General features: G+C 40.5%; 1 protein-coding gene, 1 long non-coding RNA gene and 2 pseudogenes across 4 annotated transcripts; 3 read left to right on the forward strand and 1 right to left on the reverse strand.

Annotated features, from left to right (window-relative positions):
- The first annotated feature begins 9,064 nt into the window (after positions 1-9,064).
- On the forward strand, positions 9,065-10,541 carry LOC129015229 (nicotinamide phosphoribosyltransferase-like; annotated as a pseudogene).
- Positions 10,542-11,917: 1,376 nt separating this feature from the next.
- On the forward strand, positions 11,918-110,712 carry LOC129015131 (vacuolar protein sorting-associated protein 35-like; annotated as a pseudogene).
- LOC129015230 (cyclin-Y-like protein 1B) lies at positions 52,473-85,610 on the forward strand. 3 transcript variants are annotated; one of them, XM_054452850.1, is made up of 10 exons: positions 52,489-53,187; positions 54,498-54,557; positions 60,401-60,435; positions 65,752-65,852; positions 68,843-68,878; positions 70,954-71,005; positions 71,596-71,715; positions 75,804-75,970; positions 79,591-79,753; positions 81,943-85,610. In XM_054452850.1, the coding sequence occupies exons 1-10, from the start codon at positions 52,929-52,931 to the stop codon at positions 81,979-81,981; spliced, it is 1,032 nt and encodes a 343-aa protein (XP_054308825.1). In that variant the 5' UTR covers positions 52,489-52,928; the 3' UTR covers positions 81,982-85,610. The 3 variants fall into 3 exon arrangements, with proteins under 3 accessions (XP_054308826.1, XP_054308825.1, XP_054308827.1); XM_054452851.2 differs by lacking the exon at positions 68,843-68,878 and having other exon boundaries at positions 52,473-53,187; positions 81,943-85,604; XM_054452852.2 differs by lacking the exon at positions 79,591-79,753 and having other exon boundaries at positions 52,549-53,187; positions 81,943-85,604.
- Positions 85,240-89,105, reverse strand: LOC129015231 (uncharacterized). Its single transcript, XR_008494516.1, has 2 exons — positions 88,803-89,105; positions 85,240-85,604 (listed from the first exon to the last, which is right to left on the reverse strand). It is a non-coding gene; the product is annotated as an uncharacterized LOC129015231 (long non-coding RNA).
- Positions 110,713-144,179: the final 33,467 nt, after the last annotated feature.

The raw sequence follows: 144,179 nt of genomic DNA on the forward strand, positions 1-144,179 counted from the left end.
GTAGTCCCTTTTCCATCCACATGGTTCACAGATGACATATCTCCACATTCAGCCCTGCAAAACAGCGCGAGCCAGACAGTTTCATCCACACAGGAATCACACTCAGGCCAACTGAAGCATGATTTTGGATTCCACGTTCCTTTGCCCTCTGCAAGGGTGCCTGCTGTTGACGTCTCTCTGGCCCCTGAAAGCACGATCATGTTGACTGTTTGTTTCCCGAGCTCTGTGTGGACAAAGAAACTTCCAGGGAAGTGCGAAAAACCAGCATCATGTCGGTGCTCTCCTTTCCAGTTTCCAAACCGGCCATATTAAAGACTCCCCATGTTGCAGGAAACAGGAATCCATCCTCAGGCCCTCGTGAACGGGATGTTTCTTTTCTCTGTGGTTTTGCCAAGAGAGAGAATTCCAGTTTCCATAGAATTCCTGGAGAACCCCAGAGAGCCAGCCCTGAGGCCCCCCTTCCGCGGCTTCTCTGGCCTCACCCCAACCCACCCCACAAGGCCCTGGTCCCTGTGGTTTTCAGCTTCATAGGGCGGGCTACAATGGCCCCTTGGGCCCCGAAGCTCATGCATATTCACAAAAAGGTGGAGCCTGCAGGGGTTTACAAGAGCCTCTGGCAAGGCTGGCCTCCTGGCTGGATGTGTGTGCAGTGCAGAGGCCTACTGAGGCATAGGGGAGCCCACTGGCCTTACTCTGCCCGTGTCTGTCTGTGAAATTCCGGCCAGGTCTCCAGCCATGGCTCTTCCCACACGTTCCAACAGCCCTCTAGCGCAGGAAGCCCGAGGATGAGGACGACAAAGGAGGCTCCTTTGGACCCCGCGCAATACTGATTCCTTGCGAGCATACTTTGAACGAACCTGTACCCCGGCATGCCACCAGAGTACAGCTGGTCCACGCGATCGGCATTCAGGAGCCCAGGGTCCAGATTTGGTTTCAGAATGAGAGATCGCACCAACTGAGGCAGCACTGGAGGGAACCTCGGCTCTGGCCCGGGAAACGCAGTCCACAAGAAGGCAGGCGAAAGCTACGACCATCAACTGATCCCAGACCACCGTGTTACTCCTAGTCTTTGAGTAACATCGCTCTCCAGGCATTGCCACCAGGGAGGACCTGGCCAGAGAGACGGGCCTCCCAGAGTCCAGGATTCAGATTTGGTTTCAGAATCAAAGGGCCAAGCATCCAGGCCAGGGTGGGGTGCAACACAGGTGGCTGGTGCAACGCGCCCCTGGGCAGATGCCACTCTCCCCACACCAGGGCGTGGGAAAGGTCGCTTCCCGCACCCCACATGCACAGCCCGCCTTGGGTTCTCCCACAGAGAGCTTTCGTGAGCCAGGCAGCAAGGGCCTTCACTCTGCTCCAACCCAGCCAGGCTGCGCAGGCATAAGGAGTCTCCCACCCGCCTTGACACTCAGGGTTTTGGGGTTCGATGTCCTGGCCCCTACGGAAGTGACTGTCTCCCACTGTCAGACTCCTCGGTGGCCTCCGCACCTGAACAGATGCCAGGAGGACCAGGACGCACAGCACGGCGGCCTGCTGGGGGCATGCTCAGTGGGACATCTTGGGCCTGGTCAAGCTGAGTCACAGAGGCAAGGAGTACTTGCGCCCCACCCGTCCCACCTGAGTCCACGGTGGGACTGCGGCCAGGGGCCCCAGGTCACCAAGGCGGCATGGGAACCCGAAGCCAAGGTGCCTCCACCTCCACAGCTCGCGCCCGCGTAGGCCTCCGCGTGGCAGGGGCAGATGCAAACCATCCAGGCACCCTCCCAACTGCTCCAACAGCCGGAGAGTTCATCTGCACTCACCACCTGTTAGATGAGCTCCTGTCGACCCCAGAGTTTCAGCAAAAGGCAGAATTTCTTCTAGATCCAGAGCCACTGGGGAAACTAAAAGATGTGGAAAAGCCCACTCCGCTGGAACCACTTCTAAGCGAGGAAGAATACTGGGTCCTGCCCCAGGAGCTTTAGGACGCGCGATTGGGGCAGGGTGAGGGCAGGGTGGTGGACTCTTTTTGGCGGTGAACATTAGGCTCGGTATGGAGAGGCATCTCTTCTCTTTCACCTGACCTGTGTAGAATCTTTGAGTTCCAGGTCCTGTGAGTGACTACACATAGAGGAGAGTTGTCATCCTTTCCTGAGCATCCCGGGGATCCCAGAGCCCTCCCAAATACACGAAGGTGGGCCGTCTACTGCGCATGCACAGGACCGCAGGCAGCTGGCTAGTCTTTGGGATCATCCCAGGCAGAGGTCTCATCTCTTTTTCGTCCCGCGTTCTTCAGTGGGGTGGGGGGAGAACTCGGTCCTGCGAAACACTGGGGCCGGGCAGCAGACAGGTCTGCTCTCTTTTCCTCCGCTCGCCTCCGCTGCCTCCCCGCTCCAACGTCACTCACCCACCCCTGCCCCGCCAGCCTCCTCGCTATCACTCATGAGCGCCTGGTAGCTCAATGTAGAGCCAAAACCCCGCGCAAAGGAGGAAGGCAAAGGAGACTCATTTGGACCCCGACCCAAAGGGATGACCTGCGAGCGTGCTGTGAGCGGAACTTGTACCCTGGCATCACCACCAGAGAACAGTTGGCCCAAGCGATCGGCATTCAGGAGCCCAGTGTCCAGATTTGGTTTCAGAATGAGAAATCACGCCAGCTGAGGCAGCACCGGCGGGAACCTCGGCCCTGGCCTGGAAAATGCAGCCCTCAAGAAGGCAGGAGAAAGCAAACCGCTGTCACCTGATCCCAGACCACCTTGCTCCTCTGAGCATTTGAGAAAGATCACTTTCCAGGTATCAGCAACAGGGAGGAACCGGCTGGGTTCCCTTGAAAAGGCAACTCTCTGCATGGTCTCTGACTTTTGGAGGAAAGACAAATGCTTTTGAGTATATTTTCCTCTTTTATTTTTTTGAGGCCGGTTGGTGGGTGGGGTAAGGCCAAGACTGGAGTTGAATTTTGAAGGTTCAGCGCTGGTGTCCATATGTCCCACTGGGTGAGCTAACCTGTGGCCTCACACAGTGATCCTGGGCCTTTTATGCCTGCTGTCCTTCAGAACTGTTTTTATTATTTAATGGAATGATGTGTGTGCTTCAGCTTGTTTAGCAAAACCACTCTCAAATCAGTTAACTTTTGAGATTAAAAAACACAAAACCATAGCACAGCTGTCTTTATTTATTTATTTATTTTTTATTTATTTATTTTTTTTTGACAGAGTCTCACTCTGTCACCCAGGCTAGAGTGCAATGGCAAGGTCTCAGCTCACTGCGACCTCCGCCTCCTGGGTTCAAATGATTCTCCTGCCACGGCCTCCTGAGTAACTGGGACTACAGGTGCATGCCACCACACCTAGCTATAATTTTTGTATTTTTAGTATAGACAGGGTTTCACTATGTTGGCCAGGCAGGTCTCGAACTCCTGACCTCATGATTCACCCACCTCGGCCTCCCAAAGTGCTGGAATTACAGGTATGAGCCACTGCGCTCAACCCGCACAGCTGTCTTTAGGCAAGCAAGATCACGTCTACTCCAGCGCAATCTGTCATCTGAAGACTTGAAAACAAAAACAAAGTTTTTATAGTCACTGGGTAAGCAGAGTCTGAATGCAAACTAATTAACACAAACCTTTGAAAGGTTACACTCAGTACAGAACTTTTAAACCTTGCTTTGTATGAAATGTACTTTTTGAACATAAGCTGCACTTTATTTTCTAATCCGAAGGATGAATAAGTTAAATACATGCTTTGAGGATGCTAGTAGTTGCGAGTGACATCTGATTGTGATTTTGCTTTGCAATTTCCTAATGAATAACATATTGAGCATCTTTTCATGAGCTCATTGGCCACTCGGATCATTTAGTCCTATACTGACTTGTTGTCATCACTAATCATCAAAATGTCATCTGATAGAATATGTTTTCTAAGTTAATTTACTTTTGAGAAATTTACAAGGGTATAAAATAATGTGCTCAGTGAATGTAGTCATCTCATTTAATCTTCGATGTTTTAGATGACAATATTTTTTGAATTTTTGAGACAGAGTCTCATTCTATCGCCCAGGCTGGAGTGCAGGAGGGAGAACACAGCTCACTGCAGCCTCGACTTCCCAGGCTCAAGGGGTCCTCCAACCTCAGTTTCTGGAGTAGCTGTGGCTACATGAATGCACCACCATATCCAGCTTTTTGTAAATTTTGTAGAGATGGGGTTTTGCTATCTTGCCCAGGCTGGTCTCAAACTCCTGAGCTCCAAAAATCTGCCCAACTCAGCCTCCCAAAGTGCTGAGATTACAGGCATCAGCCATCAAACCTGGCTAAGACGGCTTGGTTTTCTTATTGGCATATTCTATATTCACCAAATGAAGTATCTACAGTCTCAGTCCTGGTAGGGTAAGCAAAAATAAATAATCTACAGTAATTTTGCATGCTTACATACAAATTTTATATCCAAATCCATAACTTATATTGGCCTAATTTTAAAGTTTTTTAAACTATATATAATGGCCATCTAAATCTTTCATGGCCTTTTAAAATTAAAAGAGATTTGAAAGAATATCTAAATCTGAAAAATGTTTAAAGAGACATTTAAAACAATGAGAAATTTTGGTTATGTTTCAAAAAAATTTTAAATGTGTTCCTTTTTTTTAGTTCCTAAATATTCTTATCTTAGTGTTTGTAGCCTGTGTATTTTAAAAATTACTTATTCCTCTTAGTTTTTTAACTTATTACCAACACGTTTTTATATTAATCTCCATAGTTGCAAAACTCTATCAATAGTTTTAATACTGCTTATTCTTAATAATATTTACATGTGTCTTTCACATTTTTTGTATCCTTTTCGTTTTATTAATGAATCAGAACATAGGCAATAAAAATTCAAAGCCAATGTCTCTTCTTCCGTTTGTCAAACCAACAATCTGTGAACACGGGATTACAATAAAAGAGAAAATGACTGTCTTGAACGTCAGCGGATTCTCTTCCCTGTTCTCATTCATGCTGGCAGACTCCAGCTTGTGAGGAAGCGAGCCCAGCTGGGACCAACAGGCAGAAGATGCTGCACACACGTCCAGCTTAGGAGCAAAATGCAGCTCCTAACATTTCAAGCCATCTTGAAGAGGTTCTGAGGAAAGCCTCTGCACTGGGCGAAGGCTGTGGAGACTAGAACTCTGTGGCTCCTCTAAGGACAAACTGCGAGGCAGCCTCTGCCCCCACCTTTTTCTTTAGACTAAGGAGTGGTGATTGCCATAAAAGAATACCAGAAACGCAGAAATCCAAGCTCTGCTGCTCTGGCTCCCGATATTGACAGTGGCTGCTGCCATCACGCCGGCTGCAGCAGGGAGGCGCGGCGGGGGCTGCACACTCCATGGAGCCCTGGGAGCCCCGGGAGCCCCATCCCTTCTGAGTTGGAGCCTGAACTCCCCGGTGCGCGGCAGCCGCCCAAACCGCAGCTGCAGACCCAGGCCTCCTGCTCTACCGAGCAGCCAGGAGCCCCGCCCTCCCGAACTGCGGCTGTAGGTCCGAGCTTCCCTGTGCTCTTGGGTGCGGGCCGGGAACAGGCAATATCTGCCCTCCCGGGTGCAGCTGCAGCGACTGACCTCGGTTGCAGACCTGAGCCTCCTGTTTCACAGAGCAGGCAGGAGCCAGGCACAAGCGGGAGCCCTGCCCCTTCGGAGTTGGCGGGGCGGGATCTCCCCTGTGCAGCTGCCTCCGCTCGTCAGCTCAGGTGCAGGACCCGGGCGTCTCTGCAGCCTGCAGCCTCGGGGACACCAGGAAGGATCTCTGTCCCTGCAGGCTCAGGGGTATCAGCTACTGCTGCCTGGCCTCCCTCTGCTCCTGTCGCCTGCTCAGATGGCAGAGCAGGGGTTGGGGCCGAGCCTTAGGGACCATGAATGGCAGCGGGAGGCAGATTGATTACTGGGCAGAAAGGGGAGGGTCCTCAGTAAGGACCCACCTGCAGGCCTGGGAGGGCCTGAAGGCTAGAGGCTGGGCTGCCAGTCCCGTGGACCGGAGTCTGATTGTGTTCTGGAGACAGAAGTTTATTGCAAAGAAGAATAGACAAATTAAAAAATATGAAAAGTCTATGGAGAAAAATAGAGCAAGTTCTCATATATGTTTTAAGAACTTGGAAAGTAAAATTTTTCTGTAATTGACTCATGAATAGTCTGAGATCAATGGAATACAAACTTTGCAAATAGAATAAAACATATGAAAATGTACCGTACAATAAAAGCCGTGGTGTAAGAGGAATGCAAGCTTGGTGTGCCTCACTGGAGACTGATGCACACAAACATGTAGCAAAGACCTTGTCTCTCAACATGTTTGCCTCTTACAGATCTGGCATTTCCAGATGTACATACAGGAAGGTCATTTAATACTCCAGCGAGACTATCTTTGGCTATGGTCTGATGGACCAGCTCTTTCCTGACTCAAAATACATTGTAACCTCTTCTCACGGTTCACAGTGTGTTGTTCCCTGTTGATTTGAGATGTTACTGCTGACAGCAAAAGTTTGCAACCTGTTACGGATCCCCTTGCTGGGTTAGAAAACCTTGAAGACAGTGCCACATAGTTTCATTAATGTTTTCTATTGGTGGCTTTCCTGGTTAAGATGTAGTTGAGGGACTCCTTCTTGCCCTAGGTACAGAGCTGGTAAGAGTTTGGAAACACTCCAGGGAGGGACCAACACTGTAGGGACTTTGGGATGAGCTATCGCAAAGTGGGATACTCTTACCCTATACCCCATTGTGGCCCAGCGAGAGAATTCAGCACACTGATTTAAAATGTCAACATACATAAAAAGTTTATACCCCCTTTACATTTATCTAATTTATCTATATAAACAATGTACCAGGATTACTCACAAGAACTGGGATATTAGAAAAAGCTAGTTGCCGTTTCAACTTATTTCTGTTAATTATTCTTTTACCATTTTATTATCTGGTGTTCACCAATGTAAGAAACTTAAGTACATGAGTATTTTGACAATAACTCAGAAGATACACCTGTTTTTACTAAACAAACTATTAAATAAGCCTTAATTATTTAGAAAGTATATAAACAAAAATTATTCTGTTTCATACTGGGCTGATATTTGTACATAATCCTTCTTGTCAAACACTAGCACCTTAAAACCCTTGTCAGGCACAAATATTAAACTGTTTTACCAGTAAACCCAGACAAAAAGTATGGTGACAATTTAAAAACATGTTCATTTTTATTTACTAATAATTTGTAAAGCAACTCATTTTTTAAAGATTTGCTCAAGTCATTTGACTAAACAGCATCCAGCTTAAATACTATATATTTTCTATGAGGGCTCATTTATCCTTAAGGAATTTCTGGCCAACGACACCAGATTTTTCCGTGTAGACACAATATAAAACATAATCTAGACACATATATATATAAACAAATCTACACACATACATAAACAAACCTACACACATATAAACAGAGACCTTAAAGTTTTAATTTTAGGATTTTAGTCATAAAATAGTAATACAAACTCACCAGTTAGACAATTGAATCAAAATTCTGTGCTTTATGACACATGAGATTTGTACATATTGATGGAGGTATGTATGATATTTTGTTACGTGGATAGAATGGGCAGTGAGCAAGTCAGGGCATTTAGGATATTCATCACCATGAGCATTTCCTATTTCTATGTGTTGAGATCGTTTCAAGTCCTTATGTCTTGCTGTTTTGAAATGTACAATATATCGTTGAAAACAATAGTCACCCTCCTCTACTATCAAACATTAGAATTTATTACTTCTATTTGACTGTGTTTGTACCCATTCTCCAACCTCTCTTCTCCCCCACACACAACCACATCTTTCCCAGCCCCTGGTAAATATTATTGTACTCTAATTGAGACCTGTTCACCTGGCTAAACTGTATTTGCCCCAGTAGGTAATCCACTGAAGGCTATCGACCAAAATTTTGAGTAAAGCAATACATGTGGCAGTTTGGTTTTTCAAAAACCACTTTTACCTTTTCTTACTCTCCCTTTTTTTAAGTTTTAAATGAGTTTAGCATTAAATTTCCAATGCTTATATTTTAACGATGACTGACTGAACTGTATTTTTTTAAAAAACCAAAATCTCCATGTAGCCTAGAATTAGTAACACATATTTTTTTTTGATGCTCTGATTTGCTTGATTAGCAAATGTAGCTTATATTCCTTGCCGTTTTCCTTTTGGCCTCTATGTGACAGAAAAAGCAAAAATTTTATGCTGGACAGAATTACCTTATACTACTGCTCTGAGCTCAGGATTTTGACCTGTTTGATCTTCCAATCTAACCCTTTTTTTTTTTTTCTTTTGAGACGAAGTTTCCCTCTTGTTGCCCAGGCTAGAGTGCAATGGCATGATCTCAGCTCACCACAACCTCCGCCTCCCGGGTTCAAGCGGTTCTCCTGCCTCAGCCTCCCGAGTAGCTGGGATTACAGGCATGTGCCACGACGACTGGCTAATTTTGTATTTTTAGTAGAGATGGGGGTTTCTCCATGTTGGTCAGGCTGGTCTCGAACTCCGACCTCAGGCGATCCGCCTGGCTCGGCCTCCCAAAGTGCTGGGATTACAGGCGTAAGCCACCGCGCCCAGCCCTGCCAGTTTAACTTTTTGAAATATTTCTCTAGTTCTTTTTTGTTTAGGTTATTAATTGTCCAATTAAGTTTTCTATCTTTGTACAAAATTGTTAGGCAAACCTAAATTTATATTTATAAAAGGTGTCTAGGTTTTTGGTTACCATGGAGCTGTTGCAACTTATAAAGCCATTAGTTTGAAAGCATTTTAGGTCTTCTTTTTTACAAATCTTTGGCTGGGCGAGGTGGGGAGGCCGCCAGAGCTCCCAGACTGCCAGCCCCCCAGCCGCCTCGGCCACCGCAGTCACCCACGCAGCGTCACGGCTTCTGGGCCCGCCCTCCCCTGACCCCGCCCCTCTCTCCGTTTCCCCCTCCTCTCCCCTTCTTCCTCCTCCGACCCAGCAGTGACTTAATCAACCAACAGAGCGCGGTGAAGCCCATTTTTCTCCTTCCTCGCAGCCAAGCCGGGCAGCTCGCGGCACGCGGCTTCTGCCTTCCGGCCGGAGATGAATGCTGGGGCAGAAGCCGAGTTCAACATCCTCCTGGCTACCGACTCCTACAAGGTTACTCTCTATAAACAATATCCACCCAACACAAGCAAAGTTTATTCCTACTTTGAATGCTGTGAAAAGAAGACAGAAAATTCCAAAATTAAGGAAGGCGAAATACAAGGAAACAGTACTTTATGGGTTGCCGTACATTCTTAATAAGTACTTAAAAGGTAAAGTAGTAGCCAAAGAGAAAATCCAGGGAGCCAAAGAGGTCTACAAAGAACATTTCCAAGATGATATCTTTAATGAAAAGGGATGGGACTACATTCCTAAGAAATATGATGGGCATCTTCCAATAGAAGTAAAAGCTGTTCCCGAGGGCTCTGTCACTCCCAGAGGAAATGTTCTCTTCACGGTGGAAAACGTAGATCCAAAGTGTTACTGGCTTACAAATTGGATTGAGACTATCCTTGTTCAGTCCTGGTATCTAACCACAGTGGCCACAAATTCTAGAGAGCAGAAGAAAATATTGGCCAAATGTTTGTTAGAAACTTCTGGTAACTTAGATGGTCTGGAATACAAGTTACATGATTTTGGCTACAGAGGAGCCTCTTCCCAAGAGACTGCTGGCATAGGAGCATCTGCTCATTTGGTTAACTTCAAAGGAACAGATACAGTAGCAGGAATTGCTCTAATTAAAAAAATATTATGGAACAAAAGATCCTGTTCCAGACTATTCTGTTCCAGCAGCAGAACACAGTACCATAACAGCTTGGGGGAAAGACCATGAAAAAGATGCTTTTGAACATATAGTAACACAGTTTTCATCAGTGCCTGTATCTGTGGTCAGCGATAGCTATGACATCTATAATAAGTGTGAGAAAATATGGGGTGAAGATCTAAGACATTTAATAGTATCGAGAAGTACAGAGGCACCACTAATAATCAGACCTGATTCTGGAAACCCTCTTGACACTGTGTTAAAGGTTTTGGAGATTTTAGTAAGAAGTTTCCTGTTACTGAGAACTCAAAGGGCTACAAGTTGCTGCCACCTTATCTTAGAGTAATTCAAGGGGATGGAGTAGTTATTAATACCTTACAAGAGATTGTAGAAGGCATGAAACAAAAAAAGGTGGAGTATTGAAAATGTTTCCTTCGGTTCTGGTGGAGCTTTGCTACAGAAGTTAACAAGAGATCTCTTGAATTGTTCCTTCAAGTGTGGTTATGTTGTAACCAATGGCCTTGGGATTAACGTCTTCAAGGACCCAGTTGCTGATCCCAACAAAAGTTCCAGAAGGGCCGATTATCTTTACATAGAATGCCAGCAGGGAATTTTGTTACACTGGAGGAAGGAATAGGAGACCTTGAGGAATATGGTCATGATCTTCTCCATACTGTCTTCAAGAATGGCAATGTGACAAAAAGCTGTTCATTTGATGAGGTAAGAAAAAATGCACAGGTGAATATTGAACTGGAAGTAGCACCTCATTAGGCTTTATGACTGGGTGCGTGTTGCGTGTGTGTGTGTGTGTATGTAATACATGTTTATTGTTACAGATGTCTCGGGTTTCTTTGTGTTTTATGATACTTTACAGCCAAATTATTTGTTGGTTTATGGACATACTGGCCTTTCATTTTTTTTTTCCAGTGTTTAGGTGATCTCAAACTAGGAAATGCCCTTAACCATGTAAAAGATTAGTGCTAAAGTAAGCTTTTTAGGGCCCTTTGCCAATAGATAATCATTCAATCTGGTATTGCTCTTTTCCCAAATAACAGAACTGAGAAACTTTTTATATATAACTGATGATCACATAAAACAGATTTGCATAAAATTTTCATGATTGCTTTATGTTTGTATTTAACTTGTATTTTTGTACAAACAAGATTGTGTAAGATATATTTAAAGTTTCAGTGATTTGTCTTTCCAACTTTTCATGATTTTTATGAGCACAGACTTTCAAGAAAATACTTGAAAATAAATTACATTGCCTTTTGCCCATTAATCAGCAAATAAAAGATGGCCTCAACAAAGTCATTTATGTTATTCTACAATTTGAAAATTATGTCAGAACATACCCTATAGAATTACTAACCTCAGTGCCCCTTGTAGAATGTATATTAATCATTCAACATTAAAGAAAATAGTGGTTCTTAATGGAATGTCTAGGCACTTTACAGTTATTATATATCTTGGTCGTTATGCCAGTGAAATGCCAAATTTGAAAGGCCTGTACTGCAATTGTATATGTCAGAGATTGCCTGTGGCTCTAATATGCACCTCAAGATTTTAAGGAGATAGTGTTTCTAGAGAGAATTTCTGCTTCCACTATAGAATATTTACATAAATGTAAAATACTGACAAAAGTGGAAGTAGTGTATTTTAAAGTAATTACACTTCTGAATTTATTTTTCATATTCTATAGTTGGTATGACTTAAATGAATTAGTGGAGTGGGTAGTGTGTGTACTTCTTTTAAATATTTTGATTCTATTATATTTTTTATTGTTTTTAAAAATTAAATCAGATATTAAATTGTATGGACATCATTTATTAATTTTAAACTGAATCCCCTCAATAAATAATACTGAAGCACATTCTTAAATGAAGATAAATTATCTCCAATGAAAAGCATGAGGTGTTTCAATAGAAGAATCTTAACTAAAAGCAGAAAGTTAGCTAACTTCAAAGTGCTTGACATCAAAATGTTCTAGAGTGATTAGCTACTAGATTCTGAATCAGACATCACATCTGACTAGAGACCAGTTTCTTTCGAATGATTCTTTTATATACGCAGATCTGTTCTTCTGAGGCAGTGGTTGGCCAACCATGGCCCGAAGGCCAAATTTGTTTTGTTTTTTCTTTTTATGAATGCAGATTGTCTATGGCTGCTTTCCCACTACACCAGCCAAAGGTAAACAGCTGCAATAGAAGCCAAATGAGATTCACAAAGCCCAGAATGTTTGTTATCTGGCCCTTTACACAAAATCACACAAAAAGTTACCTGATCTCTGTTGTAAGAAAAGGAGTGTGCCTTTCATTTAAAGGGAAATGTTGGTTTCTAGGGAAGAGAAGAGGCTAAATAATTGATAATGGAATTTTCCTCTTTTGTCCTTTTTTTTCTCATTTAAGAATCTGATACTGGAAGACTGATTTAGAAAAGTTTTAACATGACATTAAATGTGAAATTTTAAAAATTGGAAAGCCATAAATCATCTGTTTCAAATAGCTACATGAGAAAATGTTTTATCACTAGAATCATGTAATTAGAAGTGAGTTACCTTCATTAAATGTTTTTTGTAAGTGGTATTAGAAAGAATATGTTTTTCAGATGATTCTCTAAACACTTAGTGAGAACAATAAGAACTATTCACTTTTAGTAATAGTCTTCTGTAATCCATGGTAGAAAATAATTTTAAAATGATTTTTTAATGCATTTGAGTAAAGATGAGCAGTATTTTAAAAAACACACATTTCTTCACAAAATGTGCTAAGGGGTGTGTAAAGAATCAAAAGAAACTATTACCAATAATAGTTTTGATAATCACCCATAATTTTGTATTTAAACCGTTTAAACATTGAAATTACACTATAGACAGTATTCTCTGTGTTCTGCGAAGTTCAGCAGCTTCGGAATAGAGTTTAATTTTGAAACTTGCAGTGAAAAAGGCTATCCATTTGTTCGCAACCATAAATCAGGAGATTGAGATTAATTCTATTGGCTCTTAGTCACTTGGAACTGATTAATTCTGACTTTCTGTCCCTAAGCACTTGGTATTTGGCCATCTCCATTCTGAGCACCAAACGGTTAACATGAATGTCAAATAGAACTCTGCTGTGTGTCACCCTTAAATCAGCCTAACTCTTCCAGACAAAAGCAAATGGCATTTATGAATTTAAGTCATTAGATTTTCAATTGAAATTAATTAATCCCCCTTGATTCATTATATCATCAAGTATTTACATTTTAAATAGGAGGTAGGATTTCTGTGTTAAGACTCTTATTTGTACTCTATAATTAAAGTACAATGGTCTTTATGAGTATTCCTTATTTTCCCTTCTTAAATTGTTATCAAACAATTTTTATAATGAAATCAATCTTGGAAAATTAGAAAGAAAAATGACAAGGTATTTATGTTCTGTTTGCCATAATTTGGAACTCACACTTAAGTAGTTTGTAGTTTTACATTCCTTTTTCACCCATTCAGTGGAGGAGGTCAGCTTTTCTCCCAAGTTGTATTTTAAGTCTATTCTAATATGTGCTCAATATCAAGTTACAAACATGTAATAAACATGGAAATAAAGTTTAAAAAAAATCTTGGCTGGATTACCATATGCAGTGAGTTTTATCTCCACACCAGTAGAAAAGTAAGCAGATACAAAGTAGGCAGGAAAAAAACAGAGAGACAGAGAACCTAGAGGACTCCATATTTTAACTCTAAAGTTGTGAGTTTTTAAAATAACGACCATTTGAAACCTACATTTTTCTGATGTAATTTTGCCTATTAATTTTAAAATGTGCCAAAGAATGCAACATAATGTGTAATCATCAGGAGTTCAGGAAAACCTAGCATGCCTTAATGATTGAGAATCACATTCTGTTTCTTATTAATAGCTAGAGAGCAAGGAAAATTCTATAAATCTTGAAAGAAAATGCCAGTTTAGACTAGTGTTTTCGATAATGGCAACTACTTTACTAGTGCCACTTTTTTGAAACAAGCAAGGGGAAAAATTCAAACCAATTCAAAGGAAACCAGGATTAAAATGTTCACAAATATATGTAAATCAAACAAAATATTAAACTAGGTATGCAAACCAGAAAATAAATGCTTCACAGACAGAAGGTAAGTTCGGTACAAAACAAGAGTGCTCAATCCAGAAAGATATTTGTCTTTATAGCAGAAAGGACTTACCAGAATAGACAAAAGGCCTTTTATTATGCTAGGAGGGATAGATGGTCTTTTATTAAAGTAGGCTTATTCAAACCAGATCCCAACAATGTCAAAAATCCTGTATCAAAGTAACAGATTCTTAACCTGAGGGAAGACTCACCAGGGCAGAAAAAGTGATTTATACAAGCAGAGCACTCAGTGGTATAAAGTGAGGACTGCATACGTGTTCCGAGAATCACTAATTCCTTCCCATAGCAAACTTTTCAGGTCCCATTTGCGGCACCATATGTGTAAACCTAAACAACAAACACACAAAGACTCTCTAAAGTGAAAGACATTTACTTGGGAATAAATTATAGTAATGAGGATGTAAATGTAACAGTGCACATTAATGCTCAGTGATCTCATAAACTAGTTCCTTAGTCTGTCTAAGAATAGACTGAAATGCAGATGATAAGTAGTCTAGAGGAAAAGAGAGGCTTTATAGATTGATTTTGGCTATACCTATCACAAGATTTAGATTGGTCAGATGGCTATGTCTGGGTTGGATTCAGAGTGTGTTAGCAAAATGCAGTCATGACCTACCACTGCAAGTTTCTTTGATGCCAGCCTACTACAAGAATGTTGAGTCAGTTTCTGAGAGGGAGGCAATTCTTTGTACACATACTGTTCTCCTTTGTCAGTCTTATTCTGTTAACTTCAGTGATGGGGCATGGCTCTGTGTGCAGCAGCTATTAATAATTGGTAAATGGGTTTGAGGTTTAGAGCTGGAATGATCCTTTTGTGACAGTCTTGGAGAAGGACTATGGCTAGAACTATAGAAATAACATATTTGCTAGAAGAATGTGCTTGAGACATCAGTGGAATTTTTTATTTTTCAGCCTACAATACAGATGAGCAGGAAAAGCTCTTGGATGAAGCCATACAGGCTGTGAAGGTCCAGTCATTCCAAATGAAGGGATGCCTGGTAAGAATGGAAATGTGGGAGGCACAGTTGCAGTTCGTGTGTTCCTAAGGAAGCATGTGCAGTGTTTTCTAGATTTAGGTGGCACCACTGTTTCTGGTAAATCTAATCTTCACTGTCTAACAGCATGTATCTTCAGTCTCATCTCCCTCAAGCACTGTGTGGAGCAATTTCAACAAAGAGCCCTGTTTACTCACGTGTATATTTATGGTTTGGGATTGTCTGTCTTCCCTACTAGAATACAAGCTCGTAAGAACAAGAGACCCTTCCTTTTATTTACGCATTACTGTATTATTACCACAGCAGTGTCTGACCAGAATTACTAGCTTCCTTGGTTCTATAGCTCAGACCTGAGAATCACTTAACATATAATAGGTACTCAGTAAATATTTGTTGAATGAGTGGATTTAAATGCTTTGCATTTGAATTATTCAGCTTTTATTCTAAATATCTTGAAACCTTTAATTTCTTTCCTGAATAGATACATTTATTGTAGAAGCTAACTTAAAAATTGTACTTAACACTTACTTATATATTTTCATATTTTAAAAGATAAAGTAAGAGATAATCTGTGTAGACACAGTGGATTCTCTGGATTAAAATGTAAGGAATTGAGCCAAATTGATTGGTATTTTAAGCTATAAATTGCTGTGATGAAGACAATGCTATATTACCTTTGTAAAATGTCTTACTATGCTTCCTAAAGCATAGTAATATGCTCTTGTATCTTTTATTGGTTTCATTCCCAATTCAGAAATGAAAAATAAATGTCTTGGAGTGGAGAAGATGGGTTCGCTGTTGCTTGCTCCTTTCTCTTCCTGTGTATGGATAGTGTTTCCTCTATCTCAAGGAATTGCTTGCATTTCTGAGTTAAGTAGAACATATGGGCATTGCCAGGGTTTGAAGAATGCAAGAGGAAAGCAAACTTACATGGATAGTCACTTTAGACAGCTCTGAAGAGTCTTTAACCCATGACAAAGCCACGTCAGGATAGTATCTTGCTTCACCTGAATCAGTGTGCCAGTTCTCTTGATTGCAGGTAAAATGCAATGAATGGAGCTAGTTTCTTAGTCTCTACAGATTGAAAAGATTAGCATTCTATCAAGAAGCTTGCAGTCCTAGCTAAGCAAGTCTTACTAAGAGTCATACATCCTTTTCTTTTTAGTAGAGATGGCAAGCTGAAATGATCTAAAGTTGATTTTTTTTATGTGGTTAAAATAATTTAAGTGCTGTATACTTTTAAAACTATGTAACAAGTCCTTGATGTAAAGAGTTTGTACAACCAAGATAAATGTTTATTTAAATTAAGCATTCTCATCTATTCTCTTGGTATTTCTGTAGGACAAAAACAAGCTTATGGATGCTCTAAAACATGCTTCTAATATGCTGGGTGAACTCTGGACTTCTATGTTATCACCAAAGAGCTACTATGAACTTTGTATCTTTTGAATGTTGAAGACCAAACATTTGGACCATACCTTTTTCTTGATAGGACAATTTTTGATGAAGTTTTTCTGGAGTTATCTTATTCTTTGTTATCTGAATCACATGGCACTGCTTCTCCATGCAAATGTGCTAAGTGAGAAAAACACTTTGAGAGTACTCCTTTCCTATGTTTAAACATCTTTAAGTGTGTTGTCGTTGGTGCATCTCAATTTTCAGACCCCTCATGTGGCTATTCAGGCTATGACGCAGTTGGTTCTTTAATGCTTAGATTTTGTTATGCAGCAGTCTCAAATGGACAGGAATTTAATCATTTGCCATTTCAAAACCCATTAGCAGTCTGACAGGTAACCATTGTATTTATTGCTATGCTTCACCACACATGCTTTAAAACCCTTGTTTTAAAGTAAGAAAAGCCCAGCTAAAATTCTTTCTTCACTTGAGCACTCTCTTAAAGGACTAAAACTTAAGATATCTGCCCGGTAGTTAATAATGACTCCAACAAGTTTCAAAGTTTTGCTTAGGTTGGCTTATCTTTATTTTTAGTCCTTAATCATAATGAAAAGATATGGCCATTTCTGATGAACTGCACTACTTGGAGGTCTACCTGACAGATGAGTTTGCTAAAGGAAGGAAAGTGGCAGATCTCTATGAACTTGTACAGTATGCTGGAAGCATTATCCCAAGGCTGTAAGTAATTACAAATCGGAGGATTTTTGTGTCTGTATTTCCCAATTTATGTTATGTCCTTTATGATTATCAGGTTAAAAAAAAGTTTTAAGGGTAATTTCTTAACAAATTGAGATTAACATTTTGGTAGATACTCTCTTATTTGTTTTAGAGTAACTAGATTTATGTTTTATGTAGATATTTGAGGAATTTTGGAAAGAGAAAAAATGTACATGCTATTTTGTTTAATGTCTTGACTGTTAGAAAAATTAATATGACTATTATTCTCTTCCTAATATGTTTAAAGGTAATATCTATCTTGTATATATACAGTATATGTCTGTGTGTGTGTGTGTGTATATGTGCATATATATCTATAGTTTTTTTAGAGGTCAGTCAGCAGTTATATTTTAAATCAGACATTTTCCTCGTCATGCAGGAGAAAACAACATGGTTCCTGTCTTGTTTATTTAATGTTTTGTTCAATGTGTTTGGAAATAATCAAATTCTTGATTTGAATATTTTATTTCTAATCAGCATTTCTTCATAATTCTCCTAGTTACCTTTTGATCACAGTTGGAGTTGTATATGTGGAGTCATTTCCTCAGTTCAGGAAGGACATTTTGAAAGATTTGGTAGAAGTGTGCCGTGGTGTGCAGCATCCCTTGAGGGGTCTGTTTCTTTGAAATTACCTTCTTCAGTGTACCAGAAATATCTTACCTGATGAAAGAGAGCCAACAGAGTAAGTGATTGTCTTTCTTGATTTTGTTGCAATATTTCTTTCATTGTAGAATGTATAAAAGTGTGGAAACATTGACAGAAATACAATAAGTATGAATAACTCTTCCACCCAGTCAGCCATTTAGTTAGCATTTGTATATAGATTTCCTTTGTCATATAGAACTCCTCAGTATATGCAGTATGATCTAAAATGTAGTCTTGTGCAAATTTTATCTTTGGATTATTAAGACCTGCTTTTTAAATTTAATGTAATTGAGCATTTTCCCACTACACTAAATATTCTTTGAAAATGCCCAAGGTAATTTATAGATTCAATGCCATCCCCATCAAGCTACCAATGACTTTCTTCACAGAATTGGAAAAAACTACTTTAAAGTTCATGTGGAACCAAAAAAGAGCCCTCATCGCCAAGTCAATCCTAAGCCAAAAGAACAAAGCTGGAGGCATCATGCTACCTGACTTCAAACTATACTACAAGGCTACAGTAACCAAAACAGCATGGTACTGGTACCAAAATAGAGATATAGATCCATGGAACAGAACAGAGCCCTCAGAAATAACACCACATGTCTGCAACTATCTGATCTTTGACAAACCTGAGAAAAACAAGCAATGGGGAAAGGATTCCCTATTTAATAAATGGTGCTGGGAAAACTGGCTAGCCATATGTAGAAAGCTGAAACTGGATCCCTTCCTTACACCTTATACAAAAATCAATTCAAGATGGATTAAAGACTTAAACGTTAGACCTAAAACCATAAAAACCCTAGAAGAAAACCTAGGGATTACCATTCAGAACATAGGCATGGGCAAGGACTTCATGTCTAAAACACCAAAAGCAATGGCGACAAAAGCCAAAATTGACAAATGAGATCTAATTAAACTAAAGAGCTTCTGCACAGCAAAAGAAACTACCATCAGAGTGAACAGGCAACCTGCAAAATGGGAGAAAATTTTTGCAACCTACTCATCTGACAAAGGGCTAATATCCAGAATCTACAATGAACTCCAACAAATTTACAAGAAAAAAACAAACAACCCCATCAAAAAGTGGGCAAAGGATATGAACAGACACTTCTCAAAAGAAGACATTTATACAGCCAAAAGACACATGAAAAAATGCTCATCATCACTGGCCATGAGAGAAATGCAAATCAAAACCACAATGAGATACCATCTCACACCAGTTAGAATGGCAATCATTAAAAAGTCAGGAAGCAACAGGTGCTGGAGAGGATGTGGAGAAATAGGAAAACTTTTACACTGTTGGTGGGACTGTAAACTAGTTCAACCATTGTGGAGGTCAGTGTGGGGATTCCTCAGGGATCTAGAACTAGAAATACCATTTGACCCACCCATCCCATTACTGGGTATATACCCAAAGGACTATAAATCATGCTGCTATAAAGACACATGCACACGTATGTTTATTGTGGCACTATTCACAATAGCAAAGACTTGGAACCAACCCAAATGTCCAACAATGATAGACTGGATTAAGAAAATGTGGCCCATATACACCATGGAATACTATGCAGCCATAAAAAAGGATGAGTTCATGTCCTTTGTAGGGACATGGATGAAATTGGAAATCATCATTCTCAGTAAACTATCGCAAGGACAAAAAACCAAACACCGCATGTTCTCACTCATAGGTGGGAACTGAACAATGAGAACACATGGACACAGGAAAGGGAACATCACACTCTGTGGACTGTTGTGGGGTGGGGGGAGGGGGGAGGGATAGCATTAGGAGATATACCTAATGCTAAATGACGAGTTAATGGGTGCAGCACACCAGCATGGCACATGTATATGTATGTAACTAACCTGCACATTGTGCACATGTACCCTAAAACTTAAAGTATAATAACAAAAAAAAAAGAAAAGAAAATACAACTTTTAAAGGGGGTTATATTTGGAAATTGAATTTCTAATGAAATAATAAAGTGTGAGCCAGCTGGATTTCATAATTGTTCCTTCAATGTCTATCAGTTTTTATAATTTATAGACTGCTAGTTACCTTGGAATATAAGTGATTTGAATGATCTGTTACAAGTTAGCTACTAACTCCAGAAAAGAAAAAATAAAAGCCATTCAGAGACACTCCTGTCTCTAGTGTAATCAGCATTCTGGCATCAAAGTCTACTGTAATTTTATCTCACAGCAGGGGCAGGTGGTCAGCCAACTTGGTCTTCAGGGGGGTGAGCTGTTCACATGACAGGTCCCCAGATTAAAGAACTTCATTCCTTTTTTAAAAAGTTTATGCATTTATTTTCTTTCTTTAATTTTTAATCTTTTTTCAGTCTGCCCCAACAGATTTTGGTTTTTTCTTTTTAATAGTTTCATTTAGTTCTGAGGTGTACGATTCAATGGTTTTTAATATATCTGCATCAATTTCTTTTAAAACAGTACAGAAAAGATAAAAAAATTCAACAATGTAGAGAAATTGATGAAGTTATTTGCTTTATTACATTTTGACTGTCCATTTTGAGCATTTAATTAGGCAATCAATAAAAATTTTTGAAAGCTACTGAGGTCTCCATCCCAGGAGATCTAGAAAAATAAAGCAGGAAATCCATGGTCTCTTCCCTCACAAAGCTTGCATTCCAATTAAAAACAAAATATTCAACAGTAAAATGATGTACTTAGCAGTACACCCTAAGTGTTAATTTTTTTAGCCTTTTGTTTTTGTTTTTGGTTTGTAGGGATGGGGTCTCATTATGTTGCCCAGGCCGGTTTTAAGCTCCTGTCCTAAAGCAATCTTCCTGCCTTGGCCTCCCAAAGCATTGGGATTACCGACATGAGCCACCATGCCCACCCTTCTAGCCTTTTTGAATTAAGGAAGTTGCCATAAGAGCAAGTCCAGTTGGCCCAGGATAGGGAGTTGGGGAAAGTAATTTGCCCTTTAAATTTATACTGTCCTCTCCAGGTACTTTTTTCCCTAGATTGTGTTCCCTTTGAAATTTAACACTAAGCCAAAGAAATTGAAAGTGGTTTTTTATAAAGCATTGGTGTACTACAGAGATAAGTAGGAAATGCACAAAGGAGAGGGATAGTAGTAAGTTGGTCCTGTGAATACTGTGTAAAGACTTTTCTGTTTCTTTGCAGCGAAGAAACAACTGGCGATATCAGTGATTCCGTGGATTTTGTACTGCTCAACTTTGCAGAAATGAACAAGCTCTGGGTGTGAATGCAGCATCAGGGACATAGCCGAGATAGAGAAAAAAGAGAACGAGAAGGATAAGAACTGAGAATTTTAGTGGGAACAAATTTGGTGCACCTTAGTCAGTTGGAAGGTGTAAATGTGGAACGTTACAAACAGGTTTATATCTTTTTGTTACCTCTTCTTATGTTCTGAGATAAACTGAAATCTGATTTTTAAAATCAGAATATTTTTGTATATAATATTACATTGAAAAAATCTTAAAATGGCTTTTACCGAAGAAGACTTAAATAAACAGAAAGATATATATGCAATGTTTGTGGATTGCAAGATTTAATGTTGTCAAGAGAGCATTTTTTTTAAAAATTCATCATAGATCCAATGTAATCTCAGTCAAAATCCCAGCAGAATTTTGTAGAAATTAAGAAGTTGATTCTAAAATTTATGTGAAGAAACAAAGAACCTAGAACAGCTACAACAAATTTGAAAAGGAAGAACAAAGTTGAGACCCAAACAACCCAAATTCATGATTTACCCTAAAGCTACAGTGAAAGCCTGTGTGGTATTGGTGAAAAGGACAGACATACAAATCAATGGAGGGGAATAAAACAGGGAATGGCAAACTTTACCTGTGAGGGACCAGATAATAAATGGTTTTTGACTTTGCAAGACATATGCTGTACAACAAGCTTGTCCAACGTGCGGCCCAGGACAGCTTTAAATGTGGCCCAACATAAGTTTGTAAACTTTAAAACATGAGATTTTTTGCTTTTTTTTTTAAAGCTCAGCAGCTATTATTAGTGTATTTTACATGTGGCCCAAGATAATTCTTCTAATTCTTCTTCAAGCCAAGAGATTGGACACTCCTGGTCTACAACTACTAACACTGCAGATACGGTGCAAAAGCAGCCGCAGACAATACGGAAGTGAATGGGCATGGCTGTGTTCCAGTAAAACTTTATTTGTAAAAACAAGCATCAGCTCAGTTTACTGATCTCTGACTACACTATCAATAATAGACCCAGATATTTATGATCAGTTATTTTTGATAAAATTACAAAGGCAACCTTTTCAGCAAGTGATTCTGGAACAATTGGATGTTTATATGCAAACAAACAGAAAACCCTGAACCTTGACCCATCCTTCATACCACACAGAAAAACCCAGAAATCGATCAGAGACCTAAATATAGAACCTAAAACTGTTAGAAGAAAACACAGAGGAAATCTTTATGACCTAGGATTAGACAAAGATTTCTGAGGATACACATAAAAGCACAAGCCATGGAGAAAAAAGCTCACTTTTGAGAGACCAAGGCAGATGGATCACTTGAGTCTAGGAGTTTGAGACAAGCCTGGGCACCATAGGGAGACCCCATCTCTACAAAAATTACCAAAATTAGCTGGGCATGGTGGAATATACCTATAGTCCCAGCTACTTAGGAGGCTTGAGTTGGGAGGATGGCTTGAGCCCAGGAGGCGCACGTTGCCTTGAGTGGAGAGTGAGCCACTGCACTCCAGCCTGGGCAACAGAACAAGACCTTGTCTCAAAAAGAAAATAGCTTTTAAAGTTTAGAAGTGAAGTCTTGGTGAGAAAAATCTCAAATACAGTGTTCAAGTTAGTAGTTCAAATATGTTACCAGGGGAATAGCTTAAGATTTTGAAAACAGATTTTTTTTCACCCTTACGTGTGTGTTTTGTTCTCTTTTAGATTGTTTTGACTGGCATATTGGAGCAAGCTGTAAACTGTAGGGATGCTTTGGCTCAAGAATATCTCATGGAGTGTGTTATTCTGGTAGGTTGGAATACTTATTTCATTTTTTTAAAGGACCTATTTTATCTTTCATTAAATTTAATTGTTTTGAAAAAATTTTGATGGAGTAGGAAACAAGCTTTCCTGGATAAAGAATTTTCCTTGCTGGGTGTGGTGACTCACACCTGTAATCCCAGCACTTTGGGAGTTCAAGGTGGGAGGATCTCTTGAGGCCAGGAGTTCAAAACCAGCCTGGGCAACATAGCAAGATGCCATTTCTATAAAAAATTAAAATCATTTTTCAATGCTTCTTTTTTTCATGTAATCTTGCTTCTTTTAAAAATAATTTAAAAACAGCAATTTTGTTTCTAACTTATAACTTGGTCTTTGTATCAATGTGGTTTGTTTTCCTCCAAAATGTAGGAATGAGTAATCTGAGTTTTCTAGGTCTCCATAGCTTTAGTTTAATTGTAGGTGCACTTTGTATATTGGAATATTTCTGTCTGAGCTTATATTTAGTAGAGAGGTTCAGAAGTAATGTGTTTGAATTTAGTGTGTTTGAATTTAGTTGTATAAGATTACAGTTTTTTTTTTTTTCCCACGAATGTGACCTTTACCATATATGAGTTCAGAATATTATGGGAAATACTTTTACTTGTATTGATCATTTGATTTTCAGGTTTTCCCTGATGAATTTCACCTCCAGACTTTGAATCCTTTTCTTCGAGCCTGTGCTAAGTTACACCAGAATGTAAACGTGAAAAACATAATCATTGCTTTAATTGATAGGGAAGACCTTCCAACACTGGAGGATAGATGCTCTGACTTGGGAATAATGAATTTTAAACATTTTTTTTTTGAATTCTTTGTTTCTGTTACATCTTTATCATACCAATGATCTTAATTTAATTATACTATAAATAATTTAGCTTTGTGAGTATGAGTACTAGGTACTTGCCTAGGTTAGACATCAAAGAGGCTTAACTTAAATGTGCAGGAGACATGAAGATAATGAATATCTTCATTCTGTGTGTTTGATTGACATTTAAAGACGTTGTACAGACTTATTTTTAAAATTGTACAAATCCAAAGATCGTATTGAAGAACAAAATTTGTTTTTTACCATGATGTAAGTATCTTGCAGTGGGAACTCATTTGATTTAGAGTAGCCATAAGATACAGATGATTGAAAATGTTCAAGTAATCACTCTATCATCACATTTTCTTAAAGAAAAAATTTTAAGTGTCACATATGTTTAGTACATCCACTTTAAGTTTTATTTTCTTAGATTTTTTTTTTTTTTCACACAGAGTCTCACCCCATCACCCAAGCTAGAGTGCAGTGGCGCTATCTCGGCTCACTGCAACCTCCGACTCCTGGGTTCAAGTGATTCTAGTGTCTCAGCCTCCAGAGTAGCTGGGATTACAGACATGCACCACCATGCCTGGCTAATTTTTTTATTTTTAGTAGAGACGGGATTTTGCCAGGTTGGCCAGGCTGGTCTCAAACTCCTGAGCTCAGATGATCCGCCTGCCTCAGCTTCCCAAAGTGCTGGGATTACAGATGTGAGCCACTGCGCTTGGCCAATGGGTGACTTTTTTGCAGCCATGTTGTGTAGTAGTATATAATGTCCGTCCTACTACTTGTAAGCATTGTCATGAAACCAGAATCCTAAGTGAAGATTTATTTCTACAGATACATCTTGTATATTTTTTAAAAAACTAAGTTATTAGTTTTAAAGTCTGAGAATTTAGATAACAAAGTTTTCCAAATTACCAGCTCAATCCTGGACAGCAGGAATTCCATACTTATTGGGCTTACTCTTAAAGGAAGCTGGTAACTGGATTTTCCTGTGTTGCCTGTAATGTCACTTCCCCATCTCTGTCAGTAATGATGCTTCTGGGCATAACGAAATGTGGATGTAGTTGTGACTCTGACAAACAGATAATGATAATGAAACAGACATTATTTTGAGTAAGTTAAGATGTGGGAAATAGAAGTTAATTTTGTGAATTTTAGACTTAGTTGTATTTCAAACTTTAAGTAGTAAAAATACAGTATCTTAAAATGGTCTATATACTTTTATTTTTTAAAGATTATTTATTTAAATCATGGTTGTTGAATACATTTGTCCCTTTAATGCATTTCTGTCCATATCTACTTAATTGTGCTTCAAAGAGTTTGAGAGAATTATCTTGTTGAAAATCTACTTAGTATGGTCTGAAATAAGAATGCTGATGAAAAAAGGTTTCATTGGCAAAACTGTTTAGTTAAAAATGAATTGAGGAGGCTGGGTGCAGCCTCACATCTGTAATTCCAGCACTTTGGGAGGCCAACGAAGGAGGCTTGCTTGAGTCCAGGTCAATACCACCCTGGGCAACATGACAACACCCCATCACTACAGAAAACACAAAAATTAGCTGGGCGTGGTGGCACATGCTGTTAGCCCCAGCTACTCAGGAGGCTGAGGATAGCTTGAGCCCAGCAGGTGGAGGTTTCATTGAGCGGAGAGTATGTGACTGCACTCCAGCCTGGGCAGGAGACGGAGACCCTGTCTCAAAACATGAGGGAATGATTGACTTAAAAAACTTTTGGGCTCATACAAAATATAGAAAAGCAATAAAGAATAAGACGTCATGCAAGATCTCACTACCCAAACCCTATATCTTTTAAAATAAAGGGTTTTTGGGGTTTTTTAGATTAGCTTTATTTGCTCACTGTGAAGATGGACCTGGAATCCCAGTGGATATTATACTTTTTGATATATTTTCACAGCAGGTGGCTACAGTGATACAGGTTTGTGTAGTTTTTCTCCTAAGTTATCAAAACTTTGAAACTTCTCTGCCTTCCTTTTACAATTGTTTAAAATAAATTGTATGGTTTTCTAAACATTCCAGTCTAGACAAGACATGCCTTCAGAGGATGTTGTATCTTTACAAGTCCTTCTCATTAATCTTGCCATGAAATGTTACCCTGATCGTGTGGACTATGTTGATAAAGTTCTAGAAACAACAGCAGAGATATTCAATAAGCTCAACCTTGAACAGTAAGTTACATCTTTGTAAAAATCCTCATAAAGACATTTTTGTCCTAGATTTGCTTTTCTTTCTCAATTGTTTTTTGAACTGCTGGCATTTGTCTTGTTTTAATCATGCATTAGGATTGTCATGTTTAGCACTACTAGGGGCAGAAAGTGGTGACCAATTATTTGGTTGTGTATATTAATGAAATTGTGGTACCTAAGGACCATAGGCAGTCTTCAGGGACCAGTCTCTCCAATTTGGATCCCTTTCTGTGTATCAGGGGCATCCAATCTTTTGGCTTCCCTGGGCCACATTGGAAGAAGCATTTTCTTGGGCCACACATAAAATACACTAACACTAACAATAGCTGATGAGCTTTAAAAAGTTGCAAAAAACTCATAATGTTTTAAGAGAGTTTACAGATTTGTGTTGGGCCACATTCAAAGCCATCCTGGGCTGCATGCAGCCTGTGGGCTGTGGGTTGGACAAGCTTGCTGTATTGAGTATGAAATGAGTTTGTGTGAATGAGTTTGTTCTTAAACTGGTAAGGAAACTTTGTCAGGCAGTATTTATTTCCATAAGAGGTGTTTTCCTACGAATGAGTACATGGTGACAAATGAGAGGCATATGTATATTTAAGGTGCAGAATTAAGTTGGTTTAAATATCATTTCTATTTTGAGCTTTGATTTTGATACTTCAAAGAACTATCAACAGTACTGTTTCCAACTTGAAGCCACCTCAGCTGTTCTGTCCTAGACTTATGGCGTCCTCTAGTGGCCCCTGTGGGCAGCTCTGATCCTGTTACCCTCCCCGGCAGTTCCCTTCCTGCCCCATTCCCCATTGCTCCGGATTTGGGTTAAGCCAGGCCCGCCTCCCCCGCCCATATTCTTCAGAATTTTACCTTATGTAATCTTCCTCCTTTCCATCTCCCTTCCAGTGGTTTACGTGCATCAAGAAAATTTCTTCTTTTTTCCCCCGCTTTGTATTATCCTTTTTCTTTTGGTCATTTTTAGGTTTGTGTGTGTGTGAACTGAAAACAAGTCCAGATATGGAATGCTAAGTGTGAGAGAAAATTAAATGATGTGCCAGGTGTGGTGGCTTGCCCCTGTAATCCCAGCTATTCAGGAGACTGAGTTGGGAGAATCATTTGAGCCCAGGAGTTTGAGAACAGCCTGGGCAACATAGCGAGACCCCATCTCTAATAAAAAATAAAATTAAAAATTAAAAAATTTTAAATCAAAAAAATTAAATGATGTATCTATGTCTTTCCCCCAAGTGAATTTTTAAAGTAAAAGTAGACAAAATAATTAGAAATAACAAACTCTAAAGGGGTTGTAATAAATGTCCCAATATGCCTCAATATCTACAGAATGCTTTTACTAACCACTACCTAAAAGTCAGTCAGCCTGCTTTTCCTTAATCACCGACATCTGATGCAGAGGAAATAGTTTATGTATTTTTCTATTGTGTCGAATTGCTGGTTTTGCATGGATTTTTTTCCTACTTGTTTTCATCGTGAATATACAATACTTGTTGGCTGCCCCCTGGGAACCAAACTACCACTTAAAATACTTCCCTTAGAAATGTCATGGAATCCTAGGCAGTCATCTTAACTCCAGCTATACCATCTGTTCATGAGTTGGAAACTGTATCTAGTTTTGTAGCAACAGAAAAATAATAGATGAATATATGTTTGTGTTTAGATAAGCATTTTTATCCTCTTGAAATGAGGTTGTTATAGTCTTCTGGTGGTATCAGTCACTTTACCCATTTCCTTTAATGTGTAATGAAAAATTTCAAATTCTTATGGAACAAGTTCTATTTGTGTATATAGAAAGTTAATTTTATTCATTAAGACTTCTGTTTTTCTTTTTGTAGTATTGCTACCAGTAGTGCAGTTTCAAAGGAACTCACCAGACTTTTGAAAATACCAGTTGACACTTACAAAAATATTTTAATAGTCTTGAAATTGAAACATTTTCACCTACTTTTTGAGTACGTTGACTATGAGTCCAGAAAGAGCATGAGCTGTTTCTGGACTTTGTCTCTCAAGACCGGGTAAGAGAATATCTACGTGCTATTTTAGGGAAACAGTGTTACAATTTTAGACTTTGGACCTAGATACCTGAGATGGGAGGGGAGGGTAATTCAATACTAAAGAAAATGTACAAGTAACTTATTCATTATATAAATTAGAAAATTGGAGATGTATAAAGAATTATAAAACATTTATAATTCCACCAAATAGAGAATAACCACTGTTAGTTAACATTTTGTGCATATCTTTCCAGACCTTTTTCTGTATATGTGTGGATGACATACATGGGTATTGACTTTCTAACCAAAAAAAGGAATATCTTGTTGATACTGTATTGTAATTTTATAACTGGAAACACTTTTGACAGTGGCTTTATATGCCAATGGTTTCACCTCAGTGGGTTTCTTGTGCCTCGCATGTTACAGGTGGATTACATAATGAATTTGGTATCCACATTGATTCAAGATCAGCCAGATCAACCTGTAGAAGACCCTGATCCAGAAGACTTTGCTGATGAGCAGAGCCTTGTGGGCCCTTCATTCATCTGCTGCGCTCTGAGGACCCTGACCAGCAGTACTTGGTATGAGTTTACTCTTACTATAACCCTGTATCAGCTCCTAGTGAAATCACATGTTGAAGTGCTTAAAATGGTTTAATTCACCTTCTGGCCTTAGACGGTTTTGAAGGAATTGCAACTGAATTAAAGATTCACTTGAACCTGGGAGGCAGATGTTGCAGTGAGCTGAGATTATGCCACTGCACTCCAGCCTGGGCAACAGAGCGAGACTCCGTCTCAAAAAAAAAAAAAAAGATTCATGGCATCCATGGGCTTTTACTTTATATATAAACACATAATTGTTTGTCAACTTCTGAAGCATGTAACAATTCAGTTGCTCTAATTTCTTCTGAAGACTATCTGAGAATTACAAAAAAGTCTGTCTTCTTTTACTTGAGTGCCCATAATTATTCCATGTTCATTTTTTTCTGAACTGTTTATTGCTTATAATAAACTTTATAAGAAATACAATTCTTATATTTAATTTTACTTTTCCAAATTTGCAAGTATAAGTTATATTTGTCACATTGAAAATGTGAGTTTTTGTTTTTTGATGAAAGATTTAAAAATTCATTTTGCCTTTTTCTTAACTTTTTTTTCTGATAAAGAATAGTCACGAGTTTCTCTCTTTATTATTAGTCCACAGGGAATCTTTGTGAAATGGATAAAACATGTTGCCTGAGTAGGGGTATCAGTGACCGATACTAGATAATTTATTTTAGTGAAGGGTTAGCACAGTTGGCTGCTTAATTATTGTTTGGGTAAAGTAGTTTAACCATCCTTGGATGCATAAGGCTGTTAGGCTGCTATGAGGAAAAAGACATTTGCTTGAGGATGTCCTGTCTCATCTCCTTCTGTTGACTTTCTTCATTGTAGTTGACACTCCTGTACTTCTTCGTAATCAGTGTGAAATAAGAGGCTGACTGCTGTTGTTAGTGTGATGGTCTTTGTCTTGGCTTAGTGACAAACATTCCAGGACTGTGGTATCATGCTCTGTGAGCTATGTGATCTGTACAGAGTGACAGTCTGAGTATTTTAACTGATTCCCTTATGTTTCTGTGTGAGATTGTGTGTGTCTGTGTGTTTTCATTTTCTATTGCGTACCAAATGTAGTAGTTAGAAGGTATGCCTTTTGGCTGGGCATAGTGGCTCACGGCTATAATCCCAGCACTTTGGGAGGCCAAGGTGAGTGGATCACCTGAAGTCAGGAGTTTGAGACTAGCGTGGCCAACGTGATGAAACCCAATCTCTACTGAAAATGCAAAAAGTTAGCCGGGCATGGTGGTGGGCGCCTGTAATCCCAGCTGCTCGGGAGACTGAGGCAGGAGAATCACTTGAACCTGGGAGGTGGAGGTTGCAGTGATTGGATATCACACCATTGCACTCCAGCCTGGGCAACAAGAGTGAAACTCTGTCTCAAAAACAAAACAAAAACAACAACAACAACAACAACAACAACAACAAAAAGAAAGTATGCCTTCTGCATGTGGCTGATTGGTTATTCCCATGTACAGAGATCTTTACTGATAGGGTCATTAGCTCTGACTGCCCCTAGGGGAAATGCATTCTCTTATTCATCTACCATATCAGAGAATTTCACAAAACCTGGATGTCATTGTGTCACACATATTAAAAATATTTTATGAATTCTGTGTACTTTTCATAGCTAGAGAGAAGTCAGTGCTAGGCTTCACAGCTTCAAAGGACAGGCTGACTCTCTCATTTGGAGCGAATGTAACTGGTGACTTTAAGTTGAAGCCAGTGCTCATTTACTATTCTGAAAATCCTAGAGCCCTTAAGAATTATGGCAGATCTGCTCTGCCTGTGCCCTAGAAATGGAACAACAAAGCCTGAATGGTAGCACATCTGTTTATAACGTGGTTTACTGAATATTTTAGGCCCATTATTGAGATTTACTGCTGAAAAAAAAGATTCCTTTAAAAATATGATTGCTTGTTGACAATGTACCTGGTCATCTGAGAGCTATGATGGAGGTGTGTCGGGAGATTAATGTTGTTTTCATGCCTGCTAATAACATTCATTCTGCAGCCCACGGATGAAGAAGTAATTTCAACTTTCAAGTCTTACTGTTTAAGAAATACACTTCATAAGGCTATACGAGCTATTGATAGTGATGGGTCTCGGCAAAGTCAATTGAAGACTTTCTGGGAAGGAGTCATCATTCTAGATGTCACTAAGAACATTTATGATTCATGGGAGGAGGTTAAAATCTCAACATTAACAGGGGTTCTGGAGAAGTTGGTTCCAGCCCTCATGGATGATTGAGGGGTTCAAGACTCAAATGGAGGAAGTACTGCAGATGTGGTGGAAATAGCAAGAGAACTAGAGCCTGATGATAGCAAGTAGAACCTCAAGATGTGACTGAATTGCTACAATCTTATAACAAAACTGGAACAGATTAGGAGTTGCTTCTTATGGATGAGCGAAGAAGGTGGTTTCTTGAGATGGAATCTCCTGGGGAGGATGCTGTGAACATGGTTGGATGACAACAAATGATTTAGAATATTATGTAAACTTGGTAAAGCAGAGGCACATTTTGATGGGATCGACTCCAATTTTGAAAAACCTTCTACTGTGGGTAAAGTGCTATCAAACAAGATCACATGCTACAGAGAAATCCTTTCATGAAAGGAAGAGTCAATGAATGTGGCAAACTTCATTGTTGTCTTATTTTTTAAAATTGCCACAGCCACCTTAACCTTCAGCAAGCACCATTCTGATCAGTAAGCAGCCATCAACATTGAGGTGACCTTCCACCAGCAAAAAAAAAATTGTCTTGCTGAAGGCTCAGAGGATTGTTAGCATGTTTTAGCAAAATATTTTAAATTAAGATGTATACATTGTTAAAAAACATAATGCTTTTGTACACTTAATAGATGCATTATAAACATAGTACTCATTAGTATAAACTCATATGCTCATTAGTATAAACATAAATTTTACTTTTTTTTTGTTTTTAGAGAGTCTCACTGTCATCTAGGCTAGAGTGCAATAGCATGATCATAGCTCACTGTAGCCTCAAACTCCTGGGCTCAAGCAATTCTGCCTCAGCCCCCACCAAGTAGCTGGGACTACAGGCGTGTGCCACCACATCTCGCTAATTTTTATTATTTTTTAGAGATGAGATCTTGCCATGTTGCCCAGGCTGGTCTCAGACTCCTGGCCTCAAGCCATCCACTCTCCTCAGACTCCCATAAACATAACTTTTGTATGCACTGGGAAACCAAAAAAATTGTGTGACTCACTTTAATTGTGATATTTCCTTTATTGTGGTGGTTTGGAACTCAACCTGCAATATCTCTGGGATATGCGTGTGTATGGAAGGCTGATTATTTATTTATGAGGCTGGGTGTGGTGGCTCATGCCTGCAATCCCAGCACTTTGAGAGGCCGAGGAGGGTGGATCGCCTGAGGTCAGGAGTTTGAGACCAGCCTGGTGTACATGGTGGAACCCTGTCTCTACTAAAAATACAAAAATTAGCCAAGTGTAGTGGTACATGCCTGTGATCCCATCTACTCAGGAGGCTGAGGCAGGAGAATCCCCTTGAACCCAGGAAGCAGAGGTTGCAGTGAGCTGAGATCGCACCACTGCATTCCAGCCCAGGCAACAGAGGGAGGCTGTGTCTCAAAAAAAAAAAAAAATTTATTCATTTAGGCTGGGCGCAGTGGCTTACGCTTGTAATCCCAGCACTTTGAGAAGCCTAGGCATGTAGATCACCTGAGGTCAGGAGTTCAAGACCAGCCTGGCCAACATGATGAAACCCCGTCTCTACTAAAAAATACAAAAAGTAGCTGGGCATGATGGCAGGTGCCTATAATCCCAGCTACTCAGGAGGCTGAGGCAGGAGAATCACTTGAACCCAGGAGGCAGAGGTCTCGCTCTGTTGCCCAGGCTGGAGTACAGTGGAGTGATCTCGGCTCACTGCAAGTTCTGCCTTTCAGGTTCAAGTGATTCCCCTGCCTCAGCCTCCTGAGTAGCTGGGATTACAGGTGCCCGCCATCACGCCCGGCTAATTTTTTGTATTTTTTAGTAGAGACGGGGTGTCACCATGTTGGCCAGGTTGGTCTTGAACTCCTGACCTTGAGTGATCCACCCCCCTTGGCCTCTCAAAGTGCTAGGATTACAGGTGTGAGCCACTGCATATGGCCTAAAAAATTATTTTTTTATGTACATAGTGTGACGACTTAGCAATCTTAACCCTGAAGTGAAAAATAGCCTATTCATGATAACTTGTTTAATATTAGTTTCTTTTCTGTGTAGTGATTTTTTTCTTTGAAAACTTTCCAGTGTTGTGGTCTGTGTTCTGTGTATTCAAGGTAGCACTAGACTGAAGTTATCTTCATGTGGGATTTGTTTCCTGGAATCTTTGTATCCCCTTTCTTGAATCAAGGTCTTTTTCTTCCCAGATACTCAGCAAAATTGCTCTCTGATACTTTTTTTGTTTTCTGGTAATGGAAAGTGCTTTTGTATCTGAGGTCAAGTCATTCTTTTTAAAGAATGTTGCTTTTAGATTGTAGAAAATAACTCAAAATAGTCATTGTTTTATATTTTATGAATTTGTAATTTAGGTAAGAAAATTTAAATGGTAGCCGTTGAGAAATATTTAGACCATAGCTAATGTCAGCGCCAGGCTATCTCTAACACTGGAAAAGGCACATTACTTCTTAAAACAGTCAGCGTGTATTTTCATCCCAGTTGTTCACCGTGGTAAGACTACGCTGGAAAACTGTGTGCTGCAGTGTGAGATGACCGGAGTAACAGCGCGGACATCAGCGGAGTTTCTAATGAAGAACTCGGATTTATATGGTGCCAAGGTAGAAGCTCTTGTCCTCTTGGGGAAGTTGTAAATGAATATATGAAATATGGGACCAAGATGTATGTGCATAGTCCCACTCTCTTCAGACAGTCATCCCTACCAAGTCAGTCAAACTCAACTGTGCAAGGGTCTTCTCATGTAGCATTTTCAAATGATAGAAGAAATGTAATAAATCTCACAATTACTTTATGTAGCTTTGAGAGAGGTTTAGGTCCTTAAAATTATAACTTTGGAATTGTAGATTCACACAGTGTTGTAAGAAATAACAGGGAGAGATCCTGCATTATGCCCTTCACCAGTGTCCCCTGATGGTAACATCTTGTGAAACTGTCATGCAACATCACAACCAGAATACTGACATCGATCCAGTCAAGTGGAAGAATATTCCCATCACCACAGGGACCCCTCATGCTGCCCTCCTAGAGCCAAACTCACCTGCCTCTCCCACCAACCTCTTCCTTAACTGCAGGCACACCTTAAGCTGTTTTTCATTTCTACTTATTTCATCATTTCAAAAATGTAGAAATGGAATCACACAGTATGTGGCTCTTTGGGATTGGCTTTTCTCTTAGTGCGGTTCTGTGGAGCTTCACCTAGGTCGTTGTATGTACCAACAGCTTGCTCCTTTTTACTGTGGAGGAATAGTCCAATGTGTGGTTGTTCCACAGTTTGTTTAGTCACTTGTGCAAGGATGTCTAGATTGTCTCCAGTTTTTGCCTATTGTCAGTAAAGCTGCTGTAAACATTCGGGTACAGGTTTTTGTGTGAACACATTTTTCATTTTTTAAGGAGTAAATGCCCACGGATGCAAATGTAGGTCATATAGTAGTTGCATGTTTAATTTTTTTTTTTTAAGAAACTGCTAAAATGTTTTTCAGAGTAGTTGTACTATTTTACATTCCCACTAGCAATGTTTGAGTGGTCCAGTTTCTCCATGTCCTCGAGAGCATTTGGTGTTTTGACTATTTTTTGTTTTAGCCATTCTGATTAAGTGTGTAGTGATATCTCATTGTGGTTTTAATTGTCATTTCTCTAGTTGTTAATGATGTCAAGCATTTTCTCATATGCTTATTTGCCACCCTTATATCCTCTTTAGTGAAATATCTGTGACTTTTGCGCCATTTTCTAATTGGATTGTTTGTTCTTCTTTACTGTAGAGGTTTGAGAGTTCTCTGTATATTCTAGATACTAGTCCATTGTCAGGTATGTGGTTTGGAGACATTTTTTGCCACTCTGTAGCTTGTCTTTTCACCTTCTTCATATGGGTTTTTATGGAGCAAAGTATTTACTTTTGATGAAGTCCAGTGTATCAGTTTTTCCTTTTATGAGTTGAGGTTTTGGTGATAAGAACTCTTTGCCTAGCCATAGATCCTGATTTTCTCCTATTTTTTAAAAATTTTTATAGCTTTATATTTTACATAAGGTTGTGATCCATTTTCTAGTTAATTTTGGTATGAGGTGTGAGGTTTAGGTCACGGTTCATTTCTTTTCCTATTCTGTTTCACTAATCTGTGTAGCCATCCCTCCACCAATACCTGTAGCTATACATTAAGTCTTAAAATCAGGTAGAGTGATTTCTCCTACTTTTCTTTTTTTTCAAAATTGTTTCAGCGACTCTAGTTCCTTTGCTTTTCAATACAAATGTTAAAATAATTTTGTCTAAATGGGATCTAATTAAACTAAAGAGCTTCTGCACAGCAAAGGAAACTACCATCAGAGTGAACAGGCAGCCTACAAAATGGGAGAAAATTTTCGCAACCTACTCATCTGACAAAGGGCTAATATCCAGAATCTACAATGAACTCCAACAAATTTACAAGAAAAAAACAAACAACCCCATCAAAAAGTGGGCGAAGGACATGAACAGACACTTCTCAAAAGAAGACATTTATGCAGCCAAAAAACACATGAAAAAATGCTCACCATCACTGGCCATCAGAGAAATGCAAATCAAAACCACAATGAGATACCATCTCACACCAGTTAGAATGGCAATCATTAAAAAGTCAGGAAACAACAGGTGCTGGAGAGGATGTGGAGGAATAGGAACACTTTTACACTCTTGGTGGGACTGTAAACTAGTTCAACCCTTGTGGAAGTCAGTGTGGCGATTCCTCAGGGATCTAGAACTAGAAATTCCATTTGACCCAGCCATCCCATTACTGGGTATATACCCAAAGGACTATAAATCATGCTGCTATAAAGACACATGCACACGTATGTTTATTGCGGCATTATTCACAATAGCAAAGACTTGGAACCAACCCAAATGTCCAACAATGATAGACTGGATTAAGAAAATGTGGCACATATACACCGTGGAATACTATGCAGCCATAAAAAAGGATGAGTTCATGTCCTTTGTAGGGACATGGATGAAATTGGAAATCATCATTCTCAGTAAACTATCACAAGAACAAAAAACCAAACACCGCATATTCTCACTCATAGGTGGGAATTGAACAATGAGAACACATGGACACAGGAAGGGGAACATCACACTTCGGGGACTGTTGTGGGGTGGGGGGAGGGGGGAGGGATAGCATTGGGAGATATACATAATGCTAGATGACGAGTTGGTGGGTGCAGCGCACCAGCATGGCACATGTATACATATGTAACTTACCTGCACGTTGCGCACATGTACCATAGAGCCTAAAGTATAATAATAATAATAATAATAATAATAATAACAATAAAAGAAAAAAAAATCGAAAGGGAGCAATAAAAAGATCTTTATTCACAGATAAAAAAAAAAATAATAATAATAATAATTTTGTCTATATCCACAAAAGATCATGCTGAGATTTTGATAAGAACTTTAATAAACTCGTATGTCAATTTGGGAAGGATTAACACCTTCCAATCTTTGAACACAATGTATTTCTCCATTTATTTAAAATCTCTGATTTCTTTTTTTTTTTTTTTTTTTTTTGAGATAGGGTCTTGTTCTGTCACCCAGGCTGGAGTGCAGTGGCATGAACATGGCTCATGGCATAGCTTCAGTCTCCTGGGCTCAAGCCATCTTCCCACCTCTGCCTCTCAAGTAGCTGGGACCACAGGTGCATGCCACTACACCGAGCTAATATTTTTTACTTTATTTTTTGTAGAGATGGGGTCTTGCCATGTTGCCCAGGCTGTTCAACTCCTAGGCTCAAGCAGTCCTCCTGCTTCAGTCTCCCGAAGTGATGGGATTATAAGCATGAGCCACCACACCCAGCCAAATCTTTGTTTTCTTTCATCAACATCATGTACTCTTCAGCATACAAATGTTCTATGTGTTTTGTTAGATTTGTACCTAATTATTTCACTTTTTTGAGTGATTGTGATATTTTTCATTTCAATGTCCATATGTTCATTGCTAGTATATAGAAATATACTCTATTTTTATATGTTTATCCTATATCCTATGACTTTGTTAAACCGTACTTATAGGAATGTTTTTGTAGATTCCTTGGGATTTTCTATATAGAGAGTATTGTTATCTGCAAATAAGGGCAGGTTCTCTTTTTTCTTTTCTAATCTTTATGCTTTTTTTCCCCCTTGCCTTATTGCACTGGCTAGAATTTCCAGCACTATGAATGCAGACATCCTTACCTTGGTTTTGATATTAGGGAGAATATATTTAGTATTCCATCAAAAAGAATAAGGTTGACCAGGTTTTTAGATATTCTTTGTCAAGGTGATGAATTTCTGCTCTATTCCTTTTTCTTTTTTTTTTTTTTTGGAGAATTTTTATCATAAGTGGATGTTGACTACTTTTTTTCTGAGTTCCTTTCTCAAGAATAGGCTGACTTTTAATGTTTTTTTCTGGATAGATTGATATGATCACATGATTTTTCTTATTGGAAAACAGAAAATGGTGGGTTACGTTGGTTGATTTTCAAATTTTGAGCCAGCCTTGCCTCTGTGGCATAAACCCCACTTGGTCATGGTATATAATTATTTTTATATGTTGCTGAATTATATTTGCTAATCTTTTTTAGGAAATTTTGCATCTATATTCATGAATATTGGACTCTAGTTTTGGTTTTCTGTACCACTGTCTTTGTCTGGTTTTAGCGATAATAATAGCTTCATAAAATGAATACTGAAGTGTTCTCTTCTATTTTGTAGATGAGATTGTGTAGAATTGCTGTTCATTCTTTAGATGTTTGATGGATTTCTCCAATGCAATCATCTAGGCCTGGAGGTTTCTCTTTTGGAATTTTTAAATTATGAATTCAATTTCATTAATAGTTAAAAGGGTATTCAAATGACCTATTTCATATTGAGTATATTTTGGTAGTTTGTGCTTTTTGTGGTATTGGACTACTACTTCTAACTTGTCAGATTTATATTTATAGAATTGTTTGTAGTATTTTCTTATTCTTCTGATATCTTCAGGGTGTATAGAAAAGATCCCTGTTTCATACTTGATATGGGTAGTTGTGTCTTCTCTTTTTTAAGAACCAATTATTTGTTTCGTTGTTCTGTGGTTTTTTTTCTTTTTGATAATTGTTTTGTTTTCAATTTCATTTATTTTATTTCTTTTTTTAAATTTAATTTTAATTTTTATGTTTTTATGTTCTTTTTATGATTTCATCCCTTCTGCTTCTTTTTGGTTTATTTTACTTGCTTTGGGTTTTCCACCTGAGAGATTAGATTATTGATTTGAGACTTTTTCTCTTTTCTAATGTAAGCATTTAATGCCAGAAACTTGTCTCTCAGCATTGCTCTAGCTGTTTTGTAAATTTTGATATTTTTTATTTTTATGCTTTGATTCATGCAGAATTTAGAAGTGTGTTGTTTAGTTTCTAAATATTTGGAGTTTTACAATTATCTTTCTGTTGTTGATTTCCAGTCTCATTCCATTGTGGTCAAAAAACACGCTATATGATTTTAATTATTTTAAATGTCTAGAGGTTTCTTTTATGGCTCAAGATATGGTCTATCTTGATACATATTCTGTGATCAAATGAAAAGAAAGTGAGTCATTCTCACATTCTGTCTGCTGTCATTGCGTGGTATATTCTGTACAATGTCAACTAGATCAAATTGGTTGGTGGTGTTGAGTTCTTTTGTATTCTTTCTGATTTTTTTCTTCTGTCAATTGTTGAGAGAGAGGTGTTGAAATCTCTAATTATAACTGAATTTGTTTGTTTGCCTTTTCAGTACTATTAGCTTTTGCTTCACATATTTTGCAGTTCTATTATTTGGTATATGCTCATTCAGGATTGCTATGTCTTTTTGGTGAGTCAGCATGTTTATGATCACTTTATGTCTGTCTCTGGTAGTTTTTTTTGCTCCAAAGTCTACTTTATCTGATATTAATATAGCCACACCTGCTTTCCTTTGATTATTGTTTGCATGATATGCCTTTTTCTATTAATTTCAACTTGCCTATATTCTGTTTGAACTGAGTTGTAGACAGCATATAGTTGAGTCATGTTTTAAATGCAATTTGGCAATCTTTGTCTTTTAATTGTATTTAGATCACTCACATTTAATTATTGATGTTAAGTCTTTTATGTTTTCTGTTTGTTCTGCTTTTCATTTCTTGATTTGCTTTTTTTCTGCCATCCTATGGATACCCAAACATTTTTCAGAATTTCATTTGTTTTTGAGAATATCTCTCTGTATAGCTTTTTTAGAGGTTGCTGTAAGTTATATGTTATATGTGCGTAACATCACAGTTTACTGGTGTCACCAGTTCAAGTAAAGTGTAGAAACCTTGCCTCCCTTTATTATTCTTTACCATCTCCTTTTTATAAATTGTCTCAAACTTTTCCTTTACATACATACATCTAGAACCATATTAGACAATTTTATGATTTTTGATTCAAATGTCAAACATAATTTAGAACACTCAAGAGAAGGAAAGCTTATTGTATTTACCTATATCTTTGTTTAATGTGTTTTTTTTTCTTTCTGATGTTCCAAGATCGTCTCTTTTATCATTTCTTTTTTGTTTAGATAACTTCCTTTAGTCATTCTATGAAGATAGGTCTGCTGGTGACAAATTTTCTTATTTTCCCTTCTTCTTAGAATATCTTGATTTCCTCTTCATTCCTGAAGAATATTTTCACTGGTTGACAATTTTTTTCTTTTAGCCCTTGAACAATACTGTGTCTCTTTCATCTGGCATCCATGGTTTCTGATGCTGTCAATCACATTTTCTCTCCTATAGGTAAGGCATAAAATGTTCACTGATGCTTTCAAATTTTTGTTTTTAGCTACGCTAGTTTAATTATGAAGTATTCTGGCATGGATTTCCTTGAATTTATCCTGTTTGGGGTCTGCTCAGCTTCTTGAACCTTGTTATCCAAATCCTGCCAAATTTGCGAGCTTTTAGTCATTATTTCTTTAGGTATGTTTTTAGCCTCACTCTCTTTCTCTTCTCTTTCCAGGACTCTGATGACATGAATATTGGATCTTTTATTATATTCCAGCAGACCTTTGGAGCTCTGTTTACTTTTCTTTTTCAGTATGTTTTCTCTGCTATTGGGTAAATTTTATTGTTCTATCTTCCAGTTCACTGATTCTTTCCTCTGTTGTTTTCATTCTGCTGTTGAGCACATCCACTGAGTTTCTATTTTAGTTATTGTATTTTTCAGTTCTAAAATTTCCATTGGGTTCTTTATATCATCTACTTCTTTGCTGAGACTTTCATTTTTCATTGGTTTTATGTGCATTCATAATTCCTTATTGAAGCATTTTTATCATGGCTGCTTTAAAATCACTAGCAGTTAATTCTATCATCTCTGACATCTTGGTTTTGGCATCTGTTGATTGTCTTATTCATTTTGACATTTTCCTGATTCTTGGTATGACAAGGGATTTTCAAATGAAAGTTGGATATTTTTGTATTATGTTGTGAGAATCTGGATCTTCTGTTTTAACTTGGCTTCTCTGATACTACTACAAGAAGGGACAGGGTTGGGGGTAGATGGGCATCGTCTTGTTACTGGTGGAGGTAGAAGTCATGGTTCCCCCTTGGTCTCCATTAATACCAAAGTTGGGTGGAGGAGCTCCTCATTACTGCTATGTAGGGGTGGGAGGTGTAGCTTCCTACATGGTGTCCACTGGCACTGTGATATATGGCAGTGGTCTTGTTACCACTGGGCAATGGTGAAAGTCTGGAATCTCCAGTAGGCCTGCTCTGACACGGCCCCAGTAGGGAGAGAGTGGTTGTCTGGGCACTGCCAGGTTGGGATACAAGTCCAGGATCCTCATGTAGTTTTCACTGACACTGCAGAGAAGGCCTTGTAACTGTGGTTGGTGGGGATGAAAGTCCTGGCTCCTTGCTTGATCTTCTCTGGTACTGCCCCAGTCAAGGTGTGGTACCTGGTTACATCCTTGAGGGAGTGAAAGTTTAGGTTTTTCTCTTGACCTTTGCTGGCATGGGTGAGATTTGGGCTGCTGTTTTATTCTGTGGTATTTACCTGGAATAGAGCTATCATTATCTAAAAGTTTTCTGTCTTTCTAAGTTGCTTAGTCCTTTCATTAGAGCAGCTTTTTTTGGGTGTATGTCTGTTGGTGTACTGGATTGCTGGCTTCTTCAGCTCCAAGTCTAGGGATTATGAAGCAAAAAGAAGAAAGGAACTTAACCACTGTGTTGGTGTTGTTTCTTGGGTCCTGAGGTCCCTAGCTGGTCTGCCTTCTTCTCTCCACTTTTCAGTCTTATGCTTGTTTTATATATAATGCCCACAGTTTTTGGTCATACCTAGCAGGAGGAATAGGGACATCTACTCCATTATCCCAGAAGTGGCAGGCTCCTCAGTTACTTTTTAATTGACAAATTATCTGTATATTTTCATAACATATTTTGAATATGACTTTCATTTGCTACATGACTGCTGGTTTTAATTGTTCTCCTTTACAAATTTTATGTGATTCTTGATAGTTTGATATTTAATTTTTACTATCTTGCTGTAGATATTTTTAATGTAATCACCCCTAAACCTTTTTTTGCACATAACCCCAAACTGACAATCTCTTAGAAGAAGGCCCAATTAGCACATTTTTAAAATCCTCTCTACAGAGAGTTAGATTGGTGTATACATAGGGTTCAGGCATATGTACAGGGTTAAGTAATCATAAATGTTTTCTCATAGAATACTAGCGCTACTAGAAAATTAACTGAACATACATGCAGTAGATGTGTCATCAATGGTTATAGCAGCTCTTCTTCATCGATGCTGTTGTGTACTAAATTATTCCCAAATGGTTGCTGAAATAACTATAGAGGTTTGGGTGAATTATTTTTGTTTTCCAGAGTGCCTTGCATAGCATTAGGAAAGAAATTCTTATTACTCTTATGTTTTTTGGTGCCGTGAGGTGTGAGAGAATAGTGTCATGTTTGATCCTTCTGGTTACTCTGTTTCAATGACATTTGTACTGGCTGCTAACGTTAACGTGTGTGGCAGGGAAAGCCATTGTTTAACTCATACAAATGATTTTTAGGTTGGGTGGGGTATTTTAAAACTGGCACGTTTTGGAAAATGTGGGGTCTTCTTTCTATCCTCAAATTACAGTATTTTACTAAATTCAAATACTTTTCTCCAACTAATTGAGTATCTGAGAGAATGGTCATTTTGAATAAGTGCATCTTTTGACAAAATTGTTAAATGACCTTTTTTTGGCAGAATCAGAAAACATTTATCTAGAATGAAAAAGAGTAGAACAAGAATTAACTGCTGGCACGTAGGCAAGTATGTGTGTGTGTGTGGTTTTGAAAGTGATAAATTGTCAACAACTTGCTAGAAATGGAACAAATGGAAATGATTAAAAATGGCTGATAAAACTTATCTGTAAAATACTTTATCTTTGTGCTGTACATTTGTACTGTGTTAAAGGCTAAGAAGTAATTATAATAAACTCTTATAGTCTTGCCTTTTAAAAACTGATTGTCATTTTCTCAAACTGTGACTCACAGGGTGCTGGTATAGAAATCTACCCTGGGAGTCAGTGCACGCTGAGTGACAATGGGATCCACCACTGCAAAGAAGGGATCTTCATTAAGGTGAGCATTGGCCAAAACACCCACTTTTCAATGGATAGAATGGCTTCGCCTACAAATTATGCTTCATTAAATTGTTGGGTTCTATTTTCTGGTTTTGAAAAGCATAAACAGTATACACATTTCGATAATATCAGTAGTCAGTGATTGGAATCTCTTGTGATAATGCTTTGTTACCTATAGATCTGCAGAAATGACAGAGGAAATCTGTGTCACTAAGGGCTCAGACTGTGCTACAACATAGAACTAAGCATAGCTTTTCCCCTTTATTTTTAGAATAGCGTGAATAAAGAAGATTTTTAAAGCAGGAAATGTTGAATATGACAGTTCCTAAAACATTTGTTTTCATTGTCACAGGACTTCTTAGATGAACATTGTGACATTCCCAAGATATCCATGGTGAATAATATAATACATAATAATGAAGGTTATGGTGCTGTCTTGGTGAAACCTACAGTCTTCTCTGACCTGCAAGAAAATGCTAAAGATGGAACTGAAAGTATGTTATATTTAGTAATTTTTAATATAAAAACCAGACATAATTTATTTCTGCATTAAATGCTGATTAAGGATCTGAGTCTTCCTCTCTTCCTTCAAAAAGGTTGTTGGGATATGCATGGGCATGGAGAGAGAGAAGGTTGATAAAGCCATAACATTATAGAATGTGAAAGGAACTTTCAAGGTCAACTAGTTCAAATGTCATTCAAAGTCTTGATGTTGTGGTTTCTGCACAGTTCCCTTCTTATCATACTTAGCTTTCAATGAGGGTGGATGTGTGATATCAACAGGGGCTGTGTGACAGCAATGGTGGGTGTGTGATGCTATGGTGGGTGTGTGACAGCAACAGTGGGTACGTGACAGCAAAGGTGGCACCTCCTGGCATTTATCAAGGCTGGAGGCAGTGACATGAATGTGCCAGGTTGAAGGCTGTATTTCCTGGAGGGGATAGTGGAGTTTATCTCTGTTTTTACTGGTAGAAGTAAATGCATTCCTGTCACCTGCCTTTCTTGGCAGCAAAGGGGAGCTAACTCAGTGGAAATTTGTGAACTTCAAGCTATGATGTAGATCACTATTAAGTCTCGTCATAGAGAAGGATTAAGCATTGATGTAGGTGAGGAAAGTTTAAAGCAGTTTATTTATTTCATCAGCTTTTTCAGGTTGAAAGAGGAGTTAAAGGGTAGTCCTTGTCATTATTCAGGATCCACTCCAGTTACATCTCTGCAAGTTCTTTATTTCTTCACAAGTCTCACAAAAGTGAAATCAAGGTGTCAGCTGGGCAGGACTCATCTGAAAGCTCTGGCAGCAGAATCTGCCTCCAAATGCATTCATGTCATTCACTGGCAGAATTCATTCCTTTAGCTCATGGGTCTGAAGTCTCCATTTTCTTGCTGGCTGCTGGCTGTTTACTGGGGCTGGCACTCAGCTCCTAGAGGCTGCTCTTAGGTTCTTGCCTCATGGCATCCCTATCTCAGCAACAGAGAACATCCCTCAAGGAAAATCTTTCATGCCCTGAATTTCTCTGACTTCCTGTTTTGCAACCAGCTGGAGATAAATGATTAGCAATCTTAATTACATTGTAAAATTACAATGCAAAATTCTTCTGCCATTTAATAGCCATGAAAGTAATACCAGGGGGTGGGGATCATGGGGCCTATCTAGAATTAGCTGCTAGATTGGGACTTCATTTAGAAAAGTGGCACTATCTTATCAGTCTGTGCATCCTACCTCCTAACACAGTGCTTAGCAGATAGTAACTATCCAGGAAATGTCTGTTAAGTAAAAGTAATTCTGGGATGAAAAGGGTAAAAGAAGAGTTCAAAATTGGTGATCCTGAATGAGGGTCAGGGAACCTTGGCATAGAAAGCAAGGCAGCTGCTCATTGAGAATCTTATGGCAAACAATTTGTAAAATCCAGTTAGAGGACAGCAGAAATCGTTTGCCAAAAAAAACTTGAAAACTCTAACAGACTGTGTAGAAAGATATGTTTTAGTTGGGTTAGCTTGTATATTTAACTTTGTTATTATTTGTTTGTTTCTCCAGAAAATAAAGCACTTAAAATTCAGACAGGTGGAGAGCCAGATGTGGCTGAAAGAGTGGATCTAGAAGAGCTGATTCAGTGTGCAACTGGTAAAATGGAGCTTTATGTAAGAACTGACCCTTCTGAGCAAGTCGAGGGAAAATTGTAAATGAACTAATTGCTGCCTCCACACAAAAAGGCCAGATGAAGAAGAAAAGGTTGAGTGAACTGGGGTCACGCAAGCTGATGACAACTTAATGTCACAGGAGATGTTTGTTGGGATTGTGGGGAACCAGTTCAAGTGGAGTGGGAAAGATAGTTTTGGCACATTTCTTTTCTGACCACAGGGATGTAAGTAGATAGCAAAATACTGGATTTTGCACATGCTGCCATAAGAATCACTGTTGCCATTGTAGTTTGCTGTAATATCTGTATTTTATATTTGATTATTTGGGCTTGAGTGAAAGGTAGATTTATTTCCATTTGCAGATGTTGCACGTAAAACACTCCCCTTTATAAGAAAGATCATAAACACATATAAAATAGAAAATATTTGGAGATTGCTTATCTGAAAGTCTTGCTTTCTTATACACATGGTTCTCTCATATTAAGCCTGGTAGTAACTTTTTAGTGTAATTACCTTTAGCACTTCAAAGACGAGGAAGAAAGGAAGGGAATGCAAGACTAGTGCATAAAAATGCAGTAGGTGTCATATGTATAGCGTTCTTCTTAGAGTTGCCTTTTCATCCCAATTACAGTGAGTCTGATTTCCATGCTGTATTTGCATAATACTTGTCTTAAAATAAAAGCTTTTATGATTGGGAATGTATCTGCCTAATCAGACGTATTATTGAGACTGTCAATGGGATGCATTTTTTTGTTGAGCTATGCAGTCATCAAAACAGCGATAGACAGCACAGGAGGTTTGAAGCAGAAATGAAATGTGTTATTCAGAGCCAATGTTGTACATAGAGTATTTTCACTATTGCTGAATGTGAATGATTAAAAACAAGGTGTTTTTCAGGCCAAGCAGTGGCTCACACTTGTAATCGCAGCACTTTGGGATGCTGAGGCAGGAGGATCACTTGAGCCCAGGAGTTTGAGACTAGCTTGGGCAACATAGTGAGACCCTGTCTCTACTACAAATAAATTAAAAAAAAAAAAAATAGCTGGGTGTGGTGGTGCATGCATGTAGTTCCAGCTACTCAGGAGGCTGAGGCTGGAGGATCCTTGAGCCCAGGAGATTGAGGCTGCAGTGAGGTGTGATTGCACCACCACATTCCAGCCTGGGCGACAGAGCGAGACCCTGTCTCAAAAGAAAGTATTTTTCTCTTACCGTTACAGTATTCTGATTATAATACTGACACAGTCAAAATGATTAACTGTACAACCTGTATCTGCTGTGTGTTCTTGGTATCATATTGTAAAACACAGCTTTTAAAAATATTCGTATTTTAAAAACTGTGTGTGACATTAATATGCCTAATTATTAAGATTATAGTGATGAAATAACAAAATTGAATCCTGTTATATCTTTTGAAACCCACGATGGGCCATAGTGTCGGTGTCGCATATGTGATCCATTGAAGAACACATGGTATTTTGGTATCTGTTTTTATGCTTTAGAAAGAGTACTACATTTTTTCCCATGAAGTGTGGTTATATTTGTTTCTTAAATTTGAGTGAAAAATAATTCTTATTTTTTGGATGCTACTAAATGTAGGATTTGTGTTAAATTTATCATTTGATCATTGAATGGTATTTTTACTTTTTAAAAACCCTATCGCAAAGAGGTTTAAAAAGTAATGTTCATTTCTGCATCAGTTTCAGCCAAATGTTGATATTAAAACCTTCTATTCTTTTTTAAAATTTTTGCCTCTAGATGGGATGCCTTAAGATAAATACCACTTATTCAACTTAAAAAAACTTTTTTTTTTTTGAGATGGAGTCTTGCTCTGTCACCCAGGCTGGAGTGCAGTAGTGCTATCTCAGCTCACTGCAACCTCCGCCTCCTGAGTTCAAGCAATTTTCCTGCCTCAGCCTCCTGAGTAGCTGGGATTACAGGTTCATTCCACCATGCTCAGCTAATTATTTTTGTATTTATTTTAATTTTATTTTATTTTAGTTTGTTTTTGAGATGGAACTTTGCTTTGTCACCCAGGCTGGAGTGCAGTGGCATGATCTCGGCTCATTGCAACCTGAGTCTCCTGGGTTCAAGTGATTCCATGCCTCAGCCTCCCAAGTAGCTGGGATTACAGGCGCCTGCCACCATGCCTGGCTAATTTTTGTATTTTTAGTAGAGACGGGGTTTCACCATGTTGGCCAGGTTGGTCTCAGACTCCTGACCTCAAGTGATCCACCCACCTCGGCCTCCCAAAGTGCTGGGATTACAGGCGTGTTACCGACCTCAAGTGGGTCCACCCACCTCAGCCTCCCAAATCACATTGGTTTTTCAATTGAATTTCTACTTTATCTTGGTTTAGGTTTTGTAGATAAGTTAGTAACATTAATACCTTCCTTGCTCCTTTTTATAACATAGAGTTTTTCAGATTTCATTTCTATTTTAGTTTAAATCTAAGCTTATATTAATTTTTACTCACATAATTCGTTATAATGAGTAGGCCTACTTTGTTCTTATTTAAGTTATATGCAGTACATTTTGCCTCAATTATGGAGAGTTAAACATCTCCAGTGGTATAGCATAGGGAATTTAGGGAGTGCCCTGGAGGGGTATGGATTTGATATTTGAGATTAAAACACTGATGTGGAAAAAGGAGAGACTTCTGTGTTGACTAATTGTGTGTCCTGTCCTTATGGTCCACACTTACTGTGACCTTGAATTTACGGCAGGTAGCAAAATTCTATACCTTGATCTGAGTATTTTATTTCAGCTTCTTTAGATGTATTTCTCTTCCTCAGTTTCTTGTTGTATTATTGCACCATAGATACTAACATGAATATATTTTTAAAAACTGCCCAGAGATCATTTGATCTCAAGTGTGTATACTTCACTTTTGTGGAGTTATAGAAGGATGGTGAAATAACCATTTTCTGGATTTTGCTTTTCAGAGGGAGATTGAAGAAAGTTCAATAAAACACTGATGAGCTCATAAGAACCGTGTCATTCATGTTTCTTTGTAATTCAGTTTGCTGTTTTTACTCTTATTCCTTTCTGGGAAGTACATTCCACAGGCTTCTATGGAAATTAAGTTGAAATAAATTTTGATAATTGGGCTTTGATGCAAAATTTATGCATAGCATTTAATTTTATAACATTTTGTTTTATTCTGTGATTAAATATATATGTGTGTGTTTTAAAGTCTTATATGTGTTGAAGTGAACATTCTCCTCTTTTTCCTCACTATTTAATAGAAAAATATACATTTTTTTAAAAACAACAAAACAGGCATAATGTAACAACACTCTGAAAATTGCTGTTGCTATTTTCCCTTAATACATTGCAGAAAAATATATCTGTACATACAAATCCACCTTATTCTTTTGATAGTTGTGTTACAGTCCATTGCCAGAATTCCTTCAGTTATAAGTGATAGAAACTCAACTGAGAAAGGCTGTATGAGAGTTGGTTCCTGGAACTAAACATCTAAGGATAAGAGCTTGATTATATTTCTTACTTTTATAAGGTTTCTTGACAGTATGAGTTCTCTTTTCTTTCTTTTCTTTTCTTTTTTTCTTTTTTCTTTTTTTTCTGAGATGGAGTCTCGCTCTGTTACCCAGGCTGGAATGCAATGGCGTGATCTTGGCTCACTGCAACTGCCGCCTCCCAGTTTCAAGCAATTCTCCTGCCTCAGCTTCCTGAGTAGCTGGGACTACAGGTGCATGCTACCATGCCCGGCTAATTCTTGTATTTTTTTAGTAGAGACAGGCTTTTGCCATGTTGGCCAGGCTGCTCTCAAACTCCTAACCTTAGATGATCCACTCACCTTGGCCTCCCAAAGTCCTGGGATTACAGGTGTGAGTCACCACACCCCACCAGTATGAGTTCTTCCGTGTAGTTAAAGGGAACAAGTAAGAGTGAATACTTTACCACATTTCTTACACACATAGGGTGTTTAGCCAGTGTGAATACTTTAATGTCTTCTAAGAGAACATGGAAAAACAAATCTTTCCTATATTCCTACATTCATAGAGTTTCTCTCCAGTATGAGTTGTTTCATGGTTATGCAGGTGACTGGAATGAGTGAAGCCCTTACCACATTTCTTATATTTGTATGGCTTCACACCAGTATGAATTCTTTTATGGTAATGGAGGGAGCTGAAGTATCTGAAGGTTTTATCTCATTAATTACATTCATAGAGTTTCTCCCTAGTATGAGTTTATTATGATTATGAAGGTGTCTGGAATGAGCAAAGCCTTAACACATTCCTTATATTGATAGGGTTTTGCTATAGTTCACAGTTATAAAGGGAACTGAAATATCTGAAAGCTTTACCATATTTCTTACATTTATAGAATTTTTCTCCAATGTGAATCTTTTCATGTATTTTAAGAGACAAAGGAAAAATGGATCTTTTCCTACATTCCCTATATTCACAGTCTTTTGCTACTGTGAATTCTTTCACGTATTTGACAGGACCTGGAAAAACTGAAGACTTTCCACATTGATTTCATGTATAGGGTTTCTCTTCAGTGTGAGTTCTTTCACGGATTTGCAATGAATTGGGAAAATCAAAGGCTTTCCCACATACTGTACATTTATAATATCAACTTCCAGTGTGTGTTACCATGTGTCCTTGGACACTGGTGAGAAATGAAGGCTTTTCCACATTGTTTACATGTATATGTCTTCTCTCTGCATTCGTCACACTCTGATTTTTGTCCAGAATTAGGTATGATATGCCTCCAAAGGGAAGAATGGCAGGTGAAGGTGTTTCTACACACACTACTTTTGCATGGCTTTGAGGCAGGAAATTAAAAAGAAGAAAATAAAATAAGAAAATAAAAAGAAAAAGAAAAGAAGAAAGAAAAATAAAAGAGAAATATAAAAATAAAAAGAGAAATAAAAAGAGAAAAACAAGCTTGAAAAAAAAAACAAGCTTCTGTATTAGGTTGACTCATCCTAAAAGCAGTAACAGGCAAACTCCAGACCCAGGCAAAGTCTCAATAACATTATCTAAGAAGCCAGGGCTCCAAGAAATGTGCTCTGGAGAGTCTCCCAGCACTCCCTCAATATAAGGAGAAGAAAAACAAATTGTTTTTATTTTCCTTTCCCCTATAGTATGAGAAAATTTATGAGTTTATAGATTCCTGTTTTCTGTAACTACTAACTCCAAGTATTCTGTTTTTCATCTAAGCAGCACAGTGAAGGTCATAAGAAATGCCTGAGCAGGCCTGGATTGCTGCCATCTAGGCACTATAGCGAAGGTTATAAGATAAGCTCGTGCAAGGGACTTGAGCAAACCTAGATAACAGCCATCTAGGCCGCATAGCAAGAGTCACATGTAATTCTGAGTTATGAACCTGTCACAGCTTGATTAACTGCCTTTGTTCTGCTTCTGTACACTCGCTTTTGCTCCACTACACTTCACACCACTGTAAGCTTGCTTCAAACTAGCCAACCCCCTTTTAGAAGTGTGTATAAAATTCAAGTCCTGTCTTTGTTCTAGGCCCAATCCCTTGATATTAATCCCCTAGGTCTGAGTGCACTCAATAAAATCCTCCTATTTTACCTATTGATCTCTCCAATCTCCTGATTCTCACAACAGCTTTACTCCAGTAGGAATTTTCTTGTTCAGATTAAGATTTGGAATCTGGCTGAACATTTCTCCATGCTGACTACCTTCTTTACTTTCATACAGTCTTGCTACCATATGACTTCTTTGATTTCTCCAAGAATTTTTGCACTGATCCTTAGTGGTCTGGTTTTCTCATTTGTTTCCTATAGAAGCTATGTTTCTAAAAGTTTCCCACATCACATTCCCTATAGAGACCCTTTTGGGAAGGATCCAGCAAAGCCCACCCCTCCAGGGTGAAGTTACAGCCACATCCTCAAAGGCCACTAGTCAATTTCCCAGCTTCTGCAGTATCTGAATGGTCTCCCAACAGATCTCCTAGTACCTACAGGTTGCAGGATGATGGAAACCCCAGAGGAGCCTCTGGGAGTCTTTTGGAACAGAGGAGACCAATAAGTGAATAGGGGCCTAATCTGCTTTCTATCTGTATGGATTTGCCTTTTCTTGATATAGCATAAAAATGGAATTATGCAATATGTACCCCTCTGCGCCTGGCTTCTTTCAGTTAGCATAATATATTGGAGGTTCTTCCAAGTTGTAGCAATCTACATTGATTCCATAGCCAGGCATGAGTACTTTCTTTTTATGGCCTAGTACTATTCCACTTATGTACATACAACAATTTATTTATTCCTCTATTTATCCATTGATAGATATTTGGGTTGTTCCCATCTTTTTGCTGTTATGGAAAATGCTGCTTTAGGGAGTATAATTTTAAAGTTTTCTGCCTTTCCAACTGACAAAGATTAAAAATATTTACATTTTAAATTGCTTTGAATGTTATAAGATTTATTATTTGTACCAGTCACCAGTAAATATGTTCATGGATACTCAGATTCCAGTAGGAATTTTCTTGTTCAGATTAAGATTTGGAATCTGGCTGAACAAGATTGTGGACAAGAGCAGCCATTTTGATGATGGCCATCAACCAGTGAATCTAAATATGTGCTGGGAACTTTTTGTCTGATCCTGTGTTAAGTGCTGTAGATGGTAGGACTTCCAAAATAAGCATAAAGAAGAGTTGTTTATTACTTTACCCCACCCATTGCCCCAGCTCCAGAACCATTTATTCTGCAGAATTGCATGGGGTACAAGAAATATGAGTTTCTTTTTAAGCTATTTTTTATGAACCTCTTGATTTCTAAACATCTTTTATGAGGCAAATGATCCTTTAATGCATTATCACAGTGGCTGAAATCCCACAAAATTTCTTAGCTTCAAATTTGCTAGCCTGCTCCAGAACCATTTATTCTCCAGAATTACATGGGGTACAAGAAATCTGAGTTTGACTTGTTTTTAAGCTATTGATTATGAACCTCTTGATTTTAAACATATCCTATGAGGCAAATGATCCTCTCATGCATTATCACAGTGGTTGCAATCCCACAAAATTTCTTAGCCTCAAATTTGCTAGACAGAATAGCCTTTAGCCATTATCACATTTGCAGATTTCTGGGCAGCCATATTTCCAATGTTTACTTTCCATGCGTTAACGGAAGTTGTAAGCTGCTTCTTAAAAATTTATTTTAGGCTGGCTGTGGTGGCTCCTGCCTGTAATCCCAGCACTTTGGGAGGCTGAGGTGGGAAGATCGCTTGGGGCTAGGAGTTTGAGACCAGCTAGAGCAACATAGCAAGACCGCATCTCTAAAAAATTTTAGAAATTAGGAAGGCAGGGTGGCACACATCTGTGGTTCCAGCTACTCAGAAGGTAGAAGTAGGAAGATTGCTTGAACCCAGGAGTTAAAGGCTGCAGTGAACTATGATTGCACCACTGTACTCCAGCCCAGGTGACAAAGTGAGGCCCTGTCTCTTAAAAAAAAAATCGCAGGCTGGGCATGGTGGCTCACGCCTGTAATCCCAGCACTTTGGGAGGCTGAGGCAGGAGAATCACTTGAATCCAGGAGGTGGAGGTTATGGTGAGCTGAGATTGTGCTATTGCACTCCACCCTGGGAAACAAGAGTGACACTCCATCTAAAAAAAAAAATAAAAGCAATTAGGATCACATTTAAAATCTTATTATGTGGTGGTTTTCTTTCCTCTCCTCTCCTCCTTTCCCTCCCCTCTCTTCTCTTCTTTTCTATTCTTTTTTTTTGAGACATAGTCTTGCTCTGTCACCCAGGCTGGAGTGCAGTGGAGCAATCTCGGCTCACTGCAACCTCCGCATTCCGGGTTCAGGTGATTCTCCTGCCTCAGATCCTGAGTAGCTGGAACTACATGTGCATGCTACCACACCCAGCTATTTTTTTTTTCGTATTTTTAGTTGGGACGGGGTTTCACCACGTTAGCCAGGATGGTCTCAATCTCCTGACCTCGTGACCCCCTGCCTCGGCCTCCCAAAGTGTTAGGATTACAGATGTGAACCACCGCGCCTGGCCTGGTTTTCTTTTACATAAGCCTCTTCCTTTGTTGAAACCATAAGATCTTCCTCACAGTGGAGAATTCCGAAAGCTCCCAGCAGCCAGCAATGAATGAAAGGTGGAGGCAGGGCTGTCAGCAGGGCGGGGCCTAGTGAGCCACGTGCCTAGGCTCCCACATCACAATGGAGGGAGGGGCGTGTGGAAGGGACTCTGGGCCTGATTGGTTCCTGAGAACCAGGAGGGAGCTCTGGCGGTTGGCAGGGCAACCTCCTTCAGTTGGTGGGAAGCAGTGGAAGGAGGAGGAGCTCCCTCTGTGCTGTCTTCCTCGCAATTACAGCTTGTTGCATCTAGACCCATTCTAAATAAACCAAGCAGGTTCCCAAGGGACCCATGCAGACAAGTCAGCTCAGGGGAGGCGTCTGAGGTGAGGTGCAGGCTGCTAGTGGGGTGCAGCCCCATTGCCAGGGCTGCCCCTGCCAGCGTACCTTTGCTGGGAAGAGGTGGAAGTGCTGAGCTCTGCAGACTTGGAAGCAAGGGAAGGCCCAAGCTGCTGGAGAGAAGCCGAGCTACCCCATGGGGAACACGCTGAGCTGTTGCTTGTGCACCAACGCCAGCCCCAAGCGGGGCCAGCGCAGGAGGTCTGGAGAGCTGTCCTGCAGCGCTGACATCTATGAGGCAGCGTCAAGCAAAGGTGCAGGCCAAGGCAGAGAAGAGCGGAGCCGCCAGATGGAACATGCTGCTCCCTAATGCCAGCCCCAAGCAAAGACAGCGCAGGGTGCGGTGGGCAGAACCGCCTTGCAGCTGCAACATCACGGAGGCGGAGGTGGCAGTAGCGCCACACCCCACTGCTGTAGAGCCTGCTCCGTCGGATTTTGGAGCCCAAAAGGGCCATGACCTGCAGCATATCAGCGACCAGGGGATGCCCAAAGGTAAGGAGGCGGCTGATACTGTGCCCTCAGGCACGCCTCTGGCCGTCACTGACCCAAGGTCCCCGCTAGAGGCATCCACAGCCTTGGGCTCCTCCCTGCTGCCCCCAGCCCAGGGACCGGACCAGGCAGGAGGACTGGCCTTGCTTCGTGCCTGCCCACCCTCCCCCCGACCCCCAATTCTTTTTCCTTGCAGCATCTGGAGGTTTCTCTCCTCCTCCCTACCCCAGTGCTCAGTTCTGGCCCCTTTCTCATCTCCAGAGGCTGGCCAAAAACTAAGTTTTCAAAATAGAAAATGTACACTACAGATTTCATTCCTATAGAGGAAGTGTCTCACAGCTCTTCTGTTTAAACTTTGGTTGGCCTCTTAATTTATTTAAACGTTAGAATAATTAAGCTTCATGATGAATGTGCCTTTGTAACTGGAAAGTACTGTACTCTTGGAATATTCAAAAATTGTGAAAGAATGAACAAAGATAGTATGTGAATGAGTTGTACCTTTATACATAAAGCATGCAAGTACTTGTGAAAGTTTTTCCTTGTTTGGTGGTGTAAGGTAAGGCTCTGAGTGGTTTTACACACTAGGTAGTAGATGGGTAGTGTTGGATGAGAGCCCAAAATAGACTCTTTATATCATTCCTTAGGATTTATAACACATTTTCATGTATGTCTTATATATCACCTTGTCTCTACAAAAAAAAAAAATGTTTAAAGCTTAGCCAGCTATGGTGGCTTGCACCTATATTCTCAGCTGCAAGAGGATCACTTGAGCCCAGGAGTTTGAGGCTTCAGTGAGCTGTGCTGGCTCCATGGCACCATTGCACCACTCCAGCTCGGACAACAGAGTGAGACCTTGTCTCTTTACAAAATTGTTTTTTGCCTAAAACAGCTCTTTGTTTTTATATATTTGATATATGGAGCCGGTGTCTGACACTAATTGACCACAGCATCACTTGCTGCTGCAGACTTTCCCTGAAATGAGCTGCTAATAGCAGCATAGAGGAGGGTGGGTATATTTGATAAGTAGAAGGAGGAAGGCATGTGTATGATTCATCTACAAGTTGCATCAGTTTAGGTGCAAATTTTAAAAAGAAGTCCCAGAAACAGCCTGGTTTTATTCCACATACGTGGAGAACTTCTGTGATTTTTGCATTCTCCAGTAGAATTGGGACATTGTGGCCTTTATTTTCTTTACATTTATTGCTAAAAACTTTTCTCGACTGTTAAAAGTGATTAAAATGGATGTGTAGCTTTAAAAAGAATCTTTTCTACTCACCTAAACTATTACATTTTTCCTTCTTCTTCCTCTGCAGATTTTGCTTCTCACCATCCAAGGGAAAGCACACTCTTCCTGAGAAAATATCAAATGAGTGGTAAGACAATATTGTTTCTTCCTCCAAGCAAAAAACTACAAACTTTCTGTTTTGTGTATTACAGAACATATTTAGAGGAACTCAGATCTTAGTTAAAAATTTTTCAACTTTTCATATATTTACTTGTCTTATTTTAATGTGTGACATAATTTCCTTTAGTTGTCACTGTTCATGGAAACATGCAGACTTTGTGTTTACACAATTGGTGACATTTTTATCAATGCAATTAATTGGCCACATGATTTAAAGTAGTAGTCATGGATTTATGCCTTTTTCTTCATACATCTTTGCCATTTTTCGCTTGCTCCAAAGAGTACATTTTAATGATGAGTGATAAGATTTAGGCTTCAGCTTAGATTTCACTTGAACAAATCAAAAGAATCCATTGTTCTAGATTGGATCTGTGATTTTGGCCTCCTTTTTACACAGTGCTCTAACCACATGAGCCTGTCACATCCATGTTCATGCTACTCAGAACTTATTCATTCGAATGTAATGGAAATGTAAACATGGTCTGTGCTGTTTTCCAGGTTAGCCTTAGTGTGTGAAACTAGTGTAAAGTTTCCACATCCTGCTTGTTTTAGGATGAGAATTAGAACTGTAGGAGTTTTCTGTACTCCTGCTTGTTTTTTGTAACATTCTGCTAAATCTTACTTTATTTTCAAAAAAAGCCATACACCATGTTTTTCAGTTATTTTCACCAGCAAGAATACAAGAAGTGGGGGTTCTATAATAACATCTGAAGTAATGCAGCACAATAAAAAATGGGTTTCTCCCCTGCGTTTTCCTAGTTTGTGTGGACTTTCCCTGTCTTGAGCTGGTAACTTCTGGTTAGGATTGTTGTATTTCTCAGTTTCTTCCAGAGCCATGGGCTTCTCACACACAGAGTGCATGGAAGTAGAAGAAAACCTACCCCATGCCCGTGTCTCTTCAGCAGTGAGAAATGTGTGTCAGTGAGACCAGTTCAACTTCAAAGGAGGAGGCATTGTGGAGAACAAAGTGTGGCCCAAGTCCCCTTGTAGCTTTTATTCTTTGGACCTGTATTAGAACAAAATGATTTTGTGTGCTGAGGATACCATGTTCAATTAGGTTGGACACTCATTTTAACATTTGAGTTCAAGAGAGGCTACTTTTCAGTTGTGTAAAGACCCATTAATTTTTTTGGTAACATATTAGTAGATGACCGATAAGTCATTTGGGATGCTTGCAGGGATTCTAGTGCATCTGGAGATTGGCTCCTGGCCAGAAACTGGTTCTTAGAGCTGTCAGCTATTAGATCCTGGTAATGAAAGTAAGCTATGTGTAAATGTAGAATCAGCAAACACTACTGCCTAGGGGTTCAGACATACAATAGGTAAATTTTTTATTAGCTAACTTTCTCATCTGTCCTATATTTTGGCATTTCTATGAAGGAATATCTGAGACTGGATAATTTATAAAGAAAAGAGGCTTTATTGACTCACAGTTCTACAGCCTGTACAGGAAGTGTGGTGCTGCATCTGCTTCTGGCAAGGGCCTCAAGAACCTAATAATCATGGTGGAAGGTGAAGGCATCTCTCACATGGTGAGAGAAGGAGCAAGAGAGAGTGAGAGGTGCCGCCTGCTTTTAAACAAGCAGATCATGCCAGGTGCAGTGGCTCATGTCTGTAACTCCAGCACTTTAGGAGGCTGAGGCAGGCAGATCACTTGAGGCCAGAGTCTGAGACCAGCTTTGGCCAACATAGTGAGACCCTGTCTCTACAAAAAATTTAAAAATTAGCCAGGTGTGGTGGTGCGTGCTTGCAGCCGCAGCTACTCCGCAGGCTTAGGTGGGAGGATCACTTGAGCCTAGGAGGTTAAGGTTGCAGTGAACCATAATCACAGCACTGTACTCCAGCCTGGGCATCAGAGTGAGACCCCATCTCAGAACAACAACAACAACAATAACAAAAAGCTAAGAAGATTATGCTTGAACTCAGAGCAGGAACTCACTCATCACCAAGGGGATGGTGCTAAGCCATTCATGAGGGATCTGCCCCTGTGATCCAAACACTTCCCCACCTCCAACACTGGGCACTGCATTTCAGCATGAGATTTTCAGGGCATACACTTGCCTAATTTGTTTCGCCTTTCCTTGTGTACATGGGGATTCTTTCATTTTTGTGTAATAAAATATCTGTTAGGTCAAAAAGTAAAACTATGTCCTGAATGGTATTGCCTAGGTTTTCTTCTAGGATTTTTATGGTTTTAGGTCTAACATTTAAGTCTTTAATCCATCTTGAATTGATTTTTGTATAAGGTGTAAGGAAGGGATCCAGTTTCAGCTTTCTACATATGGCTAGCCAGTTTTCCCAGCACCATTTATTAAATAGGGAATCCTTTCCCCATTTCTTGTTTTTTTCAGGTTTGTCAAAGATCAGATAGTTGTAGATATGTGGCATTATTTCTGACGGCTCTGTTCTGTTCCATTGATCTATATCTCTGTTTTGGTACCAGTACCATGCTGTTTTGGTTACTGTAGCCTTGTGGTATAGTTTGAAGTCAGGTAGCGTGATGCCTCCAGCTTTGTTCTTTTGGCTTAGGATTGACTTGGCAATGCTGGCTCTTTTTTGGTTCCATATGAACCTTAAAGTAGTTTTTTCCAATTCTGTGAAGAAAGTCATTGGTAACTTGATGGGGATGGCATTGAATCTGTAAATTACCTTGGGAAGGATGGCCATTTTCATGATATTGATTCTTCCTACCCATGAGCATGGAATGTTCTTCCATTTGTTTGTATCCTCTTTTATTTCCTTGAGCAGTGGTTTGTAGTTCTCCTTGAAGAGGTCCTTCACATCCCTTGTAAGTTGGATTCCTAGGTATTTTATTCTTTTTGAAGCAATTGTGAATGGGAGTTCACTCATGATTTGGCTCTCTGTTTGTTTGTTATTGATGTATAAGAATGCTTGTGATTTTTGTACATTGATTTTGTATCCTGAGACTTTGCTGAAGTTGCTTATCAGCTTAAGGAGATTTTGGGCTGAGACAATGGGGTTTTCTAGATATACTATCATGTCATCTGCAAACAGGGACAATCTGACTTCCTCTTTTCCTAATTGAATACCCTTGATTTCCTTCTCTTGCCTAATTGCCCTGGCCAGAACTTCCAACACTATGTTGAATAGAAGTGGTGAGAGAGGGCATCCCTGTCTTGTGCCAGTTTTCAAAGGGAATGCTTCCAGTTTTTGCCCATTCGGTATGATATTGGCTGTGGGTTTGTCATAAATAGCTCTTATTATTTTGAGATACGACCCATCAATACCTAATTTATTGAGAGTTTTTAGCATGAAGGGTTGTTGAATTTTGTCAAAGGCCTTTTCTGCATCTATTGAGATAATCATGTGGTTTTTGACTTTGGTTCTGTTTATATGCTGGATTACATTTATTGATTTGCGTATATTGAACCAGCCTTGCATCCCAGGGATGAAGCCAACTTGATCATGGTGGATAAGCTTTTTGATGTACTGCTGGATTCTGTTTGCCAGTATTTTATTGAGGATTTTTGCATCAATGTTCATCAAGGATATTGGTCTAAAATTCTCTTTTTTGGTTGTGTCTCTGCCAGGCTTTGGTATCAGGATGATGCTGGCCTCATAAAATGAGTTAGGGAGGATTCCCTCTTTTTCTATTGATTGGAATAGTTTCAGAAGGAATGGTACCAGCTCCTCCTTGTACCTCTGGTAGAATTCGGCTGTGAACCCATCTGGTCCTGGACTTTTTTTGGTTGGAAAGCTATTGATTATTGCCACAATTTCAGCTCCTGTTATTGGTCTATTCAGAGATTCAACTTCTTCCTGGTTTAGTCCTGGGAGGGTGTATGTGTTGAGGAATTTATCGTTTTCTTCTAGATTTTCTAGTTTATTTGCGTAGAGGTGTTTGTAATATTCTCTGATGGTAGTTTGTATTTCTGTGGGATCGGTGGTGATATCCCCTTTATCATTTTTTATTGCATCTATTTGATTCTTCTCTCTTTTTTTCTTTATTAATCTTGCTAGCGGTCTATCAATTTTGTTGATCCTTTCAAAAAACCAGCTCCTGGATTCATTTATTTTTTGAAGGGTTTTTTGTGTCTCTATTTCCTTCAGTTCTGCTCTGATTTTAGTTATTTCTTGCCTTCTGCTAGCTTTTGAATGTGTTTGCTCTTGCTTTTCTAGTTCTTTTAATTGTGATGTTAGGCTGTCAATTTTGGATCTTTCCTGCTTTCTCTTGTGGGCATTTAGTGCTATAAATTTCCCTCTACACACTGCTTTGAATGCATCCCAGAGATTCTGGTATGTTGTGTCTTGGTTCTCGTTGGTTTCAAAGAACATCTTTATTTTTGCCTTCGTTTCGTTATGTACCCAGTAGTCATTCAGGAGCAGGTTGTTCAGTTTCCATGTAGTTGAGCGGTTTTGAGTGAGATTCTTAATCCTGAGTTCTAGCTTGATTGCACTGTGATCTGAGAGATAGTTTGTTATAATTTCTGTTCTTTTACATTTATTGAGGAGAGCTTTACTTCCAAGTATATGGTCAGTTTTGGAATAGGTGCAAGGACTTCATGTCTAAAACACCAAAAGCAATGGCCACAAAAGCCAAAATTGACAAATGGGATCTAATTAAACTAAAGAGCTTCTGCACAGCAAAGGAAACTACCATCAGAGTGAACAGGCAACCTACAAAATGGGAGAAAATTTTCGCAACCTACTCATCTGACAAAGGGCTAATATCCAGAATCTACAATGAACTCCAACAAATTTACAAGAAAAAAACAAACAACCCCATTAAAAAGTGGGCGAAGGACATGAACAGACACTTCTCAAAAGAAGACATTTATGCAGCCAAAAAACACATGAAAAAATGCTCACCGTCACTGGCCATCAGAGAAATGCAAATCAAAACCACAATGAGATACCATCTCACACCAGTTAGAATGGCAATCATTAAAAAGTCAGGAAACAACAGGTGCTGGAGAGGATGTGGAGAAATAGGAACACTTTTACACTCTTGGTGGGACTGTAAACTAGTTCAACCCTTGTGGGAAGTCAGTGTAGCGATTCCTCAGGGATCTAGAACTAGAAATTCCATTTGACCCAGCCATCCCATTACTGGGTATATACCCAAAGGACTATAAATCATGCTGCTATAAAGACACATGCACACGTATGTGTATTGCGGCATTATTCACAATAGCAAAGACTTGGAACCAACCCAAATGTCCAACAATGATAGACTGGATTAAGAAAATGTGGCACATATACACCATGGAATACTATGCAGCCATAAAAAATGATGAGTTCACGTCCTTTGTAGGGACATGGATGAAATTGGAAATCATCATTCTCAGTAAACTATCGCAAGAACAAAAAAGCAAACACCGCATATTCTCACTCATAGGTGGGAATTGAACAATGAGAACACATGGACACAGGAAGGGGAACATCACACTTCGGGGACTGTTGTGGGGTGGGGGGCGGGGGAAGGGATAGCATTGGGAGATATACCTAATGCTAGATGACGAGTTGGTGGGTGCAGCGCACCAGCATGGCACATGTATACATATGTAACTTACCTGCACGTTGCGCACATGTACCATAGAGCCTAAAGTATAATAATAATAATAATAATAAAAAGAAAAAAATATGATTATAAAAAAAGTAAAACTATATTTTTAGATTTTACTTTACGAGATTCATCATGCCAGATTATTTAAATTATAAATTCTGTTGGTAAGAATTTTTAAAAATGGAATTTTATCTCATTTTATATAGTGATAATCAGATGATCAGCAACTATTTTTATTCTATGGTATTTATACCAGAATTGATTAGTTATTTTTTCATTCTTAGTGCAAGGAAAGAGGAGGAGCTCTCACCTATATTATGTAAGTAAGCATTTGAAAAGTTAAGAAATTAATTGTTTGAATTAAAAATCTGTCATGATTCTTTAAATATTTAACAGGGAGCCAGTGCTGTTAGCATGATCCTTTTTTGATGGAATTTCTAAATCTCTTCTATTTTCCTAAGTATCAGATTTATGCAGGAAAGTCTTTAGCTTACTGTGCCCATTTTTAAGGGTGTCTGAAATTTAAGTTACACAATTTGGTTGTGATATAAATATCTGCCTTAAATATTTAATCTTTTGTATTCAAATAAAATTAAAAATAGTTAAGTCCACTTTCTTCAACACTTTCTGCTGACTTCCTGTCATAGCAGGTGAAAGCGTAGCTTCCTCACTCCACTGTGACCTTATTTCTCTCTCTGTTTCTTCCACCTGTAACACATTTTTAATTAAATCACTCATTGATGTTTACATGATTATGGGTAAGCACATATTATTCACTGCTGAGTCATATAGTGTTCTGACTGTGCCTCCTTGTACATCCTTCATTTTTTCTCTTAAGTATTTCTGAAATCTGAACGCTTCTGTACTTCTCCCAGATAACCCCGCTTTTCCTAGCCCATGATAGCTCATAAAGCCAAATGCGACCATTACCCCCCAGCTGGCCTCTTTGCTTTCATATCCTTCATTATTTTGTGTATGGAATTAATTTTCTGACTATGTTCCTTTGCCTCTTTTTTGACAGCTATTCTTCCCCAAGTGTTGTAACATTTGTCACATGCCTATCAAAAATAATGTTTGATCTACTAAAACATATGTTGCATGTTTTTTCTTGGAGCAACTTTCCTTGGCCTTTGGTTATCCTCCTCCAGGATAGACTATGTTTCCCTCGGCTGTCCTGGGCCTGTTTGCCTGGGAGCCCTCTCTGAACTCTTCTGCGCCCACTCATGTTGGATCAGTGAGTCCTAGACTGTGCATTGCCCTCTGCCTTGTGTTACTCCCCAGTGGTGCTGGAGCGGTTTCTGAGGAAAGGCTCATGGACACACATGTATAGAGATCTAGCCTCTCTCAAAACCCCTCCTTTGTTATAGAGTATAAAATTCTAGAGTGAAAACTAAATTTCATGGCTCTGAAGACATTTCTCTATTGTGTTTTCATTATACTGTTCTTGAAACTATTGCCTTTGTGTGATGCATCACATGTAACCAATTTTTACATTTCTTGAGCTTTTTAGGATCTTCTCTATTCCTGGGATTCTGAAATTGTACAATACAGCTTTGTGGGGACCTTTTATTTTATTGCGGCCATTAAGCCTGCAGACTATCTCTTTTAGAGAATTTTCTTATTTTCTCTGTTTTATTATTATTATTTTAGTATCCTTATGATTCATATGTTGGGCATCTTAGACCAGTATTTCTGCATTGATCTTTAATTTCTTCCCCTCCTATTTTCCAGTTTGTCTTTGTTCTGCTTCTTAGAGATTCTTTAACTTTCTGTGCTAACCCTTCTATTGAATTTTTTTTATCTCCTTAAGGGTATTTTAAGATTTTTTTTAAAAAAGTTTTGCTCCAGAATTTTTACTGGTCCCAAGACTTCCTTTTTCCTGTTGTTTTGATCTCTCATTGAAGGCTTCTCTCAGATGGGTGGTGGTCTTAGGCTTTTTCTATTTGGAAGCAGGACCTTTGTTCACTAAGGGGTCTCATTGTGGGGATTTGGAGGTCAAGCCAGCTTTTCTTTTGGGGGACATCAGTGTATTATATGAGAGTATGAGGGTATTTTCTTTACAGTGGTTCAGTTTTCTTCCGAGAAGGGTCTCCTAATTTTCTGCCTGGGCAGTGCAAGCATGGCTGCTGGCTTTCTAGAAGCAGGGTTGAGAAGGAAGGTGGAGTTTCCATTTGTGTGTGCAATTTAATCCCATTTCCTAGGTTTCAGCCCTAGTAGCTCTGAGCCCAGAAACCCTCAGGTATAATATATCCAGAGAATGTGCATACAGATTCCTTATAAGATGGGAGGGGAGGTGGACTTGGGGCTCTAAGCACAGCTTTACAGTTGACCTTGCTGGCTTCTGTTGTATGTTTCACCCTACCTTCCCAGGTACCATGTGCTTCTGATTTCAGAGCCTGGATTGGGTTCTTCAAAACAAACAAGATTGCTTGTTTCTGTTCCAGTCACTCCCTGTCAGCACCAAAGCTGTGCTTCCATGTCAGTTGCCACTCCTCTATCTGCTTTTCACCTTGCAGCATTGACTCAGAATCATGTGCCATCAATCCTGTCTCCTGGTCCTGTGTATAATGTTTATTTTATGACTAATGCTAATGAGATTTCAGAAGGAAGAGAAAATAAATTTCTGGTCAATCCATCATATTTAATCCAAATTTAGAACCCTTATGTAAGTGTAAATCTAAGTTTAAATTCAACATAATTATCATATTAATTCAGACAATTTCTATTTATACCTCCAATAAGCATATTACACTTTTCCACTCAGGCCTTGTGTAAGAATTCTATTCAAACTCCATACATGCCATGTGGTCCCATTGCTGTGCAACATAGATGGAGCTGTTTTTGTTAGTGCACAAAGTGTTAGAAATTTTTAAGTTAGCTAAAAGTCATTATTTTAAAAATATCTAAAACATGTCTTGTAAAAAAAACGGGGAGAAAAACGTGGTCTTGAGAGTTCAGCATGGTAGCTCACACCTGTATCCCAGCACTTTGAGAGGCTGAGGCATGCAGATCACTTGAGGCCAGGAGTTCGAGACCAGCCTGGCCAAAATTAGCCCAGCATGGTGGCACTCGCTTGTATTTCCAGCTACACAGGAGGCCAAGGCAGGAGAATTGGTTGAACTTGGGAGGCGGAGGTTGCAGTGAGCTGAGTCAGGCCACTGCACTCCAGGGTGGGAAACAGAGAAAGACTTCCAAAAAAAAAAAACAAAAAAAAACCACAAACCGATATGTGTTCCTTATATGAAATTTTAAATAGAACAAAATGGGGACAGATATCACCTAAAGCTGTACCAACTAGTCTATGTTTTGGTGCATTTTTTTCTGTTCTTTTTATTCTCATATATGGATTTTTCCTCAGAAACAACTTTTGTTATGGCGTAGTATTATGCTATATTACCCCTAATAGTAGTGACCTTAAGGGATACCTTCTTTGACTTTGAATGAAAGTATCTCAATGAGTCCATTTTCATTTTTCATGCTATATTTGTTTTTTGAGGCAATAATAGTATGTACATTGACACACATACACTGTTAATGTAAAATATATACATTAATAGAATAGCTTAAGAGACATAAGAGTTTAGCTAGAGTTAAAACATTTCTACCTTGAAGGAGAATTTGGTCCTTCAAATAGTAATATTGTTCAAAAACATCTGGGATTTTTGTTAAGTAGTAAGTGAATTCATAGTAAAAATCATCTGAAACAAGCAAAATGGTGTTAGACTGTATGGATATTTCTGATTATTGGCTACAGGCAATTTTTAAATACTGTGTACTTTTATAAACAACCACTAGATCTTCTCCCTACCCTGTCTTTCATGTACTTGTGGGAGACCCTGATGGAAGAGTGTGATAACATGATGTAGACAAGCATATCCCAATAGAAGGAAGGAAGGCTCATCTGAGTTATTTTTTTAAAGCTACAATAATTGGTATTTTGTGGTTTTAAATAATGCTATTGATCTCTTCAACTATTTGATGACTAGGATTTGGTTACTGCCATTATTTTTAAGAAAGAGCATTTTTTTTTTCTTTTTAGACAGAGTCTTGCTCTGTCACGCAGGCTGGAATGCAGTGTCATGAGCTCAGCTCACTGCAACCTCCGCCTCCCGGGTTCTAGCAATTCTCTGCCTCAGCCTCCTGAGTAGCTGGGATTACAGGCATGCCTGCCACCACACACGGCTAATTTTTGTATTTTTAGTAGAGACGGGGTTTCACCATCTTGGCCAGGCTGGTCTTGAACTCCGGACCTCATGATCCACCCACCTCAGCCTCCCAAAGTGCTGGGATTACAGGAGTGAGCCACCGCGCCCGGCCAGGAAATGCATTTTCTTAACATAAATGAGGCAGTTTCCATAGTGGCTATTGCACTCTTGACAAGTGAACAGATACTTTTAAAGTGTTTTAGAGATAGTTTATTTTCTAGAGGGCTCAAAAGGTTCACTGTCACCTCTCTGATAGCACTGCAGATAAATTTTCACCGATTTGTAACTGTAGGAAGATTTACCTTCCAAATTGTAACTGATTTAAATAACTTGTCAAGCATTTATTGAACTCCTGAATTTCTCCCACATTCTGTGCTCAGCAGCTGCGGTTAGGAGAGGAAGGGCCCTCCCTCCCCTGGAGAGGCTTACTTTCTCACCAGGGGGATCCTCTGCAGGCAATTGCTATCATGTAACACGCAGTGAATTAGACTGACGAGTACACAAAACCGGAAGTGTTTTGTGATGTGGCTGCTGGCAGAGGGATCCCAGAAGGCAGAGGAGGTGAAGCTTGCTGGGACAAGGGGGAAAGAAATAGGTATTCCGGGCAGAGAGCAGCATGAATGAGGCAGGACAGTGCCATGATGTGTGTCAAATAACTTACAGAATAAAATCAATCAACTTTTGAAATGAATGTAAAGTATTCTCGGAAGTTCTCATTTGAGTCATGTAATAGCAGTCTTACGTAAACATGAAGTGAAAGTTAAATTCCCGTAGTTGTTTTCATCATCTGATTTCTAGATGTGAGAGAGTCTTAAAGCAGTACTTTCTCTATCTTCCCCCAAGGAAATAGGCCCAGAGAGACCTATAGCCCCTCACTTGTTTGGTCACTGAGCAGCGCTGGCACACAGGGTCTCTGACTCTAAAACGCTGGTTCCATCACACTGTCTCTTGAATGAGTACACTTAGGATTAGTAACTTAGTGAATGTAGTATGAGGTCTTTATTTACTGCAATAAAAATGGTCTTGTGCCAATATTATTTAATGTATGACATTTTGTTGTAGTTAATGAATAACAGAAATAGAAAATCTCAGCTGCCTTTTACTGCATAATAAAAAAACACGAAATGTTATTTTAAACTTTTCCCATTATTTATAAAGGGAGTTCATAATAGAGGCTTGCCAGGTTTGATGATTGGTATCATAGCAAGGGCGGCATTTTATAACCCATTCCTCAAACATCATCTGCGGAAGTTAAGCACCTCCAATGAGTTTCCCATAGAGCTGCTCACGGTACCACACTCAGGCAGGTCATGGGGCGTAAGAAATACCTTAATGCTTTATTGTTTGACATTTTGACTAAGGAAAAAAGCCCACACTTTTGTAGGTTCAGCCTGCTGTAAACATTTTTCTCTATCTTCCTTCTCCTTCAGATACCTCCATGGCATCTTGACAGAAAATACTCCTCATGTTCCACCATATTGCTAGGTAACAGCACAGTCAGCCAGCCTGATCTTAGACACACACTAGAAAGGTGAGTACAACGAGGCTGCCAAGGGCCGAGTAACAGACCCCCCTATGCTAAAAGCATCACGGCCATCCTCTGTCATTTCAGCCATTTGGTTGCCCTTTACAGCAAGCAGTTTAAGAAATTGATGTCAATGATATATGGATGTCTGGGACCTAAATGTGAATTTTCTGTTTCTCTTTTAACCTTCAATGCTGTGTGGTAGAAGGAAAAGCCAGATAGCAAATAAGCAATCCCAGAAAAAGCATAGCTATTTATTCGATGCATTCATGTTATGAGAGTGTTGAACCTAATGGGAAGGAGAAGCGCCTTTTATTGGATGTTTCTGGGAAAAATTATTAGTTCTTTATGGGCTACAGGGCTAAGACGATGGGTACTACTTTGGAAACTACTCTTGGAAGAAGGAACGGCTTGTCCTCCAGTGGTACCATAGTGTATCTGCATTTACATTTTCCCATCATGCGTGAGCACTTCATAGGCTACAATCAGACATGCCTTTTCAAAACACCCTTGAACGATGGGTTCAAGTTTATTTAAAAAGTCACAACAAAGCCCAGTTCCATTGGAGGTGTCCAGGGAATATTATTAACATCTCCTTAGATTATGAGTGTTGATTTTTGGGAAAACAGTTTGAGAACTACTGTCTTAGCCTGTTAATGTCCTTATCCCTAACTTAACTTTCCAGTCTATAAACATGACTAGCTTACAAGCTTAATTTTGTTTCTAATGTACTAGCTTTTTAAGCTAATTTGTCAGTAATTTCCATTTTAATTAAAAATGGTAAATTTATGCTCATAATAATGTCACTTTCCTCTCTCATGTATAACAATTATCGAGATCAAATTCTGTTTCAGCAGGAACTGGACTCCACCCATGTCTAAAACCCTGAGGTTTGGACTCTATGGAGTCATCACCTAATGTTTGTATTCAGCCCTAAGTAAACAGCCTCTGTTTTGGCTAGAGTCCCTAGTTTCTTCTGATTTCAAAAGATTCTGATGTTTCAGTATGCAATTCCAAACTAGTTTTTAAGCTTCACCTTCCTGAAACAAGTAGAGGTTCTGCTTTTTCTTCCAGCATAGTCTGATTCTTACAAGTTTCTTTAAAATAGGATTTTTTTTCTTTTTTAGAGATAGGGTTTCCCTGTGTTGGCCAGGCTGGTTTCAAACTCCTGGGCACAAGTAATCCACCCAACTCAGCCTCCCAAAGTGCTATGATTACAGGCAGGAGCTAGCACGCCTGGCCTAGAAGTCTGTTTTTGAAGTACAGTTAGTTTTAATTTGCTCTCCAATTTTAGAAGGGATCATTTGGTATATTTACCTTTGATGAAATGAAGGTTTACTGAGTAAATTAATACAGCAAATTGGCTTTTTGGAAAGATTTTGAAAAATGTTTTTCATAGTTAGTAGTCCATTGTTCTCAAAGGGATGAGTGAGCCATATTAGAATCACATATACATGTTTCTTCAAAATATATGTCTGCAAACACATGCATCTTCCCAGCTCCACATTCCCTCCATCTCTGGGCACTCATAAGCCTTTTAGAAAAATGTTTAAGTATGTGAGGCATCATTATATGGACAAAAGCATCCCAGATGATTCTGACCTTAACCCTAACTCAGTCATTCCCAAACTTTGCTGCACATTGGAATCACCTGGGGAAATTTGCCAACAACCCTGATGTCCAAATCATACCCAATGCAAATTAAATCAGAATGTCTCCAGCTGGCAGTAAGGCCATTTTTAAAGCTCCTTGGGTGATCCAGTGTGCAGCAAACATGGGGGCCATGGCTTCCTTTGCATGGAGGAGTGATGGTTCTCATGTATAAATTACATGTTTTCCCAGTCATTTGCTCTTCTTTCTACCCATAGAGCCTTTCATCTGTGCAAGTCATTTGTATGTATGTGTGCATATGCTTAAATTTAAACCTTACTCTAGTGTTTCATGAACACCTGCAGTTCACAAAAGCACTATGTGGGGACCTTGGGCAAATCAGTTTGAAGCCTTGGTTCTCTTATTTGTAAAATGGGTGGTTCATGGAGTGTCATGTAAGGTTCAGTGGTCTTTTCAGCATGTAACTTCAAATTCTGTGATTTTGAAATCAATTTGGAGATGAAACTGTTTGAGGCACTGTAGAAATATCCATCTTAGATACTCATAATGTTTTAAGGCCTACTTTTTACAACTCAAATTTCCCTTCTCAAATTATTCTGAACCTCACTTTAAATGCTGAGGGCAAATGGAAGCACAGAACTTATCCAAGAGAAACCCCTGTTTGCTGACACACACCATCTGAGGATGACTTAGGACCACAGTAACATACATCTGAAGAGTTGTATTTGTTCACCAATATTTTGTTTAAACGAATGTGGAGATATCTGTCATGAACATTGTATGATGCAGAGTTACACTGTGTGCTTAGTGCTGCTTATATCAGGAGAGCTAAAAGTGTCATTAATTTTTGTGTGCATTATGTTTACTAATAAATTTTCTGCTAATAATTATGCACAGGTGATTTTAAATTACTTTATTTGGTGTAAAGCACATTCATTATGTGCTTTTATGGAAATAATGACAAATGGGTGAGTAGGTGATGGTGAACTAAATCAGCTGAAATGCAGCGCTTAGCCACTTAAAAAGCAAAACATTACTGTATGGCGTAAATAGAAGCATATGTACACATAGATGTAAGTGATTTGCACAGGATGAAAGGTTCTATGGATGGGAGAGCAAATGACAGGGAAAATATGTAATTATTTATATATAATAACCATCAGCAGAAACATCTTCTAACAGCATATTGCCTAGCATTTTGGTTCTCCTATTTTCGCTATAAAGCCAGAGAGCTAAAACAAAAGAAAAGTGCTCATACAGTACTGTTTCAAACAAGACGATTTCAGGGCCACTGAGGGGGTTCCCTCCTCCCCCTTTTAAAAACATATCTTCAGGCCAAACAAATGATAAAATCAGTTCTTACAAATATATTTTTCCCTCCACAGTGTGACTTTGGCAATATATTACAACATAAAGCACAGGTGAGCTCTTTGAAAACCTGCCTTGTTACTCCAGCTCATCACTTTGTATAATATGACACACGCTGTTAGGTCATAACTGTAGACATAAGCTGTAGAGTGTTTATTTTACAGTATTAAAGTGAATCATTTGTGGGTTTTTGTAAGACTCTTTTATCTCTTAAATTATTGAGGGTCTCAAAATGTATTTGTTTATGTCTTGTTTGCAATTTATTGTAAAGAAGAAAGAAAAAGATGAACTAGCCTCATACAAATATATAGTAGGAAAAATGTGTATTTTTAAAGCTTTCAGGTAATTGTGGGTATTCTTTAGCCACACCAAAACTTCACAAGTGCTGATTTATTAAAATAATTATAATGGGATTGTACATATCGATGAATTCATTCCACTAATACTCACTAATACTCACTGATCTTTCTTGTACAATAAATGGATCTTTCCACTTACCAGCTTTTATAATATTATGCATTGGCTATTTGGAAAATATTAATTCATGTTCATCTATAGTGTCAAAAACTCACTTTCATTAGTATCACAATGATTATAAAAATGTCTTCAAATATTTACATGCTGTCAAGCTCACAGTAGTAGGTATGTGTTTTCCAAGTCCTGATTTTTAGCTTGAAAGCATTAGCTTTATTATACACAACAAATACTTGTTATTTTCCTTGAAATGACAGAGTCACTTGACTTCTTTTTGAGAATGATAGTCAGTCATACTTTCAGATAGAAATGGTGTTCTGTGAAAAATTGGCTTGTTCAGCTCACAATTAAATCACAAGTGCTTTTCTTTAACATGACCATACTTCAGCATGCAGACGTGCTTTATGTGAACCTCCTACTTAGAATACTAAAAAGAGAGTTCAGGATTTAATAACAACATTAATTTTTACTGTTTCATCAAGGACATTCTTAAGTGAAGCAGGCTACTTTAACAAAAACTGCAAGGGGCAGTGAAGAGTGGAATGAATTCTAGTATAATTTGGTACCACGGCCCTTATTCACACTGAGAAAACAGCAGTTTTACCCACTTTTGCTTTTATGCAATCATTACAAGTGTTGCACAGTGAGAAAGCAAGCAATGTCTTAATAATTATTCTTATGTTTTATTTTCAATCAGCTTCTCAGGTTGAATTAGTATCTTATAAGAACATTTAGGGCCATAGGTGGTGGTTGACACCTGTAACCCCAGCACTTTGGGAGGCCAAGGTGGGAGAATTACATGCGACCAGGAGTTTGAGACTAGTCCGAGCAATGTGGCAAGAACCCATCCATACCAAAAAAGAATTAAAAATTAGCTGAGCATGGTGGTGTGCACATTTCATCCCAGCTACTTGGGAGGCTGAGGCAGGAGGATTGCTTGAGCCCAGGGAGTCAAGCCTGCAGTGAGCCATGTTTGTACCACTGTGCTCCATCCTGGCTGAAAGAAAAAAGCCTGTCTCAAAAAAAAAAAAAAAAAGTTGTGACATTATGGGCCTCCTAGGGAATCTCAGGGGTCCACAAACCACATTTGGAGAACCACTGGTTTCCTAAATGAGCACACAATGTGTTAGTTTTTTAAAGTCCATTAAAGACTGGCCTCTTTTAAAATAAAAAGGCAACTGAGTTTGTAACTCAAACCACTTAAACAAATATGATAGATGTATACTACAGGAAGATTTGGGAAATCTGAATCTCATTCACATTTATTAAAAGTTCTAAAAACTTTATTGGCAACCACTACTGCTTCATAAAATGTTCTTGTGTTCCAGCATGAGGTTAGAGGAGTGAAAATAGATATAGTTTATTACCATTGCCTGTTAGTGGGAGTCAATATTTAAAGGCAAGTCTGGCTCATCAATGTAGAAAACACTTCACAGTTCAGGACATTATGTGCTGAAGAAAAAGAGGTCAAGAAACCCTCTGAAGGCCAGGATCCAGGAGAAAAATTTGCAAAAACTGTTTTGGTGAACAAATTTTCCCAAAGCAAACAAGGTGTGTCTCCCTCCACCCTCCATGCCCTACTCCCAGCAGTTACTTTACTAAGATGTTAACAATTCCCGAATTAATTTCATAAATGCACATTCTTATTTTATAGATATGCAAATAGATCTCTGGCTATTTTTGACGAGCCAATACATCCACTTCCAGTAAGTGTCACTTTGTTTGAGGTTCCATTTTTGTCTCATAGAGTTGTATTTAGTTCATGCTGAAGTCAAAATCACCCACCTTTAAGTCTTCCCTCTGTTGTGTCTAATCATCTTATATAAGGAGTGTTGTCAAGTGGGCATGCTGGAGTAAGAGCTGACTTGTAGCTTTGTTTAATTAGTGCACTAAGGGGAGTAAATATACCATCCAAATAACAAAATGTGTCATTTAAAAAAATAATTTTCTATAGCACCAAGCAATATAAATATTTGTAAATAGTCCTGACAAATATGCACAATCTCTGTGAATAGAACTAGAAAACAATTTAAATTTAAATCAGTTTAAATGCTATAAAAATTTAAAAACTTCCTTCTTCACATATGATAGCCACAGGGCTACCATAGGGCCTATGTTTGCAGAAAACCAAAAATATTTTAAGATCCTGCTGTTTATATTTTTAAAATTAAAAGACATTTATCCCATCAAAATTTTTGTAAGGGACACGTGGGCACAAATGTGAACACTGCCATCTTAAGAGTTCTTAAAAAGTTTTCTTGAGTGGATATTTATGTTGCCTTTTTTCTTCTTTCAGCAAGGAAAGGCTCCAGGGAAATCCTTCGAGCATGATCCCGAACGCAACTGTATTTTCAGATATTTCTGTACTCTTTTTCTAGTCATAAAACTAACAGCTCCATGTGCAATCATAGCTTTGGTAAGATATTTCCTATCTATAAAGCATCTTTAACAACTGGTCTCCTACACAGGGTATGGCCGTGTTTCTAACTAAAAGTAGATTCCTGGAATTATCATCAGATCTTTTAAGAGAAACCTGTGCAAGCAAAGTAAATACACATATTTGAGTTTAATCATCATTATGGTTTAAAATGATGCCATTGCTTTTCTTATCAGAGAATAAATGCTATTAAAGGCAGCAGGAGAGATTTCTGGTTTCTCCTTCAACAGATTCCAATGTAGATCTAAGCTGAGTCCCAGGCCATATTCCCTGGGCACTTCTGATGCATGCTGTGACTGGGAGCTGCTGCTCTGAATGCTTTGTTGTTCCTGCTGACCTCTTGTGCCTGCTCCATAAATTGCCCAGGAATCTGGTACCAGTAAGACTTGGACACAGGCTTCGCTAGATAGCCTGCTAAGCCGCAGCTGTATCCTTACCTCTACATCATTCTCACAGAATTCCTGTGGTGAGACTCATTCTGAATATGAAGTCCTTTTCAGATGGCTGGGATTGGTTTACCCCTCCCAACACTAACCTGTAGAGGAATGTCAACCATGCAGCCAGGAGAGAAAAGATACTTAGAGCAGTAAGTACCCTCTCCTTTAGCATCCGGCTAGAGCTTAGAAGAGAAGGCTTTTGCTGGGCACCTGCATAGAAACCCCTCCATGGGCACTGGATCAGACGCAGGCCTCTTCATCGAGCTGCAGGCCATTTGGAATGCTCAGCACCTGCTGGCAGGAAGCAGGAGTGGAACTTCCAGCTGGAGAGAGAGAGAGAGAGCTGATGCTGGAGGGAAAGCTGGATTGGAAGAAGGGCGTGTTCACTGTAGACAGGCTAAATTTGATGTTACTGTAAGATAGCAGACTGGCTGTGTGCAGTCAACATTTGGATCATTGGGACTGAAGCATGAATCTGAACTGGAAATAAGGAATGAAGAGTAAGAGCACCTGCTCAAGGCTGGGCACAGTGGCTCACACCTGTAATCCCAGCACTCTGGGAGGCTGAGGCAGGCGGATCACCTGAGGTCAGGAGTTCGAGAGCAGCCTGACCAACATGGTGAAACCCTGTCTACTAAAAAATACAAAAAATTAGCTGGGTGTGGTGGTGGGCACCTGTAATCCCAGCTATTCAGGAGGCTGAGGCAGGAGAATCGCTTGAACCTGGGAGACGGAGGTTGCAGTAAGCCGAGATCGTGCCCCTGCTGTCCAGGCTGGGAAACGAGAGTGAAACTCTGTCTCAAAGAAAAGAAAGTAGCTGCTCAAATGCAGAGAAAGTGTTTAGAATGAAAGTGGAGAAGCCGGGCATGGTGGGACACACCTATAGTCCCATCTATGCCGAGGCAGGAGAATCACTTGAGATCAGGAGTTTCTGTCCAGCCTGGGCAGCATAGCAAGTCCCCATCTCTAAAAAGGAAAAGAAAAGGAGGACAGAAGATAGCTGTGTAAGGACAACCAGCATGTAAGGGACAAGCCTCCAGTAAAGTGGCTAGAGTGGGAGGAGGAAGAGCACAAGAGGATAATAAAAGAAGAACAAACGGTTCAAGATAGGAAAGGCTGTGGTCACAGTGCTAAATGTTGCAAGAAGTTGTCCGTTCCATAAACACCCCCTGGATGCCGACCCTTTCCCCACTCTTCTAAGTGCTGGGGTAGAGAAAAGGACAGGTTGAACACAGTCCTTGTCTTTATGAGCTTATGTTGTAATGAGGAAAGCATTTTTTTTAGGTTATGGAAAATAGCAAAATGATAAAGCAGGATAAAGACAGAGTGACGAGAGGGGCTCACTATTTCAGATAGGATGATCAGGAAGAGCCTCTCTAGAGAGGTCACATTTGAACAGTGACCTGACTATAAAGTGAGGACGATAAGGAGTGCTGGCATGACAGGCAGTGGGATGAGTGCAAAGACTGAGACAGGAACACGTTTCATGTGTGTTCAAGGAACAAACAACAGGACCCCGCATGGTGAGAGGAATGAAGGAAAGAACAGAAGAGATGAGGCCGCACAGGCAGTGCCACAGCTCACAGAGCCCTTTGGCTTGCAGGCCATGGGAAGGAGTTCAACCAGTTTGATGGGGGCACTCATGGTAGATCTTGAGCAGGGGAGTGCAGTGTTCTTAATTGAAGAGGTTATGGCGACTGCTTTGGGGAGAGTAGACCACAGCTGGGAGGAAGGTTGGGGCAGAGAAGAGGACCAAGAAGCAACTAGGGTGATATAGGTGAGCCGTGACCCATGGTGGCTCAGAATCTGAAGCAGGCAGGCTACCAGTGAAGGTAGGCCTAGAGGGATTGCACACAGCTTGGAACAGGGTAACTCACATGTAAGTATTAGTCCCCAGGGGCTAGGCCAATGGCAATTCCCTGGACAAGATTAGGGCCAGCTTAGGGAGTGGAGCCTTAGGGTGAAGGGCTCTGGTTTGTAGGTGTCAAGACTCAGAGGACCTCAGCAAGAGGAGTCTCAGGCAAGTGATGGGGGTGGGTGAGGTGGGTTAATGAGAGATGGGAGGTGAGGAGCTGGCAACAGGGCCTGATGCTGTAAGCAAATGAGAGGATGCCCCTGGGGAGCTATGGGGAGCAGGATGGGAATAGGAAACACATTTGTATTGGGGGAAATCTCTGGCAGAGAGGGAGAAAGTCTTCAAGAAGAGGTGATTTGGGGAACAGTATTCTACAAATGTGGGATGGGATCCACTGTGCTGATAGAAGAGTTGGTGTTAAAAAAGGAACTTTCTCACTGACCCAGGAGGGCAAGTGGTATCAGTGAGTGTCAGCAGGTCCAGCTTACCAGTAAAGGTGACAGGAAGGTGAGGCCTCACCAATGCTGTTTAAGTGCTCTCTAATGAGTCCTGTGGAGTTGAACCCTGGGAGGGAGGGTCATTCCTAGGATACCCGATAGTGCGGAGTTAGGGGGAAAGGGAGCAGAATCTCTCATAAGAACATATCATGTTCAAGAGCCATTTGATTTTGAAAACACAGTTGAGTTTGGAGAACATTGCCAGATCTGAGCCTCCAATCTATAACCTTCAGACAATAAATGAACGCTCTTAAAATGAACTGTTCTCCTTTGGTCTTGATGCAAAGACGTCAAGTAGCATAGAGGCATACTCTTCTGCAGAGCACCATCTGGGGTAGCAATGCCTCACAGCTCACCTCTGTAACCTTCACTCAGCTGGTCCCTCGCCCAGTTCTTTATAGGATAGAGATTGGAAAGATAGAAAATACTTTCTGAGATTGTCTCACAAACTGCTTGGCAGGTTGAGAGGAACCCCAGGGATACAGAGGCCGACAGCTGTCTCTACCTAAAAACCAACAGAATTGACTGAATGCAGATACTGTAGGACAAGAAGTGAGTTTTCATGAAGTGACTGTGGAGACATGGAAAATAGGGGCTGTGAGCAGGACCCTCCTTTCACACACATGCGTTCCTTATCAAGGCACTGAATATGGAGATTATTTCTGAGCCACAGAGACCTGCACTTGTCATGCTGTCTTCACGGCAGGCATTGGGAAGTGCTCATGACCTGCAGTTCCTCAGCTGGTGTCCCAAGAGTGGGTTAGTTAACCGGAATATTCTTTAGAATAGAAATGAAATATTTAATCTGAAAAAAAAAAGAAAAGGAGAAGACAGCAGTGTTCTCAGTATCACTTGGGCATTACATTTTCAAGCATGGCACACCTGTAAAATTCCTACCTGCCAGCCAGGTGTGAAGCCACACACGGACGGCACTGGAGTGTTTCCTGAACAACCTTAATCTGCACTGGGCTTGAGTTTGTGCTGCCTTTCATGAGTGTGAAGGTGTTAATGGTGCCTCTCTTCATGCCCACAGGGATGTCCAGTCATCCCTGTGACTGAAATTGGGCTGGAAATGTCTATGGGCAGAGTAGGCTGCAGAGGTTTCTCACTATGACTGTGATTTGGCCTCTTACTTTGTCTGAGCAAAGTCTCTGCAGAACATAAGAATAAAAGGCATGCATTTTCTGGTCAAAACCAGAAGAAATCTTTCATTCTTAAATGTTCGTATCACCACACTTAATCTGAACCGAAATCAAAGAGCAGCGCTCTATTTTGCAGGTGTACATCGAACGACTTTTAACTAATGCTAACATCGATCTTTGTCCTACTAATTGGAAAAAGATTGTCCTCGGAGCCATGCTTCTTGCCTCCAAGGTTGGGAGAAATCGTGGTCTGTGGAGTGTGGATGACAGCCAGAGTCCCGAGGACATTGCAGTTGAGAACATGTGAGTTTGTAAGGTTTTGGCGAACAGTGTAACCAATTTCCATACCTCATTTGCTCTCCAAGTTAACATTGCAAAAAATATCTTTATAGGTTTCCTTGTGCAGATAAAGGAAATAGGCATAAGACAACAGACTTCTTTCTATCTAGCTTTAGTGTAACAGTTTATATTTTCCGGCATTCATGGGTAGGTCTTGATGTGTTATTGTTGTAATAACCTCCTGGATAAACTGAAAAGTATTTTTCTGATTGTTTTTTGGCATACCTCTTACAAGTGTACTATGAGAATGACACAGTACAGTAAATATCTTTATAGGTTTTTAGAAGCTATCTGCCAGCTTCAGTCCCTTTTTAAGGGGCAAACATCTGGCCTTTGAAATAATTGGCCACTGTTAAGGTCTTAAGGACTCTGGACTGTGGAGAAGTTTTAGCTTCAACCTAAGTCCCCCATTGTGTAGTTGCTTTTGCTGGTCCTTTCCTCCCCCTTTTATCTGAAGATCTTTTTTTATAGGAACCTTGAGATATGAAGTTAAATAGCCATAGATTTCTGTGCCCTGGCCCCTCCCCACTGAGAGTGTTGCATGTGTTTGGAAATCAGCCTGATGAGTTAGAAGCTCCAACGTTCACCTCCCGTGGTGTGAAAAGCATTTCTGGGGCATCTCCCCGTGCCCACCACACTCACAAGGCTCCATGGGTACATCCACGGCAGCACTCAGGTGTCTGGAGTTGCCCATGACAGTGCGAGGAGCCTTGCAGAGGCATGGGGTTCCTCCCAGATGCACCAACACGACACAGCTTCACCAGGACTCCTTTCCAATCCGGCCTCATGACTGCGTGAAGGGACGGGCCCTGGAGCTGGCAGGCAGGGTGAGCAGGGAGGTGTTTCCAGCAGAGCCTTCCTGGGTGCCCGCTGGACAGTGAGGACAGCTGTGCAGGCTGCATCTGTGCAAGACAAGGGAGCAGCTCTTGTTCACATTGAGCAGCAGCAGCCCATCAAGATCATTCCAGGCAGTGGCACAAGTTAGTTTTGTGACCTTTGTCCATGACTCCGGATAATACTGTCATTCTGAATCACCTCAGTGTATGTCTGCAATTGAAGATATAGTGTCTATTGTAGATATACCTCAGTGTATATCTACATTTAAAAATGACCCCTTTGTGGCTGAGCTCAGCGACTCATACCTGTTATCCCAGCTCTTCAGGAGGCTGAGGTGAGTGGATCGCTTGAGCTCAGGAGTTGAAGACCTGCTGAGTAACACAGTGAACCCCGTCTGTACAAATTTTTTTAAAAAAATTATCCAGGCATGGCGGCAGGCAGCTGTAGTAATCCCAGCTACCTGGGAGTCTGAGGTGGGAGAATTGCCTGAGCCTGGGAAGTTGAGGGTGTAGTGAACTGTGATCACATCACTGCACACCAGCCCTGGGTGATGGAGCCAGACCCCGTCTCAAAAACAAAAACAAAAATCTATTTTTGCCACCACTTTGCTAATAGTGTAAACCAAGTGATCGTGGTGGTATTTCTGGTAGCGATTTTAGCAAAGAGTGTGACCGCAAATGAATTTGAAACTAACAGAAGTACTTCGGATGTTGCAAACACTAAAGTGGCCTTGCTCATAGTCATCCATTTGAAAACTGGTCCCTTGAAGGAAGCACAGTTTGTGACTGCCTGAGTTCTCCTTGCCTGCTGCCTAGCCAGAGCTGACTTATTAAGACAGGGGAATTGCAATAGAGAAAGAGTTTAGTTCATGCAGAGGCAGCTGTACGGGAGACCACTTTTACTATTACTCAAATTAGCCTCTCCAAAAACTCTGGGATTGTTTTTTAAAGAATAATTTGGTGGGTAGGCTGTCAGAAAGTGGGGAGTGCTGATTGGTCGCATCAGAGATGGAATCAGAGAGCGTTGAAGCTGTCCTCCTGCACTGAGTTGGCTCCTGGGTGGGGGCCACAAAACCAGATGAGCCAAGTTTGTTGATTGGAGTGGTGCCACCTGATCCCAGTACAGGGCCTGCAAAGTATCTCAAGCACTGATCTTAGGTTTTACAATGGTGATATTATTCCCAGGAGCAATATGGGGAGGTTCAGACTCTTGCAGCCTTCAGCCGCATGACTCCTAAAACATAATTTCTAATCTTGTGGCTAATTTGTTAGTCCTGGAAAGGCAGTCCAGTCCCCAGGCAGGAAGCAGGTTTGTTTTGGGAAAAGGCTGCTACCGTCTTTGTTTCAAAGTTAAACTATAAACTAAGTTCATCCCAAAGTTAGTTTGGCTTCTGCCTAGGAATCAACAAGGACAGCTTGGAGGTTAGAAGTTAATTCAATAATTCAAGTTATACATATATATAATTCAAATATATATATATTTAAATTTCTATAGACTTATTGAGATGTGAAGAGAAAATTAATTTTGGAAGTAGGTTCAGATGGGTTTTAAATTCAGCAAATTAGATCACCACATCTTGGCTCGTGGTCTAACTGTCCCCCTTACAGGAGAACATCAAGCATTTGTTGACTTAGCCAGTGGGTAAAATATTAAAAACTTTCAATAAAATATTAAAAACTTTCAAACCAAGAAACCAAATGTATTGTTCAGATACTGCTCATTTTTAAGCAATTAACTCATTACAGGGGTTACTCTGAAAACAGCCAGATTTACTCTAACTGTGTACCTATTAATTTAGCCTTGGTGAGGGCGGCTGGATGACCACGTGGCAGAGGACAGCTCCCAGCCCTTTCCTCTCCCACTGTATTCAACTCCCCCAAATCCCATTCTGGCCAGGGGTGACAGATGCTGAGCACTTCAGGGTTGCATTCCCAACTCAGGAGCAACACTGCACGTATAAGGCCAGGGCCCTACTAGAAATCACATCATAAAATGGGTTTAGTCTAGCCAAAATGTCTCTCCTTGATTTTTCTGCCTTTCAAAATTTAAAGCATATCCTTGCCCTGTCATAGTGGCAGTTTCAACTCTTCATAATACTAAGGTGAGCAGAAACTTGCTTTATGCCCCCTTGACATAGCCTTGTGGGCTGGAACAGAGGGAAGGAGATTCTTTTTGCCATGGAATGCAGCTTGGTTATGTATTTATTTGGGATGAATCCTTCTTGTAGCCTTAGAGTTTTTCCTCCTCTGAGATAATAGGGTGGCTCTCCATGGGTCCATTTGTTGCCATGGTGATGTGCCCAGTCTTCCTGTTGGTGCTTCTCTACTTCAGTAAGCCCCTTCCTGTTATTGTCCTGGTAAAAATGCCTGGAGGTCCTTCAGAGCTAATAAATGGCACCCATCATTCCTGTCATGTGATTGCTATTGTGGGGCTCGTGAGTGAGCATGGAGTTTGAGCTGTGCAGCTGCCCTAAGGGAACTCTCAAGAATGAGCCCCGAGTCTGCAGCAGGAGTGCAGAAGAGGCTTCCACGTTTCCCTCATCCCAAACTTGGGGTGCTGGGATACAGAAGGGACCCCAAGCAGCTGTGTCTTGTTTGGACATTAGTGTAGGAACCTGACCAGGCAGCCTTTATTTGTTTCAAAACAGAACTTAGAGCATCCTAGTAGCTCAGAATGGTATTTTTTTAAGTTAACCCACTTGACTAGAATTGTCCTATGTTGGTTTTATTGTGTTTCTCCTCCCCTAGGAGCAAGATGGAGAAGTGTTTCTTGGAGCTACTTGAGTTTAATATTCATGTATCTGCCAGTGTCTATACAAAATATTACTTTGATCTGTGTGCCTTGGCAAATGACCATGACCTGTATTTTCTATTTGGTTTTCTTCACAAAGATAAAGCACAGAAACTGGAGGTAAGGATGTGAAGTCACTTAGTGGAATTTTCCATTGGCCACAAAAGCCAACATCTGTTACAAAATCATATTAAGTAGTGATTAGGAAAATGAAAGCCTTAAAATTAACAGACCAAAGAGCTTATTTCTTTGGCATCATATTTCTTATCTGTTATGGTTTATAGAAGGATCCATATTCTTTATTAATTAATTAATTAATTTTTTGTTTTTTGAGACAGAGTTTCGCTCTTGTTGCCCAGGCTGGAGTGCAATGGCACGATCTTGGCTCATGGCAACCCCCACCTCCTGGGTTCAAGCAATTCTCCTTCCTCAGCCTCCTGAGTAGCTGGGATTACAGGCATGTGCCACCACACCCAGCTAATTTTGTATTTTTAGTAGAGATGGGGTTTCTCCCTGTTGGTCAGGCTGGTCTTGAACTCCCGACCTCAGGAGATCCACCCTCCTCAGCCTCCCAAAGTACCAGGATTACAGGTGTGAGCCACCACGCCCAGCCACTGATCCTCCATATACATTTTTTTTTTTCTGAGATGGAGTTTCACTCTTGTTGCCCAGGCTGGAGGGCAATGGCACGATCTTGGTCCACTGCAACCTCCACCTCCCGGGTTCAAGCAATTCTTCTGCCTCAACCTCCCAAGTAGCTGGGTTTACAGGCATGCGCCACCATGCCCGGCTAATTTTGTATTTTTAGTAGAGACGGGGTTTCGCCATGTTGGTCAGGCTGGTCTCGAACTGCTGACCTCAGGTGATCTGCCCACCTTGGCCTCTCAAAGTGCTGGATTTACAGGCGTGAGCCACCACGCCAGCCAATGATCCATATTCTTAAAAAATTATTGATATTCTTTCTGCTATGACCATAATTCAGAATATTTTTAATTAAATTTAATGTGATTTTAATGGGTTTTGTTTTTAACCTCTATCCATTCAGACAACAATACATGAATAAATGCAATTGTATTCCTAATTATATCTGTATACACAATGCACTTTACCACTCTTGACTGTCTTTTACTTACACAGTTTGGAAACTTACATCATTGTCTACTGTATATAATACAGTGCAGTCCCGTGAGTTTATTAGACAAAGCAGTAGTGGCTGAGAGACCTGTACTTAGACTGTACAAGGTGCCAGTGTTTCAAGTACTGTCTGTAGGAAGGTCATGGGTTTTTAATGAAAGTGGTAACTTTCATGGGGCAACGTAAGATTTATGGCTTATGACCCTTGGTGAGTATACAGGAAAATTACAACTGAACTAGACACATATAAAATTGGCACTTTCTCTGGTATCTTGGTGGTACTTTGGAATAATACATTTTTCTACCACAATGTGCAAGTAAAGTAGCACCTTATGGTGTTTCAGTCATTAGACTTCTTGGATGTTCCAAAATAGCCCAGCACACACCTGTCTCATTAAAATTTGCTTTGAGTATATAGTAACTAATAAAGATTGGGTAGAATTTGAATCGCTGAGTAAATTGATTTTTTGGCACCAGTGCATGTTTATTATGTTGAAGGAACAGGGGCACAGGTAGCAGATGATATTGTTGTTAGGATCTTGTCACAATACTCTTGAAATATTTGGGAGTCCTATTTTATTTTTTATGTAACTGTATCATTAAGCGACAAGCCCAATTTTAAAATAACTTAATAAAGTAAGTTCCTCTTGGCTCTGGCAATCTATTCATAGCCCTTAAAGGAGATTACCTTAGTGAATGGGCAGGGAGTAGCATCCTCAGAACCTGACCCTGTAAACTTCAGCCAAAGCAGCTGCAAAGGAACCATCTAAAGGAATCTGTATGTGTGGCTTCTCATCAGCGGTGCCTTTTAAAAAATGCTGGAGCCCGGCCGGGTGTGGTAGCTAATGCCTGTAATTCCAGCACTTTGGGAGGCCAAGGCGGGTGGTTCACGAGGTCAGGAGATCGAGACCATCCTGGCTAACACGGTGAAACCCCATCTCTACTGAAAACACAAAAAATTAGCTGGGTGCAGTGGCAGGCGCCTGTAGTCCCAACTACTCGGGAGACTGAGGCAGGAGAATGGCGTGAACCCGGGAGGCGGAGCTTGCAGTGAGTGGAGATCGCACCACTGCCTCCAGCCTGGTGACAGAGCGAGACTCAGTCTCAAAAAAATAATAATAAGTTGGAGCCCTTTTTAAAATTATACCTGTTTTCTCTTTGATTTACTTTCCTAGGCTACGTCACGGCCGTGTGAATACAAAGACTTGCATTGAGATGCCGCTGCAATGAAAAGGGCTATCAGCATGAACTTCATTGGTATTCGGTGCTCTAATGCCATCTTATCTTAAAGAGAGAAATTAGCCTTAAAAGACCCTGAGCTTCTCAACTGTAAAGACTAGAAAATATCACTTCTGCTGAAAGAAACAACAAAATTAGGATTTTTCTTTTTTTTCTTTGTTTTGTTATTTGTTTTGTTATTTGTTTTTGTTGTTGTTGTTGTTAGTGTTTAAGATTTTCATTGAGAGGAAGCATCTTCCAGTTAGCCACATTGTGGAACTGGGTGATGGTGGTATGAACAGTGGGTGCCAGGTGCTTTCTGCCCTTCCTCTTCCACTGGGTCCAGATGGCATTCCTAGGGCACCACCTTGAACAACTCTTGGGGAGAAGGAGTCTCACATGGACACAGCACATCCCAGCTCAGAGTCCACAGTCACCCATAGTCTCAAGCAGGTGCCGATAGTGTCCACAGTCACCCACAGTCCCTAGCAGGTGACAGTAGTCTGAGCTGAGCTAGAGCTCAACAAACTTTAGAATTGGCTCCAGATTTGTGAGAGCACCTGGGTTTGGTTCTCTGTCCACTGAGGCACTGAATACATGATGGCCCAAAACTCAACAATGACTGGGAGAGAGTGGCATCGGGGCAAGGCTGTCATTACTCCAAGCACCAGGGTGGCTCAGGCCTGCTCATCTAGTCTTTGGAGGGAATCTGTGCATGTGAAATGAGGCCCCTACATCATGGTTATAAAGGAAGATATTAAATCAGCTCATCTTCCCCCAGGCCAATAATGGTCACACCACCTAGGGAAGCAGTAAAAGACCTGGCCTTGGGATTGTTAGGGGAGCTACGGAAGTGAAAACTGAATTTACCCAGTTCCGGGAAGACAACAAAGGTGGAACATCCGGGTTCAAAACATTATCAGAAGATCATGTTCCCAGCTAATCTTGCCCTGGTGCATTGTATGGTCTCAGCACTTGTCAGCAAAACAAAAGCCTCTCAATAATTCTAACACAGGGACACACCACAACTCACATTTTCCAGTGCACCTCAGTGGTTCAAGAGATTGCTGGTGCTGCCTGCACCTGTCAGTCTGTTCACATATGGAGAGGAGCAGCGGTTCTCACAGGAGCGGCTTCTGCATCCTGAGGAAGTTTGCCCACACAGTCCTGATTGTAATAACTGGCTGCACCCACTGACATGCAGTCAACAATGGGACTTCTATGGTGCACAGGACTGCCCCCCTTCTCAATCATGAAAGAATTTTCTGGCTTCCAAAATAGAAGGCACTGAGGATCAACTGCCTCAGAGTCTACAAGGGAAACACTTTCTGAGACTTTCTTTTTTCTTACAAGACCAGATCCCCACCAATGTGAGACGTTAGATCAAGTTTTGTGCAAGGGTGGATGTGAGGGGCAGAATCCTAAGATGCCCTTATGATCTCTGCTGTCTTTTGTTACACCCTGAATCTTTCCTTGGGTATGGCCAGACCTGTGCCTTGTTCTAGACATTTGAATATGGCAAAGTGAGGGAGTGGCTTTCTAGGAGTTAGCTTTCCTTTCCTTTTATCGGGAACAATAGGAATCCCTATTTTCTTTCTTGCTTTTATTTTCACAGTGCAGTGGTTTGGAATATCCCACTGTTGATTTGTGATTTCCTCCTCCAACCATAATCTATGGCCCTTTATATGTAATTGAATATTTTCATGTATTGATATTTTGTGTCTGAAGATAAAATATTAGACTAAACATGTTAAAACATTTCATGCAAAACTTTAGTGGTTGTAGAGTCTACTCTTTGGTGAATACACAAATTTATCTATTTTATATATTAAAAATTGTATTAGTTGTGATAATGATATTTTCTTTTTTATCTTCACTTGTTAGATATAGTTACTTAAATTTTTCCAAAATTAATGATATTGTATCTTATATTTGATTTAAAATACTACTAGGATATTTGGATTGATAGTTGAAAATAAATGGCAAAATAAGAATTGCTGAAACCTAGTGATAATGTACTTAGGATGGGTTTATTATCTATTATCCCTATCATTGTTAAATGTTTAAATTTCCATGAAAACGTCTACATAAGAACTTACAATTTTGTGTAAAATCCTTCGTGCCCTGCACTTTAGCTCCGCTGCATAATTAATAAAAGGAAAATGGATTCTCCTGCGGGAAGTTTGGCTGGACTCTCCCTTTCTTTCCCTGCAACGTAGGGAGAGCGTTTTGAGGTCACCATGGGGTGAGGTGGCCATGAGTGGGGGCCCTGGAGATGCCGGCCTGGAGGGGTGCATGTGTGGACATGGGTTTTGCGGCCACGATTCTCCCTTGGGTCTTTCTGGTTGTGGGTGGTGGCTTTGAGGATGGTGTCTGAGGATCCTCTCCAGGGGAGTTCTCTGCTTGTGCAGTCTCCCTCTGGAGAGGGCGCGAGGATGTCTGGGGAGGGATTCATAGGGTCTCTCCTGTGTGACAGAGGTACCCTGTGCGTGGTCTCCGGGAAAGCATCCTTTTAGGGGTGGTTGGGGGAAGCCATCGCCTGAGTGGAGGGTGGGGCCTGGTCTCCCCTGTAGGGTGGGCGGGATGTCTGAGGGAGGGCTGGAGGGTCGCCCTGTGTTTCGGGGTCGCTGTGCGGGGTCTCAGTACAGCCCTCGACCTGGGGAAGTCATTGTGGAGACTCCGAGGTGGTTGGGACGGGGAAGAGGGCAGCCTGGGCATTTGCCGCGGTGTGTCAGCGTCGCTGATGCCAGGAGACAGGTTTGAGAGGGGTCTTTGGAGGGGAATAATTGTGGAGTCCTCGCCCCACAGTTCCGGGCGGGGAAAACTCCAGGGTGCTCCAAGGCCAGAGGTCAATGCGGGGTGTGCAGGAATAATCTAGGGGGGCTCACAGGGAAATGATGGCTCCCCCGAGGGGTAAAGTGTGGAAGGAAGGTGCCTCAGCAAGTTAGGTCTTGCAGGGACCTTCTGTAGGGCGTCTGTGAGATAGATCCATGGGGCCCCTGGGGTCGCACCAACCCGGCGCGCGGTATTTTCCCGGCGTTAGACCTTTCTGGGTCCCGGAGAAAGGGCTTCGCCCTCCGCACTGCCCGGTGGAGGCGGCCAGGAGGCCGGGGCTCCCGCCTGCCACACGTGGCTCTTGGCAAACTCAGTTCGGGGGAGTCGCGGTGCTTCTGGGCGGGGAACCTCCTCCAGCCTTGGGGACAGCGGGGCCACCCCTTAAGGGCCGGCAGCAGGAAAGGACGGAGCTAGTCGCGCACCTCTGCATCCTTTTATTACGGAACTGGAATTGGGTTCACTTGGCCGACGGTGCGGAGCGGAGGGTAAGGTTTGCGCTCCCACTGCTCCTTCTCTGCCAGGCGCAGTTTCCAGCGCAGATCCAAGCCCCTGGGGTGCCTACTGAGGGGAGCGCGGCCTGGTGCTGGGGGCGGCCGCAGGCTCCCGGGACTGTCAGGGGACATCTGCGCCCTGTGAGCGCCAAGCCCGCCCCACAGCTCCTGAGCCAGCCAACACGGGCACCCGGTGCAGAACTCCGACCTGCAGCCCGAGCTCCCGAGGTGGACAATTTTGCTCCAGAGCGAGCGGCGACAGGTAGGGCTACAAACAGAGGGAATGCGGAGGGCTGGCCAAAAAATGAAAAAAAAAAAAAAAAAAAAAAGGCAAATGATTGAATGTGGTAGTCATGAAATGTGGAGTTTCGTATTAGATTTGAGTGTTACACTGGGTTCAGAATGAGTGACTACAGTGCAGTTTTAGGAGTGGCGGTAGACAACTGTAAAACTCTAGGCAACTGCAGATAGGAGAGTCGTTGATAACCGTTCTGTGAGATATCTCTTTTGATCTGTGTTTGATAAGAAATATGCCCAACCCTACGAGTACAGCTTTCACATTCCTAACAATCTGAGTCACTCTGAGTCAGAGTGGTCTTCAATAAATTACAATCATTTCCTTTGCTTTTCTGACCTGGTTAAACGAATCACACGGTTCCTGCCCATTAATACCCCTGCATCAGTAACCAAATCTTTGCGTGTTAGCTTGCCGCCTCCCTTTTCTTTATTATGCTTTGAAATGGACAAAAAATAGATTTCATTTTTACAATCTGTGACTTGGGTTTCTGAAAATCTTAAACAACCTTAGTGTATGTTGACATGTTGATTTTTTAAAACGCTTTACTGAGGTATACTTTATATAGTCACATATTTTAAGTACAACACCAGGCTATTTAGTATATTTATAGAGCCATGCGAGCTTAATTACCACCTAAGTTTAGAATATTTGTATCCCTTAAGAGGAAAATGCATCCTATTTGCATTCACCTTTGCCATGTCAGATCTAGACAACAATCAATTTTATGTCTCTATAGATGAGCCTATTATCAGAGTTTCTAATAGCCAGGATCATGAATTATGTGGTGTTTTGGGACTGGTTTCTTTCATTTAGCCTAATGTTTTTGGGTTTCATTTCTGTTATAGCTCGCATCATTACATAATTCCTCTTGGATGGCAAGTAGCGTTCTATTGCATGGACATGACCACATGTTATGAGCATCCATATAAGAGTCTTTGTATGATTATAGGAATTTCCTTTGCATACTAACTTTGGGTTAGAATTTCTGTGTCCTATGGTGATTTTATGTGCAACATTTTGAGGGATAGCCACATTTTTATTTCGTATTGTTTTGTTTTCAAGGTGGCGCAATATTTTACATTCCTATTTGCAGCATATGTGAGTTCCATATTCTCCACTTCTTTTCTAACATTTGTCATTGTATCTTTGGTACAGCCATTCTAGTGGGTATCAACTAGTATTAATTGTGGTTTGACTTGTATTTTCTTAACAACTAATGAAATTGAGCAAATTGGCAAATTGTGTATCTTCTATGGAAAATGTCTATTCAAATCTTTTGTCCATTTTTCATTGGTTAATAGTTGTTTCAAGAGTTTTTTATATATTCTAGATACTAGCTTCTCTGAGTTTGGTTTTTAAGATTCCATATATAACCAAGATTTTATATATATATATACAGTGTTCTTCATAAACCCTAATAGACCCAAATAATGTATACAATTTAAAATATTTTCTCCCATTAAGCAGCATATTTTTTCATATTCCTTTTGATGTTCCAAAACCAAAAGTTTCCAATTCAATAAAGTATAATTTATTTTTTTAATAAAATTGTGCCTTTGGTATAATATCTTAGACATATTTATGTAACCCAAGAATACAAATATTAACTATAAGATTTCTCCAAATAATTTTGTGTTTAACCTCTTACATTTTGATATATTACCCTTTTTGAGTATTTTTGGGGGTCTCCAGTTTGAGTTAGGGGTCCACTTTTTCCTTTGGCAAAGTGTATATTTAATTTTCCCAGCAAAATTTTTTGAAAAGACTTTTCCTATTACAATTTCTTGGCATCTTTGACACAATCCATTTACCATAAGTTGATGTGTTTATTAGTGACCCTTCTATTCTATTCCGTTGGCCTACATGAATCTATACTTATGCTAGTACCAGACTATAACATTGCAGTAAAAATTGATATTGGATGGGTGAGCATGGTGGCTCACACTTGTAATCCAAGTCATTCAGTTGGCTGGCAGCAACCCCTGGTAGGATTCTGGGTGGAAGCTGCTTTTCATCTTAGATTTTAATAGAAACTCAGGGTGAAAACTTTTCAAGACTCAAAAAAAGCCCAAGTCTCTTAAATTTTTAGTGTAATTTTGGGTATCAGAAAATCAGTATTTTCAGCATCTCTGAAATCACAATGCAAAAATAGCCCCAGTTTCTTAAGGCCAACCCTTGGTATCTCTGTTATGAAAAGTAGGGTAAGACGATGCCACAAAAGTCAGGTTGTATGCAACATTATCCTCACTTCAACAACAGAACTGTCACACTTTAAGTAATTCAGGGTGTCTTTAAATTATAAGACATAAAGAAAAACTTTCTTGAGAGGGAAAATTTTACAAATCAGAGAAAAAGTTTCTAGAACATAACATTTACATCTTATAACAAATAAATTATATGGCCTTATTCTTTCCCTATGAATACATTATTAGTTTTTCCATAATACTTTTAATTTTTAGCTTGAAAATACCAGTTACTTAAACAACACAAAGACACAAAACAAAACCCCAGAAATGTATTTTTTTTTTGAGACAGGGTCTTACTCTGTCACCCAGGTTGGAGTGCAGTGGTTGGATCTCAGCTCACTGCAGCCTCAATCTCCCTGGCTCAAGCGATCTTCCCACTTCAGCCTCCTAAGTAGTTGGGACTACAGAGCCATGGCACCGCACCTCACTAATTTTTGTTTTGGTTTTTTTTTAGAGATGGGGTATTGCTATCTTGCCCAGGCTGGTCTTGAATTCCTGAGGTCAAGAGATCCACCTGCCTTCACCTCCCAAAATGATTACAAGTATGGGCCATCACCCCTGGCCTAATTTTTTTAAGCTCATAAACAATACATACAATATTTAATTTATTGTATGGCTTAGTTTTTTTAAGCTGATAAAGGTAACACACCAGTACCTTCTGGGGGAAAGGCTTTCAAGCAAAGCAGTCATTTTTGATAGAGATTATAGAAGATGCTATCATGGTGAAATGGTGTAACTAATCCAGAACAATTCATAATCTCCTTCTCAGATCTTCGCTCAAATCAGCCTCATGCACAAACATTCCCGACCCTCACTTCAGTAATACACTTTTTCCTCTCTCTTTTACACTTTCTCCCTGTAGCTCTTTTTTTGTGACTCCCTGGCAGGAAAAGAGAAAACGTGCTACTTATTGAACACTATTATGTGTCATAAACTATGGTAAATACCTTCAAGAAGAAAGACTGGGCTAAAACGGCTTCACTTCAGTCTAGATGTACCTCACAGGGTCTTTGAACATTTGGTGACAGGCATTTTGGGCATGTCTTCTAGGCTGGGGTGTAGCCCTTATGGGACACACTCACTCTGGAAGAAGCTCGAGTCTCACCCCAAGATCTCTGTCTCCTCTGTCTGGGGCTGTCAGGGAAGAGAGAAGCCCAGAGTACCCTGCACTTGGGGATCGGCCATAGGAGCTGCTCACCGAGTGGAGAGATGGGAGCTAGCAGCTCAGGATGGGGACACAAGGTGAGTTCCAAACAGCTCTGTCACAGAGAGTGTCAGCAGAACTTTGTGACATCAATTGCAAAGAGAGAGGGCATGTGACGGAAGAAGCCCTGAGTGATGAGTCACAGCCCATTCTGAGGCAAGGGAAAAGAAAGTAGCCTCCAGAGGCTCTCTTGCCTTATTAACCCATTGCATTTATTCTCAGAGGCTCCTGCCTAAAATAAAGACATTATTCCACTTCCATCTCCTTACATTCTAAGCCTGAAATATGTGTGAGTTATCATTCAAGTGCACAGAGATCTCTATTTTCTTCCTCCTTAAATGATACTTTTAATACTAATAAATTCCTCATAATTTTTACCTCACATATGGGAGACAGAAGAAATAGGGCTTCAACACTGAGTTAATTAAAAATAATTCAGATTATTTATTTTCCTTCACACCATAAATTTGAACAGTGTTTTCATTATTCTCTGGGTGTTATAACATACATGCTTAAGCAGCCAAGGCAAGCGTCTCCTTAATCTTTACTAATGATTCCAAGGAAAGGCAACTGTACTTCCTAAGGATAGTCAAAGTATGTGAAATGTAGAGGGTGAGGGAAGAAAAAGTGGTAGCTGGAGGTTCCAACATTCAATCAGGTTTAATTTATTTATTTTTGTCCCAGTATATAATTCTATTATTTTTATTATTTTGGTGCCTTTTTTCAGTTTTATTTTATTTTTGATTGACAAATAGTAATTTACATATTTATGGTGTACAATGTAAAATTTCCATACATGCATACATTGTGTAATGATCAAATCAGGGCAACCATCAAATTCACCGCCTTAAACATGTATTATTTATGCTATGAATATTAATGGATTAAAATGAAAATGTTTATCAGTGGTTTCCTTGCCTCAATTTGTTTTACACACACTAGTGTCTAAGGCTATGTGCTATCCACTTGTCCACTTCAGTGGGCTTTTTCAAGTCAACTGTTTGCTCTTGGAAAGAAATATTACTCCTATCATTTTCTTCAGTCTCCTAATGTAAATGCACAATCAATTTTCTGGACAGTATAGAAAAATTACTAGACTGCAGAATGTGGTAAATTCCAAATCACAATAAATAGCAATAAAGGGTATCCACAGGCTCTTCCTTTATTCATGCATAATTATTTGTTAGGTGTGGTCATCAACACTTAGAATTCTCTAGCTGACTAATCTTTCCCTTTGTAATAAATGTTAAATATTATCTATATTATATTTTATTTGAGTATTCTATTGCCAAGGAGAAGAATCCTCTTTCATATATGGTAAATTATTTATTCATTTATTTTTACTGTGCACATTAATTTTTTTAATATTGTATGTATTGCAGATTTGTGTGTCAGTTTTTTGTCTTTTAATTCTCTAATTTTAATATATTTGAACGTGTTGGTTTCTTGTTGTCTCTTTTCCTTACATCAAAAACTGCCTATTCTTTGTCTTCTGCAAGTTTGCCAGTTGTATTTTGCACATTTGAATATACAATCAATTGATTATTATCCATAGAATAGAGAGGAATGAATGCATTTTACCAATTAAATACCAATTAAATTTGATTCACATTTTAAAGTGCTTGAGATTTTCTACACTATTTTATAGTGTTTCCTCTGTCATTAGTCAACTTTCCATATAAACTCCAGCTCATTAAAGATATTTTTTTCTTTCTCATGGCCTATTTGTTTACATCTCTGCTAATACTACACTGTTTTACATATTATATTTGAGAATACTTTATGGATATTTGGCAAGCTATTACATTTTTGTTCAGAAGACTTTGAAATTGTATTAGACATTTATTATTTTTATACATTTTGAAAAGTAGTTTTTGTTAACTACTAAAAAGCCTGTTCTGGGGATTTCTGAATTTTAGGACTTCATTTGTAAGAGGTGACATCCAGGTGATATGGGTTATTTTTAAGAACATGTGCTACGTTTCCACTTACTCATTCTGCTTTGACAGTTGCTAATAGAATTTTTAAACTTTTTCTGTTGTAATTCTTAAATATTTTTAGTCTTATTTATTTCTCAATTAAATTTGTTCTGGAGTATACATTTTACAAGCTATCAAATGTTTTCTCTTCATGTAACCACAGGGGAGGGACACACTTTCCCAATGAACAAGTTGTGACAACATAGTTGTGAAATATTGTCTACGAGGGAAGTTCATTAGATACTCAGGGCTCAGGGTATTTTTTGGAGGATGATCCCCTAGGCAGTGCTGTGATAATGAATTAAAATAATAGACTTTCAGAAGCAATACAGGAGTTCAGCAATGCCATATTGTTTAGATAAACTTTTTAGCCACACTGAGCTACTCCTATCACATAGGTTGTTGGGATCCCTCCCCAAATCTAAGTTCTTTGATACCAGCAAAGGTGAAACATTATGAGCAGGCCTTTCTAAGGATAATTTGTCTTAGGATGGCTAAAATTAACTTTTATATGCACATCATGTAGTAGGACATTGTTATGACAGGTACTAGCAATACACTGAACAAGGAGAAAGTAGAAGTGACCTAGTAGCACATCTTACTCCCTGGGCCCAACAACCAAAAGGCTACTCTGCCTTTGCCTGCTGGATAGTTCAATTTTAGCATCAGGACTGCTGTGTGGGAGGAAGTATTTGTGGACAGAGAATAACAGTTCTGTCTACTAAATCCTGGAATAAATGTTTGGGCAGCACAGAATCAGGTGAATGTCTTGTGAATTGACTATAGATTTTCAGTGCAATCATTCTCACCAATTGTCTACATAAACGTGGGATGATGTTTTAGGACTAAGTTGCATCTGAGGATGTGGCTGTCAACTTCACTTAGAAGTAGAATTTGCTGCCTTCTTCCCAGAAGGTGCTCTGTAGAGGTGTAATGCAGGAAATCTTCAGGAACCTGACTTCCATAGGTAAAAATAACAAGATTTCTTTACTTTGTCAATTAGAGGATAAGTGTTTCATGGTTTTCAATGTTGTTCCATGATTTAGAATGTGGAAAGGTAATATTTTGGTGAATAATCTGGCATGGCCACAGTGTAAAATGAATCTTGTGTTTAATTCTGTTTTCTGTTTCTATAACAAAATACATGGCACTCGGTAACTTACAAAGAGTAGAATGTTATATTAGCTCATGGTTGGAAAGTCCAAGATTGGGTAGATTCAGCTGGTAAGGGCCTGATGCTACTTCAGGTCATGAGAGAAAGGAGATGGGAAGTGGGCATATGCAAAGAAATCACATAGTGAGAGAGTGAGAATGAGTCTAGGGAGCCAAATTGTTTTTTTTATAACCAACTCTCTGGTAACTAATACAGTCTTGCAGGAGCAGTAAATTATGTACTCCCAATGGTGGCTATTAATCTATTAATGAGGGATCTGTGCCCATAACCCAAACACCTCCCAACATTGCCATATTGTTGATCAAATTTCAACATACATTTTGTTGAGTAAAAACTAAATCTACATCATAGCACTTATAATCTAATTTTTAAAAATAATGTCTAATAATTTGTACTGTTTTTGGGGTCTACATTTTAGGAAACAAATAGGAAAATCAGAACATTGAAGATTAGTACAGAAAATCTTGGAGAAATCTAAGATAATTTCCACTTAAGAGGAGGTAATATTCTTTGCGGCAGTCTTAGCATGTCATAATATTTCTAAAACAAGCAAACAAATTAAATGAGCACGACTTCAAATTTATTTATAGTTAGAAAGTTTTTAACCAAACCTATATACTCTAATGTAATGTAGATATTCACTGTTTGCAAAATAGTTTACTTGGAAACAGTGCTTTGTTATTTCATTTGCATTTCTATAAAGGAATACCTGAGGCTCGGTAATTTATAACAAAAAGAAGTTTATTTGACTTATAGTTCTGCAGGCTGTACAAAAATCGTGGCGCTAGCATCTGCTTCTGGTGAGAGCCTCAGGGAATTTCCAATCATGGTGGAAAGGAAAGGAGAGCTGACACGTCACATGGTGAGAGAAGAAGCAAGAGAGAGGAAAAGAAGATGTCAGACATTTTAGCAATCACATTTAACAGCAATGAATAGAGTGAGAAGTCATTCATTACTGCAAGGGTACGATTAATTAGGGATCTAGCCAAGCACCTCCCACCAGGTTTTACCTCCAACACTGGAGATCAAATTTCAACATGAGATTTGGAGGAGACAAATATCCAACCTATATCAAGTACTAAGAAACTGAAAATATGAATATTACTGTTTTGATCATTGCTACGGGGGAAGGAGCTGTGTGGATGGGTAATCAATCCATTCACTTTTAAACACAAAACCTTTACTTTTGTCAAGGTACAAAACCTCTACATTTCCTAATAGCCATAGCAACCAAGGTAAGTTCAAAACCTCTTAATAAAATTACAGTAAACCAACTGTTAACGATGAGCTTGTCATTTTTTGTAGAAGTTATATGGTAGAGACACTGCATGAAAGTAAGGCAGGAAGGCAATGTGGAGAAACCTTTAACCAGATTCGAAATCTTCATCTGAGCAAGACAGTTGTCATTGGAGTAAAAACATGTGAATGCAGTGTGTGGAAAATTCTTCATATGCCATTCCCCACTTCATAGGCACATCATGTCTCACTCTGGAACATATGAGTGTCAGGAATATGGAGAAAAACCATATGAATGTAAACAGTGTCGAAAACCTTCATTTCTCTCACAAGAGTTTGAAGAGACATGGGAATGCACACTGGAAATGAACAATATAGTTTTACAGTTTGTGGAAATGTCTCTGATTTCCCCAGTTCATTTCAAATACATCAAGGAAGGCACACTGGAGAAAAACCCTAGAAATGTAAACAATGTAATGAAACCTCCAGTTTTTCCACGTCCTGTCACATACATGAAAGAACTCACACTGGAGAGAAACCCTGTGAATGTAAGGAGTGTGGTAAAGCCTTCAGTCAGTTCTGCCACCTTCGTGACCATGAAATAACTCATACTGGAGAGAAATCCTATAAATGTAAAGAAGGTGGGAAAGCCTGCAGTTATTCTAGTAACTTTCTTTATCATGAAATAACTCATGCTGGTGAGAAACTCTATGCATGTAAGAAATGTGAGAAAGCGTTCACTATTTCCAGTTCTCTTCATAAACGTAAATAAATTCATACTGCACAGAAAACATAAGTATGTAAGGATTGCAGTAAAGGCTTCAGATGTTCTTATTTTCTTCAAAGACATTAAAAAACTCAAACTGGACAAAAGTCTTATGAATTTAAAAAAATGTGATAAAGGTTTTAGTCATTACAGTTTCTGTCAAAAACATGAAAGATCACATACTGGAGAGAAACTCTATAAATGTGAGTAATGTGGCAAAGTATTTGATTTTCCCAGTTTTCTTCTATGACATGAAATGAACCAAACTAGGGGAAAACCCTAAGACTGTAAGAAATGTAATAAAGCCTTCTGGCATTTTTCATTCTCTTTGAAAATTTGAACGTACTCACACTGAAGGAAAGCTTTATAAATGTACAAAATGTGGTAAGGCCTTTAGTTTTTTCCATTTGTATTTGGTGGCATAAAATTACCTGTTCGGGAGAATAACTTTGTGAATGTGCCAAATACAGGACTCTCTTCATTTCTCACATATTAATTCAAGGACACAAGGCATACACCATGGACTGACCTCATAAATATAAAAATACACACTGGATTGAAATCCTGGTAGTTTGGAAAATACATACAGTTCTAAATTTTAATAACTACTTTAAAAGTCCTATGAAAACTTTTGCTGGAAAAATTCTGTAGATGTAAGTAATATGGAAAGCATGATGCCGCCTAATTATAATGCTTGGGAAAATTTATAAAATGAGTGAAATCTTATATGAATTATAAATAGATTGTGGTTATCACTGGCTCATTTTTAAAAAGGGTCTCTGGGCTATGGATTTCCACTTCTTCTGCAAAGAATTATGAAAGTGAGAATTCTGTAGGTACTCTTTAAGCAATAATACATAATTTTAATAGGTAGCAGAGTTTTTTAGCCAATAAGTAATTTTTTTCATCCAAGTTTGTTTAATGTTATGTGTAAATTGAAATGTATTTCCAATAATTTTCCTTAATTTTTATGGTTGTTTAATTATTCTGTTATTAATGGGCCATTGAAAACCGAGTTTTTGTTAAACATTGAAAACCGAGTTTTTGTTAAACATTGCAATTTTCTTACTGGCCTAATATGGCAAGATTCAGATATTTTCATCTTTTATTTGTATACCAAGTGCTACTGTTTTTTGATGTAAAAAAGTGTATTTTCTTTGCTAATAAAGAGTTGGTGTTAATCTGAGGGAGCGAAAGTTTAGGTTTTTCTCTTGACCTTTGCTGGCATGGGTGAGATTTGGGCTGCTGTTTTATTCTGTGGTGTTTACCTGGAATAGAGTTCTTATTATCTAAAAGTTTTCTGTCTTTCTAAGTCTTTCTAAGTTGCTTAGTCCTTTCATTAGAGCAGCTTTTTTTTGGGTGTATGTCTGTTGTTGTTGTATCTTTACAAGTCTCTCTCATTAATCTTGCCATGAAATGTTAACCTGATCGTGTGGACTATGTTGATAAACTTCTAGAAACAACAGCAGAGATATTCAATAAGCTCAACCTTGAGCCTTAAGTTACACTTTTGTAAAAATCCTCATGAAGACATTTTTGTCCTAGATTTGCTTTTCTTTCTCAATTGTTTTTTGAACTGCTGGCATTTGTCTTGTTTTAATCATGCATTAAGATTGTCATGGTTAGCACTACTAGGGGCAGAAAGTGGTGACCAATTACTTGGTTGTGTATATTAATGAAATTGTGGTACCTATGGACCACAGGCAGTCTTCAGGGACCAGTCTCTCCAATTTGGATCCCTTTCTGTGTATAAGGGGCATCCAATCTTTTGGCTTCCCTGGGCCGCATTGGAAGAAGCATTTTCTTGGGCCACACATAAAATGCACTAACACTAACAATAGCTGGTGAGCTTTAAAAAATCGCAAAAAACTTATAATCTTTTAAGAAAGTTTACAAATTTGTGTTGGGCCGCATTCAAAGCCATCCTGGGCTGCATGCAGCCTGTGGGCTGCAGGTTGGACAAGCTTGCTGTATTGAGTATGAAATGAGTTTGTTTGTATGAGTTGCTTGTTCTTAAACTGGTAAGGAAACTTTGTCAGACAGTATTTATTTCCATAAGAGGTGTTTTCCTGCGAATGAGTACATGGTGACAAATGAGAGGCGTATGTATATTGAAGGTGCAGAATTAAATTGGTTTAAATATCGTTTCTATTTTGAGCTTTGATTTGGATACCTTCAAAGAACTATCAACAGTACTGTTTCCAACTTGAAGCCGCCTCAGCTGTTCTGTCCGAGACCTATGGCGTCCTCTAGTGGCCACTGTGGGCAGTTCTGATCCTGTTACCTTCCCCAGCAGTTCCCTTCCTGCCCCATTCCCCATTGCTCCGGATTTGGGTTAAGCCAGGCCCGCCTCCCACGCCCATATTCTTCAGAATTTTACCTCATGTAATCGTCCTCCTTTCTATCTCCCTTCCAGTGGTTTACACGCATCAAGAAAATTTCTTCTTTTTTCTCCCCTTTGCATTACCCTTTTTCTTTTGTTCATTTTCGGTTTCGTGTGTGTGTGAACCGAAAACAAGTCCAGATATGGAATAAGTGTGAGAGAAAATTAAATGATGTGCCAGGTGTGGTGGCTTGCACCTGTAATCCCAGCTATTCAGGAGGCTGAGTTGGGAGAATCACTTGAGCCCAGCAGTTTGAGAACAGCCTGGGCAGCATAGCAAGACCCCATCTCTAATAAAAATAAAATTAAAAATTAAAAAATTTAAATTAAAAAACTAAATGATGTATCTATGTATTTCTACCCAAGTGAACTTTAAAGTAAAAATAGATAAAATAATTAGAAATAACAATCTCTAAAGAGGTTGTAATAAATGTCCCAATACGCCTCAATATCTACAGAATGCTTTTACTAATGACTACGTAAAAGTCAGTCAGCCTGCTTTTCCTTAATCACCAACATCTGACGCAGAAGAAACAGTTTATATATTTTTCTATTGTGTCAAATTACTGATTTTGCATGGATCTTTTCCCTACTTGTTTTCATCGTGAATATACAATACTTGTCGGCTGCTCCCTGGGAACCAAACTACCGCTTAAAATACTTCCCTTAAGAAATGTCATCAAATTCTAGACAGTCATCTTAACTCCAGCTATACCATCTGTTCATGAGTTGGAAACTGTGTCTGGTTTTGGATCAACAGAAAAATAATAGATGAATATATGTTTGTGTTTAGATAAGCATTTTTATCCTCTTGAAAGGAGGTTGTTGGCCAGGCACGGTGGCTCATGCCTGTAATCCCAGCACTTTAAGAGGCCGAGGCGGGTGGATCATGAGGTCAGGAGATCGAGAACACCCTGGGTAACATGGTGAAACCCCGTGTCTACTAAAAAAATACAAAAAATTAGTTGGACGTGGTGGCGGGCGCCTGTAGTCCCAGCTACGTGGGAGGCTGAGGCAGGAGAATGGCGTGAACCCGGAAGGCGTAGCTTGCAGTGAGCGGAGATGCGCCATTGCACTCAGCCTGGGCGACAGAGCGAGATTCTGTCTCAAAAAAAAAAAAAAAAGAAAAAAAGAAAGGAGGTCGTTTTAGTCTTCTGGTGGTATGATTCACTTGACCCATTTACTTTAATATGTAATGAAAAATTTCAAATTCTTATGAAATAAGTGCTATTTGTGTATATAGAAGTTAATTTTCTTCATTAAGACTTCTGTTTTTCTTTTTGTAGTATTGCTACCAGTAGTGCAGTTTCAAAGGAACTCACCAGACCTTTGAAAATATCAGTTGACACTTACAAAAATATTTTAAAAGTCTTGAAATTAAAACATTTTCACCTACTCTTTGAGTACTTTGACTAGGAGTCCAGAAAGTGCATGAGTTGTTATGTGCTTAGTAATGTTCTGAATTATAACACAGAAATTGTCTCTCAAGACCAGGTAAGAGAATACCTACGTGCTATTTTAGGGAAACAGTGTTACAATTTTAGACTTTGGACCTAGATACCTGAGATGGGAGGGGAGGGTAATTCAATACTAAAGAAAATTTACAAGTAACTCATTCATTATATAAATTAGAAAATTGGAGATGTATAAAGAATTATAAAACATTTATAATTCCACCAGATAGATAATAACCACTGTTAATTAACATTTTTTGCATATCTTTCCAGACTTTTTTCTGTTTGTGTGTGTATGACGTACATGTGTATCGACTTTCTAACCAAAAAAAAAGGAATATCTTGTTGATACTGTATTGTAATTTTATAACTGGAAACGCTTTTGACAGTGGCTTTATATGCCAATGGTTTCACGTCATTGGGTTTCTTGTGCCTCACATGATACAGGTGGATTCCATAATGAATTTGGTATCCACGTTGATTCAAGATAAGCCAGATCAACCTGTAGAAGACCCTGATCCAGAAGACTTTGCTGATGAGCAGAGCCATGTGGGCCCTTCATTCATCTGCTGCGCTCTGAGGACCCTGACCAGCAGTACTTGGTATGAGTTTACTCTTACTATAACCCTGTATCAGCTCCTAGTGAAATCACATGTTGAAGTGCTTAAAATGGTTTAATTCACCTTCTGATCTTAGATGGTTTTGAAGGGCAACTGAATTAAATATTCACTTGAACCCGGGAGGTGGAGGTTGCAGTGAGCCGAGATTGTGCCACTGCACTCCAGCCTGGGCAACAGAGCGAGACTCCATCTCAAAAAAGAAAAAAAAAAAAGATTCATGACATCCATGGGCTCTTACTTTATATATAAACACATAATTGTTTGTAAACTTCTGAAGCATGTCAGTAACAATTCAGTTGCTTTGATTTCTTTTGAAGGCTATCTGAAATTACAAAAAGTCGATCTTCTTTTACTTGAGTGCCCATAATTATTCCATGTTCATTTTTTTTCTGAACTGTGTATTGCTTATAATAAACTTTACACGAAATACAATTCTTATGTTTAATTTTACTTTTCCAAATTTGCAAGTATAAGTTACATTTGTCACATTGAAAATGCAAGTTTTTGTTTTTTGATGAAAGATTTAAAAAATTCATTTTGCCTTTTTCTTAACTTTTTTTTTCTGATAAAGAACAATCACATGAGATTCTCTCTTTATTATTAGTCCACAGGGAATCTTTGTGAAATGGATAAAACGTGTTGCCTGAGTAGGGGTATCAGTGACTGATACTAGATAATTTATTTTAGTGAAGGGTTAGCACGGTTGGCTGCTTAATTATTGTTTGGGCAAAGTAGTTTAACTATTCTTGGATGCATTAAGCTGTTAGGCTGCTATGATGAAAAAGACATTTGCTTGAGAATGTCCTGTCTCATCTCCTTCTGTTGACCTTCTTCATTGTAGTTGACATTCCTGTGCTTCTTCATAATCAGTGTGAAATAAGAGGCTGACTTCTGTTGGTAGTGTGATGGTCTTTGTCTTAGCTTAGTGACAGACATTCCAGGACTGTGGTATTGTACTCTGTGAGCTATGTGATCTGTACAGAGTGACTGTCTGATTATTTTAAATGATTCCCTTATGTTTCTGTGTGAGATTGTGTGTGTCTGTGTGTTTTCATTTTCTATTGCATACCAAATGTAGTAGTTACGAAGTATGCCTTTTGGGCAGGTGTGGTGGCTCACGCCTATAATCCCAGCACTTTGGGAGGCCAAGGTGGGTGGATCACCGGAGATCAGGAGTTTGAGACCAGTGTGGCCAACATGGTGAAACCCCATCTCTACTAAAAATGCAAAAAATTAGCCAGGCATGGTAGTGGGCGCCTGTAATCCCAGCTTCTCAGGAGACTGAGGCAGGAGAATCACTTGAACCTGGGAGGTGGAGGTTGCAGTGAGTGGATATCACACCATTGCACTCCAGCCTGGGCAACAAGAGTGAAACTCTGTCTCAAAAAAAAAAAAAAAAAAGAAAGAAAGAAAGAAAAGAAAGTAAGCCTTCTGCATGCAGCTGATTGGTTATTCCCATGTATAGAGATGTTTACTGATAGGGTCATTAGCTCTGACTGCCCCTAGGGGAAATGCATTCTCTTATTCATCTACCACATCAGAGAATTTCACAAAACCTGGATGTCATTGTGTCACACATATTAAAAATTTTTTATGAACTCTGTGTTTTTCTTGTAATTTGTCTGAATTTGCTATACATTGTGCCATTTTAGAAAAACATCCAAGAAAAACACAGAATTCATGGAATATTTCACAAGTGGCTCTTTTAAAGTTTATTAGCATTTTCTTTGATTTAAACGGTCTTAATATTTTTTTGAATGAGGAGGTATGATGTACCAGTAATATGCATATCGTTGTATGCCTTGTGCTAAGTAGTGGTGAGACTTCACATGTGTCACTTGATCTTCTCAACAACCCGAGGAGTTTACAGAAACTTCTGGCTAAGAGAAGGTAAATAATTTGCCCAAGGCCACACATGTAGTAAGTATTAGCATCTACTTTTAAATGTGAGTCTGTGAGTCTATCTTCACAGCCTTCTTTTCTTTTCTTTTTCTTTCTTTTCTTTTCCTTTCCTTTCTTTTCTTTTCCTTTTTCTTTTTTCTTTTTTTTCAGATGGAATCTTGCTCTGTCACCCAGGCTGGAGTGCAGTGGCATGATCCCAGCTTACTGCAGCTTCCGTCTCCTGGGTTCAAGCAATTCTCCTGCCTCAGGCTCCTGAGTAGCTGAGATTAGAGGTGTGCACCACCATGCACAGCTAATTTTTGTATTTTTAGTAGAGACAGGGTTTCCCTATGTTGGCCAGGCTGGTCTGAAACTGCTGACTTCAACTGATCTGTCCACCTTCGGCCTCCCAAAGTGTTGGGATTACAGATGTGAGTCACCACACCTGGCCAGAGCCTACATTCTTTATCAATGTAACATACTTTGCACATGTGTGTATGAAAATATATTTAAATATATATTTGCTTCTAACTCGCTACCTTAGGAAGGTTATACAACATCTCTGAAACTCAGGCTTCCCCGTTTGTGAAATGGGATTGTATCTGTCTCTGGGTTGTTGTGACAACTTGAGGAGATAAGAAATACGTAAATTGCCTACCCGAAAGTATGGTACATTGTATATATTCACAAAATGTTAGCAATGATGATTAAAGCCCACATTTATTTCACAAATGATTAATCATAGTTTGGAAATTTTTTTTTCTTTACTGCTTTTGGGTCAGATTTTGAACACAGCATGAAAACATTTTGGAGCTGGTGGAAATCTGTGGATTCGATTCACACTGCCGCCTTCGGTATTTGCAGCTTACCAGCTGGCTTTTCAATACAAAGAGAATTCTAAAGTGGTGAGTTTACTTTTAAGTATTTAGGTACTTTTTTTCCTTTTTCCTCACTCTGAGAGTGTGTGTGTGTTTGTTTTATATTATAAAACATTTCAAACATACGAAAACAGACAGTGGTATAATAAAATCCCATTTTCAGCAACTCTCTATTTGTTACTTATCCTGTGCTAAGTGTTCCTAATGGTGACGTTGGTGGATCACATACTAACTGAGGGATCACCTAAAAAGCACTTAAAAATGCAAGATTAAAGCAGTGTGAATTTATGCTGAAACTCTTTCCTAAGTTCTAATTCAGGTTAGCTTTAAAACCTAAGGAGAGGGCCTAGCATTGCAGTCATTTCTCTCTAAAGGCATATAATTGAAAAATATCATGAGTTGTGGGCAACTTTTTATGAGCTTTTTTCTTCCTCAAGCTAGAATCATGGCTTGAGTCTTCATGGTGTAGTTTTGAAGAAAATACCTCAAGCTCATGTACCTGAAAGTTGGACAGTCAGGTTTATGTCAAGGAACAACCTCAGTAACTTAATTTTGTTTGTTTGTTTGTTTTGAGATAGGGTCTCATTCTCTCGCCCAGGCTGGAGTGCAATGGCTCAGTCTTGGCTCACTGCAACCTCCACCTCCTGGGTTCAAGTGATTCTTGTGTGTCAGCCTCCTAAGTAGTTGGGATTACAGGTGTGCACCACCACACCCAGCTAATTTTTGTATTTTTATTAGAGACAGGGTCTTGCCGTGTTGACCAGCTGGAATCGAACTTGTGGCCTCAAGTGATCCTCTTGCCTCAGCCTCCTAAAGTGCTAGGATTGTAGGTGTGAGCCATTGCACCCAGCCTCAGTAGGGACTTAATTTTCTCATAATAAAGAAAAAAAGATGCATTCAGTAGACCTACCAGCATGAAACAGAAGCTTTTGGCCAATTTTTATTAGGCCAGCTTATCTTTCACTCTTTACCCGCATTTATGGGTAGGAATTTGTGAATATAACAATAAAACTAGCAGCCAGCCTACGTTACAAAGCCATAGTAATTAAAACAGTATGGAAATACGGTACTGGCATAAAAACAGACACATAGACCAATGGAACAGAATAGAGAGTCTAGAAATAAACCCAAACGTGCAATAAACTAATATTTGATAAGGATACCAAGAATACACAATGGGGAAAAGGATGGTCTCTTCAATAAATAGTATTGGGAAAGTTGGATATCCACATGCAAAAGAATGGACTTGGACTCTCATCTTATACCATATATAATAATGAACTCAAAATGGATTAAAGACCTGAAACCATAAAGCTGCTAGAAGAAAACATAGGGAAAAACCTCCTTGTCATTGGTCGGTGATTTTTTGGATATGAAACCAAAAACCTAGGCAACCAAAGCAAAAATAATCAAGTGGGACTCTATTAAACTAAGAAGCTTCTGAACAACAAAGGAAACAATCAGCAGAGTGAAGAGACAGCCAATGGAATGGGGGAGAATATCTGCAAACTATACATCTGAAAAGTGGTCAATATCCAAAACATATGTGGAATGCAACTCAATAACAAGAAAATGAATAACTTGATTTAAAAATGAGCAATGGATCTGAATAGACATTTTTCCAAAGAAGGCATACAGGTGGCCAACTGGTATATGAACAGATGTTCAACATCATTTATCAGGAAAATGCAAATCAAAACCACTATGAGATATTACCTCACATCTGTCAGAATAACTGTTGTCAAAAAGACAGAAAATCAAGTGTTGGCAAGGATGTAGAGAAACGGGAACCCTGTGTATTATTGGTGAGAATATAAATTAGTATAGCCGTTATGGAAAAAGGTATGGAGGTTCCTCAAAAAACTGAAACTAGAACTACCATGTGACCCTGCAGTCCCACATCTGGTTATGTATTCAGAGGAAAGGAAATCAGTATCTCAAAGAGATACCTGCACTCCCATGTTTATTGCAGCATTATTCATGTTGGCTGAGATACAAAAACAACCTTAGTGTCCATCAATAAATGAATAAAGACATTGTGTTGTGTATATGTGTGTGTGTATGTATATATAGGTGTATATATATATGTATATATTTATGTATCTACACACATATTCTCTACATAGTAGAATAATATTCAGCTATAGAAATGGAGAAAATCTTGCCATTTATGACAACAGGGATTAATCTGGAGGACATTATTCTAAGTGAAATAAGCCAAACACAGAAAGGCAAATACTGCATGACTTCATTTATATGTAGAATTGTTTTTTAAGTTGAATTCATCCAGCCTCGGTAACATTGCAAGACCCAATCTCCATTAAAAAATAAGGCCGGGTGCAGTGGCTCACACCTGTAATCCCAGCACTTTGGGAGGCCAAGGTGGGCAGATCACAAGGTCAGGAGATCGAGACCATCCTGGCTAACACGGTGAAACCCCATCTCTGCTAAAAAGACAAAAATTAGCCGGGCGTGGTGGCAGGCACCTGTAGTCCCAGATACTCAGGAGGCTGAGGCAGGAAAATGGCGTGAACCCGGGAGGCAGAGCTTGCAGTGAGCTGAGATTGCGCCACTGCACTCCAGCCTGGGCAACAGAGCAAGACTCCGTCTAAAAAATAAATAAATAAATAAATAATAATAATTAAAAAAAGGTGGGGCGCAGTGGCTCATACCTGTAATCCCAGCACTTTGGGAGGCAGAGGCAGGTAGATTACCTGAGGTCGGGAGTTCAAGACCAGCCTGACCAACACGGAGAAACCCCGTCTCTACTAAAAATACAAAATTAGCTAGGCATGGTGGTGCATGCCTGTAGTCCCAGCTACTTGGGAGGCTGAGGCAGGAGAATCACTTGAACCTGGGAGGCAGAGGTTGCAGTGAGCTGAGATTGCACCATTGCACTTCAGCCTGGGCAACAAGAGCTCTGTATAAAAAAAAAAAAATTAAAAAATTAGCCAGGTGTGGTGGTGCATGCTTGTAGTCCTACCTACTCAAGAGGCTAGGGCAGGGCCTGGCATGGTGGCTCACACATGTAATCCTAGCACTTTGGGAGGCTGAGGTGGGCAGATCATCTAAGATCAGGAGTTTGAGACCAGCCTGACTAACATAGTGAAATCCCGTCCCTACTAAAACTACAAAAATTAACCAGGCGTGGGGGCACATGCCTGTAATCCCAGCTACTTGGGAAGCTGAGACAGGAGAATCACTTGAACCCAGGAGGCAGAGGTTGCAGTAAGCTGAGATCATGCCACTGCACTCCAGCCTGGGTGACAAAGTGAGACTCTGTCTCAAAAAAAAAGAGGTTAAGGCAGGAGGACAGCTTGAGTCCAGGAGTTGGAGGCTGCAATGAGTTATGATTGTGCTTTTGTGCTCCAGCCTGGGCGACAGAGGGAGGCCCAGTCACCAAAAAATGGCTGAACTCGGCCGGGCGCGGTGGCTCACACCTGTAATCCCAGCACTTTGGGAGGCTGAGGCAGGCAGATCACCTGAGGTCAGGAGTTCGAGACCAGCCTCAACATGGAGAAACCCCGTCTCTACTAAAAATACAAAATTAGCTGGGTGTGGTGGTGCACGTCTGTAATCCCAGCTACTCAGGCGGCTGAGGCAGGCAAATTGCTTGAACCTGGGAGGCAGAGGTTACAGTGAGCCAAGATCGCACCATTGCACCCCAGCCTGGGCAACAAGAGTGAAACTCTGCCTCAAAAAAAAAAAAATTGAACTTGTATAAGCAAAGACTAGAACAGTAGTTGCCAAAGAACACAAACATTCAGTTATAAGATGAAAAATTCTGGGAATAAAAATGATTTAGGGTAAATAAATAAAAGTAACTAGCCTTTACTTATTTACTACCATTACTTGCTGTGTTGCCATACACTGTGCCAAGGTCTATGACTGTCACCGTCACTTATTTTTTATTTTTTTGAGTCAAGGTCTTTGTCACCCAGACTAGGATAGAGTGGTATGATTACAGCTCACTGCAGCTTTGAACTCTTAGACTCAAGCGATCCTCTCACTTCAGCGTCCTGAGTAGCTGGGACTACAAGCATGTGCCACCACAATGGCTAATTTTTTATTTTTTGTAGGGACAAGGTTTCACCATGTTGCCCAGGCTGGTCTGAAACTCTTGGGCTTAAGCAATCCTTCTGCCTCCTTGGCTTCCCAAAATGTTGGGATTCATGAGCCGCCATGCCCAGCCATCTTTTAAAAATGAAAAGAACTGATTGCTTTAACAAGAAGAAATTTGGATAGTCAATCATGATAAAATATTTAACCTCACTTGTAATTACAACAGCGAACCTTTTAAGAAATCAAATTGGCAAAGAGAAAAAAGAAAAACAAGCTCAGCAATGGCGATGGTGTGATGAAAATTCATTCTCATCTAATAATGTTGGCAGTGTGAATTACTATAATATTTCTAGGAAGTTGGCAGTATGTAAGTAGAGTGTTAAAATATCCAATAATTTTACTTCCAAGTGGAATTCCAAGAATTTATACTAAGGGAATAATTAGGGTCTCAATAAAACTTGGTGTGTATAGAACATTCATTGTAATATTACTGATTATTTCTAAAAGGGAATAGTTAAATAAATTATGCCATAGCCAGTTTCCGTAATATTTTCTAGGCATTAAAATGATTTCAAATTAGTATTGGGAAAATTGTTAGGACAAAATAAGTGAAAGAAAAATTAGAGCTGGGCACGGTGGCTCACACCTGAATTCCCAGCCCTTTGGGAGGCCGAGGCAGGCGGATAACCTGAGGTTGGGAGTTTGAGACCAGCCTGACCAACATGGAGAAACCCCGTCCCTACTAAAAATACAAAATTAGCTGGGCGTGGTGGCGCATGCCTGTAATCCCAGCTATTTGGAAGGCTGAGGCAGGAGAATTGCTTGAACCTGGGAGGCGGAGGTTGCAGTGAGCTGAGATCGTGTCATCGCACTCCAGCCTGGGCAACCAGAGTGAAACTTCGTCTCAAAAAAAAAAAAAAGAAGAGAAAAATTACATACAAATTACTTGAAGTGTGAATCAATTTTATTTAACTCTCAAGTAAGAAAATAAGGGTTAGATGCGGTGGCTCATGCCAGTAATCCTAGCATTTTGGGAGGCCGAGGCAGGTGGATCACTTGAGGTCAGTAGTTCAAGTCTAGCCTGGCCAATAAGGTGAAATGCCTTCTCTACTAAAAATACAAAAATTAGCGGGGTGTGGTGGCACGCTTGTAATCCCAGCTACTCAGGAGGCTGAGTTAGAAGAATGGCTTGAACCCAGCAGGCAGAGGTGGCAGTGAGCTGAGATCACGCCAAAGAGAAAAACACACACACACACACACGAATTCCAGTTACATTACATTTACCTAGAAGAAAAGAAAGGAAGACGTTTAGCATCAGAATCTTACCAATGCTTATCCCTGGGTGGTAGATTTAGGGATGATGTGTGGATGATTTTATGTATTTTTCTAATTTCCTCCAATTTGGGAATGTTACTTACAAATCAGAAAAAACAAATATCAGCCAGGTGTGATAGCTCATGCCTGTAATCCCAACACTTTGGGAGGCCGGGGCAGGAGGTTTTCTCAGGGCCAGTAGTTCAAGATCAGCCTGAGCAACAGAATGAGATGCTGTCTCTACAAAAAATAAAAAATAAAAATTAGCTGAGTGTGGTGATGCGAGCCTGTAGTCCTAGCTATTCGGGAGTCTGAGGTGTGAGCATCACTTGAACCCAGGAGTTCAAGGCTGCAATGAGCTGTGGTCACACCACTGCACTCCAGCCTAGGTAACAGAGCTTTTTTAAAAAAAAAAAAAAAAGAAAAGAAAAAACAGGTCAGGTGTGGTGGCTCACGCCTGTGATCCCAGCACTTTGGGAGGCTGAGGTGGGCAGATCACTTGAAATTAGGAGTTAGCAGCCTGGCCAGTGTGGTGAAACCCTGCCTCTACTAAAAATACAAATATTAGCTGGGCGTGGTGGTGGGTGCCTGTAATCCCAGCTACTTAGGAGGCTGAGGCAGAACAATCACTTGAACCCAGAAGGCGGAGGTTGCAGTGAGCCAAGATTGCACCACTGCACTCCAGCCTGGGCAACAACAGCAAAACTCTGTCTCAAAAAAAAAAGAAAGAAAGAAAGAAAATAAAAGAAAAAACAAATATCAAATACATTAACATTGCAAAGGCAATTTAACCTCAAATGATGTTTTGAGAAGACATTCTGCTTGATTTACTTGTGTGCCCTATAACTGAAACAGAGAAGGAAAATGACAGGAAAACTGTGAGTTCAACTTACTGTGTTCACTATTTTGTTCTATTAAAAGTTTTAAATAAAATGGATATCCTGGAACAAGTTAATTTTGAACTTAAGGTAACTTAAAATGTTTTTTCTTGTTTTAGGATGACAAATGGGAAAAGAAATGCCAGAAGATTTTTTCATTTGCCCACCAGACTATCAGTGCTGTGATCAAAGCACAGCTGGCAGAATTGCCCTTAAGACTTTTTCTTCAAGGAGCACTAGCTGCTGGGGAAATTGGTTTTGAAAATCATGAAACAGTCGCATATGAATTCATGTTCCAGGTGATGATCTGTTCTTTCTGCGTTGTCACATCAACTCTTCTTTTACTGAATACATAACTACCACCTTCCCACCATCATAGAACCTCTTAATATTATTGTCATAATTGACTAGTGTTGATCATTTGCTGATGAAGTCTAAGATTTCCAAGTGGCTCATTGTAAAAATGTTTCACGGAACATGGTTCCTTTGTCAATTCAGTTTGGGAACCCTGGGTTAAACAAAGTGGAAAGTAGTTCATTTATTGCAACTTTTTAGCGTTTTTACCATCTCAGCTGTGTCCTGTGGCTGTCAAGAGAGTGTGCAGCATGTTCTGATATGAAGGCTGCAGAAGTCTCACAGGATGGAGGTTTGGTGAGAAGTACTTTGGGAAATGCTCAACTAGAGGATGGTTGGTCCTTGAAAGTCCTTTCTGCTTTGTGTTCACTAGGCCTTTTCTCTGTATGAAGATGAAGTCAGTGATTCCAAAGCACAGCTAGCTGCCATCACCTTGATCACTGGCCCTTTGGAAAGGATAAAGTGCTTCAGTGAAGAGAATCATGAAACTCTGAGGACTCAGTGTGCCATTGCTGCATCCAAACTTCTGAAGAAACCTGATCAGAGCCAAGCTGTGAGCACCTGTGCACATCTCTTCTGGTCTGGCAGAAACACGGACAAACATGGGGAGGAGGTAAGGTCATTCGTGACTGCATGATAGCAGACAGGATCAATAACAGGGATCGGTTGCCATGGCCTTGTGTTCTGGAGGTGAAATATTTGCAGTGCTTGGAAATCTGATGAACAAAATTGCTTTGTTTTGTGATAAAAGAGAGTCTCATCCTGTAGTGAAGCCTCTGCTTTGAGGGTATTGTAACATGGCAAGTTCAAACCACTACCTGTTTTTAAAAAAATAAAGCTGTATACTTCAAAACAGAAGAAGAAAGAGAATGAAAAGGATTTAAATTTGTTGTGTCCCTTTAAAACACGTTGTGCGCATGTACCCTAAAACTTAAAGTATAATAAAATAAAATAAAATAAAAAGAAAATAGAATTAAAAAAATAAAAATAAAAAAACACGGAAGAGCACGGTAGTGTTGTGTTTCTTTGTATGAAAACGGGACGTTTTATTAATCTCTTCACTGTCTCCCTACCTTTTTATTTTAGCTTCACGGAGGCAAGAGGGTAATGGAGTGCCTAAAGAAAGCTCTAAAAATAGCAGATCAGTGCATGGACCCCTCTCTACAAGTGCAGCGTTTCATAGAAATTCTGAAGAGATACATCTATTTTTATGAAAAGGAAAATGATGTGGTAAGCGAATTAGTAAAGTGTTGTTAATAAACTAATATTTTCCCTTTCTACTCTTAGGAGATTTGATATGTACAAAAATTTATCATTCTGATACTTTAATCACTGTTCATTTGAAAAATATAAAATAATTTACAGATGTCAAATAATAGGCTAATTTGTCATAATGTTCTAGTTTAAGATAATTCCTAGGCTGGGCACGGTGGCTCACACCTGTAATCCCAGCACTTTGGGAGGCCAAGGCAGGCAGATCACCTGAGGTAAGGAGTTCGAAAACAACCTGGCCAACATTGTGAAACCCCATCTCTACCAAAAATACAGAAATTAGCCAGGCGTGGTGGCAGGCACCTGTAATCCCAGCTACTTGGAAGGCTAAGGCAGGAGAATTGCCTGAACCCAAGAGGTGGAGGCTGCAGTGAGCCAAGACTGTGCCATTGTACTCCTGCCTGGGCAACAAGAGTGAAACTCCATCTCAAAGAAAAAATAATAGTAATAATAATAATTCCTAAATGCAGTATCCTTTTAGCAATACAGTTTTGGTCAAGATTTGTAAGTTAAATAAATTTTTGCTTGTTTTTCTTTTTTTGACAGTCTCGCTCTGTCACCCAGGCTGGAGTGCAGTGGCAAAATCTCAGCTCATTGCAACCTCTGCCTCCCAGGTTCAAGCAATTCTCATGCCTCAGCCTCCTGAATAGCTGGTATTATAGATGTCCGGTACCACGCCCAGCTAATTTTTGTATTTTTAATAGAGATGGGGTTCCACCATGTTGGCCAGGCTGGTCTCAAAACTCCCGACTTCAAGTGATCTGCCCGCCTCAGCCTCCCATCTCAAAGTGCTGGGAGTACAGGGATAAGCCACTGTGCCGGGCCAATTTTGCTTGTTTTAAAGGGTTTTTTTTTTTTTTTTGATAGTCAGTAATTGTTCAAACTAGGAATTGTATCCCCATCTTTCTTTTTTCATAATTACTCAAGTAACTGATGAGTGTAACAGAAGCTCCTCAAAACAGTTTTATTAAATTGCCTTTCATTTTTTGTGGTACGTGCTTGATCATGAATTTGTACATATTCTTTTGTAGGTAACAATTCAGGTTTTAAACCAGCTTATCCAAAAGATTCGAGAAGACCTCCCGAATCTTGAATCCAGTGAAGAAACAGAGCAGATTAACAAACATTTTCGTAACACACTGGAGCATTTGCGCTTGCGGTGGGAATCACCAGAATCCAAGGGGCCAATTTATGAAGGTCTCATCCTTTAAAAAGGAAACAGCTCACCATACTCCTTTCCATGTACATCCAGTGAGGGTTTTATTATGCTAGGTTTCCCTTCCATAGATTGTGCCTTTCAGAAATGCTGAGGTAGGTTTCCCGTTTCTTACCTGTGATGTGTTTTACCCAGCACCTCCGGACACTCACCTTCAGGACCTTAATAAAATTATTCACTTGGTAAGTTTTCAAGTCTTTCTGATCACCCCAAGTAGCATGACTGATCTGCTATTTAAAATTCCTGTGATCTGTGAAAAAAAAAAAATCCCACACAAAAACCCACAAGCACTTATCTTGGCTACTAATGAAGCTCTCCTTTTGTTTTGTTTCATTGTTGATTGTGTATTTTCTTCATTACTGGGGAGTACTATCCCAGAAGTGTCTGTCTCTTTTGTTCTCTAGTCCAATTTGAGATTAATTTAGAAGAAAGGAATACTGTAGGTGAAATTCAGCTTAGATTTTTCCCTAAATTGCAAGATAAGGCCATGTGTAAGATTTTCCCTAAAACTAGAATATATTAATGCATGTTTGAGAATTTTAAAGCACCATGGTCAAAACCAGAAGCTATATTTTGCATATTTGGACTCAGCCATCCATTAAGAATCTATGTTGTACTCTGGACATATTTATCAATATAATTGTGTTTTAAATAGTATAAAATAAAATTTGTGATCTATATAATTTATGTATCACCTTCATTGTATGTTCAACAGGAAATGCATCACGATTATGATTTTTTTGCACCAGTGAAACAATAAAGTTGCTGTTAACAATTTTGGAGCTTTTTTCTCCTTTCGTACTATCTTTAATTGATAAAAAGAACTAGTAGAATGGCTATGAAGTTTAATGGTCATTCTCATTTATTCACAGAGCTCACTTCACTCTAGTTTTAAGCACTTGTTGAACAAGTCAGCATCTACTCTTTCAGTCATTTTTACCCCTTTTCTTTCCTCAACTTTACCCTGCTTTTCCCAAGGCATGATGAATTCACATAAACCCCCCAAAGGCTCACCATCGATACTAGTTCTCTACTATATGCTAAACTATCCCAAAACGTAGTGTCTTAAAAGAGCAAACATTTATCTTACAGTTCTCTGGATCAGGAATTTGGGAGTGGCTTAGCTGATGGTTCTGGCAAAGGGTGTGGTATAAGGTTGCAAGCAAGATACTGGTTGGGGCTGCAGTCATCTGACACTTTGACTGGGGCTGACTTTTCTGCTTACTGACCTGGCTGTTAGGCAGAGGCCCCAGTTCCTCTCCTTGAGGGCAGAGGCCCCGGTTCCTCTCCTTGAGGGCCTTTCCATAGAAAGCATGGTGGCTGGCTTTCCCCCGAGTGCAAAAGCAAGAAGGAAACCACAGTGCCTTTCAATGGCCTCCCCGTGGAAGTGACATGCTCATTTTTGCCTTATTCAGTTAGTGGGGAGTCACTAAGTCTAGCCTATATTCAAGGGTAAGGAGAATTAAGCTCCACTTCTTGAAGGGAAAATTTATAGACATTTTCAAATGACTACATCACTTAACCCCTCACCATCTGCCCTCCCATGCTAGCACTTGATGACTAGCCCTTGCTGGGCTTTACATGAACAGATGTTTCCCAAAGTTATAAAATTAGTACCACGAAAATGTATCAAATGTTAAGCCTTTCTGTGGTATGTCATAGTCCAGAAAACCCTTTCTCTTCTTTGCAGGTGTTAGTTTACCCCATATAAACCTGATTATGGCTTGACATGTCCGTATTATTTACATGTTTTGTGAAATACAACTGGAATAGTAGAAAAGACTTGAGTCAAGAATACTTGAATTTGAACTCAATTGGAGAGGTTGGTTTGCGAGTAAAATAATGTTAGTACAGTGTGTAAATTATCTCTTATTTTCTAGGTTGAGGTAAAGAAACTTGACTTTAAAAATAATAAACCAACAAAAAAAAGCAAATAAAAATGAAACCAAAGCACTACTGGTATCCTTAGCTTACAGATTTTTTTTGTTGTTGTTGAACAAAAACTGAGTACCAGATATAGTTAGGCACTGAATCTAAAGGTGAAGAAGATCACAGTCCCTAGCTTCAAGAATGTTAGTCCACTATGAGGACAGACCCATAGTAACAGAAGATGGTAAGGGTATGCCCAGGAGAGCAGTGAAGAAGAGCTTTGAGGGATTGGAGATGGGGAAGTTTTGCAGAGGGTTGTATGAATTATCACGGAATGTCAAGTCCAATAGCCTATTTAGCCTTCTGAGGCCAGTGCTTTGGCCTGCAGTCCCAGGCTACTCAGACCTATGGGCTGAAGCAAGTTATAGGCTTGGCTGTCAGTAGTGAAATAGATATTTTAAAATTGACTTGGCATTTAAAACCTTTTACAGTAATTCGATAGAGTAATTTTATGTCTATTGGGTGTAATAAACATTTGGCTTTGTGTTTTGTGTGTCTGCTACTCCCTGCTCTCCTTTTTTAGTAATTTTTATTGTAACTTACAATAATGGGGTCCTTAATGGGGGTGGGGGGCTGGGGAATCCCTCACAGGTGGATGGAAACGCTGAACCAGGGCAGGCTTGGTGCCGAATGGCATTAAATTCCAAGACTAGGGGATAGCTCAGGAGGATACATCTAGGAAGATGCTGTGAGTGGATGAGAGATGCCTGCCATGTCAGACTTTCCTACCCTCCTTTTACTGTCTCCACGCAGGAAACCAGTGATGTTTAGAGTCCAGATGATCCCTTCTTTGCCTGGAAATCCATGTGTCTGACTCATCCTCAAACCTGAGACTGGTGATTATCAGGTTAATGAACTACAAAACACCCTGTCCGTTAACAGCCCTGGCTGATACACGCAGGTCAAAGAGAGAGGCGTTTGAGTTGATCAGGCACCAGAGCACCTAGAAGGAGAATGATGAGCACTTGTAGTGTACAGTTCCTGTGCAACTCTCAGAGCCACTGAGAAATGTGACAGACCTCAAGGAATAAATGCACCACCACAGGCACTGAGGGGATTTAAACACAAAGTCTAGGTTCCAGAGGAGTCTTCCATTACATTTGCTCTCCCACTCAGAGGCCTCAAGGTAATAAGCTCAAGCAGAAAGTATTTCCCAACAGGATTGTCTTTGACAATGGGAATTCCAGATTGCATATTGTAAATGAAAGGTAGAGAAATCTGTGCAGGAGACCTTCCTGTTTGCTGGGGTTGGTCTTATGGGGATGCTGTGGGCATGGACAACAGACACTGATTCAGGTGCCAGTATCTACACATTTACTGCACACTTGAATCCCAAGAGTAGTGACTTGCCCCAGGTTTGATTAAAGACAAATGTTTCCTGGGCTTGTGTTAATGCAAATCACTTCATTTGGAAGGGGGCTGGGATAGGTCTTGTATTGCTGATTACTCCAGTAGGACACCTGCATTGTCCAACAAAATGGTCCATGCTTCCAAAATCTCTGGAGATGGACTGTATATTTTATTTTATTTTTTTGAGATGGAGTCTTGCTCTGTCACCCAGGCAGGAGTGCAGACCTCTGCACTCCTCAGTTCAAGTGATTCTCCTGCCTCAGCCTCCAGAGTAGCTGGGATTACAGGTGTGCACCACCATGCCTGGCTAATTTTTGTATTTTTAGTAGATATGGAGATTTCACCATGTTGGCCAGGCTGCTCTCAAACTTCTGACTTTGTGATCCACCCAGCTCGGCCTCCCAAAGTGCTGGGAGTACAGGCGTGAGCCACTTCACCCAGCCAGATTGTCTATTTTACCACTCATTGCTGTGTTCAGCCTTGTGTCAGTAGTGTCTTCAAATAAGTAAAATCTTAGGCTGTGACTTAAATCCATGTTCACTTAGCAGAGAGTGAAATAGAAACACAAGGAAACCTTTGGACACTTCATAACTGTTGGGAAAGGGCTATTATCAATTGTGTTTCAGAGTCAAACTATAAATTACTTCCCAAGGTTAGTTTGACATATGCCCAGGAATGAACAAGGACAGCTTAAAGGCTAGAAGCAAGATGGAGTCAGTTGGGTGTGATCTCTTTCACTATCATAATTTCCTCATTTACAAGTTTTGCAAAGGTGGTTTCAATTGCTTTGCTGACCTCCCACAAACAAGGATGTGCCAATTGTAACTTGAGGTCTGCAATCCAAGTCTAGCTCCCAAAACTAAAGTCCACTGAATTGCACACTGATTGATAATGTTCATTAGGAGCTTATATTCCTATGTGCAGAGCAAAGACAAGAGGTGATTAGCCATTCCTCTGCCTACCCAGAGACATTGCATTGGAAAGGAGCCGTATCTTCTAGTATGGTTTTGCAAATGTAAAATGTAAAATCTATGCACAATGACAGGAAGGGAGAAAGAAAAAAGTAAACGAGGGAAAGAAACAAAGTAAAATGTAAAATCTGCCTGACATATTTTTAGAAATCAGGTTCTGTCATTTTTTTCAAGGCTTGTGTTTAATTACATACACAAAGGTAAGGAATACTTTTATATACTAGTACCGTTGACTAAAAATAAAACCCTAAGCCCCCCAGCTGATGGAATGGACCCGCTCTTGGCCAAGGAGACCCCAGTGAAACCTGAAAGACCAAGATCTCGGCCATGATGAGAAGGGAGGTTGGACTCACCCCATTGTACCACCTCGCTTTTGGAGTTTAGGCACAACTGACCAGTATTAAGTTTAAAATATAGATCACTGGTCAGGCACAGTGGCCCATGCCTGTAATCCTAGCACTTTGGGAGGCCGAGGCAAGTGGATCACTTGAGGCCAGGAGTTCAAGACCAGCCTGGCCAACATGGTGAAACCCTGTCTCTACTAAAAATACAAAAATTAGCCAGGTGAGGTGGCACATGCCTCTGATCCCAGCTACTCAGCGGGCTGAGATAGGACAATCATTTGAACTCGGGAGGCTGAGGCAGGACAATCATTTCATCTGAAGTCGCACCACTGTACTCCAGCCTGGGTGACACAGTAAGACTCCATATTAAAAAAAAAAATCATTACTGCCACTTGTTTGAATTTGAGGGGAAAGGAAAGAAAAAATATAAGATTGACACAACACTGTGGCAGTAAGATACTAAATTATAAACAGGGCCTAAGTCCATTGTAAGGTAGAGGTTAAGTCACGTCCTACAAACCATAAAATCTTCATTTAAATGGGTTTTTTATTAACTCAGGATAATGTGACTTACTTTCCAACCTGACTCTCATAAGGCATCACATGACTGACAGCAGACCACCTCCCGCCTTATCAGAACTTAAGCATTCCTTTCTACTGACTTCAAGTCTTTAGATGAAGCTCAACTCTTCCAACCAACTACCAACTAAAGCATCCCTAAAACCCACTTATGACTTGTAATCCACAGTTCTGAGATGTCCCCCCTTTTCAGGCCAAACCAATGTATACCTTCCATGTATTGATATGATTTTATCTGCAATTCCTGCCTCCCTAAAACATATGAAACCAAACTGTTGGACAGGCATGGTGGCTCATGCCTATAATCCCAGCACTTTGGGAGGCCATGGTGGGCAGATCGCTTGATCCCAGGAGTTCAAGACCACCCTGGACAACATGGTGAAACTGCATCTCTACAAAAATACAAAAGCTAGCCAGGCGTGGTGGTGTGTACCTACAGTTCCAGCTACTTGAGAAGCTGAGACAGGAGGATCACCTGAGCCTGGGAAGTTGAGGCTGCAGTGAGCAGTGGTCACGTCACTGCACTCCAGCCTGAGATACAGAGTGAGACCCTGTCTCAAAACAAAAAACATGAAAAATTGTAACTCAACTGCCCCAGGCGCACTTTCTCAGGGCCTCTTGAGACTGTGTTTCCCAGGCCATGGTCACTCATATTGGCTCAGAATAAACCTTTAAAAAATATTTTACAGTTTGTTTTTTTTCCATTAAAAGTACAAAAAGACCAGGTGTGGTGGCTCACATCTGTAATCTGAGCACTTTGGGAGGCCAAGGCAGGTGGATCAACTTTAAAACAGGAGTTCGAGACCAGCCTGGTCAACACGGTGAAACCCCGTCTCTACTAAAAATACAAAACATTAGCTGAGTGTGGTGAACATGCCTGTAATCCAGCTACTCCGGAGGCTGAGGCACGAGAATTGCTTGAGCCTAGGAGGTGGAGGTTGCAGTGAGCTAAGATCACCCCACTGCTTTCCAGCCTGGGCAACAGAGCAAGACTGTCTCAACAACAACAACAACAACAACAAAAACCCCAAAACAGTACAAACAAAAGGGTTGAATTATATTTAAACAGCGAGCCTTATCAAGGAATAAAATGGATTGATTAGGATATTGTGTGGAAATTTGGTAAAATAACATAAACTTGAGCTGCAGTGATTTTAAGCCTTCAATAGGATGTCTCCACAGGAGATGGGGTAGTACAAAATGATCTTTCTCAGCAATTTTATCTTCCTACGGATCCCTGGGATAAATGCTTCTTTTTCTTTTACTTTTTAGGGGTGTGGGGTGGGGGGGTTGCTATATTGCCCAGGCTGGTCTCAAACTGGCCTCAAACAATCTACCCACCTTGGGCTCCTGAAGTGTTGGGATTACAGGTGTGAGCCACTCTGCTCAGTCCCACTGCTTTTTAAACTTTATTAAACATACAAATCACCTGGGAATCTTGTTAAAATGCAGATTCTGGAATTCAAGTCTGGAGTGAGGTCAGAGAGCCCGCATTTCTAATAAGCCCCCGGATAAACTCCATGCTGTTGACCACTCTGAGTACAAAGCCCTGGAGGTCAATTCCATATACCACATTTCAAAGGAGCTTGTAGGAACTCGTTTCTTATATGGGTTCCACGTTTCCTTGTGGCAAAGACTAAAGTGAAGTTGGTGGCAGGGCCTAGGGAAGTGTTTGTGACTCTTTTCTCCATGGACTATAGTGGGTGACAGCTGAAATGAGTGACCGAGGCCAGGGGCTCAATCAACTGAGCGTTATTCAGCCAGCTTTGAGGCGTGTCTGGGAAAACCGTGAGCCACAGGTGTATCTGTGTCTGTTTTTCCAGAGATGTTTTCAGGAGGTTTCATTATTTATACATTTCCTTAAAGGGAGGTTGGGGAAGGCATGTAGGAAGAGGGGCAGGTAGGCAATAAAGCGAATGGTTACAGTCCTGGGAGACTCTAATGTCCAGTAATTCTATATTTTACATAGATAAGATGAGTGTTTGAAGGAAAAAGAGAAGTAAAGGAAGAATCAATGACACAGATGTCTCTGGGTAGGTGGAGGAATGGCTGATCTCATCTTTGTTCTGCATCTGGGGAGATACACTCGTAACGGACATAATCAATCAGTGTGCAATCCAACGGACTTTAGTTTTAGGAGCTAGGCTTGCATTACAGACCTAAAGTTACAATGGACACATCCTTGTTTATGGGAGGCCAGGAAAAAATTTGAAACCACCTTCACAAAAATTATAACTGAGGAAATTATGACAGTGAAAGAGATCAGAACTAACTGACTCCATCTTGCTTCTAACTTATAATCTGTCCTTGTTCATTCCTGGGCATAGGCCAAACTAACTTTGGGAAGGAATTCGGTTCATGGTTTGACTCTGAAACAAAACTGATAACAGCCCTTTCCCGAAAAGACCCTCTTGTTGCCCGGGGACCAGTCTGCTTTTGCAGGACTAACAAATTAGCTACAAGATTAGAAATTGCAGCTTAGGGGTCATGCAGCTTCTGACTCCAAGAGTCTGAACCTCCCCAAATTGCTCCTGGGGATAACATCACTATTGTAAAACCTAAGATCAGTGCTTGAGATATTTTGCAGACCCTGCACTCGATGGATCAGCTGGCACCACCAGTGGATCCACCACCATCCCACCCAGGAACAGAAGACTGCGAGAAAACCTCACTTTGACCCCCTGTGATTCCATCTCCAACCTGACCAATCAGCACTCCCCACTTTCCAAGCTTCTACCTGCCAAATTATCTTTAAAAACTCTGATCCCCAAATGCTCGGGGAGACTGATTTGAGTAATAATAAAATTCCAGGCTGGGAGCGGTGGCTCATGCCTATAATCCCAGCACCTTGGGAGGCCAAGGCATGTGGATTGCCTGAGGTGAGGAGTTTGAGACAAGCCTGGCCAACATAGTGAAATCCGTCTCTACTAAAAATACAAAAAATTAGCTGGGCATGGTGGCGGGCTCCTGTAATCCCAGCTACTCAGGAGGCTGAGGCAGAATTGCTTGAACCCAGAAGGCGGAGGTTTCAGTGAGCTGAGATCGTGCCACTGCACTCCAGCCTGGGCAACAAGAGTGAAACTCTGTCTTGAAAGAAACAAAACGAAACAAAACAAAACGAAACTCTGGTCTCCCACAGAGCCAGCTCTGTGTGAATTACTCTTTTTGCACTGCAATTCCTCGGTCTTGATAAATCAGCTCTGTCTAGACAGTGGGCAAGGTGAACCCATTGGGCGGTTACAAATTTACTTAAGAATGATCTGTGGGAGCATCTGGAGATGCCTGAGGCCTTTGACCTTTCCCTGGGGATCTGGCTGATGCCTAATGCTGGTAACAGCTGTTCATTTGGAAGAGGGTGTTGCACAACTCAGCCTGAGACTTAACTTTCCCTTTGGCATAGGGAGTTTGAGGGTCCTGAGATTTTTTAAATTTTCCTTTACGAGGGTTCAGGTGATCTGGTACTGAGGCAGGAAAATAGGGTTTGGAGGCAGGGAACATAAGGCAAATTCACACTTCAGCTATGGCGTCCATGGGCGGTCCTCCATAAATGACTTTGTAACTTTACTTCATCTTCTTCATTTACATCAGGCATACCCCAGGTAGAGGGTATTGAAACTCACAAAAACTCTGTAACAGGGTCTTTGAGCCCTTATGCTCAGGCCCGCTCCCACACTGTGGAGTGTACTTTCATTTTCAATAAATTGCTTCATTCCTTCCTTGCTTTGTTTGTGCGTTTTGTCCAATTCTTTGTTCAAGACGCCAAGAACCTGGACAGCCTCCACCGTTAACAGTACAAGAGTAGTTTCTGTCACATGTACATATGGGGGTGGGTGGATCTTCCTTGGCCTTTCCAGGACACAGCGGTTTGATGGAATGCTTTTCTGAAACTCATGGCAGAATGGGTACGGAAGAGGGCTGATAGCCGAATTCAGCCAGTGCAGCCAGAAGCATGTTTCATAGAGAAAGTGCTGGACGTGTGACCCGTGGCAGGCAGCTTGGATGATCACGAGCAGTGTAGGGAGCCCAGCACAGGACAAATGCACACACCATGATGTCCAGTGACGTGGACTCTTGCTTGTTCCGGGAGATGCTGTGCTGGGGAGGCCTGGCTACCTGCTGCCATTGCAGGCGTTCTTGCTGCCCTGTAGCCGTTCTGCTGCGTGGGATTCTGAGGTCCATCTGCAGAGGTGAGAAATCTTGAGTCTCAGGACATCCAAGGAAAGCCCCGGTGCTGGGGAGAGGGGAATCTGGTCTCTTCTCCTCCTGCTCCTCTTTCCTGATTTAAGAAAAAATGTGGCCGGGTGCAGTGGCTCACACCCATAATCCCAGCACTTTGGGAGACCGAAGAGGGTGGATCACGAGGTCAGGAGATCGAGACCACAGTGAAACCCTGTCTCTACTAAAAATACAAAAAAAAAAAAAAAATTAGCCAGGCGCGGTGGCTGGTGCCTGTAGTCCCAGCTACTCGGGAGGCTGAGGCAGGAGAATGGCATGAACCCAGGAGGTGGAGCTTGCAGTGAGCCGAGATTGTGCCACTGCACTCCAACCTGGGCGACAGAGCGAGATTCTGTCTCAAAAAAAAAAAAAAAAAAGAAAGAAAGAAAGAAAAAAATATGACGTGTTTCTTTTTTCTCCCTGAAGTTCATCTCTGCGCAGTCTCGGCTTGGGGCAATGTTGTCATTCCTCAGGGAGGTGGGCTTCTGAATCTTACATAGATGCTCAAGTTGAAATAAATTACACTGATGAGAGGGTGAAGGATTCAATGCTGGAGGCTGTCATCAGGAAACACCAGTTGCACCATTCTTCCCCTCAGGGCAGGATGCTTCTTTTGGCTAAACAGTCCCAGCTGATGATGGCAGGCCCGTAGAGGAGGCACACTATCACCTACGCCATTGCCATCTTGAAGATGGCATTCCTGGTCATGCACTCTGCACCCCATAAATCCCCTAGAGGAAAGCAGCAGGGGCTGGCAAGAGAGGACATTGAGGTCGCTTTACCCTTCAGGCTGGCACAGCAAGGTGACAACCATGAGGCCAAATAGTAGGTGTTAATATGGCAGCATTTCGGGGAGGGGGTTCTATTTCCATATCAGCCAACTCTTCCTCAGCTATACTTATTGCCTAAGTCCTCCAGATAGCCTCTTTGAGATGCATAAAGAGCTTCCCTCCCTGGGAGGTAGTGGCTCAAGTTCGGCCCCTTTGGACGTTAGCGGTATTCCTTCTTGCAAGAAAGCATCCATCATCTTCAGCGCCCTCCATGACATTTACACATTCATCCATCCAGCACCCGCATGTGCACCGTGTTGCATTGCACTTCCTTTTCCAACATTTAAGAACATCCGGTAACTATATGCTCATTCAATATTTTTACTGTAGACTAGTGGTCCCCAACATTTTTGGCATCAGGGACCGGTTTCATGGAAGAAACCACACACAGGGCATGAGGGGGATGGTTTCAGGATGATTCAAGTGTGTTACATTTATTGTGCACTTCATTTCTATTATTATTACATTGCAATATATAATGAAATAATTATACAACTCACCATAATGTGGAATCAGTTGGAGCCCTGAGCTTGTTTTCCTGAAACTAGACAGTCCCATCTGGGGGTGATGAGAGAATGTGACAGGTCATCAGGCATTAGATTCTCATAAGGAGTGTGCAACCTAAATCCCTCGCATGTGCAATTCACTATAGGGTTCCTGCTCCTATGAGAATCTAATGCCACTGGGGATCTAACAGGGGGTAATGTGAGTGATGGGGAGCAGCTACAAATACAAATGAAGCTTCACTTGCTCACTTGCTGCTCACCTCCTGCTATGAGGCCCAGTTCCCAACAGGCCAGGGACTAGTATTGGTCTGTGGCCCAGGGACTGGGGACCCCTGCTGTAAGCCAATTCGGTCCCTACTACTGTTCCTGTAAGTGGCTCTAGATCAGAGTGGCTAAGAGCAGAGGAGTCTGCTCTGTCTGGAGTCAAGTGGCTTGGATTCAAATGCACACTATCACTGGAGAGCTATTTGTTCCAGGCAACGTAGCCTCTGTGTGCCTCAGTTTCTTTTATCTCTTTTCTTTTTTTTTGAGACAAGGTCTCCTTGTGTTGCCCAAGCTAGAGTGCAATGGGGTGAATATGGCTCACTGCAGCCTCAGCCTGCTAGGCTGAAGTGATCCTTCAGCCTCAGCCTCCCGTGTAGATGGGACTATGAGTGCACACCATCACACCTGGGGTCTCACTATGTTGCCCAGGCTGGTCTTGAACTCCTGGCCTCAAGTGATCCTCCCACCTCAGCCTCCCAAAGTGCTGGGATTACAGGCAAGAGCCACCACAACCAGCTTCAGTTTCTTTATGTGTAAAATGGGACACTATTTTGACTAGACCATCGTGTTGTCATGAATCTTAGAACAGTGTCTATCTTAAAATAAGCCCTCAAACATTAGTTGCCACTGTTCCTGGGTATAAAAATATCTGTAAAGGCAGAAGCATGAAATAAAAATCTTGACTTTTTTTACTCCTGTATCTTTTGTTTGTAGAAAAAGTTCTGAGAGAGTTAGAGGTAACTGGGAGAAATAAAAGGCCCTCTGAATATTTGGGGGATGGAATTTTCCCTCCAACTGGGCCGCCATGCTGCAAACCCTTTCCAAGTGGATATTGCTGGATCAGAACATCCAGCTGTCTACATGGGTTACTTCTGAGCATTTAATTCTGATCTTTAGGCAGTTTCATTGTGTGTGCCCACAGTGTACACAAAACCTTGAATTCAGAGCAAATAAAACATAATCATCAATTTAGGATCTCAGGAGACAGCACCCAAGCAATGGGTTCTCTGAGCTGCTGGAAAGAGAAAGTGGCTCTTTAGACAATGTTTGTACTTAAGAAACAATTCTGGTCAAATTCAACAGGAATGTGAGATACGATAACCGGGATGGGAGACAAGGAAGAGGTAGGTGGGAGCAATGATGGAAGGCAGTGATTTTTATGCTCAGCTGTACCCTAGAATTGCTGGAACGCATTTTTCTGTCTTTGTATCTTTATTTTATTTTATTTGTATTATTGTTTTTTAATTTTTTATTCTTTTCTTTATTACACTTTAAGTTCTGGGATACATGTGCAGAACATGCAGGTTTGTTACATAGGTATACACATGCCACGGTGGTTTGCTGCACCCATCAACCCGTCATCTACATTAGGTATTTCTCCTAATGCTACAGGCCTCGGCATGTGATGTTCCCCTCCCTGTGTCCATGTGTTCTCATTGTTCAACTCCCACTTATGAGTGAGAACATGCAGTGCTCAGTTTCTGCTCCTGTGTTAGTTTGCTGAGAATGATGGTTTCCAGCTTCATCCGTGTCCCTACAAAAGACATGAACTCATCCTTTTTTATGGCTGCATAGTATTCCATGGTATATATGTGCCACATTTTCTTTATCCAGTCTATCATTGATGGGCATTTGGATTGGTTCCAAGTCTTTTCTATTGTGAAAAGTGCTGCAATAAATATATGTGTGCATGTGTCTTTACGATAGAATGATTTATAATCCTTTGGTTACATACCCAATAATGGGATTTCTGGGTGAAATGCTATTTCTTGTTCTAGATCTTTGAGGAATCACCACACTGTCTTCCACAATGGTTGAACTAATTTACACTCCCACCAACAGTGTAAAAGTGTTCCTATTACTCCACATCCTCTCCAGCATCTGTTGTTTCCTGGCTTTTTAATGATTGCCATTCTAACTAGCATGAGATGGTACCTCATTGTGCTTTGATTTGCATTTTCTGTAATGACCAGCGATGATGAGCTTTTTTTCATGTGTTTGTTGGCTGCATAAATGTCTTCTTTTGAGTAGTGTCTGTTCACTTCCCCCCCAGCACACTTTTTGATGCAGTTTTTTTCTTGTAAATTTGTTTAAGTTCCTTGTAGATTCTGGACATTAGCCCTTTGTCAGATGGATAGATTGCAAAAAATTTCTCCCATTCTGTAGGTTGCCTGTTCACTCTGATGATAGTTTCTTTTGCTGTGCAGAAGCTCTTTAGTTTAATGAGATCCTATTTGTCAATTTTGTCTTCGTTGCAATTGCTTTTGGTGTTTTAGTTATGAATTCTTTGCCCATGCCTATGTTCTGAATGATATTGCCTAGGTTTTCTTCTAGGGTTTTTATGGTTTTAGTTACATTTAAGTCTTTAATCCATCTTGAGTTAATTTTGGTATAAGGTGTAAGGAAGGTGTCCAGTTTCAGTTTTCTGCACATGGCTAGCCAGTTTTCACAACACCATTTATTAAATAGGGAATCCTTTCCCGACTGCCTGTTGTTGTCAGGTTTGTCAAAAATCAGATGCTTGTAGATTTGTGGCATTATTTCTGAGGCCTCTGTTCTGTTCCAAAGGTCTATATATCTGTTTCGGTACAAGTACCATGCTGTTTTGGTTACTGTAGCCTTGTAGTATAGTATGAAGTCAGGTAGTGTGATGCCTCCAGCTTTGTTCCTTTTGCTTAGGATTGTCTTGGCTATAGCAGCTCTTTTTTGGTTCCATATGAAATGTAAAGTAGTTTTTTTTTTTTTAATTCTGTGAAGAAAGCAAATGGTAGCTTGATGGGATAGTATTGAACCTGTAAATTACTTTGGGCAGTATGGCCATTTTTATGATATTGATTCTTCCTATCCATGAGCAATGAATGTTTTTCCATTTGCTTGTGTCCTCTCTTATTTCCTCAAAGAGTGGTTTGTAGATCTCCTTGAAGAGATCCTTCACAGCCCTTGTAGGTTGTATTCCAGGGTATTTTATTCTGTTTGTAGCAATTGTGAATGGGAATTCACTCATGATTTGGCTCTCTGTTTGTTTGTTATTGGTATATAGGAATGCTTGTGTTTTTTGCACATTGATTTTGTATCCTGAGACTTTGCTGAAGTTGTTTCTCAGCTTAAGGAGATTTTGAGCTGAGACGATGGGGTTTTCTAAATATACAGTCATGTCATCTGAAAACAGAGACAATTTTACTTCCTCTCTTCCTATTTGAATACCTTTATTTCTTTCTTTTGGTTGAGTGTCCTGGCCAGAACTTCCAAATACTATGTTGAATAGGAGTGGTGAGAGAGGGCAACCTTGTCTTGTGCCAGTTTTCAAAGGGAATGCTTCCAGCTTTTGCCCATTCAGTATGATATTGGCTGTGGGTTTGTCATAAATTGCTCTTAGTATTTTGAGATACGTTTCATCAATATCTAGTTTATCGAGAATTTTTGGCATGAAGTGGTGTTGAATTCTATCGAAGACCTTTTCTGCATCTATTGAGAAAATCATATGGTTTTTATCATTGGTTCTGTTTATGTGATGGATTACAATTATTGATTTGGTGTGTTGAAGCAGCCTTGCATCCTAGGGATGAAGCCAACTTGATCGTGGCGGCTAAACTTTTTGATGTGCTGCTGGATTCTGTTTGCCATTATTTTATTGAGGATATTCACATTGATTTTCATCAGGGATATTGGCCTGAAATTTTCTTTTTTTATTGTATCTCTGCCAGGTTTTGGTATAAAATGAGTTAGGAAGGAGTCCCTCTTTTTCTATTGTATGGAATAGTTTCAGAAGGAATGGTACCAGCTCCTCTTTGTACCTCTGGTAGAATTAGACTGTGAATCCATCTGGTCCTGGGCTTTTTTTGGTTGTAAGCTATTAATTACTGCCTCAATTTCAGAACTTGTTATTGATCTAGTCAGGGATTTGACTTCTTCCTGGTTTAGTCTTGGGAGGGTGTATGTGTCTAGGAATTTATCCATTTCTTCTAGATTTTCTAGTTTATTTGCATAGAGGTGTTTGTACTATTCTCTCATGGTAGTTTGCATTTTTGTGGGATCAGCGTGATATCCCTTTTATCATTTCTTATTGTGTCTATTTGATTCTTCTCTCTTTTCTTCTGTATTACTCTGGCTAGTAGTCTATCTATTTTGTTAATGTTTTCCAAAAAACCAGCTTCTGGATTCATTGATTTTTTGAAGGGTTTTTTGTGTCTCTATCTCCTTCAGTTCTGCTCTGATCTTAGTTATTTCTCGTCTTCTGCTAGCTTTTGAATTTGGTTGCTCTTGCTTCTCTAGTTCTTTTAATTGTGATGTTAGCATGTTGATTTTAGCTCTTTCCTGCTTTCTCTTGTGGGCATTTAATGCTATAAATTTCCCTCTAAACACTGCTGTAGCTGTGTCCCAGAGATTCTGGTGTGCTGTGTCTTTGTTCTCATTGGTTTCAAAGAACTTAATTATCTCTGCCTTAATTTCATTATTTACCCAGTAGTCATTCAGGAGCAGGGGCTTCAGTTTTCATGTAGTTGTGTGGTTTTGGGTGAGTTTCTTAATCCTGAGTTCTAATTTGATTGCACTCTGGTCTGAGAGACTGTTTTTTATGATTTCCTTTCTTTTGTATTTGCTGAGGAGTGTTTTACTTCCAATTATGTGGTCAACTTTAGAATAAGTGCGATGTGGTGCTGAGAAGAATGTATATTCTGTTGATATGAGGTGGAGAGTTCTGTAGATGTCTATTAGGTCTGCTTGGTCCAGAGCTGAGTTCAAGTCCTGAATATCCTTGTTAATTTTCTGTCTCATTGATCTGTCTAATATTGACAATGGACTGTTAAAGTCTGTCACTATTATTGTGTGGGAGTCTAAGTTTCTTTGTAGGTCTCTAAGAACTTGCTTTATGAATCTGAGTGCTCCTGTTTTGGGTGCACATATATTTAGGATAGTTAGCTCTTCTTGTTGCATTGATCCCTTTACCATTATGTAATGCCCTTCTTTGTCTTTCTTGATCTTTATTGGTTTAAAATCTGTTTTATCAGAGACTAGGATTGCAACCCCTGTTTTTTTGTTGTTGTTGTTTTGCTTTCCATTTGCTTAATAAATATTCCTCCATCCCTTTATTTTGAGCTTATGTGTGTCTTTGCATGTGAGATGGGTCTCCTGAATATAGCACACCAATGGGTCTTCACTCTTTATACTATCTGCCAGTGGCTGTCTTTTAATTGGGGCAATTACTGCATTTACATTTAAGGTTAACATTGTTATGTGTGAATTTGATCCTGTCATTATGATGCTACCTGGTTATTTTGCCTGTTAGTTGATGGAGTTTCTTCACAGTCATTGGTTTTTACAATTTGGTATGTTTTTGCAGTGGCTGGAACTGGTTTTTCCTTTCCATATTTAGTGATTCCTTTAGGAGCTCTTGTAAGGCAGGCCTGGTGGTGACAAAATCTCTCAGCATTTGCTTGTCTGTAAAGGATTTTATTTCTCCTTCAGTTATGAAGCTTAGTTTGGCTGGATATGAGATTCTTGGTTGAAAATTCTTTAATACTTGTGAATATTGGCCCCCACTCTCTTCTGGCTTGTAGGTTTTCTGCCCATCGATCCGCTGTTAGTCTGATGGGCTTCCTTTTGTGGGTAACCCGACCTTTCTCTCTGACTGCCCTTAACATTTTTTCCTTCATTTCAACCTTGGTGAATCTGACAATTATGTGTCTTGGGGTTGTTCTTCTCGAGGAGTATCTTTGTGGTGTTCTCTGTATTTCTTGAATTTGAATGTTGGCCTGCCTTTCTTGGTTTGGGAAGTTCTCCTGGATAATATCCTGAAGCGTGTTTTCCAAATTGGTTCCATTCTCCCCATCACTTTCAGGTACACCAATCAAACATAGATTTGGTCTTTTCACATAGTCCCATATTTCTTGCGGCTTTGTATGTTTCTTTTTACTCTTTTTTCTCTAAACCTCTCTTCTTGCTATTCCTTTCTGTTTGTTAGTTTTCCTTCTAACAGGCAGATCCCTCTGCTGCAGATCTGCTGGAGTTTGCTGGAGGTCCACTCCAGACCCTGTTTGGATAATAACAAACTCCTCTGAGCTAAAGGAGCATGTTCTAGCCCAACACAAGAAAGCTAAGAACCTTGAAAAAAGGTTAGATGAATTGCTAACTAGAATAACCAGTTTAGAGAAGAACATAAATGACCTAGTGGAGCTGAAAAACACAGTTCTTGTGCAAGGAGTTTGTTATTACCTACCTTCTGAAGCCTACTTCTGTCAATTCGTCAAACTCATTCTCTGTTCAGTTTTGTTCCCTTGCTGGCAAGAAGTTGTGATCCTCTGAAGGAGAAGAGGCATTCTGGTTTTTGGAATTTTCAGCTCTTTTGTTGTTTTTTCCTCATGTTCGTGGATTTATCTACCTTTGGTCTTTGATGTTGGTGACCTTCGGATGTGGTTTATTTGTGGATGTCCTTTTGTTGATGTTGATGCTATTTCTTTCTGTTTGTTAGTTTTCCTTCTAACAGGCAGACCCCCATGCTGCAGATCTGCTGGAGTTTGCTGGAGGTCCACTCCAGATGCTATTTGCCTGAGTATCACCAGCAGAGGCTACAGAACAGCAAAGATTGCTGCCTGTTCCTTCATCTGGGAAGCTTCATCCCAGAAGGGCACCTGCCAGATGCCAGCCAGAGCTCTCCTGTATGAGGTGTCCGTCTTCCCCTGCTGGGAGATGTCTCCTAGTCAGGAAGCATGGGATCACGGATAAACATGGGGAGGCAGTCTGTCCCTTAGCAGAGCTTGAACACTGTGCTGGGAGATCCACTGCTGTCTTCAGAGCTGGCAGGCAGGAACATTTAAGTCTGCTGAAGCTGCACCCACAGCCACCCCTTCCGCCAGTTACTCTGTCCCAGGGAGATGGGAGTTTTATCTATAAGTCCCTGAAGGGGGCTGCTTAGAAGGCAGTTTTTTTTAAAGAGATGTAGTCTTACTCTATTGTCCAGGCTGAAGTGTGTGGTACAATCATAGCTCATTGAAGCCTTGAACTCCTGGGCTCAAGTGATCCTCTCACCTGAGCTCCTGAGTAGCTGGTGCACAGCACCACATCCGGCTAATTTTTAAATTTTTATTTATGTAGAGACAAGAGTCTTGCTTTCTTGCACAGGCTGGTCTTAAACTCCTGGATTCAAGCCATCTTCCCACCTCTGCCTCCCAAAGTGCTGGGATTACAGGCATGGGCCACCATACCCAACCTAAAAGCATTTTTTAAAAATATGAATACCTGGGCCCCACTCCAAGCTAATTAAATCCAAAATAGGTGAAAAACTGCAGCTATAAGCAAAGAAAATTGTGTGGGTGCCACAGAGTAGATTTAGGCTCTGAGATGGGTGGAAGGGAATGGGCTTTGTCAGATAATGATGAAGACTTGTGAGTGATGAGATGCCCAAAGCGGTTCTTATTTTCTAATTTTTCTGTAGCTAACATGGATTACTTATACAAAAGATACATGGGGTTTTAATTAACTAATTAATTAATTTGCTAAAGGGTCTCCCTCTGTCACCCAGGCTGGAGTGCTGTGTTGCAATCTTGGCTCACTGCAGCCTCAATCTCCTGGGCTCAAGTGATCCTCCCACATCAGCATCCTCAGCATCCTGAGTAGCTGGGACAACAGGCATGCAGTACACGATCAGCTAATTTTATTTTTTTAGAAACAGGGTCTGGCTATGTTGTCCAGGCTAGTCTTGAACTGCTGGGCTCAAGGGATCCTCCTGCCTCAGTATCCCAAAGTGCTGGGATAACAAGCAAGAGCCACTACACCCGGCCCTAAATATATTTCCATAATATATTATGTTCTCAGAAAACATATCTATTGGTGGGATGTGTGTGTGTGTGTGTGTGTGTGTCTGTGCATATGTGTGCATCTGTGTGTGGACGTATTACTCAAGAAGGGGTAGGCTTTGGTGTGGTAACAAATATTTCAAAAATTTCAGTGGCTCAGCAAACATTTAATTCTCACTCCAACACATGGTTGAGAAGTGTCTACAACAGGGATCTGTTCACTGGAACCACTAAGAGACTCAGGCCGAGAGGCTGAGAAAGCAAAGAAGAAAAAAAGAGTGGATTGTCCTTTAAAGCTTCCATCCAGAAGTGATTCACGTTGCTTCTCATATTTCCATGGCCAGGGCAAGTCATATGGAATTGTTACCCAGAAGAGCGAGGGAGTCCTCCAGTTCTTGGTCTTCTTGAAGGAAAAAATTTAGACCAGAGATGCGCAAAAAGAAAGCTGCCCCTGCCTGGCTACCTGCCTGTTCTAACAGAATCACCTAGCTCTAAGGAATGGGAAAGTTTGTGCCTGTGGGAACTGGAAATATTTGGTAGACAGTGCTAGTGATCACTCTTGTAGGTTTGACATGTCATTTGCCACTTCTCATTATTCAGCAATGCTTCAGGATGTATCCAAGTTGATACACATGGATGGAGTTCATTATGATAAAGTCACTAAGCAGGACACAAGAGGGGACTGTGTTGGAATGCTGTATAACTCCAACATCCCTCAGACTTTTTTTTAATAGACTGTCTTGCTATGTTATCCAGGCTGGCCTCAAACTCCTGGGCTCAAGGTTTCCTCCAGTCTCCTGAGTAGTGGAGACAACAGGTGTGCACAGTCGTGACCTGTCCCTGAGGCTTTTTATCACTTGTTAAGCTCTCCTTACAACTCTTCGTGGCCTCCAGTCCAGCAATTGAGCAATGAATCAGCCCATGAAGAATGAGTTATTCAGTCAGTGTCTTAGGAGTGCCCTGTGCCTGAACATACCATGGCCCAGAGGGTTGGGGAGGAGCAGGCCTAGGGAGCAGGAACTAAGTGTTTGGTCTGGACATGTTGGGTTTCAGATGCCTGACGGGCTTCCAGGCCGAGATGTGACGTGAGCAGCTGCAGAGTCGCTGGGACAGATGTCAGGACAGGAGGTAACTTGGGAGTCATCAGGCATGGAGGAACACACTATCATGTGCTGTGAGTCGCCTGGGGATCTGTTAAAATGCAGATGCTGATTTACTAGGACCAGGCAGCACCTGGGAATCTGCACTTCAAACATGCTCCCAGGTGCTGCTGCTGGTCCACAGGGCAGGCTTTGAGGAGTGAAGATGTAGATGGAGCTTCAAGTCATGGGACTGCATGGGATGAACTAAGGCTTTGGTATGGGTTGAGAAGAGAAGAAACCCTTAGTCCCGAAGAGACAATGCCTCCTGGCTCTGCTTCTGAGCTCAGGACTATATAGAATGATGCCTTTCCCAGGGCACATCTCCCCAGCTGTTCAAGAATGTCCTCTGAGGAAGAATAACACGTGAGGCTCCCTCCGACAAAAGGGCTCGGAGGCTTCCTGAGGGAGAGGTTGTTCCATTCTAGGGACCTTTGCTTAGGAGAACAGGAGGAAGGTCTGGGTGAGAGCAGTGATGGGGATGGTGGAGGAGGGGAGAACAGGCCTCCTTGCATCATTAACCCGCCAGCCCAGCTGTGCTGTGTGTGCAAATGCTCACTGGGATAGCTGGAATTCTTAACAGACATTTCAAGAAGCCAGGAGGTTTCTGGGCAGGTTAGTGAGAATTGAAGCAGAAAAATCACATTCGTTCCAATTTCCGAGAAAGTGCCCATTTTTTGGAACTGATTGTTTAATGAGGGCCAAGAGGAATTTCCATGCATTCTTTCATCCACTCAAGAAATATTTATTAGGCTCCAACCAAGTTCCAGTCTCTGTACTGGGTATTGAGGAGATATTAGTGGACAGAATGTCATCCTCATAGTCCTCACCCTAGGGGGGAGACAGAACAAACAAGTAGAGAAAGAAATTCATAATTACAGATTGTGAAAATGCACTGCAGGAAACTAACTGGGTGTGGTGCTGGAGGATGATGGGATGGTGGGGTGAGATCTAGTTTAGATGGGTGGTCAGGAAAGGCCTTTCTGAGCAGGACATGAATCAAACACCAAATAGAATTCCACTATATGCAGAGGCACATGTGTGATCCTGAGAAAAAGTTGCTGGTAAGTTAAACACTTGTAAATCAAACCACATGGGAAGTGCAATGGGGGCAGCTCCTCTGTTGAAGCTTCCCTGCTGGGAAGATGGCTATTGGCCTGGTCCTCAGCAGTATGCATGCCATGTCCTGATTTCTTTACTGATGAGTTCTATGAACATTTAGTGTGCCAGCTAGTGTGCAGGGCACTGGGACAAGATGATAAGAAAGCAGACTTGACTCTTGTCCTCATGGAGCTCACCGTTGTTGCTGTTGTTGTTGTTTTTTAATAGATGAGGGTCTCGCTCTGTCACCCAGGCTGGAATGCAATAGTGCAATCATAACTGGCTGCGGACTCAAACTTCTGGGCTCCAAGGGATCCTCTCACCTCAGACTCCTGAAGAGCTGGGACTAGAGATGCAGGTCACTGTGCCTGGCTAATTTTTAAATTTTTAGTGGAGACAGGGTTTTGCTATGTTGCCCAGGCTGGTCTTAAACTCCTGACCTTTAAGTGATCCTCCTACTTTGGCCTCTCAAAAACACTAGGATTCCAAGGGGAAGCCACCAGGCTGGCCAGGGCTCCCTGTTAAAGGGGAGGCAGGAAAACCAGAAAAGTGTAAATTGTTAAGAGCTGCACAGGAAGAATACAGGTGGCTGTAAGAATAGCAGATCATTTACTCTAGGCTGGGGAGGCAGAGACCAATTAAGAGGTAATTGCAGTTGCCCAGACAAAGGATGATCATGTTTTGGAATAGGGCAATGATTGTAGAGAAAGAGTGAGAAGTGTTAAGAATTTGGTACACGCTTTGGAAGTTGGATTACAAGACTTGCGGGTGGATTGGATGTAGAGAGGTGATTCCCCTATTTTCTCTTGAGAAACTGGATAGATAATGGTGTCACATACTCAAGTGGAGAATCCTGGATGGAGGTCAAGTTTGAGGGGACTGATAAAGAGTTTAGATTTGGACCTGCTGACCTTAAAATACGTAGTAGACAATTGGATATGGAGAGCTAGTGCTAAGAAAAACTGTCCATACATATTAGAGTTGCAGTAAGACTGGATAGAATTGCCCAGTGAAAGAATAGACGCATGAAGGAGAGGTGGATCCAGCCCTGAAGATTCTAAAATTTATAGGTCTGGTAGGTGCTGAGATGTTTTCTTTCCTTTCCTTTCCTTTTCTTTTCTTTTCTTTCTTTTTTCTTTCTCTTTCTTTCTTTCTTTCTTTCTTTCTTTCTTTCTTTCTTTCTTTCTTTCTTTCTTTCTTTCTTTCTTTCCTTTCTTTCTTCCTTCCTTCCTTCCTTCCTTCCTTCCTTCCTCTCCTCCCTCCCTCCTTCCCTTCCTTTCCCCTTCCTTCCTTCCTTCCTTTTCTTTCCTCTCTTTCTCTCTTTCTCTTTCTTTCCTCTTTTGAAATGTCACTATGGAGCCCAGGCTGGTCTCAAACTTCTGGGCTCAAGCAATCCTCCCACTGTGGCCTCCAAAATTCCTTGGATTATAGGTGTGAGCCACCACACTCAGCCTTTTTTTTTTCAATTAAAAAAAGTTAAAAAGAATGTATCAGCTGCATTTAAGATTTGTGAGCTGTTCTTACTTTTTTCTTTTTAAAACATCTTTATTTTATAAGGAGCAGTTTTAGGTTCACAGCAAAATTAAGTGAAAAGTACAGAGAATTCCCATATACCCTACCCCACCCTACCCCACCCTCCCCCATTATCAACATCCCCCACCAGAGTGATACACTTGTTAGAACTGATGAACCTGCACTAACAACACGTCATTATCAACCTGAAGTCCACAATTTACATTAGGGTTAACTCTTGGTGTTGTGCATTCTATAGGTTTTGACAAATGTATACTGTAATATATATCCACGATTATAGGATTATACAGAAAAGACTCACTGCCCTAAAAATCCACTATGCTCTGCCTGTTTATCCCACTCTCTCTCCCCCAACCCTTTGCAACCACTGATCTTTTTAGTTTCCATAGTTTTGCCTTCTCTAGAATGTCATGTAATTGGAATCATATAGTATTCACACTCTATGATTCTATTTATATGAAACCTAGAAAAGACACATCTCTAGTGACAGTAGATCAAGGTTACTAGGGTCTAGAAGTAGGGGTTTTGCCGAGAGGGTGGTTGACTGGGAAGAGACACAGGAATCTTTTGGGATGACGAAAATACTCTACATATTTTTTTGTGGTGGTGATTATACAATTGTATACATTTGTCAAAACATAGAAGTGTGCCCTTAAATTGGGTGCATTTTGTTGATGTAAATTGTAACTTAATAAGATTGATGTTAAAAAAAAATGACACAGAGAGATGGCCACTCACTTTGTCCTGTTTCCTCCGATGGTAACCTTTGAAAATATAGTATAAGAGTATCCATTATACCTGGATATAAAGAATGACATAGTACCTATTATATGAGGGTATTGGCATTGATACAATCTACTAATCTCAATCAGATTTCCCTAATTTTACTTGTGCTCATTGCATTTGTGTATATGTATGTACCGGCATGTATGTGTGTGTGTGTGAGTGTAGTGTTACAAAAGTTATCTCTTGTGTAGGTTCACTTATCCAACACCACAGTTAAGAAACTGATCAGTTCCAGCCTCACAAGGGTCCTCATATTGCAGTTTTATGACCACACCCTCCTCCTTCTGCTTCCCATCCACCCCCGCCCCTCTCTCCATCTCTGGCTACCACTAATTGCTCCTCCAGTTCTAAAAATTTGTCATTTCAAAAATATTATATAAATGGAATTATACAGTATGTAACCTTTTGGGATTGGCTTTTTTATTTTCTCAGCAAAATTCTCTGGAGAGTCATCCGGTTTGTTATGTATAATGGTAGTTTGCTCCTTTTAATTGCTAAATATGCTATAATGGTTAGTTTTAAGTGTCAATGTGGCTAGGCTATAGTACCTAGTCATTTAGTTAAACACAGATATAGGTGTTGCTGTGAAGATATTTCGTAGATGTGGTTAACATCTACAATCAATGGTTTTAAGTAAAGGAGACTGATAATGTGGGTGGACCTCATACAATCAGTTGAAGTCCTTAAGAGCAAAAACCAAGGTTTCCCTTGAGGAAGGAGAGGAAGGAACTGCCTCAAGACTACAGCATCAACTCCTACCTGAGTCTCCAGCCTGCCTGTCTATGAACTTGCCAGACTCCACAATTGCATGACCTACCTCCTCAAAGTTCTCCCTCTCTGGTGCATGTGTGTGTGTGTAAAATCTATTGATTCTGTTTCTCTGGAGAACTCTGACTGATACACATGTTGTGGAGATATCAGTTTCACCATTCACCTGTTGAAGGCTATCTGTTTTTTTTCCTGTTTTGGGCTATTAGGAATAAAGTTGCTATAAATATTAGTGTACAGGTGATTGCATGAACACAATTTTCATTTCTCAGGGATCAATGCCCAGGAGTACGGTTGTGGGTCATATGGTAGTTGTACATTTCCTTTAAGAAAGTGCCAAACTGTTTTCCAGATTAGCTGTTGCCATTTTACATTCCTGCCAGCAATGTTTGAGTGATCCAGTTGCTCTGTATCCTCACCAGCATTTTGACATTTTCCTTATTATTTTTATTTTATTTTTTGAGACAGAGTCTTGCTCTGTTACCCAGGCTAGAGTGCAGTGGTGCCATCTCGGCTCACTGCAACCTCTGCCTCCTGGGTTCAAGCGATTCTCCTGCCTCAGCCTCCTGAGTAGTTGGGACCTACAGATGAACACCACCACGCCCAACTGATCTGTTCTTTCAGTAGGTGTGATATATGCACAAACACTGGCCTGTGCACATTTGGGGTTATCTGTGGCTTGGAGGGAGAGGGCAGATCACTGGACACTGGCTCCCCTCTCCTCTTCTTACTTTCTGGAGAATTTTCAGTTGTGTCCTGGACTGGTTTCCCAGACTACATACATCTGGACACATGGAGCCTATAGTGTTAAATGCCTGACCTGCTTCTGCAGGGTTTCAAAGACCAGGATATGAGCATCCATTTTACATGATATGTGCAAATTTATATATATATATATATATGGGCCATAGAGCCAAGGTCATAATTTAAAAAGCCCTCAGCTGGAAGTCAGGTCAACCTTGGTTTGAATCCAGTCTCCTCCATTTACTGATCCCTCTGACTATGGGCACCTCATAAGAACTCACCAAAGAAATTTCCTCTAGTATAAATTAAGGCTAAAAACATCTCATAGTAAAGTTGGGGAAGGGGAAGGAGGGGGGCTGGGCATCCAATGAAACCCCTTTTGTAAACAAGAGAGCACTGTGCAATGTGCGGTGTTCCTGTTCGTTTTACACAACGTTGTGTCTAGGAGACAGATGTTCCCAAACGCTAAGTCCTGCAGTGTGTCCTCCACACAACAGCCAGATAGCTCTTGCCAGAGCAGCAGTCAAGTCACCTCTTTTCTTCTTTGAATCTAATCAATGGCACCCCATTATGTGTAGATTAAAATCTGAGGTTTTGCAAAGGCCTTTGAGGCTTTGTTACCCCACAACCTCATCTCTGGCCACTCCTCTGTCACACTCTATGCTGAGCCCTCAGGGACGCCTTTCCGTTTCTGGAACCCCACCCTCTCTCACGTCTCAGGGCTTCTCAAGCTAGGGCTCCCCTCTTCCTGGATCCCTACCCTCCTTCCTGAATTCCCACCTCCATTCTTCCAGAATCTGTCCCTTTCCACCTTTGGCCAGCAGCTGCCTGCGTCTTATCCTGAAGCTCCTACTCAATGCTCTCTTCTTAGGGACGTCTTCCCCAGACCTCCATGCAGAGCCCCTGCCTGGGATTCTGTCTCCTGACAGCAGCTCTCTCCTTGACAGCAACTGTTCTAGGTTCTGACTGCACCCTCACCGGGTGTCCTCTTTTTCATTTGCTGCTTCCCCACCCGACTGCCAGCTCCAAGAGGCAAGTGCTAAGTTCATTCCTTTCTCATCCCCAGGGGCCTCACGGAGGGCCTGGTCGCTCAAGAGGAAACTGAAAGGACTCCTCAATGCTTCACAAAGTGGAAAAGATTTATTTTCTTTTGAAAGTTTAAGCTGCCCTCTAGTGGAAAATGCAAGCCAAGATTTCGGCCTGGCTTTTCTTTGTTTCTGTTTTCCTCATGAGGGGAGCCCCACACTCTCCAATCAGAGTGGCAGAGACCTAGTGTCTGTCCTCTCCCTGCAGCCTATGGCAAGGTAGGCCACCTTTTTCTCCAACAGAAGATGCTCAGGCCCACCCAGGCTCCGTACAACTGCAGATAGAGGGACAAGCCTCACCCCGATGGGACTCCTCCTAGGACTGGGGCTCCCTCCCTCCCTTTCTCTGCTGTTTAGAATATGCACTGTCTGTCCTAGTCCATATCTGCTCTCAAAGCATTCACATCAAGATCCAGTAACAACTTATAGTGGGACCCTTTTCTCCCAGGGGATCAAAGCCCATAGTAATTTCTGTTCTTGGGGAAGCTGATACTCTGATTTGGAGGCAGAGGACCCCAAACACAGGCAGCCTTCACCGACCCTGACTCAGGCAGTGATACTGCTGATGAATCTATGGTTCTTGCAGGCAGCTGGGTGCAGAACCTCATGGTCCAGGCCCCAGTGCTTGACTCTAAACCCAAGCCATTTGGCTAATGACACAGTGATATTACATTTTATAGAAGAGGAACAGTATTATTTAGTTTTTCCCATTACTAAGTTGGACTGAGTCGTAGATGCTAGCAATACAAAAGGGAACAGGACGTTTCCTGCCTTGGAAGAACTCACAGCCTCTGACACAATATAACAAGTGGACTATGTCTCAGAAATTGCAAACTGGTGGTCTATAGGTACGTTTATTTTGGCTGGCATGGTGTTTAACATTTTTGAAAACTGTTGGTCACATTTTCTTTTTTTTTTTTTCTTTATGAGACAGAGTCTCACTCTGTCGTCCAGGCTGGAGTGCAGTGGCATGATCTTGGCTCACTGCAACCTCTGCCTCCTGGGTTAAAGCGATTATCATGGCTCAGCCTCCCAAGTAGCTGGGATTACAGGTGCCCGCCACCACACCTGGCTATTTTTTTTTTTGTAATTTCAGTAGAGATAGGTTTTCACCATGTTGGCCAGGCTGGTCTGGAGCTCCTGGCCTCAAGCAATCTACCTCCCAAAGTGCTAGGATTATAGGTGTGAGCCACTGCGCCTGGCCTGTTGGTCACATTTCAATATGGAGATATCTCAAAAAATCCTGATTTCTGACTTTTCTTGAAAGGCCACACCAGGTTCACGCCCCACTGCACTGGGTTCACACCCCACTGCACATACACCAGTGGCTGCTTCTCTGCTTGGCATCATCCTGGCTTTTTGGGGCATTTAAGCTTGTGACGCCTGTACTGGGAGCAGTTAATTCTAGAGGTGGGGTAGGGTAGGTGGAGGCTTCTCAGAGGGCAACTTCCCAGAGGCTCTCCCAGCAGTAGGACTGCAAGATGGTGGGGGTCCACACAGGCTGTGGCAGGGAAGTAGGATGCAGCTGAGGCATCTGTGCTGGAGGAAAGGCTGTGCTCCGATCTGGCTTTGTAGCACAGTGAAGGTGAATCACAGGCAAGAACTCACATCAAGTTTTCCAGCAGGAATGTGAAAACCAATAAAGCCTCAGGAGAGAGGTCAGTTCAGAAAGGCTTTGCATCAAATGTGAATGATGTCACTTGGGGACTGGGGATCTTGCCACACACAGATTCTGATCCAGCAGGTCTGGGGTTGGGGTGGGAAAGACTGCATTTCCAACAAGCTCCTTCCAGCAAGAAAGACTGCATTTACAGCTGGTCCCTGCACTGTGCCCTGAGTAGTTTGGGCTTAGAATGGAGGTTGCAGTCTGGTGGGCCATGGGACAATTTGGCCTGGGAAATAAAGTTTTTCTGGCTTGTGTAGCGTTTAAATTTAAACAAAAATAGTTGCTAAATTTAAAAACAGGTGCTTTGCATAAAAGTCTGAATTTGTCTCCCTGCATCATTTTCTATCACACTGCTGCATTTTTTTTTTTTTTTTTTTTTTGAGACAGGGTCTCTCTCTGTGGCCCAGGCTGTAGTGCAATGGCGTGATTTTGGCTCACTGCAACCTCCGCCTCCTGGGTTCAAGCGATTCTCCTGCCTCAGCTTCCTGACTAGCTGGGACCACAGGCGCATGTCACCAGGCCCGGCTAATTTTTGTATTTTTAATGGAGATGGGGTTTCATCATGTTGGCCAGGCTGGACTCGAACTCCTGACCTCAAGTGGTCCTCCTGCCTCGGTCTCCCAAAGTGCTGGGATTACAGGTGTGAGCCACTGCACCCAGCCTGCATTTTGTTTTATTGTTAGTATTTTTTGAATACTTGAAATTTGCTTGTTAATTGATTTTTTACTTGTTTGTTGCATGTTCTTGCTAGGCTGTGAACTCTGTGCAGGCAGGGACCTTGTCTGTCTCATTTACCCTGTTTCCCTTGAACCTAGAACAATGTCTGGCACATAGTCTAGACTGTATATATTTATTATTTGTGGAATGAATGAGCAAATCTGCTTTCCTGCGTGGCCGCAGTGGTTGCCATAGCCTGCCTTAGGCCCTTGCTAGTATATGACCCTGGGAATCACCTCCATTTATGGAGTCTGAAAGGACTCCATAAGGAAGAGAAATGAGAGCAGGAAGGAGTAGAGTAGTGCCCCTTATTCTCGGGGGATATGTTTCAAGATCCCCCGTGACTGCTTGAAATCACAGATCGTACTGAACCCTATATAAATTGCACTATGTTTTTTTTGATCTGATAATCTAGTTGGCTACTAAGTGATATGGGGGCCCATAAACTGATACCCTGAAATATGGCGCTTTGTCAGGCTGAACTGAAGGATAAACTTCAAGGCCTCTCTGACCTCCCCACATCCCCCATCTCTTAATCCTCTGTCCTCCCAAAGCACAGAACAATGTTCTCTGAGATTCCTTTATTCTGCCTAAAGTCTGAACTCACCAAAGAAGGAAACAATCACCTCTGCTCACCTCCCTGAGTTTTCATTAACTGAACTCCATATTGCAGGAAGAAAGACTGAAGTCAGCCAAGGCACCTGGACAGACATGTCACAAACTATCGTCTGCTCTAAAGGCCCAATAGGCTTTGTCCCAGGTCACTGTATGTTCTTTTTTTGTTCTTATTTTATTTTATTTTTTTTGAGACTGAGGTTCACTCTTGTCTCCTGGGCTGGAGTGCAATGGCGTGATCTCAGCTCACTGCAACCTCCGCCTCCCGGGTTCAAGTGATTCTCCTGCCTCAGCCTCCTGGGCCATTGGGATTACAGGCATGCACCACCACACCTGGCTAAATTTTGTATTTTTTTTTTTTTTAAGTAGAGATGGGGTTTTAGTAGAGATGGGGTTGGCTAGGCTGGTCTTGAACTCCTGACCTCAGGTGATCCACCCACCTCGGCCTCCCAAAGTGCTGGGATTACAGGTGTGAGCCACCACGCCCAGCCTCACTGTATGTTCTTTAAGCCCACTGAATTCCCTAAAAATCATTTAGTATCCCCCTGAAATCATCCACACTTCCCTGCCTCCCTTTCCCCTAAGCAGAAGGGTATAGACCGTGCTATACCTCATTACATGGTGGGGTAATTAGTGTGATTTATGGGCATGTTAATAATTTTTTAGGTCTTCTCTTCTATTCATCTGCCTTTTGACAGTTAACTTCCAGTGAACCTTCAGAGGATAAGTGGGGAGCTTTCACTTGGCCCTGACAGTGTCAGCATGATACGTTGGAAAAGGAATGATTCATGCTACTCAGAACGGCACATAATTTGAAACTGATGAATTATTTATTTCTGGACTTTTCCACTTTCTCACTGCAGTTGACTGAGGTACTATATTCAGTGAACTAGAAGGAAGACCAGGAAAGTGAGGACCCAGAGGCCAAAGGAGGGAAGACTAGAGAGGTGGGTGGTCAGCAGAGGCAGTGCCGCTGTGGGGTGTGGGGAGCGGCTTCTAGAGGGGCCACTGGCCTCCAAGACAGCAGGAGCGGGAAGGCACTATGCTGAGCAGTTTGGGGCTACAGAGAAACAGATAGCTAGGGCAGGATCTCAAGGTTGCAGATGGGCTTAAAGTGTTTTTAGGAGAACAGGTATTTTGGAGCACATGTGTGGACATATGGATGAGAAAGAGGGCAAAGCCATAAACAAGACAGGGAAGAGCAGGTGACAGCCACCTTAGGGCAGGTAGAAGGTTGTGATGGGCCACAGGTAGAGGGATTGAAATGGAGGAGGGAGAAAACCTTTTCTTGTAGGATGAGGGGAAGCAGGGAAAGCAAACTCCCAAGAAATGTGTGCTCCTAGAAGGTCTTCACTTAGGGGAAAATTAAACATCTTTGATATAATCTGAGCAAGTAGCAAATACATGTCAATGTAGGTTTGGAAATGAGAAGGGCTAGGGTATAGCAAACGTATTTACTTTTTAAATTTTTATTATTTTGAGACAGAGTCTCACTCTGTTGCCCAGGCTGGAGTGCAGTGGCATGATCTCAGCTCACTGCAACCTCCATCTCCTGGATTCAAGTGATTCTCCTGCCTCAGCCTCCCAAGTAGCTGAGATTACAGGCACCCGCCACCACACCTGGCTAATTTTTGTATATTCAGTAGAGACTGGGTTTCACCACGTTGGCCAGGCTGGTCTCGAGCTCCTGACCCCAGGTGATCCGCCCACCTCCACCTCCTGAAGTGCTGAGATTACAGGTGTGAGCCACCATCCCTGGCCATCATGTTATACACTTTAAATGTATATAATTTCTGTATGTTAATTATACCTCCATAAAGCTACAAAGAATGGTGCTGGAAAAAAAGAATGGTGCAGAAGTACTACTATTTCTTTAATAAACATATACATTATGTAATGGGCACTGTTGTAAATTATTAACAAATAATCTTCTTAATTTAATTGAAGTAGGTGTACTATTTTTATCTTCCCTTTATAGGCAAGGAAGCTGAGGCATAGAGTGATTGTCACACAGCCAGTAAGGTACTGATGCCTTCTAAGGCTCATGTGCATCAGTGTTTGTGAGCAGTAGACCCTTGAGTACACTTTGGTCATCTGTGGGTCAAGTACTTCTGGTGGCTTGAACACAGACAAAGAAATGGAAGGAAGGAGGAAAGGGAAGGAGAAAATCAAGGTGGAGGGAGAAAAAAGACTTCTAACAGCTCAGATACCTTCCCTGAGACCACCTCTGGAAACTACTCTACATTCTAAATGCTACCCTTGTTAGCATTGCTCATTTAGTAGTTGTTTCATTTATTAAAAACATCTTATTACACAGAATTAGATATGCCGCTGGTCTTATCATACCTTATGAAACATTAGATACAGCCCAACCCTAATGTGATTTGCATTTTCCGATCTTTTCCTTAGACACAGTTGAAATTAGTGAGGAGGAACCTAATACCCTTACTGAAGTAAACCTTGTGGATTATTAAGACTCTCTCATCCCTGTGTATTGAGGGGCGATTGAAAGACTGATATTGTGGGAAATAAAGGGAGGACTTAACCCATCTGAGGGGAAGTCAGCTCCCTTTCTTAAAGGAGCTTTATGGAATTGTTTTGGAAAACAAGTAACTAAGATACTTTATTATAACTTGCTAACTGTAGTATAAATCACAGGCTGGGATGTATGCTTTGAAGGAGAACTTGAGTGATTTCCACTGAATTAAAAATCAACTGTCTTCTAGCTGCATGTGGTGGTGCACGTCTGTAGTCCTAGCTACTCAGGAGGATGTGACAGGAGGGTTGCTTGAGCCCAGGAGTTTGAGGTTGCATTGAGCTATGATCGCACCACTGCACTCCAGCCTAGGTGACAGAGTGAGACCGTTTCTAAAACAAAAACAAAAACAAAAACAAAAACAAAAACAAACAACCTTCTGCTTCCCCCCAAAACCTCACATAACAACAACAAAAATCTAACTGTGAAAGATCTTAAGCTCTTATTGTTTTGAAGTAGAATTTGCATTTTGAAATATTTTTAAGTTTGGAAAACTAGTTTCTTCTGACAATGGTAGAGGTAAGTAGACCATTCATATTCAAATTCTTGTTTGTATTTTGTTTGAGATTTCTATGCAAGGATATGAAAATAGAAGCATTCAATTAGGCACTGGAGCTTGCTCATGTATTTATTTTTTTTTTAGGTTTGTTCCAAGATGAAGATTCATGCAGTGATTGTAGCTACGGTGATAAACCAGGTTCTAGTTTACAAAGTTTTATGCCAAAAGGAAAAACCTTTTTCCTAGAAATTTTCCAAACAAATCAACTTTTGTTCTATGAGCAATTCAGAGCCTATCAAGGTTATATTTTAGATGAGTAGGTGTTTTGTTTTGAGACAGAGTTTTGTTCTTGTTGCCCAGACTGGAGTGCAATAGTGTGATCTTGGCTCACTGCAACCTCTGCCTCCTGGGTTCAAGTGATTCTCCTGCCTCAGCCTCCTGAGTAGCTGGGATTACAGGCATGCACCACTATGCCTGGCTAATTTTGTGTTTTTAGTAGAGATGGGGTTTCTCCATGTTGGTCAGGCTGGTCTCAAACTCCCGACCTCTGGTGATCCACCTGCCTCAGCCTCCCAAAGTGCTGGGATTACAGGCATGAGCCACCATGCCTGGCTGTTTTTTTCCATCTTTTATCTTTTTAGTTTACAAGTAGATTATCTGTTTCAGTCCCTCAGATTGCCAGTTGTTGTTCCTGAGAAAGTGTATTTAAGTGGATTTATTAACTTCCCTCTCCTTTACGCATTCTCAGTTCTTCCTGTGTTTAATTTGTTTGTAGCTGACTGCAAGTCCTCTGAGGTACTGGAATTCACAGCTGAGTTCTTGGAGAAGGTCCTTGAGCCATCTGAATGACGGGAAGTCTGGCACACTACTGTGCTGGTTGAGGTAATGTTAATTTTGTTGTTAAGACTTTTGTCTCTAACTATAAGCACCTTACTTCAGACTGTTATAGGCAAAGCGCTTATTCTTAATTAAAGTTTATGAGCTGATTCAAACAGCATGTTTTTCACATCGAATTGCCATGTTGTAGGAAGTGTTTTGCAAATTTTAAAGGCAACTGAGGATTTGTTACCAGGGAATTAAACTGGTTTAATTTAATCAAAAGAGGGTATTTGAGATCACTTAAAAAATTAGGCCTAATCATGAAGTTAATGGTTTCAAATAAGTTTTTAACTTCTTAATTGTAGTTCATTAAGCAGCTCAGACCTAGGAAGCATTTTTATTGATTTTTTTTTTTTTGAGATGAAGTCTCATTCTGTTGCTTAGGCAGGAGTGCGGTGGCACGATCTCGACTCACTGCAACCTCCACTTAGAGGCATTTTTAAACTAGCCCATTTTTTTGCCTAGCAAATTTGTTTACATGTGGTTAATCTCTTGACAGTGTGTCCCATTGCAGAATGTAAAAACAATCTTATTCTTCTGGTAACTAGGCCTTTTACATTACATTTGCATTCTAATTGCAGCTTTGAATTTTTCTCAGTGTTTGTTAACTTACCACAAAAAGCCCTAGTAACCTAAAATGTGAAACCAGGGAGTGTGAATACAAGTTGTTGCTGCAGCTCCCTTAGAAAATGGCATCACATACTGCAGGGATTATGTACGAGGCAGTGGATTGCAGCTATTGCTTGTGAGTTTTAAAATTTTGGATTATGCTAATATTTTTTGGTTGAAGTTCAAGCCTATTTATTT

This window comes from Pongo pygmaeus, chromosome 18 (genome assembly GCF_028885625.2).
Source record: "Pongo pygmaeus isolate AG05252 chromosome 18, NHGRI_mPonPyg2-v2.0_pri, whole genome shotgun sequence".
Classification (NCBI taxonomy): domain Eukaryota; kingdom Metazoa; phylum Chordata; class Mammalia; order Primates; family Hominidae; genus Pongo; species Pongo pygmaeus.

What these genes read in the sequence shown, in the direction of transcription:
- LOC129015230 (XM_054452850.1), top strand. Translation starts at nt 52,929, where the DNA reads ATGAGGCAGCGTCAAGCAAAGGTGCAGGCCAAGGCAGAGAAGAGCGGA. An exon ending in TATTACAACATAAAGCACAG is followed by an intron (nt 68,879 to 70,953) that starts GTGAGCTCTTTG and finishes CTTATTTTATAG; the next exon opens with ATATGCAAATAGATCTCTGG. An exon ending in ATAAAGCACAGAAACTGGAG is followed by an intron (nt 79,754 to 81,942) that starts GTAAGGATGTGA and finishes TTACTTTCCTAG; the next exon opens with GCTACGTCACGGCCGTGTGA.